Below are 120,413 nucleotides of genomic sequence, written 5' to 3'. Positions count from 1 at the left end.
GCCTCCCAAAGTGCTGGGATTACAGGCATGAGCCACCACGCTGGGCCGGAAAAATCCTTTCTATAACATGAGGGGTACTACGTTGTACTTTCTTTTTTTTTTTCTTTTTTGAGATGGAGTTTCGTTCTGTCACTCAGGCTGGAGTGCAGTGGCGTGATCTCGGCTCACTGCAACCTCTGCCTCCTGGGTTCAAGCAATTCTTCTGCCTCAGCCTGGAATTACAAGGCGCTGGAATTACAGGCGCATGCCACCACGCCTGGCTAATTTTTGTATTTTTAGTAGAGACAGTGTTTCACCATCTTGGCCAGGCTGGTCTCAAACTCCTGACCTCGTGATCCACCCGCCTCGGCCTCCCAGAGTGCTGGGATTACAGGTGTGAGTCACCGTGCCCACCCTGAGGGGTACTACATTGTACCTTTTTTTCCATTTTTTTTTTTTTAACATTGTACTTTATAGCATGTATGTATATATGTTATGAGTAGCAACTGAATGATCTTGTGGCTCACCTGAGGTCAGGAGCTCAAGACCAGCAACTGAGTGGTTCTGTTAAGAAGCTAAATGAAGTTCAAAAATTTTACAGGAATCCATGCCTTTTGCAGAGTTAACCTCGATTGACCATATTCTGGGCTCAACCTGGAGATGCATTCACCAGAGATAAACCAGTAACTACTCTGGCCCCAAGTGACTTTCTAAACTAAGTATAAGGTGAGACAAGGCAATGCAGGGCTGAACCGACTGCCCTTAGGCCTGCCTTAATCTTAAACTCAGATTAGATCTGGGTTCCGGAGTTTGGAAAGGCATAGCAATTCTCTCAGTGGCACTCAGAATCAACCAGTGCAGACAAGGATGCTCCTGATCTTACATTGTTCCTAAGTGCAAAAAGAGTAAGAGTCGAATCACAGATTTCTAAACTGGACTCTGGACCTAGAAATCCAGATATTTCTTTCCACCCTGACCCAATAAAGAAAAGTGAGAGATTGTTCTTTTTAAGTAGAATATGCCAAAACAGGTTTATTGGTTATTTTACACAAAAGAACGTGAGCAATTTGCAAGCATTCAATACTTTAAAAGGCTCAATACAAGCTGCCTTCCTTTCAACCTAAGAAAGTATACTAACTCCAGGCAAACAGAATGGAGTCAGATTTCAAGTTTATACAACAGACAGACTAAAAAGAAACCCAGGGTTCCTGCTTTGTTAGGAAAATGGACAAAACCAGCTAAAAGTAAAGGAAATAAAAACAAATTAAAATAAAGATATTGGCTGGGCACGGTGACTCATACCTGTAATCCCAGCAATTTGGAAGGCCAAGGCGGGTGGACCACGAGGTCAGTCAGGAGTTCGAGACCAGCCTGGCCAACATGGTGAAACCCTGTCTCTACTAAAAATACAAAAATTAGCCGGGCGTGGTGGTGGGCACCTGTAATCCCAGCTACTCGGGGGGCTGAGGCAGGAGAATCGCTTGAACCCGGGAGGCGGAGGTTGCAGTGAGCAGAGATCATACCACTGCACTCCAGCCTGGGCGACAGAGTGAGACTCCATCAAAAAATAAATAAATAAAACAAAAATTAAATTATTGATTCCTATAATATTAACTATTTGCCTAAGAGACAGACAAAACATACAACATTCAAACATAAAGTTAATAACATATTTTAGAAAGGAAAAAAGTGGCTACTCCAGGCACACTGCCTATGGTGTAGCCCTGCTCCACAAGGAGTGGTAAAAAAAATAAATAAATAAAACCAATAAATAAATAAAAAAGAAAAAAAGTACTGGTAAAATTATCAGGTACCAATTTTTAAAATGGATCATTAATAGTTTTTCCAGCTCCCTTCAAAGGAATCTGCAAGTCAAGAAGCAAAACAAAATTTGAAAATGATGGCGTCTTCCTGACACTAAGCCCAAGATTTTTCCTTTCTTCAAATCCTTTAAACCCAAATTATGAGAAATAATGCACTCTGGTCACTGAGAACATTTCTACACAGTGACATAATCAGAAATTATACTTCTTCCATCATTTAACTTATTCATTCTCATTCTCTGCATACCCGGAACACAAGAGTAGGCAAGAGGATATAATTTTCCCCTGTGACTGAAGCATTACTACATTTACAACATGAGGAACGTGGGCACTGTGGAAGGCCCTGATGGCAAAGGAAATATGCCACCTGCATGGCCTTAAGAACAAACTGCACATCTCTAAGGCAGAGTTAGAAAAGGATTTATCCAGGAATCGATCTTCTCCAAGGCTGGACAAGGAGGGAGTGTGGAAAGCACAGCATTTTGTATAGGATAAAAGGTGTCACTTGGAGACATTCTGGTTTCCTGAGAAAAGGAAGACATTGAAACAGCCTGTTTTGTGCATTTTAAATCTTCCTTGTTTTCCACCATCAATAACTGTTCTATCTCCTCTTTCAAAGATAAACTTGCCTGCAACTCATGTTTGGGTGTCCTAAAGTGTTCTTTCTGAGTTATTCTCTGGTCCTCTGACCCCTTTGACTCAGAGCAAATGAGTTTGTTACTGGAATCCTCACTGGTTTCCCCTTCCTCTATGGGAGGCAGATGCTGAGGCTTTGTAGCTTGTTTATTCAAAGATTCTTCTTTCAGTAAATTCACATCCCCATGAAAGTCTTGAGATGTAAAACTTGGAGCTTTATCTATCCTAAAATTTTTACCAAATAAGAAGCCTTTGACTTTCTCCTCTTTACCTGCTCTCTCTATCACTAATTTCTTTGGCTGTAGCACTGTCCTTATTAGGAGTCCCTGTGCATTCACCCTGTATTCTCTTGCAGCTTTCTCCCTGCGCTGCTTCTGGAAGTCCTTGAGTTGAAGCAGTTCCTCTGGCAGCTCCATACATGTAGGCTAAGAAGAGAAAGCAAACACAAGTTTATTGTAACTAAACTTCTGAATTTGGTACTTAAAATCACTTTTTTTTTTTTTTTTTTTTGAGACAGAGTGTCCCTCTGTCACCAGGCTGGAGTGCAGTGGGGTGATCTCAGCTCACTGCAACCTCTGATTCCCTGGTTCAAGCGGTTCTCCTGCCTTGGCTTCTCAAGTAGCTGGGATTAGAGGCATGCGCCACCCTGCCCAGGTAATTTTTTTTTTTTTTTTTTTGAGACAGAGTCTCCCTCTGTTGCCCAGGCTGAAGTGCAGTGGTGTGATCTGGGCTCACTGCAAGATACGCCTCCTGGGTTCAGGCCATTCTCCTGCCTCAGCCTCCCAAGTAGCTGGGACTACAGGCGCCTGCCACCACGCCCAGCTAATTTTTTTTTTTTTTTTAATAGAGACGGGGTTTCACTGCATTAGCCAGGATGGTCTTGATCTCCTGACCTCGTGATCCACCTGCCTCGGCCTCCCAAAGTGCTGGGATTACAGGCGTGAGCCCCTGCACCCAGCCATGTCCAGGTAAATTTTGTATTTTAGTAGAGATGGGGTTTCACCATGTTAGCCAGGATGGTCTCGATCTCCTGACCTCATGATCAGCTGGCCTGCCTTGGCCTCCCAAAATGCTGGAATTATAGTCGTGAGCCACCGCGCCTGGCCTGAAATCACTTCTGTTGTACCAAATGGTAATTGGTAAATGAGAGTCTATTCAAATGTGTTCATATAGCACCCTCTGGTGTCTTCAATTATAGTAGTATCATTTTTCCAGTAATTTCAATATTTTGAAAAGGGAATGAATCCATAGGGTTGTGTGTCTGTTTGTGTATGCACGCATGTAAAAACATGATACAGGAAAAGTCAGTCTCCCTTCCAACCTGGCCTCAGCTGCCTTAGCAGGTACATCTTCTTAGAGCAGTTTCTTGTATTATCTCCCAAAGATAGTCTACCTGATCATATACATATATTTTTTTTCATTGGATTACATTTTTATTTTCCTACAAATTTTTATTTTGTTAACTCTTTCAGGTTTGGGGGAGTTTTTTTTTTTTTTTTTTTTTTTTAGACAGGGTCTTGCTCTGTTGCCTAGGCTGGAGTGCAACGGTGCAATCATGGCTCACTGTAACCTCTAACTCCTGGCCTTTAGTGATCCTCTTGCCTCAGCCTCCTGAGTAGCTGGAAGCACAGGTGCATGCCACCACACCTTGCTAATTTTTGTGGGGTTTTTTTTGAGACAAGGCCTTGTTCTGTCACCCAGGCTGAAGTACAGTGGTGTGATCATGGTTTACTGCAATCTCCACCTGCTGGGCTCAAGCAATCCTCCCACCTCAGCCTCCGCCACTCAGAGTAGCTGGAACTTCAGGTGTGTGCCACCACGCCTGGCTAATTTTTAATTTTTTTGTAGAGACAGGGTTTCACTACGCTGGCCAGGCTGGTCTTGAACCCCTGGGCTCAAGCGATCCTCCCACCTCAGCCTTCCAAAGTGCTGGGATTATAGGCATAAGCCACCACACCTGGCCTCTGATTATGTTTTTTTAGCTGCTTATATGGATATCAAAAAGCTAATAATTTTTACATTTGTACCCAGGCACTTTATAAATTGGCTTTTTGTTTGTGGTAGTCTTTTTCAGTTGTTCCTTTTTAGTTTTTAGTTGTATAACTGGCAAGTCATAATTCCGATTCCTTTTTTCGATTTTCATAGCTCACATTTTATTTTCTAATTTTACTGGCTAATAGCTTCAAAAATGCTAAAATAGTGGTGAGAGTCACAATTTTTGTACTATTCCTGATATTAGTGTTCTCAAACAAATATGTAGTCTTCTCTCTTGAGATACTTTCCATATCCATGGGTTCTGCATCCATGGATTCAACCAATTGTAGATTGCAATAGTCAGGAAAAAGTGGTTCACACCTGTAATCCCAGCACTTTGGGAGGCTGAGGTGGGCGGATCACTTGAGGTCAGGAGTTCCAGACCAGCCTGACCAACATGGCCAAATCCCATCTCTACTAAAAATACAAAAATTAGCTGAGCGTGGTAGCACATGCTTGTAATTTCAGCTACTCAGGAGGCTGAGGGAGGAGAATCACTTGAACTCAGGAGGTGGAGGTTGCAATGACCCAGGTTGTACCACTGCACTCCAGCCTGGGTGACAGAGCAAGACTCTGTCTCAAAAAAAAAAAAAAAAAAAAAAAAAGGATGGCTGCATTTGAAATGATTATGTACAAACTTGTTTTTTCATTTCATTATTCCATAAACAATGCAATATGACAACTATTTACATAGCATTTACATTGTATTAGCTATTATAAGTAATCTAAGAATGATTTAAAGTATAGGGGAAGATATGATAGTGAAAAACGAAAAAATGCTGCTGCACATTTCCATATAACCTATACATATCCTCCCCTATACTTTAAATCATCCTTACATTTCATATAAGGGACATACATTTCATCCATACATTTCTTTTTTTTTTTTTAGGAGATGGAGTTTTGCTCTTGTCGCCCATGCTGGAGTACAATGGTGCAATCTTGGCTCACTGCAACCTCCACCTCCTGGGTTCAAGCGATTCTCCTGCCTCAGCCTCCTGAGTAGCTGGGATTACAGGCATGCACCACCATGCCCAGCTAATTTTTGTATTATTAGTAGAGACAGGATTTCACCATGTTGGCCAGTCTGTTTCCAAACTCCCGTGTCCAAGGTATCTGCCCGCCTTGGCCTCCCAAAGTGCTGGGATTACAGGCATGAGCCACCACGCCCGGCTCATCCATATGTTTCATATAATCATCCTTACATTTCACATAAGGGACTTGAGCATCATGGGTTTTGGAATCCATGGGGGATCCTGGAACCAATCCCCCACAAATACTAAGAGATGACTGTATATATTTTATTGGGTTAGAAAAGTTACCATCTATTCCAACTGTGACCAATAATGCATGTAGAATATTACAATTTATAAGATAATCATAAGACTTTCTTGGCTCTACTGAAATGGAGAATCTTGTCACACTGAACCATGCTTACAACTAGAATCCAGTGACACATTAAAAATAATAACATATATAGGGTTCATATAAAAAATGCTAGTATTAGGCTGGGCGCAGTGGCTCACGCCTGTAATCCTAGCATCTTGGATGGCCAAGGAGGGCAGATCATCTGAGGTCAGGAGTTCGAGACCAGCCTGACCAAGATGGAGAAACCCCGTCTCTACTAAAAATACAAAATTAGCCAGGCGTGGTAGCGCATGCCTGTAATCCCAGCTACTCGGGAGGCTGAGGCAGGAGAATCGCTTGAACCCAGGAGGCGGAGGTTGTAGTGAGCCACTATCATGCCACTGCACTCCAGCCTGGGCAACAAGAGCGAAACCCCATCTCAAAACAAAGAAAAAAAAAAAGCTATTATTTTAAGATTTTATATCAATATTCATAAGTAAGATTGGTTTATAGCGGCAACTGGCAAACTTTTCCTGTAAAGGACAAAACAGCAAATATTTTAGGCTTTGTGAGCCACAGTCTCATATACTACTTCTACTACTTTTTTTTTCAAACAATCATTTAAAAATGTTAAATTTGTTCTTAGCTCATGAGCTGGAGAAAACAGTCTGCAGGCCAGATTTGGCCAGCAGGCTACAGTTTGCCAAATCCTGGTCTATAGTCTCCCTCCCCTCCTCCTCCTCCCTCTCCCTTTCCCTCCCCCTCCCCTCACCCCTCTCTTCCTTCCCTCTCCCTCTTCCTCCCCCTCCCTTTCTCTCCCTTCCTCCTCCTCTCCTTCCCTCCACACTCCTCCCCTCCCCTCCCCTCCCCTTCCCTTGCCTCTCATTTATTTTCTTTTCTTTTTCAGACAGAGTCTCTGCTGGTCACCCAGACTGGAGTGCAGCGGCAGAATTTCGGCTCACTGCAGCCCCCACCTCCTGGGTTCAAACGATTCTCCTGCCTCAGTCTCCCAAGTAGCTGGGACTACAGGTGCCCGCCACCATGCCCAGCTAATTTTTGTATTTTTTGTAGAGACGGGGTTTCACCATGTTTGCCAGGCTTATTTCAAACTCTCGACCTCAGGTGATCATCAGCCTTGGCCTCCCAAAGTGCTGGGATTACAGGCGTAAGCCACCGTAGCCGGCCCCGGCCCTTTTTTTTTTTTGAGACAGTCATTGTTAATATTCATAGTATGCTTGAAAAATGATTGAAATTCTCAGTTTAATAGTTTAAGCTTTTCCTTTTTTTTCTTTTCTTTTTTTTTTTTTTTGAGACAGAGTCTTGCTCTGTCACCCAGGCTGGAGTACAGTGGTGTGATCTCAGCTCACTGCAACCTCCACCTCCCGGGTTCAAGCTGTTCTCCTGCCTCAGCCTCCTGAGTAGCTGGGATTACAGGCATGTGGCACCACACCTGGTTCATTTTTTGTATTTTTAGTAGAGATGGGAGTTCATTATGTTGGCCAGGCTGGTCTCGAACTCCTGACCTCAGACCTATAGTTTTCTTATATCTCTCTGCTGCATAAGAATAAATATGGGTGGCCGGGCACGGTGGCTCATGCCTGTAATCTCAGCACTTTGGGAGGCCGAGGTGGGTGGATCACAAGGTCAGGAGATTGAGCCCACGGTGAAACCCTATCTCTACTAAAAAATACAAAAAAAAAAAAATTAGCCAGGCGCGGTGGTGGGCACCTGTAGTCCCAGCTACTCAGGAGGCTGAGACAGGAGAATGGCTGAACCCGGGAGGCAGAGCTTGCAGTGAGCCAAGATTGTGCCACTGCACTCCAGCCTAGGCAACAGAGCAAGACTCCATCTCAAAAAAAAAAAAAAAAAGAATAAATATGGAGGCCAGGCACAGTGGCTTATGCCTGTAATCCCAGCACTCTGGGAGGCCGAGGCAGGCTAATCACCTAAGGTCAGGAGTTCAAGACCAGCCTGGCCAACATGGTAAAACCCCGTCTCTACTAAAAATACAAAAATTAGCCAGGCATGGTGGCAGGTGCCTGTAATCCCAGCTACTTGGGAGGCTGAGGCAGGAGAATTCCTTGAACCCAGGAGGCTGAGGCTACAGTGAGCTGAGATCATACCACTGCATTCCAGCCTGGGTGACAGAGCGAGACTGCATCTCAAAAAATAAAAATAGGCTGGGTGTTGCCGGGCGCGGTAGCTCAAGCCTGTAATCCCAGCACTTTGGGAGGCCGAGACGGGTGGATCACGAGGTCAGGAGATCGAGACCATCCTGGCTAACACAGTGAAACCCCATCTCTACTAAAAAATACAAAAAAAAACTAGCCGGGTGAGGTGGCGGGCGCCTGTAGTCCCAGCTACTCGGGAGGCTGAGGCAGGAGAATGGCGTGGACCTAGGAGGCGGAGCTTGCAGTGAGCTGAGATCGGGCCACTGCACTCCAGCCTGGGCTACAGAGCGAGACTTCGTCTCAAAAAAAAAAAAAAAAAATTGGCTGGGCGTGGTAGCTCACACCTGTAATCCCAGCACTTTGGGAGGCCAAGGTGGACGTATCACGAGGTCAGGAGTTTGAGAACAACCTGGCCAACATGGTGAAACCCCGCCTCTACTAAAAATACAAAAATTAGCTGGGCGTGGTGGCAGGTGCCTGTAATCCCAGCTACTCAGGAGGCTGAGGCAGGAGAATCACTGGAACCCAAGAGGTGGAGTTTTCAGTGAGCTGAGATCACGTCATTGTACTCCAGCCTGGGTGACAGAGTGAGACTCCGTCTCAAAAAAATAAATAAATAAAATAAAATAAAATAAAAATAAAAAAATAAACATGGAAATATTAAACTTACCCATTCTTAGACAGAAATATTTCCTGGAAACCTAATTTAATATTATAAAAAGGTGAGGGGATGGATCATGCCCAAGCTGTTGCCCCTTCAAGAGTATTTATCACCAAGTTGGCCCCATAAAAACTATTGCAGCTATGAAGAAAGGGTGTCACTGCGTCTGCCTTCCTTGAGAAGAAGGCAGAAAGGAGGTCCTGAAGACAGACAGCTGCACCTACCTCGGTGCCTCCAAGCCGGTCTGCAGACCCTTCACGATACGTGTTTAGGTAACCATCCACCAGGGTGGTTAGGTCAGACATCATCTCATCTAGGAGTGCCAAGCGAAGGGGTAACAGGTAGGTAGCTTCCAGGGCCAAAATTTTCAGTAAAGAGGGTGACACAGGTCGGATGAACCACACTTCTGGATTTTCCTGGAGATAATAAAACAATTTCCTCTGAATAGTAAGCAAGACTTTAAAGAAAATAATTGTTTAAGGCCAGGCGCAGTGGCTCACGCCTGTAATCCCAGCACTTTGGGAGGCCGAGACGGGCGGATCACGAGGTCAAGACATCGAGACCATCCTGGCTAACATGGTGAAACCCCATCTCTACTAAAAATACAAAAATTAGCCGGGTGTGGTGGCGCGTGCCTGTAGTCTCAGCTACTCAGGAGGCTGAGACAGGAGAATCGCTTTAACCCAGGAGGCAGAGGTTGCGGTGAGCTGAGATTGCCCCACGGCACTCCAGCCTGGTGACAGAGTGAGACTCAAGAAAAGAACTGTTTAAAGTGTTGCTTAATTTAAGACACTATTGTTTTCTTCTATTATTGCCTTCTACTGTCACACTATTGATAGCCTTTGAGCATACACACGCTTTGCACACATACTCCTACATTAACAGTGTGTGCGTAACAGAGAAAGAGCAGGGTAGAGGTTGGTCAATCAAGACTTCTCAAAGCCAGAGGCAGCAAACTTGATTATGTGAACAGAACTGCAGCCAATACAATTATGACCTAAGTTTGCATGCAAGGATGTCAGAAGCTAAAGAAAATTTACTTTACTTTGGGAGAAATAACTAGGGTGATTTTTGGTTCCATTGCCTTGATCCAAATTCTCACAAAAATTTCCCCTGTCACAGCTAGAAAATGTATTTAAAAGTGCTTATTTTATTTATTTATTTATTTATTATTTTTTGAGACGGAGTCTCACTCTGTTGCCCAGGCTGGAGTGCGGTGGCACGATCTCAGCTCACTGCAATGTCTGCTGCCCCTGCCCCCAACTCCGGGTTCATGCGATTCTCCTGCCTCCGCCTTCCGAGTGGCTGAGATTACAGACGCCTGCCACCATGCCCAGTTAATTTTTGTATTTTTAGTAGAGATGAGATTTCACCATGTTAGTCAGGCTGGTCTTGAACTCCTGACCTCAGTTAATCTGCCCACCTCGGCCTCCCAAAGTGCTGGGATTACAGGCGTGAGCCACTGAGCCCGGCCTAAAAGTGCTTTTTAATTGATAGCCAGCAAATCTGGATCCTGGCTTTTATCCACTTGAGACCAGATATAAACTATTCCCATTTGGCACAGTTAAGATTTTGGCAATGTTCATATGAGTACATGGCAGCTGTCATTTTTCTATATAACAGGCTGATAATACAGCTCAGAAAACACTTGAAAAAAGATAATGTCATACACGACATCCTCTAACACTCACCTGAATCAGTTTTTGTCTCTTTTCTAGAAAGGAGAGATATTTAGGGGCTACTTTAAGGTGTTTGATTAAACTCTCCTGCAAAGTAGTGATGCAGTTTGGAAGATAGCCACCCGTTTCCATGGAAAACTGAAGTACATCTGCTACCTGTGGTATTTTAAAAAGACAAACAGAGCAGTTGAATATATACAGAGAGCTATCTCATGCCAGAAATATATTTAGAGAAATGTCTAAATAACATTTTCCCCAAGGACCCACACAATAGACCATGTCATCAGGAAATTTAAAGTTGTTCAGTCAACTTAATCTGAAAAATGGGGGAAAAAAAAAAACCAGAATAAAAACTCAATTTCTTCTTTTTTTTTTTTTTTTTTTTTTAAGGTGGAGTCTTGCTCTGTCACCCAGGCTGGAGTGCAGTGGTGTGATCTCAGCTCACTGCAACCCCCACCTTCCAGGTTCAAGCAATTTTCCTGCCTCAGCCTCCCAAGTAGCTGGGACTACAGGTGCAAGCTATGACGCCTGGCTAATTTTCAACTTTTTTTTTTTTTTTTTAGAGACAGGGTCTTGCTATGTTGTCCAGGCTGGAGTGCAGTGGCTATTCACAGGCAGGATTCCACTACTGATGAGCACAGGGGTTCTGACCTGTTCCATGTCTGACCTGGGCTCGTTCACCCTTACTTAGGCAACCTGGTGGTTTTCCCCGCTCCTGGGAGGTCACCACATGGATGCCAATCTTAGTACAGGCATCCAATCAGCACAGCGCCCTACAGTCCAAAACTCCTTAGCTCAAGCAATCCTCCCACCTCAGCCTCCATAGTAACCATGACTACAGGCACAAGCCATCACACCCAGCAACCCAACTTTACGTGTTCTTATCTACTTTCTTTTTTCTTTTCCTGAGACGGGTCTTCCTCTGTCGCCCAGAGCTGCAGTGCAATGGTGTGATCTCAGCTCACTGCAACCTCCACCTCCTGGATTCAAGCAATTATCCTGCCTCAGCCTCCTGAGTAGCTGTGATTACAGGTGTGCGCCACCATGCCTGGATAATTTTTGTATTTTTACCAGGGTTTCACCATGTTGGCCAGGATAGTCTCGATCTCTTGACCTTGTGATCCGCCCGCCTTGGGTTCCCAAAGTGTTGGGATTACAGGCATGAACCACTGCGCCAGGTCTTTTTTTTTTTTTTTTTTTTTTTTTTTTGATATAGGGTCTTGCTCTATCTCCCAGGCTGGAGTACAATGCCACAATTATGGCTCATTGCAGCCTCAATCTTCCAGGTTCAAGGGATCCTCCCGCCTCAGCCTCCAAGTAGCTAGGACTACAGGCACATCCCACTACGCCTGGCTAGTATTCTTAAACTTTTTTGTAGAGACAAGGTCTCGCTACATTGTTCAGGCTGATCTCAAATTCCTGGGCTCAAGCAATCCCCCTGTCTCCGCCTCCCAAAGTCTTGGGATTATAGGCGTGAGCCACTGCCCCTAATTTTTTTTTTTCTCCTTGTTTTATAATACCTGCCTGCCTTATGGTTGTTTATTAGTCTTTGTTACCCTTTAGGGAATGAAGAAAGGGAGATAAAATTCAAGAATTATTTTTAGTGGGCTGAGAATGCATTCCTATAGTCCCAGCGAGTTGGGAGCTGAACCAGGAGGATCTCTTGAGCTCAGGAGTTCAGGGCCAGCATGGGCAACATAGTGAGACTCTGTTTCTGGGAGGAAAACAGATGGGTCTGGCATGTTGGCTCACACCTGTAATCCCAGCACTTTGAGAAGCCAAGGCTAGAGGACTGTTTGAGGTCGGGAGTTCAAGACCAGCCTGGACAACATAGAGAGATCCCATATATTAAAAAAAAATTAAAAATCAGCCAGGCATGGTGGTGTGTGCCTGTAGTCCCAGCTACTTGGGAGGCTGAAGTGGGAGGACGGCTTGAGCCCAGGACTTTGAGGCCTCACTAGCAGAGAGCTATGATCATGCCACTGCACTCCAGCCTGGGCAACAGAGCCAGACCTTGTCTCAGAAAAAAAATTACTTTTATTATCTACTGGTAACCAGGAAAATTTTATAAGAAAACCTAATAAAATAAATAATTAAAAGTATTTATCTATGTGTGGTAGGCTGGCCAATGGCCCCCAAAGATAACTACTTCATAAGCACTGGAACCTGTGAATGTTATCTTACATGCAAAGGGGACTTTACAGCTGGGATTAAGTTAAGGATTTTGAAATGAGATTATCCTGAATTATCCAGGTAGTCCCTAAATGGAATGACAAGTGATTTTTTTTAAATTTTTTTTTATTTTTATTTTTTTTTTGTGGCACAGAGTGTCGCTCTGTCACCCAGGCTGGAGTGCAGTGGTGCGATCTCGGCTCACTGCAAGCTCTGCTTCCTGGGTTCACACCATTCCCCTGCCTCAGCCTTCCGAGTAGCTGGGACTACAGGCACCCACCACCACTACGACTGGCTAATTTTTTGTATTTTTAGTAGAGATGAGGTTTCACTGTGTTAGCCAGGATGGTCTCGATCTCCTGAACTCGTGATCCACCCGCCTTGGCCTCCCAAAGTGCTGGGACTACAGGCGTGAGCCACTGCGCCCGGCCTGACAAGTGATTTTTTTTAAGAGTGAGGCAGAAGGAGATTTTACTATAGTCAGAGGAGAAGGTGATGTGATGATGGAAGCAGGGATTACAGTGATGCACTTTGAAAATGGAGGAAGGGGCTACAAGCCAAGGAATACAAGTGGCTGCTAGAAGCTGAAAAAGGCAAGAAAACTCACTCTCTCTTCAGAAGAGCCTCTAGAATAAACCAACCATGCAAGACACCTTGACTTTAGCCTAGTGAAAATGATTCAAGATTTCTGACCCCTAAAACAATAAAATAATAAATTTGCATTGTTTTGGGCCACTAAATTTGTGGTGATTTGTCACAGCAGCAATAAGAAACTAATACACTGTTATAGAAAAACAAATTGGTGAAAATTCTGCTTCTTGGACTACGTAACTCTAAAAAGAAAAACATGAACAGATATGCCAAGGTCTTCATTAGACAATACATATAAGATCTAATCAAGAAGCCTAATGTCCTCAAGGAAACAAACAGCAATTATGTTAGATTTTGGAGCAAGCATAAAAGCAATCCCTACTAAGTGAAACATCCTGAAAGAAGGCACGAAGGAACAGGTAAGTGAGAAATGGCAGCAAATTCATTATGAGTAGATACACAAACAGAAAAAGTGAACCAAATATAGTAACATAAAATTGAACTTTTAGAGACTGCTGCTCAAAAATAATTGGCCAACTCATTAGTTTAATTTCTCTACAAAGGCTCTAAGCTTGCATAATCAAGATTTCCCTTTCCTGTCATTAATCTAAAAGACTAGAAGAACTTGAAGAAAACACAATTAAAACTAGTGGTTTTACTGTTCTCACAGTCAAACCAGAAACCCAGATCAGCTCTAAGAGCTAGTAGAGGTTCATGCCTTTACTTCGGTGGCTGAGGCAGGAGGATGGCTTGAGAGCAAGAGTTTGAGACTAGCTTGGGCAACACAGTAAGACTCCACTTCCAAATAATAATAATAACAACAACAACAACAATGGCTAGTAGAATCTAGGGATTTATCATTTCTCTAAGGTCCCCTAGATGACAGACAAATTATATCACTTCAGGCTGTTTGGGGCCCACATAGATTTGGGGGGGGGGGCATACGCAGGATGACCTGTACCCCTGAGCTAGATGTCAGCTTGCCTTAATTGTTACATATGTGGTAAAGGCAGATATGTGATTGTTCATCTCACACTATGTCTCCCATATCAGGCTTCTGAATGATCCCTAAATTGCTCAAGTTTCTGAATGCTATGGAGTATGAATCTTGCTTCTTATTTGACAAATTCTGGAGCAAAATGAGGAAAACATCTTTATAAATAATTTTAAGCAACTTTTCTGCAGTGCTTTTATAGTACACCAAATGTTCTCACATATTGTACAAACATTTTACATGAAAAGTGAGCAGAAATGGAGCATGAAAAAAAAAAAATTTAAAAACACTTTCACTCCTCAGATGACCAGATGAGCCTTTTTATCTACAGGAGCTGCATATAATGGTTTGAATCCAGCGCTTCCCTTCATGTACCTGTGTGTCAAAGACATTATTCAGCAAAATTCCATACTGATGAGAGAGGCAATCAGAAAGCCAACGACAATCGTGGATAACCTAAGGAATCAGAAGGGAACAGTCATTAGAACCTGGCTGCTAATCTTAATAGCACAGGAATCGGTTTATATACTTACCTTCAAAATTCTCTTGTCTTCTAATATCATCTGAAGTCCATTGTTGAAAGCTCGACTTCCCAGAAGGAAAATGTCAAATAAGTAAACTCGGCAATTTGTGGCCACCTACAATAGACCATCCAGACACACATGTCATAGGATAAGACAGAACTGAGGAAGGGAAATTTGAGGATGAAGAGTAAAAGACATGTGATAAAATATCTAACATCTTCACTTTATTTATTTATTTATTTAGAGACAAAGTTTTGCTGTGTTGCCCAGGCTGGAGTGCAGTGGCACACTCACGGCTCACTGCAACCTCCATCTCCTGGATTCAAGCAAATCTCCTGCCTCGACCTCCCAAGTAGCTGGGATTACAGGCATGCGGCACCAAGTCCAGATAATTTTTGGTTTTGTTTTTTGTTTTTTTGGGTTTTTTTGAGACAGAGTCTTGCTCTGTCACCTGGGCTGGAGTGCAGTGGTGTGATCTCGGCTCACTGCAGCCTCTGCCTCCTGGGTTCAAGCAATTCTCCTGTCTCAGCCTCCCAAGTAGCTGGGATTACAGGTGCATGCCACCACGCCCAGCTAATTTTTGTTATTTTTAGTAGAGAAGGGGTTTCACCATGTTGGCCAGGATGGTCTCGATCTCTTGACCTCATGATCCACCCGCCTTGGCCTTCCAAAGTGCTGGGATTACATGCATGAGCCTCCGCGTCCAGCGAGAAGGGGTTTCACCACATTGGCCAGGCTAGTCTCAAATTCCTGACCTCAGGTGATCCACCCACCTAAACCTCCTTAAGTGCTGGGATTACAGGCGTGAGCCCCTGCACCTGGCCAATTTTTGTATTTTTTGTAGAGATGGGGTTTCACCATGTTGGCCAGGCTGGTCTCAAACTCCTGACCTCAAATGATCCACCAGCATCAGCCTCCCAAAACTTTATTTTTTTTGAGACAGGGCCTTGCTCCATCACCCAGGCTGGATGACAGTGGCGTGATCTTGGCTTACTGCAACCTCCACCACCCAGGCTCTTGTGATTCTCCCACCTCAGCCTCCCAAGTACCTGGATTACAGGCGTCCACCACCACACTCAGCTAATTTTTGTATTTTTTGTAGAGACTGGGCTTTGCCATGTTGCCCAGGCTGGTTTCAAACTCCTAGGCTAAAGCAATCTGCCTGCCTTGGCCTCCCAAAATGCTGGGATTATAGGCGTGAGCCACCATACCCCACCACATCTTCACTTTTAAATGATAGGTACTTGATTCTTAGAGAAAACAGGTAAAATTTGTTCTTAAGTAAAAAAAGTAAGACACAATCACTGTGATTTTCTTTTTTCTTTTTTTTTGTTTTTTGAGATGGAGTCTCGCTCTGTTGCCCAGCCTGGAGTGTAGTGATGCGATCTCGGCTCACTGCAACCTCCACTGCCCAGGTTCACGCCATTCTCTTGCCTCAGCCTCCCAAGTAGCTGGGACTACAGGTGCCTGCCACCATGCCAGGCTAATTTTTTTTTTTTGTATTTTTAGTAGAGACGAGGTTTCACCATGTTAGCCAGGATGGTCTTGATCACCTGACATCATGATCTGCCTGTCTCAGCCTCCCAAAGTGCTGGGATTACAGGCGTGAGCCACCAAGCCTGGCCAATGATAGGTACTTGATTCTTGGAGAAAACAGGTATAATTTGCTCTTAAGTAAAAAAAGTAAGACATAATCACTGTGATTTTCAAAAGGAAAGAAAAGGACAAGCTGGTGAAAGACAGGTTCCCTTTTTTTTTTTTTTTTTTTGAGACAGAGTTTCGCTCTTGTTGCCCAGGCTGGAGTGTAAGGGCGTGATCTTGGCTCACTGCAACCTCCGCCTCCCAAGTTCAAGCAATTATCCTGCCTCCTGAGTAGCTGGGATTACAGGGACCCGCCACCACATCTGGCTAATTTTTTGTATATTTTAGTAGAGACAGGATTTCACTATGTTGGTCAGGCTGATCTTGAACTCCTGACCTCAGGTGATCCACTCCCCTCAGCTTCCCAAAGTGCTGGGATTACAGGCGTGAGACACTGTGCCTGCCATTTTTTTTTTTTTTTTTTTTTTTTGAGATAGAGTCTCGCTCGGTTGCCCAGGCTGGGGTGCAGTGGCCGGATCTCAGCTCACTGCAAGCTCTGCCTCCCGGGTTTACACCATTCTCCTGCCTCAGCCTCCCGAGTAGCTGGGACTACAGGCGCCCACCACCTTGCCCGGCTAGTTTTTTGTATTTTTTTAGTAGAGATGGGGTTTCACCGTGTTCGCCAGGATGGTCTCGATCTCCTGACCTCGTGATCCGCCCGTCTCGGCCTCCCAAAGTGCTGGGATTACAGGCTTGAGCCACTGCGCCCGGCCTTTTTTTTTTTTTTTTGAGAAGGGGTCTTCCTGTCACCCAGGCTAGAGTGGAGTGCAGTGGTGCAGTCATGGCTCACTGCAGCCTCCTCCGCCTCCCAGGTGATTCTCTGGCCTCAGTCTCCCAAGTAGCTGGAACCACAGGCGCATGTCACTATGCTCGGCTAGTTTTATTTATTTATTTATTTATTTTTATTTTTTTATTTTTTGAGACAGACTCTTGCTCTGTCGCCCAGGCTGGAGTGCAGTAGCGCAATCTGGGCTCATTGCAACCTCCGCCTCCTGGGTTCAAGTGGTTCTCCTGCCCTAGCCTCCCGAGTTGCTGGGATTCCAGGCACCCACCACCACGCCCAGCTCATTTTTGAATTATTAGTAGAGACGGGGTTTCACCATGTTGGCCAGGCTGATGGCGAACTACTAACCTCAGGTGATCCGCCTGCCTTGGCCTCCCAAAGTGTTGGGATTACAGGCCTGAGCCACCATGGCTGAGACTTTCACTTGTTACAGTTTCAACTTTAATATTTGACCAGTCTCGGCCAGGCGCAGTGGCTCATGCCTGTAATCCCAGCACTTTGGGAGGCCGAGGCGGGTGGATCACCTGAGGTCAAGAGTTCTAGACCAGCCTGGCCAACATGGTGAAACCCCACCTCTACTAAAAACACACACACACACACACACACACACACACACGCAAAAAAAAATTAGCCAGGTGTGGTGGCAAGCGCCTGTAATCTCAGCTACTCGGTGGGGTGAGGCAGGAGAATCGCTTGAACCCAGGAGGCGGAGGTTGTAATGAGCCGAGATTGCGCCATCGCACTCCAGCCTGGGGGACAAGAGCAAGACTTTGTCTCAAAATAAATATATAAAAATGAAAGAAAGGAAGGAAGGAAGGAAGGGAGGAAGGAGGGAGGGAGGGAGGGAGGGAGGGAAGGAAGGAAGGAAGGAAGGAAGGAAGGAAGGAAGGAAGGAAGGAAGGAAGTTAGTTAGTTAGTTTACCAGTCTCATCTATGGCATTCTAATTATGAACTAAATATTTGGTCTTCCTTCTGGTTTCCTGAAAACCCTTGGAATCTTGAAAGTGAGTGATGAGTGTTTTTTGTGTATTAATGGGATGACTGGAGGCTGGGGGCTCCTAGATGCTCCTAGAGTTTCAGGATGGGTACTGGTCATAGGAAAGACAAACGCATGATTAGAGAGCTGGGACTTTCATCCCACTACCCAACTTCAAGGGAGGAGAAAGGGGCTGAAGGTTAAGTTGATCACAAATGGCCAATGACTTAATCAATTATGCCTACATAATGATGCCTCCATTAAAAACCCCACAGGGAGGCTGGGCAAGGTGGTTCACGCCTGTAATCATAAGTACTTTGGGAGGCCAAGGTAGGAGGATCTCTTGAACCCAGGAGTTCAAGACCACCTGGAAAACTTACGGAGACCCCATCTGTACAAAAAATTTAAAAATCAGCTGAGCATGGTGGTGCACCTGTGATCCCAGCTACTCGGGAGGCTGAGGTGGGAGGATCACTTGAGCCTAGGAGCTCCAGGTTGCAGTAAGCCGTGTTTGTACCACTGAACTCTAGCCTAGGTGATAGAGATAGACTCTCTTTTTCTTTTTTAATTAAAACAAAACTTCTTTTTTTGAGATGGAGTTTCGCTCTTGTTACCCAGGCTGGAGTGCAATGGCACAATCTCAGCTCACCGCAACCTCTGCCTCCCTGGTTCAAGCGATTCTCCTGCCTCAGCCTCCTAAGTAGCTGCAATTACAGGTGCCTGCCACCACGCCCAGGTAATTTGTTGTATTTTTAGTAGAGACTAGGTTTGGTGATCCACTCACCTAGGCCTCCCAAAATACTGGGATTACAGGCGTGAGCCACCACTTTTTTTTGGAGATGGAGTTTCAATCTGTTGCCCAGGCTGAAGTGCAATGGCATGATCTCAGCTGACTGCAACCTCCATCTCCTAGAAGCAATTCTCCTGCCTCAGTCTCCCAAGTAGCTGGGATTACAGGCGCGCACCACCACACCCAGCTAATTTTGTATTTTTAGTAGAGACGGGATTTCACCACGTTGGCCAGGCTGGTCGTGAACTCCTGACCTCAGGTGATCCACCTGCCTTGGCCTCCCTGGGATTACATGCGTGAGCCACCACGCCCAGCCAAAATTTTTTTTAATATGGCAATGGGGTCTCCTTATGTTACCAAGGCTGGTCTTGAATTCTTCGACACAAGTGATCCACCTGTCTCAGCCTCCCAAAGTGCTGGGATTACAGGTGTGTACCACCATGTCTGGCCCCTTTTTTTTCTTTTATTAATTTTAAAGAGTCTGTCAAAAAAAAAAGAGAAAAGGCCTAAATTCACAGGGCCTCTGGATAGCTGAGCAGGGGCAGGTTCCTGGGGGCGTGGGTGGCACACCCCTTCCCCCATACCTTGCCACGGTGAATAGCCACGGTGCCTGGCCTAGTCAACTCTTTAAAAAAAAAAAAAAAAGTAGTGCCTCTGGGCCGGGCGCGGTGGCTCATGCCTGTAATCCCAGAACTTTGGGAGGCCGAGGCAGGCGGATCACGAGGTCAGGAGTTCGAGACCAGCCTGGCCAACGTGGTGAAACCCCCTCTTTACTAAAAATACAAAAATTAACCAGGCGTGGTGGCGGGCGCCTGTAGTCCCAGCTACTTGGGAGGCTGAGGCAGGAGAATTGCTTGAACCCAGGAGGCAGAGGTTGCAGTGAACTGAGATTGTGCCACTGCACTCTAGCCTGGGCGACAGAGCAAAACTCCATCTCAAAAACAAGTAGTGCCTCTGGCCAGGTGCAGTGGCTCATGCCTGTAATCCCAGCACTTTGGGAAGCCGAGGCGGGCGGATCACCTGAGGTCGGGAGTTCGAGACCAGCCTGACCAACATGGAGAAACCCCATCTCTACTAAAAATACATTAGCTGGGCGTGGTGGCGCATGCCTGCAATCTCAGCTACTCGGGAGGCTGAGGCAGGAGAATTGCTTGAACCTGGGAGGCAGAGGTTGTGGTGAGCCTAGATCGCACCACTGCACTCCAGCCTGGGCAACAAAAGCAAAATTCCATCCCCCCACCCAAAAAAAAAAAAAAAAGGAGTGCCTCTGAAATGGAGTGGAGATTTTTTTCTCTCATAAGTTTTATTTTTATTTTTTGCTTTTAATACAAGTGCACGCGATGCTTTTATTTAAAAAATTAAACACACAAGCCCAGGGATCTGGTTGGGGAAAACGTGTCCATTAATTTGCTTCCAGTTGCAGAGAGGACAGCTGTAGGCCAGGCACAGTGGCTCACACCTGTAATCCCAGCAATTTGCGAGGTCGAGGTGGGCAGATCACCTTAGGCCAGGAATTGGAGACCAGCCTGGCCAACATGGTGAAACCCCGTCTCTACTAAAAAGACAAAAATTAGCCAGGCATGATGGCTCATGCCTGTAATCCCAGCTACTCAGGAGGCTGAGGCACTAGAATCGCTTGAACCTGGGAGGCGGAGGTTGTAGTGAGTCAAGATTGTGTCACTGCATTCCAGCCCATGCAACACAGCAAGACCCTGTCTCAAAAAAAAAAAAAAAAACAAAGAAAGAAAGGAAAGAAAAGAAAAAGGAAAAAAAAAAAAGAAAAAGAAAAAAAAAGAAAAAGAAAAAGGACACCTATAGTCAACTGCATGTTCCTCTGATACACAGAAAACCAAAGGGGACAATTTAGGAAATAACCTAGAACTGCCCAGACCTGTGTTACCAGGAAGACTACTCTCTTTTGTTTTGGTAGATGGAAGTTTTGGGTTGTTTTAAGTAATTTGTATTGTGCTGCTAATTCAAACCTCGTCATCCTAAAAGCTAAGCTTGGCTAGCTGCAGTGGCTCAAGCCTGTAACCTCAGCACTTTGCAGTAAGGCTGACTCAGAAGGATCGCTTGAGACCAGGAGTTTGAGACCAGCCTGGACAACATAGGAAGACCTCATCTCTGGGAAAAAAAAAAAAAAAGTAGGCCCGGTGGCGGTGGCTCCGCGCCTGTAATCCCTGCACTTTGGGAGGCAGTGAGGCCCAGGATCCCGCGAGGTCCAGGAGGTGAGACCATCCCACCAGCTAGCTACGGTGAAACCCGTCTCTACTAAAAAACACAAAATTAGCGAGGCCCTTGATTGGCCGGGCGCCCTTAGTCCAGCTACTTGGGAGGCTGAGGCAGGAGAATGCGTAGCCGAACCCGAGGGCTTTGCAGTGAGCCGGATGTGCTACACTCCAGCCTGGTGAGTGAGACTCAGCCTCAAAAAAAAAAAAAAAAAAAAAAAAAAAAGTAAAGGAAGAGAGACCCAAAGTCTATCCATCCTCTAGCTATTCTTCAAGGCTAACTATGAACTTTTAAAAAATATTGGCCAGGGTGGTGGCTCATGCCTGTAATCCTAGCACTTTGGGAGGCCAAGGTGGGCGGATCACTTGAGATCAGGAGTTTGTGACCAGCCTGGCCAACGTGGTGAAACCACGTCTCTACTAAAAACACAAAAATTAGCCAGGTGTGGTGGCACATCCCTATAATCCCAGCTGCCCAGGAGGCTGAGGCAGGAGAATCGCTTGAACGCAGGAGGCGGAGGTTGCAATGGGCCAAGATTGCACCCCAGCCTGGATGACAGAGCAAGACTTTGTCTCAAAATAATAATAATAACAATAATAAATAATAATAATAGTAATGATAATAGAGACTCTCATTTGATATCTTCCAGGTCCAGGGAAACTAAAATGATGTGGTGAGAAACCTGCTCTGGAAAGCTACCACCTCAGAATGAAAAGAGACAACACTCTTCATAGAACGAAGGTGACAGAACAGAACTGGGAAGGACCTCCAGCAGAGCCTGAGAGACAGCACTGATGGTTTAACAGTGAACCTATTCTTGCCACTGAGCTTTAAAAAAAAAAAAAAAAGAATCTCATAGATTCTCCTTACAGGAGACAGAAGCTCTTTCCTTTTGAAAAGAATAAATTGAGTACCAGGAGAAGGAAGAACATTCCAACAAGTTATGCAACAATGACACTAGGGTGACAGAAAGAAAACAATTAATAAATCTACCAGTGAGCCAGGTGCAGTGGCCTATCCCTGTAATCCCAGTGACTAGGGGGTCTAAGGCAAGAGGATTACATGAGGCCAGGAGTTTGAGATCAGCCTGGGCAACACAGCAAGACCCCATCTCAAAAAAACAAGACTGGGTGTGGTGACACTCATCTGTAGTCCCAGCTACTCAGGAGGCTAAAGTGACAGGATAGACAGCATGAGCCCAGGAGTTCAATGCTGCAGTGAGCTCTGATCTGCACTGTGGCCTGGGTGACAGAGTGAGACCCCATCTCTAAAATACAATTTTCAAAAAGAAAGAAAGAAAAAATCTACCAGTGGCTCTATAATTACTTCAAAACAAAAAGTTTTCAAAAATCTTTGACCTGCAGCCAGCACAGTTTGCCATGGCGACACACATTCGCTCCTTCTGCTGCCACACTCAGGACATTCTGCTTCTTGATATGGAGTATCTGGTAAGAAAAAGAAGGAAAGGAAAAAGTTTCAGGGAATAAATGCTGGCACGATAACATCATTATTGGCACAAGTACAATCGTCAGCAGTAAACAAAGTGCATCATCTTTGTTAAACTCACAAAATTTGATTAATCCAAAACAGTATGTTTTACATACACACATAAATCAGCACTGAATACTTCTCATTCTTTTTTTTTGTTTTAGCAAAAGTGTTCCACAGCTGGAAAATAAATCACTCAGACCCCAAATGACAATAAGAGTTGAAAACTCAGACACTTTTTGTTACCACTGATGCTACAGAGAAAGACTCATAATCTGTTTTTATTTTTTTAATTGAGACAGAGTTTCACTCTTGTTGCCCAGGCTGGAGTGCAATGGCGTGATCTTGGCTCACTGCAACCTCCACCTCTCGGGTTCAAGTGATTCTCTTCCCTCAACCTCCCAAATAGCTGGGATTACAGGCATGCACCAACACACTCAGCTAATTTTGTATTTTTAGGAGTGACAGAGTGTCACTATGTTGGTCAGGCTGGTCTCAAATTCCTGACCTCAAGTGATCCACCCGCCTTGGCCTCCCAAAGTGCTGGGATTACAGGTGTGAGCCACCAAGCCTGGACCAAAATTATAATCTTTAAGACAAGATTCCTCATGCAAACTATAGCATGCCCTAACACAGGGCAATTTACCATATCTGAAAGGAATATATGTGGTGGCTAAGTCTCAGAGTATCCACTGCTCAGAAAGACGGAAACAAGGACTCTTCAGGTCCCTTAAAGCCTCGGATTCACTGAATTACTCAAAACTGAAACAGTGGCCAGGCACAGTGGCTCATGCCTGTAATACGAGCACTTTGGGAGGCTGAGGCAGGAGGATCGCTTGAGCCCAAGGGTTTGAGATCAGCCTGGGCAAAGCAGCGTCTCTACAAAAAATACAAAAAATTATCCAGGCATGATGGTTCACACTTGTAGTGTAGCCCCAGCTACTCGGGAGGCTGAAGTGGGAGGATCACTTGAGCCTGGGAGGCTGAGGCTGCAGTGAGCCATGATGATGCACTTCAGCCTGTGTTAAAAAAAAAAAAAAAAAAAAAGGCCGGGCGCGGTGGCTTAAGCCTGTAATCCCAGCACTTTGGGAGGCCGAGATGGGTGGATCACGAGGTCAGGAGATCGAGACCATCCTGGCTAACCTGGTGAAACCCCATCTCTACTAAAAAATACAAAAAAAAAAAACTAGCCGGGCATGGTGGCGCCCGTGATCCCAGCTAGCTACTCCAGGAGGCTGGGCGGAGAATGGCGTGAACCGGGAGGCTGGGCTTGCAGGCTGCAGATCCAGCCCACTGCACTCCAAGCTGATAAGGCTGACAATGAGATCATATCTCAAAAACAGCACAAAAAACAAATAATGGTACCCCAGGTACACACTCTTGTTCTTTGATTATCTATAATCTTACCCTATTTCATTATATAATTCTATATTCCTTAATCCGTCATTCATAAAAACTTTTACGTGATACAAGATTCTCCCCGTTTTATAGGTAAATTATTCAATAATAGAAAGGCATAGTAATTTACACTAGCAACATATCTCCCTTTAGAGAGCATAAAGTGTTCTAAATTCTGAGTATCTCTCATCAATGATGAGAAAATGGCACTGAATTTCAGCTTCATCCCCAATCAACCAAAGATGGCTGCAGAACTGGCAACAAAAGCTGCATTCTCTATTGATGAGAACTCCTAATTACCTCTTCAAACTTCCAGAGCAAAAGCTTTATTTTTGTTTTTGTTTTGTTTTGTTTGAGACAGTCTCACACTGTCCTCCAGGCTGAAGTGCAGATCATAGCTCACTGCGGCATGAACTCCTGGGCTCAAGTTATCCTCCTACTTTAGCTTCCTGCAGCCTCGACCCCCCGGGCTCAGCTGATCCTCTCATCTCAGCCTCCCAGGCAGCTGGAACTACAGACCTGTGCCACCATGCCCAGCTAATTTTTTGTATTTTTTGTAGAGGTGGGTTTTGGCTTGTTGCCCAGGCTGGTCTCTAATTCCTGGGCTCAAGTGATCTGCCTGCCTTGGCCTCCAAAAGTGCTGGTATTACAAGAGTGAGCCACCATGCCTGACCACAATTCTTACCCTCATTTTTTTCTTATTGTTGTCATGGACCCTTTAAATAATCTGTTGATACATAAATAATTCTTACAACTCAATGATAAAAATAATTATTACAACTCAATTAAAAAATAGGAAAAGGTTTGGGCACGGTGGCTCATGCCTGTAATCCCAGCACTGAGGGAGGCTGAGGAGGACAGATTGCTTGAGCCCAGGAGTTTGAGACCAGCCTGGGCAACATAGTGAGAAACTGTCTCTACACAAAATATAAAAATTAAGGCTGGGTACAGTGGCTCACGCCTGTTATCCCAGTACTTTGGGAGGCTGAGGAAGACAGACTGCTTGAGTCCAGGAGTTCAAGACCAGCTTGGGGAACATACCAAGACCTCATCTCTTAAAAAAAAAAAAAAAAAAAAAAAAGAGCTGGGCATGGTGGTACATGCCTATAGTCCAAGTTACTCAGGAGGCTGAGGTGGGAGGATTGCTTGAGATCCTAGGAGGTGGAGGTTGCAGTGAGCCAAGATCATGCCACTGCACTCCAGCCTGGGCTACCAAGCAAGACTCTGTCTCAAAAAAAAAAGGCAAATGATCTAAATAGACGTTTCTCCAAAGAAGTTATACAAATGGCTAGTAAGCTCATGGAAATGTTCAACATCATTAGCCATCACAGAAATGCAAATCAAAACCACAATAAGATACCACTTCGTACCCACTAGGATGGCTATACTCAAAATTACAGATAAGTGTTGGCAAGGATGTAAAGAAATTGGAACCCTCACAGACTGCTGGTAGAAATGTAAAATGGTGCAACAGCTTTGGAAAAAAGCCTGGCCATTCCTCAAAAAAGTTAAACACAGAGTTACCATATGATCTAGCAATTTCACTCCTAGGTAACTACCCAAGAGAAATAAAATCATCCACACAGAAACTTGTCCATGAATGTTCATAGTAGCATTATTCACAATAACCAAAAAGAAGAAACAACCCAAATGTCCATCAAATGGTGAATGGATAAATAAAATGTAGTATATTCATAGAATAGAATATGATTTGGTGGCTGGCTGTGGCGTCTCATGCTTGTAATCCCAGCACTTTGGGAAGCCGGTGCAGGTGGACTGCTTGAGCCCAATAGTTTGAGACCAGCCTAGGCAACATAATGAGACGTTGTCTCTACAAAAAATATAAAAGAATTAGCCAGATGTTGTGGCACATGCCTGTAGTCCCAACTACTTGCGAGGCTAAGGTGGGAGGATTGCTTGAACCCAGGAGGTCCAGGCTGCAGTGAACTGTGATCATGCCACTGTACTCCAACCTGGGTGACACAGCAAGACCCTGTCTCAAAAAAAAATTTGTTTTAATTTATAAGGAATATTATTTGGCAATAAAAATAAGTGAAATACTCATATAAGCTACAATGTGGATGAACCTTGAAAGCATTATGCTAAATAAAGCCTATCAAAAAAACTACATATTTTATTATTTTATTTGTTTATTTACTTATTTTTATTTATTTATTTATTTATTTGAGATAGAGTCTCACTCTGTCACCCAGGCTAGAGTGCAGTGGCGTGATCTCGGCTCACTGCAACCTCCGCCTCCTGGATTCAAGCAATTCTCCTGCCTCAGCCTCCTGAGTAGCTGGGAATACAGGCGCGCACCACCACACCCAGCTAATTTTTGTGTATTTAGTAGAGACAGTTTCACCATGGTGGTCAGGCTGGTCTTGAACTCCTGACCTCGTGATTCACCCATCTTGGCCACCCAAAGTGCTGGGATTACAGGCGCGAGCCACCGTGCCCGGCCTGTTTTGTTCGTTGTTTTTTGAGACAGAGTCTCACTGTCTCCCAGGCTGGAGTACAGTGGCATGATCTCAGCTCACTATAACCTCCACCTCCTCCCTCTCAGACTCCCCAGTAGCTGGGATTACAAGTACCTGCCACCACACCCAGCTAATTTTTGTATTTTTAGTAGAAATGGGGTTTCGCCATGTTGGCCAGGCAGTTTTAGTGGTTGCCAGGGGCTGAGGAGTGATTAGGAGTGATGGATAAGGGGTGTGAGGTTTCTTTCTGGTATATTGAAAATATTCTAAAATTTATTATGTTGCTTTATGTACAACTCTGTGAATATACTAAAAGCAAGTGAGTTGTACATTTTAACTAAATAAATTGTATGGCACGTGGATCATATCTCAATAATACTATTTTTTTTTAATAAAAATCTTCAGTTCAGACTTAAAAAATAACCTGTTGATAGCTAACTCTCATTTTAAGAATGCATCCATAGGCCGGGTGCGGTGGCTTAAGCCTGTAATCCCAGCACTTTGGGAGGCCGAGACGGGTGGATCACGAGGTCAGGAGATTGAGACCATCCTGGCTAACACGGTGAAACCCCGTCTCTACTAAAAAACGCAAAAAACTGGCTGGGCAAGGTGGCGGGCGCCTGTAGTCCCACCTACTCAGGAGGCTGAGGCAGGAGAATAGCATAAACCCGGGAGGTGGAGCTTGCAGTGAGCTGAGATCCGGCCACTGCACTCCAGCCCAGGCGACAGAGTGAGACTCCGTCTCAAAAAAAAAAAAAAAAAATGCATCCATGGGCCAGGCGTAGTGGCTCATGCCTGTAATCCCAGCACTTTGGGAGGCTGAGACAGGCGGATCACCTGAGGTCAGGAGTTTGAGACCAGCCTGGCCAACATGGCAAAACCCCATCTCTACTACTAAAAATACAAAAATTAGCTGGGCGTGCTAGTGCATGCCTGTAATCCCAGCCCCTTGGGAGGCTGAGCCAGAAGAATTGCTTGAACCTGGGAGGCGGAGGTTGAGGTGAGCCAAGATTGTCCCACCGAACTCCAGCCTGGGCCACAGGGCGAGACTCCATCTCAAAAAAAACATAAATAAAAAATTATGACTCTTCTCTGAAACTGCCAATGGCTTTCCATCTCACTCAAGTCAAACTCAAAATGTTTACAATGTCTAGAAAGCCCTAAGTGAACTGCCTCCTGCCCTCTTCCATCCCCTACCATTCTTCTTCACTGTGGTCCTGTCACACTGACCTCCGTGCTGTTCATCCACACAAGCTAGGAATATTTCAGCCTCAGGGCCTTTGTGCTTGCTAATTCCACTTTTAAGTTCTTCATTTTTTTTTTTTTGAGACGGAGTCTCGCTCTGTCGCCCAGGCTGGAGTGCAGTGGCGCGATCTCAGCTCACTGCAAGCTCTGCCTCCCAGGTTCACGCCATTTTCCTGCCTCAGCCTCCTGAGTAGCTGGGACTACAGGCGCCTGCCACCACGCCTGGCTAGTTTTTTGTATTTTCAGTAGAGACGGGGTTTCACCGTGTTAGCCAGGATGGTCTCTATCTACTGACCTCATGATCCGCCTGCCTCAGCCTCCCAAAGTGCTGGGATTACAGGTGTGATCCACAGCGTCCAGCCTTTAAGTTCTCCACTTTGATATCTACATGGTTCCCTTACTTACTCAAGTCTTTGTTCTAATGTCACCTGCTTAGAGATGTTTTCTCTGTCTATCCCACATAAAATAGGACCTCCTTGTCACTCTAGTCCCCATAACATGCTTTATTTTTATTCCCAGCACTTACTGCCACCTAAAATAGAAGCGTTTGTTTATTGTCTTGCATTAGAATATAAGCTCCTGGAGCGCTGGAACTTTGTCTTGATTATGGTTTTACTCCAGATCTCAGAACAGTGCCTGGCATATAGCAGCCACCAAATACTACGTTGAATTAATAGGAAAAAAAAAATAAAAAATCTTTTCTTTTTTTTTTTTTTTTGAGATGGAGTCTCGCTGTGTCTCCCAGGCTGGAGTGCAGTGGCGTGATCTCGGCTCACTGCAAGCTCCGCCTCCCGGGTTCACGCCATTCTCCCGCCTCAGCCTCCCAAGTAGCTGGGACTACAGGCGCCCGCCACCACGCCCGGCTAGTTTTTTGTATTTTTAGTAGAGACGGGGTTTCACCATGGTAGCCAGGATAGTCTCGATCTCCTGACCTCGTGATCCACCCGCCTCGGCCTCCCAAAGTGCTGGGATTACAGGCTTGAGTCACCGCGCCCGGCCAAAAAATCTTATAATAAAGAAATTTATGAGACACAGACATGATACCTACATACAGGCAATACTAGTAATGATTGAGGACAATACTTACTGCAGCACCAAACTTCTGCTGGAATTGATTAATGACGGTGTATGTCACCTCCTCTTCCTCTACAGGACAAGGATCGCATTAGATACATTTCTCTTCCTCAGCAACAGAATAGCTTTCCCACTAATTTTGGCCACACTCATATATTCCTACTCTATTGCAACTCAAATGTCTAATGTTATTTCATTATCACCTGCATTAGCCCATCACACAGTGAACACTAATTAACATCTTGTTTGCCAAATCAGAATAAACAAAAACCCCACCAATGATAATCTTACAAACTGAACTGTTTACATGTCCTGTGATAATCCAGTAATGTTTCCTTCCTCATAGGTTTATATCTTGAATACTTCAAGGCATACACTTTTTTTTTTTTTTTAAGACAGAGTTTCACTCTTGTTGCCCAGGCTGGCGTACAATGGCACAATCTTGGTTCACTGCAACCTCTGCCTCCCGGTTTCAAGCAATTCTCCCATCTCAGCCTCCTGAGTAGCTGGGATTACAGGCGCCCACCACCAAGCCCAGCTAATTTTTGTATTTTTAGTAGAGACGGGGTTTTGCCACGTTAGCCAGGCTGGTCTTGAACTCCTGACCTCAGGCGATCCACCTGCCTCAACCTCCCAAAGTGCTGGGATTACAGGTGTGAGCCACCGCGTCTAGTCAAAATTTGTTAATATTTTATTTAAATTGAGATGGGGTTTCACCATGTTGCCCACGCTGGTCTTGAGCTTCTGGGCTCAGGCGGTCTGCACAATCCGCCCACCTCAGCCCCTTGAAGTGCTGGGATTACAGGCATGAGCCACCATGCCCAGTCTTATTTTATTTTTTTTAATAGAGATAGGGTTCCACTATGGTGCCCAGGCTGGTCTTGAACTCCTGGCTTCAAGCAGTCCTCCCACCTTGGCCTCCCTAAGTGCTGGGATTACAGGCATGAGCCACTATGCCTGGCCCTGTTTTGTTTTTAATGAAAAAAACAAACAAACAAACAAAACAAAACAAAACAAAACCCAAAACCCCACAATGGCTTCTCCTGTCATTTCAAGGTAAAGTTTAAGTCCCAGTTGGGCGCGCTGGCTCATGCCTGTAATCCAGCACTTGGGGAGGCTTAGGTGGGCATATCACAAGGTCAGGAGCTTGAGATCAGCCTGGCTAACATGGTGAAACCCCGTCTCTACTAAAAATACAAAAATTAGCCAGGCGCAGTGGGCATGCCTGTAGTCCCAGCTACTCGGGAGGATGAGGCAGGAGAATCGCTTGTACCTGGCAGGTGGAGGTTGCAGTGAGCCAAGATCGTGCCACTGCACTCCAGTCTCGGTGACAGAGCAAGACTCCATCTCAAAAAAAAAAAAAAAAAAAAGATTAGCCAGGCGTGGTGGCACATGCTTGTAATCCCAGCTACTGAGGAGGCTGAGGCAGGAGAATCACTTGAACATGGGAGGTGGAGATTGCAGTGAGCCAAGATCGCACCACTGCACTCTAGCCTGGAGGACACAGCAAGACTCTGTCTCCAGAAAAAAAAAGTTTAAGTCCCCACAAAGCTCTACAAACTCCTCTTTGACTCACCGGTCCCATCTCATCTACTGCTTCTCTCCCTGCTCCAGCTGCTCTGATCTCCTTGCTGTTCCTTCAAGATCCTGGCATGTTCCTACCTCAGTGTCTTTGTAATTTTTTTTTTTTTTTCAGCCTAAAGCACATTTCCCCAAGATATCCCTAAAGCTTGATCCCTCACCTCCTTCAGGCCTTTATGCAAATGTTATCATTTCAGCAAGACTTGTCCTGGATACCCTAAAATTGCAAAACCACCCTCCCTACATACTACTTCTCTTCCATTTTTTTCCTCCCTAGTATTTGGCACTATTATAGTATATATTTTACTTATTTATCTTTTTTTTTTTTTTTTTGAGACGGAGTCTCGCTATGTCACCCAGGCTGGAGCGCAGTGGCACAATCTCAGCTCACTGCAAGTTCCGCCTCCCGGGTTCACGCCATTCTCCTGCCTCAGCCTCCCAAGTAGCTGGGACTACAGGCACCCGCCACCACGCCCGGCTAATTTTTTGTATTTTTAGTAGAGACGGAGTTTCATGGTGTTAGCCAGGATGGTCTCAATCTCCTGACCTCCTGATCCACCCGCCTCGGCCTCCCAAAGTGCTGGGATTACAGGCGTGAGCCACCGCGCCCGGCCATACTTATTTATCTTATTTAGCATGTGTTTGCTGCTCAATAAGGGAAGCGATACCATACTTCAGAATCCCCAATGAATGAGTGTACCCCAATAAATGAGTACACACACAGTATGTACTCAATTATTAAATAAACAAATGAATCACAGTATTTTATCTTAATTCAGAACCTAGAAGCAATGGCTCAGCTGAGCATTCTGTAGAGAATCTTGATTCAGGGTTATACCAACTCTAAACAGTAAAGAGAGCCTAGTTGAATTTGACTGACTTGATTCAAAAAAAAAAAAAAAGAGAGAGAGCCTAGAAAATTCAGAGCCTCGGCCGGACGCGGTGGCTCACACCTGTAATCCCAGCAGTTTAGCAGGCCAAGGCGGGCGGATCACCTGAGGTCAGGAGTTTGAGACCAACCTGACCAACATGGAAAAACCCTGTCTCTACTAAAAACACAAAATTAGCCAGGCGTGGTGGCGCATGCCTGTAATCCCAGCTACTTGGGAGGCAGAGGCAGGATAATCGCTTGAACCCAGGAGGCAGAGGCTGCAGTGAGCCAAGATCACGCCATTGCACTGCAGCCTAGGCAACAAGAGTGAAACTCCGTCTCAAAAAAAAAAAAAAAGAAAGAAAGAAAAGAAAAAATTCAGAGCCCCTATACTCACCTGATGGGCTGTACTTGAGGTCATTCAGCAGAGAGGTAGTTGGTGCTTCAGGGGCAGGAGAAGCAGGCTCACATGCATTTAGGTCTTCAACCTTCATTTTCTCCTTCCGGGTTCTTTCTGCATTTAGACTATCCTTACAAGAAACAACATTTGGGTGAACTTGTTCTTTGTCGTTGACACCACACACAGATTTTGCCACACATTAACATTAAGGACAGTGGTCCTTCATTAACTAGAGGACCCATTTATCCACTGATTACACTGACTTGAGGGCGCTATCTAACAATGGAAGGAAACACCTATATATTTCTTCTCATTTCTATTTCCTTATGCCAAGGAATTAAGCGGCTGGTGAATTAGAGTTAAGGCTTTCTACCCTAATGTGCACATTTGGGAAACATCATAATTAAGAAAATTATTCCATCTTACCTAACAGAAGATGCTTTTTCTCTCACTGAGCCTTGTTCCACTTCATCTAGTAGTTCCACTGTAAAATAACCAAATGGCTTCCAACAGAGTTTCCAATCAGAAATCAATTAACTACTCCACTACCCACACACTCCCAGTTTAACCATGTACTGCAAACAATAGTTGGAAATGAAATGTTAGTCCACAGAGGCTTTTACTGGCCAGCAATAAATACAACAGAAGAGATCATCTAAAGTACCAAAGACTCTCAATATTCTATCCCTACAAAGCTTCTTGGTTATCTAGAACGATTAGGAACCTTTCTATATATCCCCTTCACCCTTTTTGTTCTAGGGAACCTTTGTGGTCAAATTAGCTCTAGAGATTTCTTTCCCACTCATCTCAATCTTAATGCACCTTCCCGCACATGGTGTGCTGTTTGAGGGTTTTCCCTTTTTTTTTTTTTTTTTTTTGAGACGAGGTCTTGCACTGTCACCTGGGTTGGAGTGCAGGGGTGCGATCTCGGCTGACTGCAACCTCCACCTCCCAGGTTCAAGCAATATTCCTGCCTCAGCCTCCCAAGTCCCATGCCTGGGACTATAGGCATGCACGCCACCATGCACAGCTAATTTTTGTATTTTTGGTAGAGAGGGGGTTTCACCATGTTGGCCAGGATGGGTCTCGATCTCTTGACCTCGTGATCCGTTCACCTCAGCCTCCCAAAGTGCTGGGATTACAGGTGTGAGCCACCACACCTGGCCTCATTTAGGTACTTTTCAAGCAAAAAGCCTCTATGTTTCAAAAGTCTCTTTTTTCTGTACTATCTAGAAATACTGAATCTGGAGCAGAGAAAAGGTAAAATTGACTGAAAAATGCTGATTAGCCATTATTATCCTTCGTCTTGACAATTTTTATCCAAGGTACTTTTGGGGAAGACTCCTCCATGGTTGATTGGGCCACAGGACAAAGAAAGAAATGACTATCCTTAGAGCTTAAAAATTATGAACAAAGCCTATAATCCCAGCACTCAGTGAAGCTGAGGCAGGCAAATCAACTGAGGTCAGGAGTTCGAGACCAGCCTGGCCAACCTAACGAAACCCTGTGTCTCTACTAAAAAAAAATACAAAAATTGGGCTAGGTGCAGTGGCTCACGCCTGTAATCTCATCACTTTGGGAGGCCGAGGGGGGGCGAATCATTTGAGGTCAGGAGTTTGAGACCAACCTGGCCAACATGGTGAAACCCCGTTTCTACTAAAAATACAAAAAAAAAATAGCTGGGTCTGGTGGCACACGCCTGTAATCTCAGCTCCTGGAGAGGATGAGGCAGGAGAATTGCTTGAAATCCCAGGGGCAAAGGTTGCAGTGAGACAAGTTCGCACCACTGCACTCCAGCCTGAGTGACAGACTGAGAATCTGTCTCAAAAAAAGTATGAACGAAGACCAAATCCTGGAGAAGAATTTAGCAGGTGATGAATTCCGTGCGTACAGATCACAAAGCTGGTCAGTCATCAGCCTCCTGAGTTGGGGAGACGATAGCAGTGATTGCTTCACTTCTCTCTACAAACCCATTCACAGCCTAGCTTTGCTCCAATCCAGAGCTCTGTTTCACTGCAAAGGCCGATAGTGAAAACACAATTAAGAACTCCAACTACCACCACTATCCTTGCCATTATAAAAGCATATTCAAGGGACAGAGTGTTCATGACAGCATACGCAATGAGAAAGAAATAGCTAGCTATCCAGATTTGTATTCCCTGAAGTGGCTCTGGATTGGCAGTCATTAATTTGGTGAGATTTTCATTTCCTCCTAAATTCTAGTTTTCTCACAAAGCAAAGCAATCTTTCAAGCAGTAGTAAACTCTCATTTACAGGAGTCCTTTCCTTTCTTCAGATCTGCCCCAAAGTGAGAGATGCACAGTCCTAAGAGGTCCCAGAGTGCTCATTCCTCCACTCCTTCTATCCAGCTCCTGATCTGTACTCCTTAAAAGGCAGAAGCACAAAGCTCCTGAGTCCCTGAAAGTAAGAAATGTTCTTGCTTTCTCTTGTCCTACTTGACATGTATGAAGCACACTGATGAGCTTCTACAGCTACTCTTTCAGGCAAACAATTGTACTTACTCTTGCTAAATGGTTTGTGTTAGCAGAAATAAAGAATAGGGCTGCTTCCTGCCATTCCAAAATCTGAAAAGCTCTGAAAACCAAAATTTTGTTGTAACTCTTGGTGGCAAAACTTGACCTGATAAGCTATTTACAGTCCGATTTTTTTTTTTTTTTTTTTTTTTTTTTGAGACAGAGTCTTGCTCTGTCACCCAGACTGGAGTGCAGTGGCGCGATCTCGGCTCACTGCAAGCTACGCCTCCCGGGTTCACACCATTCTCCTGCCTCAGCCTCCCGAGTAGCTGGGACTATAGGCGACCACCACCACGCCTGGCTAATTTTTTACATTTTTAGTGGAGACGGGGTTTCACTGTGTTAGCCAGGATGGTCTCGATCTCCTGACCTCATAATCCACCCGCCTTGGCCTCCCAAAGTGCTGGGATTACAGGCATGAGCCACCGCGCCTGGCCTTATAGTCTGATTTTATTCCACTTAGTATGACTGTCCACCAATTTCTCTGGAGAAATGTGTTGATTATAGAGTACTGCCTGACTTTCTGGAGGTGTTATGTAATATAAACAGCATATACTCCATTACATTTTCCAAAAATCCAGAACAATTCTTGATTCTGGACATTTGGCCCCAAGGTTTTGGATGAGGAATTGTGAACGGACTGTGAATTTTAAGCAGCTTGCTTAGCAAGACAATCCCTTCCTGTTCACGTTCCTAACTGCCTGCTGGTCCAAGTCTATAGTGATAATCACCAGCAGACCTGACATTGTAAAACCAAAATGATTATAATTCTATAAAACTCTTTTACTCATAGAGTACCCACAGAAGCAGTAAGAAGGATCCATTCTCAAATACCAACTTTAAGAATTCATAAGCGCAACATTAAAGGCAAGACAATATCAAATATTGGAATGAAATCTCAGTACCAGCATTCAAGGAACATGGGAGTCTCACCATTCACAATCTCATGCCCAAAAAACAACTGCACTCCTGGGACACTTCGACCTGTCTCCACATTCTTCACTGTTACAGAAAACAATTCATTCGGTTAATAAAAAATAATATTTTCCTAAAACTCTAAGAAAATATGATGCCTCTCAAAATTTCCCAAGTCTGAGTTTTATTTAAAAAAAAAATCACGAAAAAAATCTCCAAATCTTCCCCCAAGGAATGAAGAGTCAATAATAAATGACAAAGCTGCAGCCTTTAAACAAGTAGTATAAAAAAACAAGGGAAACCCCATTAAGGTCCAGGAGAAACTAAAAAGTATAGTACACTGAATTTAAAATTCTCCTGAGAATATTCTAAGGCCTTTGGGGCTAAGGACTGTCTATTAATTATATTTCTATTTATTTTTACTCCACTTAACTCCAGAAAAAAATTTAAGGCAGCCCACAACTTCTTTTTTTTTTGAGTCTCGTTCTGTCACACAGGCTGGAGTGCAGTAGCACGATCTTGGCTCACTGCAACTTCTGCCTCCCGGGTTCAAGCAATTCTCCTGCCTCAGCCTCCCGAGTAGCTCAGACTATAGGCGAGTCACCATGTTTTATATTTTTAGTAGAGACGGGTTTCACCGTGTTAGCCAGGATGGTCTCAATCTCCTGACCTCGTGATCCGCTCGCCTCAGCCTCCCAAAGTGCTGGGATTACAGGTGTGAGTCACCGCGCCCGGCCAAGGCAGCCCACAACTTCTAGTGACCACACCCTGCTTCATGTCATGCTACACACTCAAAAGTATCATCGAGGACAATGATCCAAATCCTGGTTCTCCTATGAGGAGATAAGGGAGTTAGGAGAAGGTTAGATGCCATGTCCACAATGTACTGTCATTTTCCTAGATGGAAGTATTCATAGCAGCGGTCTTTTTCCACACCTCTCAGCAATCCAAATAACTGAGTTCCGCCCTCACTATTGCACTGAATATATTCCTACCACAGTCAAAGATCACCAACTACTTATTTGTCAAATCCAAAAAAATGTTTTGCAACCTTATCTTCCTTGACTTTCCTGCAACCTTTGGCAATACTGTTCTCTCCTTTCTTTTTAACTCCTGGCCTCAAGTGATCCTCCCATCTCAGCCTCCCAAAGTACTGGGATTACAGGTGTGAGCCACCATGCCCAGCCTTCTCTTCTTTCTTCTTTAGTTACAGGACACCGTGTTTAGTTCTCTTCCTACTAATTACCTAGAGCTACCATATTGAGCACGCACTCTGAGCCAGGCATCATGCTATTTCCCTATATTCAATTTTCTAGTAACATAATAAGAATTTCATTGTCTCAATTATGGAGGACTCTGAGGCTCAGCAAGGTTGAATAACTAGCTCAAGGTTCCACTGCTAGCAAAAAACAGTCAGGATTTAAATTCAGGCCTCAGTGATTTTAATATGTTTTTTTGTTGTTGTTGTTAATTGAGACGGTCTTACAGGCTAGAGTGCAGTGGCACAATCCTAGCTCGCTGCAGCCTCGAATACCTGGGCTTAAGCAATCCTGCCTTAGCCTTGCGAGTAGCTGGGACAACAGGCATGTGCCAGCATGCCTGGCTATTCTTTTTTTTGGTAGAGATTGGGTCTTACTACATTGCCCAGGCTAGATTCAAACTCCTGGGCTCAAGCCATCCTCCTACCTCAGCCTCCCAAAAGTCGTGGGATTACAGATGTGAGCCATCCTGCCTGGAAATACACTTTCTTATAATCCCTGTTACAGTGGCTCCCTGATTTGCTCCTTCCAGTCTCCCTAGCTGTCTCTACACCTCTGCTTGCCCTTTATACACTGATGGTCCCCAACACTTTGTCCCTCATCCTTTTTCCTTCTCTTTGAATGATCATACCCACCTCTTAGTTGCCCTGACATTCATTTTTTCTCCCACATGGACTATTCTTCTCAGCTCCACTCATATTTTCAACTAAGAACAAACTTACTAAAGAATTTTCAGGCCGGGCACAGTGGCTCATGCCTGTAATCCCAGCACTTTGGGAGGCCAAGGCGGGTGGATCATGAAGTCAAGAGTTCAAAACCAGCCTGACCAAGAGCGTGAAACCCCGTCTCTACTAAAACATCAAAAATTAGCCAGGCGCGGTGGCAGGTGCCTGTAATCCCAACTACTTGGGAGGCTGAGGTAGGAGAATCGCTTGAACCCCGGTGTCAGAGGTTGCAGTGAGCCGAGATCACGCCACTACACTCCAGACCGGGCGACAAAGTGAGACTCCATCTCAAAAAAAAAAAAAAAAAAAAAAAGAATTTTCAAAAGGGGCCAGGTTTGGTGGCTCATGCCTGTAATCCCAGCCTTTTGGGAGGCCAAGGTAGGCAGATCACCTGAGGTCAGGAGTTCGAGACCTGGCCAACACGGTGAAACCCCATCTCTACTAAAAAATACAAAAATTAGCCAAGTGTGGTGCCATGCACCTGTAATCCCATCTATTCAGAGGCCAAGGCAGGAGAATCACTTGAACTTCGGAGGCGGAGGTTGCAATGAGTCGAGATCCCTCCCAAAGTGCTGGGATTATAGGCATGAGCCACAGTGCCCAGCCCCTTTCCCATTGTTAACTCCTACTCAACCAGATGGAGTTCCATCACCAATTCCTCCTTTAGGAAATCACTGTCCTAATTCAAGCACTTCTAGATAGAAATTAGTTGAATATTTGTGTTTTTATAGCATCCTTTGCATCTTTCTATCAGAGAGGATCTCACACTCCATTATACCTGTCTACCTATTTGTCTATTTATGATACTAAGTTTTTATTTAAATTTTTTTTTTTTTTTGGCCAGATGCAGTGGCTCACGCCTATAATCCCAGCATCTTCGGAGGCTGAGGCGGAAGGATCACAAGGTCAAGAGACTGAGACCATTCTGGCCAATATGGTGAAATCCCGTCTCTATCAAAAATACAAAAATTAGCTGGGCGTGGTGGTGCACGCCTATAGTCCCAGCTACTCAAGAGGCTGAGGCAGGTGAATTGCTTGAACTCGGGAGGCAGAGGTTCCAGTGAGACGAGATTGAGCCACTGCACTCCAGCCTCGCGGCAGACCAAGACTCCATCTCTAAAAAAAAAGAAAAATTTTTTTTTAGAGATGGGGTCTTGCGCTGTTGCCCAGGCTGGAGTACAGGAGCACGATCATAGCTCACTGTAGCCTCGAACTCCTGGGCTTAAGTGATCCTCCCACTTCAGCCTCCAAGTAGCTGGGACTACAGGTAGGAACCACCATGACTGGCTAATTAAAAAAAAAAAATTTGGCTGGGTGCAGTGGCTCACGCCTGTAATCCCAGCACTTTGGGAGGCCGAGGTGGGAGGATCGACTGAGGTCAGGAGTTCGAGATCAGCCTGACCAACACGGAGAAACCCTGTCTCTACTAAAAATATAAAATTAGCTGGGTGTGGTGGCACATGCCTGTAATTCCAGCTACTCGGGAGGCTGAGGCAGGAGAATTGCTTGAACCCGGGAGGTGGAGGTTGCCATGAGCCGATACCGTGTCATTGCACTCCAGTCCGGGCAACAAGAGCAAAACTCTGTTTAAAAAAAAAAAAAAATTGTTTTTTAGGCTGGATGTGGTGGTTCACACTTCTAATCCCAGCACTTTGGAGGCTGAGTGGGAGAACTGCTTGAGTCCAGGAGTTCAAGACCAGCTTGGGCAACCCAGAGAGACCCCATCTCTACAAAAAATTTAAAAAATTAGCCAGTCTTGGTGGCACATGCCTGTAGTCCCAGCTATTTGGGAGGCTGAAGCAGGAGAATCACTTGTGCCCATGAGGTCAAGGTTGCAATGAGCCATGATAGTGCCACTGCACTCCAGCTTGAATGATAGAGCAAGACTCTGTGTCGAAAATATTTTTCGTCGGGGGCTGGGTGTGGTGGCTCATGCCTATAATCTCAGCACTTTGGGAGGCTGAGGCGGGAGGATCACTTGAGCCCAGGAGCTGGAGACAAGCCTGGGTAACGTAGTGAGACCCCATCTCAATTTTTCAAAAAAGAAAAAATAGGCCTGGCACGGTGGCTCACATCTGTAATCCCAGCACTTTGGGAGGCCAAGGCAGGTGGATCACGAGGCCAGGAGTTCAAGACCGCCCTGGCCAACATAGTGAAACCCCGTCTATGTTTTTTGTAGTTTTGTGCTTTGTAAAAATACAAAAAAAATCAGCCGGGCGTGGTGGTGGGCGCCTGTAGTCCCAGCTACTTGGGAGTCTGAGGCAGGAGAATGGCTTGAACCTGGGAAGTGGAGGTTATAGTGAGCTGAGATTACGCCACTGCACTCCAGCCTGGGTGACACAGCGAGACTCTGTTTCAAAAAAAAACACAAGAAAAACTAAATTAATTAAAAATAATTTTTCTATAGATGTGGTTTTGCTATGCTGCCTGGGATGGCCTTAAACTCCTGGCCTCAAGCAATTCTGCCTTACCCTCCCAGGTAGCTGGGACTATAGGCTAGACTAAGTTCTCACTGCAACCTCCACCTCCCAGGTTCAAGCCATTCTCCAGCCTCAGCCTCCCAAGTAGCTGGGATTACAGGCACCCGCTACCATGCTCAGCTAATTTTGTGCTGAGACTACAGGTGTGAGCCACTGAGCCCAGCCCCTAGACTAAGCTTTTTTTTTTTTTTTTTTTTTGAGGCCGGGTCTCGGCTCTGTCGCCCAGGCACAGGTGCAGTGGCTGGCGATCTCGGCTCACTGCAAGCAGGCCTCCCGGGTTCAGGCCATTCTCCTGCCTCAGCCTCCCAGTAGCTGGGACTACAGGCCCTAGCAGCCCGGCTAATTTTTGTATTTTTAGTAGAGGCGAGGGTTTCACCGTGGTCGCCGATCTCCTGACCAACCCCTGATCAAAGCATGGCCTCCCAAAGTGCTGGGATTACAGGCGTGAGCCACCGCGCCCGGCTAGACTAAGCTTTTTAAGAACAGGGACCACCTTATTTCTGCTTGTGTCCCTGGTACCAAGCACAGTTCCTGAGATATAAAGCAATCAATACACGATTACTAAATGAATTAATGTTGCACAAACCTGTTACAATCCCATCTGAGCCCCTAAAAGTCTGTTTTAACTCAAAATTTGGCTTAATAACATTAATCTTTCAAATGCCATTTATACATGTTTCAATGATGAACCTGAAATTTATCATGCCAGGAAACTCTATATATTGAAACTTCCAGATTGGCAGATATGGAGGTACTGGGAGGGTGGCACAACCAAAGAGGACATGGAAATTCCATGTGCCTTCCTCCACACAAAAAAGAAACCTTAAATCAGAAAAAAATATTAACACGAAGTTATTTCATTGGATGCAGCTGCAAGTTGTAAGATTTAAGGTTGTCCTGGCTGGGCATGGTGGCTCACGCCTATAAACCTAGCATTTTGGGAGGCCAAGGTGGATCACTGGAGCCAGGAGTTTAAGACCAGCCTGGGCAACATAGGGAGACTCCATCTCTACAAAACATAAAGATTAAAAACACTAACCAGGTGCAGTCCGCACAAGTGTAGTCCCAGCTACTCAGGAGGCTGAGGTCGGAGGATCACTTGACCCTAGGAAGTTGAGGCTGCAGTGAGCCGTGATCACACCATGCCATTGCAATTCAGCCTGGATAATAGAGCATGAATGTGTCTTTAAAAAAAAAAAAGATTGCCCTATGTTTCTCTTGCGTTTACCTGTTCTTGAGCTTTATCCTTTATGATAAACTGGAATTGCAGCTGGGAGTTGTAGAGGCTACCTGGTGACCATTAGGATAACAGATGATCACTGACGTGGCAGAGCAGGAGCAAAAGGCACCTGGTTCCTGCTGGTGTCTTTCAGCCATTGCACTATTCTTCATCTGACTACCTCTTTACTTTTTGTATGAAAAAAATTAACCCCTTACTGTATCAACTCATCTGCTGAAGCCAAAAACAATTCTAAATAATGTGGTGGTTGTTTTTAATTTCAAAATGCATATGGAAAGAAATTAAAGAGCCAGGCATTGGTGGCTCAAGCCTGTAATCCCAGCACTTTAAGGAGGCCGAGGTGGGCGGATCACCTGAAGTCAGGACTTTGAGACCAGCCTGGCCAACACAATGAAACTCTGTCACTACTAAAAATACAAAAATTAGCCAGGCTTGGTGGTGGGTGCCTGTAATCCCAGCTACTTGGGAGGCTAAGGCAGGAGAATCGCTTGAACCTGGGAGGCAGAGGTTGCAGTGAGCCACGATCACGCCACTGGTCCAGCCTGGGCAACAGAGTGAGACTCATTCTCAGAGGAAAAAAAAAAAAAAAAAAAGGCCAGGAGCAGTGGCTCATGCCTATAACCCCAGCACTTTGGGGGGCCAAGGCAGGCGGATCACCTGAAGTCAGGAGTTTGAGACCAGCCAACAGCTGTATTTTTATACTTTTTGTATTAAAAGTACAAAAATTAGCTGGGTGTGGTGGTGTGTGCCTGTAATCCCAGCTACTTGGGAGGCTGAAGCAGGAGAATCACTTGAACCCAGGAGGTTGCGGTGAGCTATCACGCCACTGCAGTCCAGCCTGGGGGGTCTGGGGGACAGAGCAAGACATATCAAGAAAAAAAAAAAAAAAGGAAATTAAAAAAAGAAGTACCCAATTAATTAAAAATAACTTTTTATATTGAAAATCCCTGCTATCATATCAAAAGTGGGGACAAACCAGGCCAGGCGCAGTGGCTCACACCTGTAATCCCAGCATTTTGGGAGACCAAGGTGGGTGGATCACGAGGTCAGGAGATTGAGACCATCCTGGCTAACACGGTGAAACCCCATCTACTAAAAATACAAATAATTAGCCTGTCACAGTGGTGGGTGCCTGTAGTCCAGCTACGCGGGAGGCTGAGGCAGGAGAATAATGTGAACCCAGGAGGTGGAATTTGCAGTGAGCCAAGATCGCGCCACTGCACTCCAGCCTGGGCAACAGAGAGATACTCCATCTCCCCCCGCCCCCCAAAAAAAAGGAAGTAGGGACAAACCAGCATATTCAGTCACATTGTTTTGTTTGGGAAAACAATATTCTAACCTTTCTCCCATACTTTCCCTAAAATAGGAATAATGCCACCCTCCCAATCGCTAATGGAGACGAAAGCTATCACTGAAAATCACTAATCTCTTAAAAGGCAGAACAGTATGAGAAATAGAACAAGACCTTTCTTCAGGATAACAATCTTATTAGGGTCAACATGCTGAAGCACACCCTCGAAGACGCCACAAACCAATGTGAGTTTCACCCTCTTCCACAAAATCTGGCTGAGGAAATGGTAGTCACTGCTGGGGTCCATGCTAATTGATTCCAAAAGCCGTCTTCAAATAATCTTCTTTACGCATCCAAACACTTGAAAATTAATAAAGAGATCTATGAATTTTACAAGATTTTTTGGGAGTAAAGTTATTTTCCCTTTCCCCATATCAGTAATGGACAAGAATAAAATCTGAATAATTCAGTTTTGTTCATCTTTTTGGAATGATGAGAAAAGGATCATCGCAAGCACCAACTCTCATACGTAGGAAACTGAAAACCATAAAAAACTGGGCAAGTTAGGCTTGGCTTCTATGTTTATAAAATGGGCAAGATATCATCTTTCCTTCCTTAGCTAAATGGAAGAAGCAGAACATTTAGAGGTTTTTTAATGGCACATTTATACATCATTATAACAAAAAAACGAAAAGAGCAAATGAAAAAATGGACATACACAGAAATATTTGCCAATACATGTTGCAATAAATTGTTTAGGGCAGCACAACTACTTGAGCTCCTATTTTTTACAACTCTGGTTGAGAATTTAAGGGCGTGGTAATTTTTACCAAAACTGAAGCTGATATTTTAAGTAAAGCAACTAAATTTACCCTTTACTTAGGAATTAAAGGAAATCAAGGCAGGTAGGAGGATAGTGGTACATTGGGAAAAGAGCTTTTCTTTCAAATTGTGTTTAATGAATTGAATTTTAGAGACTGTTTCCCATAAATTGGGTCTATGCTATCCTATTAATTTTCAAGTCTAGGTACTTGAAATGTTCTATTTCTTTGTGTGTGTGTGTGTTTTTTTTAATTTTCTGTCCTACAACAGTTCTATGCTAAAGGTATTTTAAAATAAAAGCCAAATTGGCCGGGCATGGTGGCTCATGCCTGTAATCCCACCACTTTGGAAGGCCGAGGCAGGTGGATCATCTGAGGTCGGGAGTTCGAGACCAGGCTGACCAACATGGAGAAACCCTGTCTTTACTAAAAATACAAAATTAGCCGGGCGTGGTGGCGCATGCCTGTAATCCCAGCTACTCAGGAAGGCTGAGGCAGGAGAATCGCTTGAACCCGGGAGGCGGAGGTTGTGGTGAGCCAAGATCCCACCACTGCACTCCAGCCTGGGCAACAAGAGCAACACTCCGTCTCAAAAAAAAAATAAAAAAAAATAAAATAAAAGCTAAATTGAAGATTGAAAAATAAATTGTTTACCCAGAAACGTCTGGGATGTACCCTCTTCTGGATGTATCCTTTTCTGGATTAATAACATTTCCATAGTCTGACATTGTTACCAGCCAACCAACACAATTAATGCATAACCAATCCAGTTGCCAGATTATTGGAAGGGCCATTCCATGCCACCCTGGCCACAGCTCAGGAATTGGGCTGCACACTATCACCAACCAGTCATGTGCAGCCTGACAGATGGAACTGCCACATACCACACACTCAAATGTTTTCGTAAAAATGAGACATGTCCATTATAAAGAATTACAACAATACAGGCCAGGTGCAGTGGCTCACACCTGTAATCCTAGCACTTTGGGAAGCCAAGACAGGCAGGTTAATTGAGATCAGGACTTCGAGACCAGCCTGGCCAACATGGTGAAACCCCACCTCTATTTAAAATACAAAAATCTGCCAGGCATGGTGGCACAGGCCTGTAGTCCCAGCTACTCAGGAGCCTGAGGTAGGAGAATCACTTGAACCCGTGAGGCAGAGGTTGCAGTGAGCCGAGACTGCGAGATTGCGCCACTGTACTCCAGCCTGGGCGACAGAGCAACACTCTTGTCTCAAAAAAAAAAAAAATTATAACCATATAGAAATGTAAAAAGTAAAGAAAAAATGTACTAAGAAAGATTATTCATAGTAGGTACTCACCACTGGGTGCAGTGACTCATGCCAGTAATCCCAGCACTTTGGGAGGCCAAGATGGGCAGATTACCTGAGGTCAGGAGTTCGAGACCAGTCTGACCAACATGGTGAAACCCCGTCTCTACTAAAAACACAAAAATTAGCCAGGTGTAGTGACGTGTGCCTGTAATCCCAGCTACTCAGGAGGCTGAGGCAGGAGAATCGCTTGAACCCAGAAGGTGGAGATTGCAGTGAGCCAAGATCACACCATTGCACTCCAGCCTGGGAGACAAGAGTGAAACTCTGTCTCAAAAAACAAAACAAAACAAAAAAAACAAACAAAAAGCAGGTACTCTTACATTCTTTACCATAATACAGTAATTGTTTAAAAGTTATTTTAGAACTATTCTGTTTAGATGTCCTTGTATTTGGAAACTTAAATATTCTTCTACAGTTTTTTAAATTTAAAAGCTGCTTACTTTTGCCACACTAGGAAAATTCATCCAGTGAATTTTGCAATTTAACCATAAAAACACTGATGAAATAACTAGAGCCTAAGTCAACTAGGAAGAAGGTGAGATGTTACATACAATTTTCAGTCAAATAAATAACCTATATTTTTACATTTTAAGGTCTATCAAGTGCTTACACAAATATTACTTGATACAACAACCATAACCTAATTTACAAATGAAGAAACTGAAGTTTAGAAGGTTAAGACACCTGCCCAAAGTCACACAGCTAGAAGGTAATGCAATGTGAACTAAGACCAGGCCTCTAGGGTAGGATGTTTGTAGCCTAGTGCAAGACCAAGTGTTATGCATCCAGATAGAACATAAAACAAGTCATCAGAGAGTCTAAGAAAAATCATTCTTTAAGTTAATCCAACAGGCAAAAGGAGATTTTTAAAGAAAAAATACGTAAAACTGGAAAAATTAAAAAAAACAGCGCTTAATAGAGGCAAACATTTTTATTTTATTTTTGAGATGGAGTCTCACTCTGTCGCCAGGCTGGAGTGCAGGGGCGCGATCTCGGCTCACTGCAATCTCCGCCTCCCAGCTTCAAGCAATTTATACTTTTAAAAGCTACCCAAGAAAGAAAAGTTTGTGAAACACCTGGAAAATAAGAGAATTAAAGAAACATTAAAGAAAAAAAAATTAAAGTCAGAAAAAAATACTAGTATGAAGCAAAGAAAGCTTTGACTGGAGACAGCTGCAAATGGTAAGATTCAAGATTAGGAAGGAAAAAAGTAAGGTCAGCATCAAGAGATGGGCTTCAAGGCTGACTGAGAAAAGGGACATTCATGGGGCTGACAAAATTTTCCTATCACACCCATATTCCAACATACAAAGCAGCTCCAGGGATTTAGCTCTTAGACGGACATATCCAAAATGTTACTGAGTATTAAGGACAACATCACTAGGTTAGACAAGTGCACGCCAATCATCAAAATAACTCTAAGGCCGAGCACGGTGACTCACGCCTGTAATCCCAACACTTTGGGAGGCCGAGGCTGGTGGATCACCTGAGTTCTGGAGTTTGAGACCCGCCTAGCCAATATGGTGAAACCCTGTCTCTACTAAAAATACAAAAATTAGCTGAGCGTGGTGGCACGGGCCTGTAATCCCAGCTACTCAGGAGGCTTAGGCACGATAATCCCTTGAACCCGCCTGGAGGCTGCAGTGAGCCGAATCTGCACAGTCATCAGGCCATTGCACTCCAGCCCGGGCGACAGAGTGAGACTCTGTCGCAAAAAAACAAAACAGGCCAAGTGCGGTGGGTCGCACCTGTAATCACAGCACTTTGGGAGGCTGAGGCGGGCGGATCACCTGAGGTCAGAAGTCCGAGACCAGCCTGACCAATATGGAGAAACCCCGTCTCTACTAAAAATATAAAATTAGCTGGAGGCGGTGGCGCATGCCTATAACCCCAGCTACTCGGGAGGCTGAAGCAGGAGAATCGCTTGAACTCGGGAGGCGGAGGTTTCGGTGAGCTGAGATGGCGCCTTTGCACTCCAGCCTGGGAACAAGAGCAAAAACTCCATCTCAAACAACAGCAACAACAACAAACAAAACAAAACTGTAGTTCTTCACACTAGAACCTCAGCCTGCAGGGAACGTGTGGGGCCTCAGGCTAAGCTGTAAAGCCTTAGGTAACACTTAAAACTAATAACCTAAGTTGACCTGGGAAAGCTTGCTAAGACAAAAATACCCTGGTACTTAGGTTCTAACAGACAGCGGTCAGAATTCAGTTCTTCCATATCTTATACGGCTTCTAACCAAACAGGTGTGAAGGGGTAAGGCCGGTGAAGCAGTAAGAACTGGTTCACCTGAGAGTAGGCACTAATTTAATGGGTGGCTTTTTACTTTTTTTTTTTTTTTTTTTGAGACGGAGTCTCGCTCTGTCACCCAGGCAATGCCGCGATCTTGGCTCACTGCAACCTCCGCCTCCCGGGTTCAAGCGATTCTCCTGCCTCAGCCTCCCGAGTAGCTGGGATTACAGGCATGCGCCACCACGCCCGACTAATTTTATATTTTTAGTATAGACGAAGTTTCTCCATATTGGTCAGGCTGGTCTCGAACTCCTGACCTCAGGTGATCAGCCCGCCTCGACCTCCCAAAATGCTGGGATTACAGGCGTGAGCCACCGTGTCCGGCCTACCTTTTTAATCAAAACAAACAATACACCATGAGAATAAAATGCAAAATTTCTCATTTTTAAGACAAAGTAAGGAACTTCAAATAAATGGCGGACCATAAGCTAGGAATTCACTGTCCTCCATCGTTAGGGCTTTTTCCTCCGAAGCAAGTTTGGGAAATCTGGATCCTAATTTCAGCCAAGTGGTGAATTCCTCGAACTTCAGTCTAGAACTAAAAGAAGAGGGGGGCTGCAATGAAGGAAAAAGTCTCGGGACGCTCCACGCCACCCGGCGGCGGTTATCAAATCACAGCCTGAAAACAACCTGGAGAAAGGTCCGCGACGCCGGGCACCCACGCTGCAGAGGCGACGCCCGCCCGGCCCAACGTCCAGTCTCGTCTGTTTCCCAAGGAGCCAATCAGCACGCGGCCCCGAGGCTGGCTCCCCAGCGCCCCCTGCGGCCGGGAGGAGGACGGCCGCCAGGAAAGATACAGAGCGCATGCAGTCCCCGAGGGGCACACCCTAGGGTTCCCCCCACGCGAAGTTTCTCTCCGCAATCCGTGCCACCTATCGAGTAGGATTCCTAGTATTCGATTTCTGTGAGAAAAGGTAGGCTACGCTGCCTGCCGCAGGTTAGTTTGTTGTAAAACGGTTGGTCAATGGAATTGCCCTTTTAATTGCGTCGTTAGCGCCCGAGTGGCATCGCCCCTTTAAGGCCGGTGGCAGCTGCGGTTCCGGGGGCGGGGTCCATCTTCAGCAGGACTTGGGCTGGAGCTGGGCTGATTCATTCGGGGCTGGAACTCGAACGCTGACGTCGACTCCTGAGCCGGGCGCTGCCTCGCGCCTGATTGGCGGGTCCTCGGGGCCGCCCTCCCCAGCGCACCACCCCTGGGTTCCCTCCTGGGTCCGCAGTGGAAACACTGCCCTCTCCCTTCTTGACCCCTAGCCCGCCCTTCCCTCCCTCCTTCCCTCCTGTCGCCCTCTCTTCTGGCGCCGCTGCTCCCGGAGGAGCTCCCGGCACGGCGATGGGTTCTCGGGCCTCCACGTTACTGCGGGACGAAGAGCTCGAGGAGATCAAGAAGGAGACCGGCTGTGAGTTCGGGTTGGGGGTGGGAACGCCGGGCGCCTCAGACTGGCCTCGCAACCGAGGGCGGCTGTCGCTAAGGTCTGGAGCTCGGGTGCCTGTGAGGTTGGGGGGGTCCTGGGCAGCCTCCAGGTTTCGGGACCGAGAGCTGGAAGACCTGTTCTTCCAGCTGCAGCTTCCTGGAGCGGGGCTGTAGCTACTGTGGGGGTGTCCTTCCCTTCAACATCGGGAGTCTTGATCACTCTTAGAGCGTCGACGCCCCCCTTTTCTGCCCCTTGCCCATCAAAGTCCCCGAACTCCTTTCCTTTCTGTTGCCTAGCACCACCCTTCCCTATGAAGAGGCATCCTGAACAGTAGGTAAAGCCCGAGAAGCAAATTCAGGAACTCGAGATGGATTCTATAGAAAATCCATTTCTAGGCAAGGACCTAAAACCTCTGACAACTATGGGAAATTACAAACAAGTTCTTGTCACAAATTAGGAAAACCACCCAGAAAGCAAGACCGTGTAGTAAGGCTTTGGGAGACATGACCCGATGCCTGGAGACCTTTCAACAGGGATCTGGGATTGTGAGACTTCTTTCAATCTGAACTTCTAGAGAAAAAACACGGATACTATGAGCACCAGTTTTTTACTTACACGAGGATACTTGCTGGCCTAATTTCATATATATATATTGATTTCTACTGTGCTGGTGTACTTTTTATTCGCTATTGAAATTGGATGTGCTTCAAAAATCTCCGTGTGAATTTGTACTAGGAACTGATTTTTTTTTTTTTTTTTTTAAAGGAGTCTCCCTCTGTCACCCAGGGTGGAGTGCAGTGGTGTGATCTCAGCACACTGCAACCTCTGCCTCCCAGGTTCAAGCGATTCTCTGGCCTCAGCCTCCCGAGTAGCTGGGAGTACAGGCGCCTGCCACCACACTTGGCTAATTTTTGTATTTTTGGTAGAGACGGGGTTTCACCATGTTGGCCAGGCTGGCCTTGAACTCCTGACCTCAAGTGATCCACCCGCCTCGGCCTCCCAAAGTGTTGCGATTACAGGTGTGAGCCACCCTGCCCTGCAGAACTGATTTTTTTTTTTTTTTTTAATAGTCCAGTCTCTTCCTCATTAGCCTACACAAAGGAGCAAAAGGACTCTGGGGATTCTGAAGCTCTGTAAAATACCAGCATACCTTTGAATAGTCCTTGATAATGCAATGTATGATACAATTGTATTGATGCATACAATATTTTATCTTTTCAGTAAACCTTTACGATTCTTGTTGAGTTAATGAATGATGTAGCACCTGAGCTCTGTCTCTTCATCATACCTGTCTTTGATAATGAGATGACCAGTAACTCACTCAGGGGCCCATATGCAGATAGTACCGAGGAGTGCTATGGACAACTACAGAATTACTCAGGCCTGGAATATGTTAAGTGCTGTTCTCTGCTTTGTGACAAGTTCAACTTTCTAGAGTTTTCAAGTTGGAAGGGATGTTATCTAGCCCCACCCCTTGCTGGATTGGTTTGCCCCTTTCAGCCTCCCCTAAAATATGGCCCTTAAGCCTCTCTGTAAAGACCTTTGATAGTGATAACCTCTCCACCTACCAAGGCAGTTCTTTTCACAATTTTGAATGACCCAAAGTAGTTATCTCTTTATAATTTGCAGTACTTGTTTGGCCACTGACTTACTCTGACCCTAGGAGTGGAGATACAAGCAGTTTGGATTCAGCAAGCATTTTATTACATTTTGTGGCCATAGCTTCTGGCCACATTTGTAATTAGAACTACTTTAGGTCTAGGGTGACACCGAATTAAAGTATTTGTGTTAAAGAGTCACATGGAGAAATAAGCAGAATGAAAGAGAAATAAATACAGAGTCACTTAACGAGAAAGTGTAAACCATAGTGAGGATGCAAAAAGCCATTTTTGCTTCAGAATGAAGGGAGCGGTAATCCCATTCTGGTTTACATACATTTGACCAAATGGAAAGGGCCTGGATGGGATATTTTTACCATGTGGCTTGTGGAGAAACAACTGAGTGCTCATGGAAAAGCTGTTTTCCCCATTACCAAAGAGTGAGTCACTTGTGAGGGAGATTCTCTCCACAACCAGTGCAAATGTATGTATTGAGCCAGAATGCTTAGTGAAACAAGTGCTTACTGAATTTTTACAGTGTCTGTTCAGTACTGTGCTAGGTACTGAGAGCAGATGGTGACAAAAAAACGCCCACAACCTGGTTGGGGAGATAAGCCCAAGAGAGTTATGATTAGCATCATGACATAAGAAAGCTGAAATTGTGTGTCACCCACCTTCAGAAATCAGGGAAGAGAGCGTCCCTGTGGGCTGTCCTCGTGGAGGATGGGAATTGGGCCTTGATACATGGATGAATGGAGTAATAGATTAACCTAGGGCATTTTGGGTGACTTCCAGGAGAGATGCCCCCAAGCCTGCTACAAAGTCATTCCTCTGTGCTGAGAACCATCAGTTTATCCAAATAGTGTCCATCATCAGAGTTGTTTTTTCTTTTTCTTTTTTTTTTTTTTTTTGAGACGGAGTCTGGCTCTGTCGCCCAGGCTGGAGTGCAGTGGCTGGATCTCAGCTCACTGCAAGCTCCGCCTCCCGGGTTTACGCCATTCTCCTGCCTCAGCCTCCCGAGTAGCTGGGACTACAGGCGCCCGCCACTGCGCCCGGCTAGTTTTTTGTATTTTTTTAGTAGAGACAGGGTTTCACCGTGTTAGCCAGGATGGTCTCGATCTCCTGACCTCGTGATCCGCCCGTCTCGGCCTCCCAAAGTGCTGGGATTACAGGCTTGAGCCACTGCGCCCGGCCCTTCTTTTTCTTTTTCTTTATTTTAGAGACAGGGTCTTTGCTCTGTCTCCCAGGCTGGACTACAGTGGCTTGAGCATAGCTCACTGCAAGCCTTGAACTCTGGGCTTAAGCCATCCTCCAGCTTCAGCGTCCCAAGTAGCTAGGACTACAGGCACATACCACCATGCTTAGCTGATTTTTATCTTTATCTTTTGTAGAGATGGAGACTTGCTATTTTGTCGAGGCTGGTCATGAACTGCTGGCCTCAAGTGATTCTCAGGCCACTTTGGCCTCCCAAAGCGCTGGGATCACAGGTGTGAGCCACTGCACCAGGCCCAGAGTTGCTTTTTCAAGGAGTAATTTGGTATGATGCAAAGGATTTTGAAGAATAAAAACGGATATCCGGAGTGGGTAGAGAGGTGGACTTTGTCCTATTTCCATCTGCCTTTTGTTCTATGAAGAATTTGGAAAACTAACAGAAGCACTTTAAGAACAATTATAAGACATTTTACTACTTCCTTTGCCAGTAGAAAATGTAACATAATTGAGGAATGCTAACTTTATATTCAATGCAAAAGCTGTGCATTGGAATTGATGATTATCTTTAACCATATTTTTTGTAATTTTAAAGAGATTAGAATTTATACATGACTAGATTAGCTGGTATTTGATATTTAATGAATAACAGTAAGTGTTTGGAAAAGTAATACCTGTGAGCCTGAGTTTCATCATCTGTAAAATTAGAATAATAATAGTGCCTACTTTATAGGATTCTTACGGCAATTAAATGAGATGAATTATGTAAAGTACTTAGAATAGTGTCTGGTATAATAAACTTCATGTGAATGTTGTTATTTTGAACCATAGATAACAATCATCTTACTGGGAAAATACCATTGGCATGTACTAGTTATAAAAACTATGTGTAGGGCTATATTATTGGGGAGGTGACAACATTTTATACTTCTTTAGTGGACATTTGATTAGGAATTAAGTACAGATGTTTTGCCAATTCCAAGGAAATAAAATTTTTAAAGGAGTTTTTAACAGTTAATGAAACTGTTAAGTCACGATGTTTTAACAGTTTAGGAACTGTCTAAGAAATGCTTTCTGTTGGCATATTTGCTAAATTGTCTTTGTTCTACTACCTTCTTTCAGACTTCTGCATTTTCATAAAGCTTATTTGAAAAAAAAGGTGTAATTGGGGATAAGCCACAAATGTCTTAGGAGTTTCTATAATCATCACCCTTAATTCACATAATTGTAGCAATAAGCTAGCTGTGAATTACTTAAAACTTTACGAGGCCAGGCGCAGTGGCTCACACCTGTAGTTCCAGCAGTTTGGGAAGCCAAGGTGGGTAGATTGCTTGAGCCCAGAAGTTCAAGACCAGCCTGGGCAACATGGGGAAACCTCATCTCTACAAAAAATAAATTTAAAAAAAATTAGCTGGACATGGTGAAGTGTGCCTGCAGTCCCAGCTACTCGGGAGGCTGAGGTGGGAGGATTGCTTAGGCGGGAGGTCAAGGCTGCAGTGAGTCATGTTTGCGCCACTGCACTCTGGCCTGGGAGAAAAAGACCCTATCTCAAAACAACAACAACAACAACAACACCACCACCTTGAGAAACAATTCATGCCATTCAAGTAGTAATGAATACAGATTATTTTTAGTCTCTACCTTGTGGTATGTGTCATATGGTACGGGAAGGGTGTTGAACAGGTTTAGGAAGTAAGTTGTACAGGTTGGTGAGGTTTTGTTTGTTTGAAAGAGTGTAGTAATGGTAGAGTTCTAACAGAGTACAAGCCTGGCAAAGGCAATTGCTTGAGAACAATTTCATGGCTAGAATGTAAGTAGAAATTCAACTTTAGGTTTCTCGTGCCTCTAAATGTAGGACCCTTCACAGCTCTCACCAGCCTGAAGGTTCCGTCACTGCAGAAAACCCGGCTGTCTTCTGCCTTCTATTGAGTGGAAATGCATGGATAACTAACACCTCTAGCTGGTTTTGGCTTAAGTGACTTGTAAAGCTCTGTACTTTTCGAGTTCTAGTGCAAAGTTTTATCCTCATTTGTTGCCATAAAGGGGTAAGAAGCAATTATTTGTCAATTAGAGAGGGCATTGTAGGAAAGAGATCCTAAGAACTTTTTTTTTTGAGACAGGGTCTCACTCTATTGCCCAGGCTGGAGTGTGGTAGTGCAGTCATAGCTCATTGCAGCCTCAAACTCCTGGCCTAAAGTGATCCTTCCACCCCAGCCTTTCAAAGTACTGGGATTACAGATGTGAGCCACTGTTTCCCTATGTTGGTCAGGACGGTCTTGATCTCTTGACCTTGTGATCCACCCACCTCCCAAAATCAAGCCTGATTTTTAATTTTTATTTATTTTTTTGAGACAGAGTCTTGCTCTATCATCCAGGCTGGAGTACAATGGCATGATCACAGCTCACTGCAGCCTCAAGCTCCTGGACTCAAGCAGTCCTCCCAGCTCAGCCTCCTGAGTAGCTGGGACTATGGGCACATGCCACCATGCCTGGCTGATTTTTTATTTTTGTAGAGATAGGGTTCCACCATGTTGCCCAGGCTGGTCTCGAACTCCTGAGTTCAGGTGATCCACCCATCCCAGTCCCCCAGTGTGCTGTGATTACAGATGTGAGCCACTGGCCAGGAACTTTTTTGTGGTTGCAAGGAGCAGACAGTGGTCCAGAGCATAGAGTAGTTGGAGGTTTATTCATTCAGAGGATAATTGACCCCAGCAGCAGCTGCAAAGATATAAGCTTTATTTATGTAAATTTTTGGATAAACCATTTGAAAGTTGTAGGTATTAGAACTCTTCACCCTTTCATACTTCTGCATGTATCCCGTAAGTATTGGGATGGTTTTTATGTAACCACAATGCCATTATCACACCTAAGAAAGTTGATAATACTTCTTAATATTATCTTTTTTTTTTTTTTTTTTTTTTTTTGAGACAGAGTCTTGCTCTTGTTGCCTAGGCTGGAGTGCAGTGGCTTGATGTGAGCTCACTGCAACCTCCGCCTCCTGGGTTCAAGCAATTCTCTTGCCTCAGCTTCCCAAGTAGCTGGGATTACAGGTGCCTGCCACCAGGCCCAGCTAATTTTTTGTATTTTTAGTAGGGACTAAAATATTTGCTAAATTGTCTTTGTTCTACCTTCTTTCAGACTTATGCATTTTCATAAAGCTTATTTGGAAAAAAAAAAAAAAAGGTGTAATTGAGGATAAGCCACAAATGTCTTAGGAGTTTCTATAATCGTCACCCTTGATTCACTTAATTGTAGCAATAACCTGGGTTTCGCCATGGCAGCCAGGCTGGTCTTGAACTGATCTCAGGCGATCCACCCACCTTAGCCTCCCAAAGTGCTGAGATTACAGGCATGAGCCACTACACCCGGCCCCTTTTTTTCTTTCTTTCTTTTCTTTTTCTTTTCTTTTTTTTTTTAATTGAGATGGAGTTTCACTTTTGTCGTCCAGGCTGGAGTGCAGTGGAGTGATCTCAGCTCATTGCAACCTCTGCCTCCTGGCTTCAAGTGATTCTCCTGCTTCAGCCTCCCAAGTAGCTGGGATTATAGGCATGTGCCACCATGCCCAGCTAATTGTTTTTATTTTTAGTAGAGATGAGGTTTCACCACGTTGGCTAGGCTGATCTCAAACTCCTAACCTCAGGTGACGTGCCTGCCTCAGTCTCCCAAAGGGCTGGGAGTATAGGTGTGAGTCACCTTAGTATCATCTATCATTCACTTCCTTTTCAAATTTCTCCAATTATAAGAAGGTAGATTTTATTTGTTTTATATAATGTTTTAAAATCTCTCTTAATCCTAAGAGACTAGTCCAGTGCTTGAAGTCTTCACGTCAGGGGAAATGTTAAGGTGTAGTGCGTTCCGGGAAGCACAGGCTTCAACTTTCCTTTATCTACAGCTACCTTTGGCTGCACTTGTAATCTTTACCTAGGTTATCAATCTGTTCTTCTGCATTAAGATTTGGAATAAAGGCAAGGACTTTTTCTTTTTTTCTTTTTTTTTTCCCCGAGACGGAGTCTCGCTCTGTCGCCCAGGCCGGAATGCAGTGGCCGGATCTCAGCTCACTGCAAGCTCCGCCTCCCGGGTTCAGGCCATTCTCCTGCCTCAGCCTCCCAAGTAGCTGGGACTACAGGCACCCGCCACCTCGCCCGGCTAGTTTTTTTGTATTTTTTAGTAGAGACGGAGTTTCACCCTGTTAGCCAGGATGGTCTTGATCTCCTGACCTCGTGATCCGCCCGTCTCGGCCTCCCAAAGTGCTGAGATTACAGGCTTGAGCCACCGCGCCCGGCCTTTTTTTTTTTTTTTTTTTTTTTGAGACAGAGTCTCGCCTGTCGCCAGGCTGGAGTGCAGTGGTGCAATATCGGCTCGCTTCAACCTCCTCCTCCTGGGTTCAAGTGATTCTCCTGCCTCAGCCTCTTGAGTAGCTGGGACTACAGGCGCCCACCACCATGCCCAGCTAATTTTTGTATTTTTAGTAGAGACAGGGTTTCCCCATGTTGGCCAGAATAGTCTCAATTTCTTGACCCCGTGATCCACCCACCTCCCAAAAGTGCTGCGATTACAGACGTGAGCCACCACGCCCGGCCCTCCAAAATAACTTTTTCTTACTCCCTTTTTGTTTTTATTCTTCCCTCTGCCATTTCTGCTTGGCACTTCTCTGAAATGCCTTCCTCCTCTTTGCACAATGCAGTGATGATAGATTTCAACAAGGTTAACAGCGTCTTTTTTTGCTTTTTGTGTGTGTGTTTTTTTTGAGACAGAGTCTCACTCTGTCACCCAGGTTGGAGTGGAGGGGTGTGATCATACCTCACTGCAACCTTGAACTCGTGGGCTGAAACAGTCCTTTTGCCTCAGCCTCCCAAGTAGCTGGGCGTACAGGAATGCGCCACCATGCCCAGCTGATGATTCACTGATTGATTGTGGAGATGAGGTCTTGCTTTGTTGCCCAGGTTTTGAACTGGTCTTTCCTCAAGGGATCCTCCCACTTTAGCCTCCCAAAGTGCTAGGATTGCAGGCATGAGACACCGCCCTCAGCCAAACAGGGTCTTTTACATAATCTTTCAACAATTTAAAATGATTATTTACTCATACCAGTGGAGAAAAAATACAGCTTTATTCAAGACATATTTATAGCCAGGAGCGGTGACTCACGCCTGTAATCCCAGCACTTTAGGGTGGCCGAGGGGGATGGATCACGAGGTCAGGAGATTGAGACCATCCTGCCTAACATGGTGAAACTCCATCTCTACTAAAAATACAAAAAAAAAAATTAATTGGGCGTGGTGGCGGGCACCTGTAGTCCCAGCTACTCTGGAGGCTGAGGCAGGAGAATGGCCTGAGCCTGGGAGGCGGAGTTTGCAGTGAGCTGAGATTGCGCCATTGCACTCCATCCTGGGTGACAAAGCGAGACTCTGACTCAAAAAAAAAAAACACATGTTTATATGCATGGCGTTCTCTGAGAGTAACTGTCAACTCCTGATACTTCCTTTGAGTTACCAAGAATTGTGCAGGTTTTGGGCACCTGTCTGACTAGCTTAGAGCCTTCTGGGGAAAATACTTCCCTGGAAACATGATCGGCCTTCATTCACACCAGTTCCAATACCTTTCTACACATAGATGGTGTAACTCCTTTATAGGTAGATTGGAATTGTTCTGAGATTGCTTTATATTCTTTGTCACAGTGAATTTGGTACCTAAATTAAAGCCTTCTCTCCTTCTTTTTGTTAACAGAATTATTTGTAACCATATCATTATGGTTCTAAAATTTGTCCTAAAATTTTCGAGTTTAGTTTAGATATGACCATATTCGTTAATATTAAAAGTTGACATTTGGTTTTATGTTTCTCCACTGACTCCCATATAACCCAGTTCGTCCTGGAAGATAGCAGATTTTTTTTTAATGTTTTGGCTACTTATTTACATTATTTATTTTTAACATATTAGTACTTTTTTTGTTATTATTTGTTTTGTTTTGAGGCATAATTTCACTCTGTCACCGAGGCTGGAGTGCAGTGGTGAGATTTCAGCTCACTGCAACCTCTGCCTCCCAGGATCAAGCGATTCTCCTCCTGCCTCAGCCTCCCAAGTGACTGAGATTACACCACCACACCTGGCTAATTTTTGTATTTTTAGTAGAGACAGGGTTTCACCAGGTTGGCCAGACTGCTCTTGAACTCTTGGCCTCAGGTGATCTGCCCGCCCTCAGCCTCCCAAAGTTCTGGGACTACAGGCTTGAGCCACCACGCGCTGCCACATTTTGAATTTAGCAGCCATAAACTGGTCTCAACATACTATAGGAGGTTTTAGTGTCTAGTTATTTTATTTTATTTTATTTATTATTATTTTATTTTTTATTTTCTATGTTTTTGAGACAGAGTCTCGCTCTGTCACCCAGGCTGGAGTGCAATGGCGTGATCTCCGCTCACTGCAAACTCCACCTCCTGAGTTCATGACGTTCTCCTGCCTCAGCCTCCCGAGTAGCTGGGACTACAGGCGCCCACCACCATGCCTGGCTAATTTTTTGTAGAGACAGGGTTTCACCGTGTTTGCCAGGATGGTCTTGATCTCCTAACCTCATGATCCGCCTGCCTCGGCCTCCCAAAGTGCTGGGATTACAGACGTGAGCCACCGCGCCCGGCCTCAGTGCCCAGTTATTTTGGATGATATAGATTAGAAAGATGTTTAATGGCTCATATGTGGATTTTTTTTGGTTTAAAATAATTTTTTTTTTTATTTTTGTAGAGAAGAGGTTTCACTCTGTTCCCCAGCCTGGTCTTGAACTCCTGGCCTCAAATTATTGTCCTGCCTCTGCCTCTGAAAGTCCTGGGATTATAGGTGCCAGCCATCATGCCTGGCTCTCATTTGTTCATTGAAGGGGTCGGATTAGATAACCTTTCTTCCAATTTTAAAATTATATAAATTGGATTAAGAAGTACTCCAAAGCAATATAGAAAAAGTGTGAATTACTAAATGAAAAGCAAGCTATTACAACTTAGTAAAGTATACAAGTAACTGATATTAGATGATATATGAAGAGCCAGGCGCGGTGGCTCAAGCCTGTAATCCCAGCACTTTGGGAGGCCGAGGAGGGTGGATCACCTGAGGTTGAGAGTTCAAAACCAGCTTGACCAACATGGATAAACCCCGTCTCTACTAAAAATACAAAATTAACTGGGCGTGGTGGTGCATGCCTATAATTCCAAATACTTGGGAGGCTGAGGCGGGAGAATTGCTTGAACCCGCGAGGCGGAGGTTGTGGTGAGCCGAGAACATACCATTGCACTCCAGCCTGGGCAACAAGAGCGAAACTCTGTCTCAAAAAAAAGGTATATGAAGAAATGAAAATGGCAGTGTTGGGATTGTGAACAAATTTTGCTTTTGGGAAGTGTAGTAATTTTTTTTTTTTTTTAAGTGGAGTGCAGTGATGGGATCTCCGCTCACAGCAGCCTTTGCCTGCCTGGTTCAAGTGATTCTCCTTCCTCAGCCTCCCAAGTAGCTGGGACTACAGGCGCACGCCACTATGCCCAGCAAAGTTTTGTATTTTTAGTAGAGACGAGGTTTCACCATGTTGGCCAGGATGGTCTCGATCTCTTTTCCTCTTGATCCACCCCCCTTGGCCTGCCAAAGTGCTGGGATTACAGGTGTGAGCCACTGCGCCCGGCCCGAAATTTAGTAATTCTTTAACTGACTTATTTTTGCTAAACTAAAGGAAACTTTAGTGCAAGAGTAGCCTGTGAGGCCTGAGGCCAGAACTGGGATAGACTGGTCAACTTCTTAAAGAAAACGGTTGTAACTGGCAAAGTCAGCAGGGAAATGGGGGGTGATTAGTGCAGCAGTAATACGTGTGCCTTCAGGCTCAGGATGTAAGCATGATGCTGATAATAGCTGACCTGGAGTGCTTGCTATGTGCCAGGCACTTTGCCAAGCACTTTCCTTTCATTGACTGGTGAGTTCGCTCTACGATCCCATTCACATACCCCTCTCTAGTAAGCGGTGGTGCTAGGAACGGAATCAGAATCTGTCTGCCTAACCCTCACGTGTGTGTACACTTCACAGTGAGCCATTTATACCTGCCTGACTGGCAAAACAGTCCACAACTGTCTCCTTAGTGACTGGATCCCTGCTGGCTCTGCCCTGATGGAAATGCTTTTGCCTTCTCTGCTCAGTGATCACCTTAGAGCGCTAGGACAGAACAGAGCCCAGCTTCAAGGGTGAAACCTGATGCTGAAGAATTCACAGCCACACACAGTGTGTCCTTTTATCCTAGCTCTGAGCCACTCACCACCTGCTTGTCCCTGTTTACTTTGTCCCATTGTTCCCAACACTACAAGTAAATTTTTGTTTCATGAGCTGAGGCCGGAGGACACCTTATCAGAACTACTTTGGCCACCCTTTAAACCTCTGAAGGTACAGCCTAGGACAAAGTCCACGCTTGTCACACCCTTTTTGGCTGTTGTCTTTTCTCCTCTGATAACTCTGTTTGTTTCCTCTCTCTTACTTCCAATCTATCAGGAGACTAAACTATTTCCCAGAAAGGCCTTTTTGAGTTTTTAGTGTTATTGTGTACCTGCCATTATTGCATCATTTTAATTGTCAACTTGTATCTTGAGTTTATGGACTAAATCCAAAATGAGGAGCAAAATAGCTTTCTGGTAAGTGTCATCTGATGATAGCATGACCATTTTACGAATTTGCCTAATGTGCTTCCTTGGAGCCAGTTCCCTTCCTGGGAACTCAGTGAAGCTCATGCAAGCACAGAAAAGAAGCTGATCTTTTACCCAAAGGTCCATCCCTAGGGAAAAGATAAAGCCTCTAATCTTGGTGTAGGAGTAAACCAGATTTTTAAAATAGAATCTGTTTGCTGTACCTCAATCAAACATTCTACACACAACACCTACCTAGCAGTACAGCCTAAAACAGCAAACTGATCAAACTGTTTTTCAATCAAAACAGGCATTTTTAGCTGGGAACTGTGGCTCATGCCTGTAATCCCAGCTACTTGGGAGACTGGGGCACGAGAATCGCTTGAACCCAGGAGGTGGAGGTTACAGTGAGCAGAGATTACATCACTGCACTCCAGCCTGGGTGACAAAGTGAGACTCTATCCCCAAAAAATAAAATAAAATAAAATAAAATTTGAAAAATAAGTAAAATAGGCTGGGCATGGTGGCTCACGCCTGTAATCCCAGCATCTTCGGAGGCTGAGGCGGGTGGATCACCTGAGGTCAGGAGTTCAAGACGACCCTGGTCAACATGGCAAAACCCTGTCTCTACTAAAAATACAAAATTAGCTGGGCTTAGTGGTGGGTGCCTGTAATCCCAGCTACTTGGGAGGCTGAGGTAGGAGAATCGCTTGAACCTGAGAAGCGGAGGTTGCAGTGAGCCAAGATCTTGCTATTGCGCTCCAGCCTGGGCAACAAGAGTGAAACCCCATCTCAGAAAAAAAAAAAAAAAAAGAAAAAAAAAGAAAAGAAAAAAGGAAAATAAAATAAAGTAAAAACATACGTTTTCTTAGTGTCTAAGTCAGCGCATTGAAACATGAAAGTTTCACAGCTTCCTTTTAAACTAAATTTGGGCCGGGCATGGTGGCTTACCCCTATAATCCCAGCAGTTTGGGAGGCTGAGGTGAGTGGATCACCTGAGGTCAGGAGTTCAAGACCAGCCTAGCCAACATGGGGAAACCCCGTATCTTCTAAAAATACAAAAAATTAGCTGGGTGTGGTGGCGGATACCTGTAATCCTAGCTACTTGGAAGTCTGGGGCAGGAATCACTTGAACCCAGGAGGCGGAGGTGGCAGTGAGCTGAGATCTTACCACTGCACTCCAGCCTTGGTGACAAGAGCAAAACTTTGTCTCAATAAAATAGGATGGGATGGGATTGGACAGGACAGGACAGGACAAAAATTTGCCTTTGTTTTGTTAAATCTTAACTATCTGATATTCATCACAGTCTTAATTAAGCCTAGACTTCATTCCTGAGATTGAATTTTGATTGCCCTTGATTTATTTTTTTTCTAACTCCTTTCATTCTTTAGCTTTTAAACTTTCTGCTTTAACATTCTAGAGATAAGAGTTGCGACATCCCTGTCCTACTGAATTTTGAAGCATTTGACAGCGAGGGGTGGGTTCAGCGTGAATGAGGGCTACTCCCCGCCAGCTGGGACTAATTTTGTGCTCTTTAGTTTCCCACAGTCAAATCACTCGCCTCTACAGCCGGTTCACCAGCCTGGACAAAGGAGAGAACGGGACTCTCAGGTAGGCAGTGTTTTTCTTTATTTTCCTCACAGAAACCAGAAACTCTCTGGCAGTGTCTGAATAGCTGCCTTTATCCCTAGGGTAGACATGATAGGCATCCAGCATGCAGATAGCAAGGACCATTTCTCTACTAGTCTTTGAGCATCATTGATCCACAAGGGAATTAAATCAGCAGAACAGGCTGGGCGTGGTAGCTCACGCCTGTAATCCCAGCACTTTGGGAGGCCAAGGCGGGCGGATCATGAGGCCAGGAGGTCGAGACCAGCCTGACCAACATGGTGAAACCCCGTCTCTACTAAAAATACAAAAATTAGCCCAGTGTGGTGGCAGGTGCCTGTAATCCCAGCTACTCAGGAGCTGAAGTAGGAAATTGCTTGAACCCTGGAGGCAGAGGTTGCAGTGAGCCAAGATTGCACCACTGCACTCCAGCCTGGGCAACAGAGCAAGACTCCATCTAAAAAAAAAAAAAAAATCAGCAGAACTATGACAATTAAATGCATTACCAGGTGCGTGCTGCTTTATTCCAACTCCCCTTCATTTAGGTGATCATTGTTCTGATCCTAGGAATGTATTTTCAAGATTTCAGCTCTCTCTGCTTACATTTTCCCATAATCCTTTCCCAAACATTGGCTTTTAGGAAGCTGACCCGTGGCAGTCCCAAGTGGTCCAGGTTGTTTTGTCTTCTCTCATTTACCAACCCATGACCCTAAGGTTCATCACTTTATGTATGTTAATGTTGGACAGAATGTTCAGTATTTTAGTCTAGAGCAGTGGTTCTCATCTGAGGGCCATTTTGCCGCCTGGGGCACAATGTCTGGAAACATTTGTAATTGCCATGACTGGAGAATGCTACTACTGCGTAGTGGGTTGTGGCCAGAGATGCTGCTAAACATCCTACAGTGCACAGGACAGCCCACATGACAAAGAATTATTCTGGTCTAGATGTCAGTAGTGCCAAAATTGAGAAACTCTGGTCTGGGGAAGTATATGATATCAGAGTGATGTAATGCTGCATTGTTTTATGTTTGTAATTGTCTTACCATAGTCAAATGAAACATTATTTACCATTATCTCCCACACTAACTGTCAGTAGCAACCTTTCTTATACTGGGGTTCTTCATCTTTGATTGGCATGTACTGAAGCTGTTGCCTTTCCTTGTGGCTGGCATGAAGCAGCTTAGGACTTCTTTAGATAGCTTGTAGCACAGGTGTTGGATGTAGCGTAAAGGGGGAGGAATACAGTTGCTAAGCCTTTGGACAAAATCATCACCCCAAATAGAAACCCCATACTCATTAAGCATGCAGTTAAGCAAACCTGTTTCCTCCTTCTCTCATTCCCTGGCAATCATAAATCTACCTTCTTTTTCTCTCTGGACAATTCATATAAATGCAATTATGTGGTCTTATAACTGACTTCTTCCAGCTAGGCGCGGTGGCTCATGCCCGTAATCCTAGCATTTTCGGAGGCCGAGGCAGGCGGATCACCTGAGGTCAGGAGTTCGAGACCAGACTGGCCAACATGGGGAAACCCCGTCTCTATTAAAAATACAAAAATTAGCCAGTCGTGGTGGTGGGTGCCTGTAATCCCAGCTACTCAGGAGGCTGAGGCAGGAGAATTGCTTGAACTTGGGAGGCGGAGGTTGCAGTGAGCCCAGATTGTGCTGTTGTACTTCAGCCTGGGCGACAGAGAGAGACTTTGTCTCAAACAAACAAACTGACTTCTTCTACTTAACATGATGTTGTTAAGGTTCATCCATGATGTAGGATCAGTATTTCATTCCTTTTTATGGCTGAATAAATGGTCTGTCATATGGATATGTCACATTTGTGTATCCATTCAGCAGTTGGTAAACATTTGAGTTTACACCTTTGGAGTATTACAAATAGTGTTGCTTTGAACATTTTTGGGTGCACGTGTTTTAATTTCTCTTGGACATTCACCTAGCAGTGGAATTGTGGGTCATATGAATTGTCTTTTCACTCTTTATAGTGTTCTTTGAAGCACAAAGATTTTTAATTTTGATGAAGTCCAATTTCTTTAATATTTCTTTCGGTGCTGGGCGTGGTGGCGGGCACCTGTAGTCCCAGCTACTCGGGAGGCTGAGGCAGGAGAATGGCGTGAACCTGAGAGGCAAAGCTTGCAGTGAGCCGAATTGCGCCACTGCACTCCAGCCTGGGCGACAGAGCGAGACTTCGTCTCAAAAAAAAAAAAAAAAAGAAGAAGAAGAAGAAAAGAAAGGTTGAAAACTTGCCAGGCGTCGGTATTGCCTGCTCCTTAAAATCTAAGTAAGGGCCAAGCGTGATGGCTTACCACCTGGCTGTAATCCAGCACTTTGGGAGGCCGAGGCAGTTGGATCACTTGAGGCCAGGAGTTCGAGACCAGCCTGGCCAACATGGTAAAACCCCATCTTTACTAAAAATACAAAAATTAGCCAGGTGTGATGGCACATGCCTGTAATTCCAGGTACTTGGGAGGTTGAGGCAGGAAAATCGCTTGAACCTGGGAGGTGAAGGTTGTAGTGAACCAAGATTGTGCCACTGCCCTGCACCCTGGGCAACACAGTGAGATCCTGTCTTTAAAATAAAAAAATAAATAAATCTGGCCAGTTGTGGTGGCCCATTCCTGTAATCCCAGCACTTTGGGAGGCTGAGATGGGCAGATCACCTGAGGTCAGGAGTTTGAGACCAGGCTGGCCAATATGGTGAAACCCCATCTCTACTCAAAATACAAAAATTAACCGGGTGTGGTGGGCGCATGCCTGTAATCCCAGCTGCTTGGGAGGCTGAGAGGCAGGAGAATCGCTTAAACCTGGGAGGTGGAGGTTGCAGTGAGCCAAGATCATGCCACTGCACTCTAGCCTGGGCAACAGAGCGAGACTCCATCTCAAATAAAATAAAATAAAATAAATAAATAAATAAATAAATAAATAAATAAATAAATATCTAGGTAAGATTTGCTCAACCCTTAAGATACCATTTCACAGCCTGTGGAAAGCCAGCAGACTAGCTTACTCATTTGGCAGGTATTTACTGAGTATCTATGGATGTGCCAGACACTGTTCTCCAAGCTGGCAATTTTTTTTTTTTGTAAGAGACAGGGTCTCATTCTGTCTGCAAGGCTGGAGTGTAATGGCGTCCTCACAGCTCACTGCAGCCTCAACCTCCTGGGCTCAGGCAGTTCTCCCACCTCAGCCGCCCAAGTAGCTGAAACTACAGGTGTGCACCACTATGCCTGGCTAATTTTTTTTTTCTTTTTACTTTTAGCAAAACAAAAAAGTGCACATTATGTGGTACAGTGGAGTAGTTTCTTCTAGGTATTCAAGGTAACTTGGTGCTTCTCCCATTACTTTTATTTTCATTTTTTGTGGAGACAGGGTCTCACCTTGTTGCCCAGGCTGGTGTCAAACTCCTGGGCTCCATCAGTCCTCCCGCCATGACCTCCCAAAGTACTGGGATTACAGGCATAAGCCACTGTACCTGGCCTGAAAGCTCTAGGTCATAAACCTGTTCTTTGATCTCTATCATGGTGTGGATTGAAATATAAGAAAGGTTGGGCGAGGAGACTCATGCCTGTAATCCCAGCATTTTGGGAGGCTGCGGTGAGAGGATTCCTTGAAGCCAGGAGTCCCAAGACCAGCCTGGGCAACATAGTGAAACCCCGTCTCTACAAAAAATAAAAATAAACGAGAGAAGCACCAAGCTACCTTGAATACCTAGAATAAATTATCCAATTGTACCACATAATGTGCCACATAGTAAACAAGTAATGCATTTTATGTAAATTGTTTTGTCGGACCCACCCACCAGTGGCATTTCACTCTGGCTGTGCCTCCTGACAATTATCATCTTAGCCTGTGGCCATCCAATTAAATTGTCTTCCGCCTTCTCTCAACCCTCTCCTCTTCTACCCCCTCTAGCCTTAGAAATGAGTTGGCGTAACTCGGAACTCTTCTCTGGTAGAGAGTGATTCAGTTCTCTCCAGCCGTTGTTGCCAAACTCAGCTTAAGGCCAATCTTGATCTTTCCAGGACCCATCAGGGTGCTCATCTGAATATAAGTGGCTTCCAATCTTTTGTTACCTGGAACAGCCTCCACTTTCTTTTTTTGGTTTTTGTTTTTGAGACAGAGTCTCACTGTATTGCCCAGGCTAGATTGCAGCGGTGCCATCATGGCTTACTGTAGCCTCCCACCTCAGCCTCCTGAGTAGCTGGGACTACAGGCACGTGTCACTCTGCCTGGCTACCTTTTATATTTTTTGTAGAGAGGAGGTCTCGCCATGTTCCCCATGACTAGTCTCAAACTCCTGAGCTCAAACCATCTGCCTGCCTCAGTCTCCCAAAGTGCTGGGACTACAGGTGTGTGCCACTGTACCCGGCCTTCACCCTCTTTTTTTTTGAGACGGAGTCTCGCTCTGTCGCCCAGGCTGGAGTGCAGTGGCGCGATCTCGGCTCACTGCAAGCTCCGCCTCCTGGGTTCATGCCATTCTCCTGCCTCAGCCTCCTGAGTAGCTGGGACTACAGGTGCCTGCCACCACACCCGGCTAATGTTTTTGTATTTTTAGTAGAGATGGAGTTTCACTGTGTTAGCCAGGATGGTCTTGATCTCCTGACCTTGGGATCCACCTGCCGTCGCCTCCCAAAGTGTTAGGATTACAGGCGTGAGCCACCGCGCCCGGCCTCACCTTCACCTTCTTAAGAAGGCAGTTGTAGTTATTAGGAGAAAGATTTTCCCTTCAACAATGTTTTTTGTTTTTTTTTTTTTTTTTACTTTCCTCTTCAAGGTGCTCCATGTCTGGGGCCTGAAGCCAAATTCTGCAGAGTGAGAGGCTACAGTGTACAGTCTGGGGCATTCTGCATTCCTTTGTAGTGATCAGCTCCAGTGGGACATAAAGCAGAATCTGTGGAAGGCTTTGGTTAGAATGCAGCTTCTTCAGAGTGCTTTCGGAGACGCACTCCAAAGTATGCTTTATAGAACAGTCATTCCTTGGTCTATCAGTAGGTGTTGTGTTTAAAAAAAAAAAAAAAAGCAAAAAGTTATTGACTAAAATTTGTGAAAAGCTTGGTCAACAAGCTTAAATAGGCTTCCTAATTACGAGATTTCACCACATCTTTAATTTACTCGGGTGAATTGGGAACATTCAGGGGAGTAGTGTTGTAAACAGTGTTCGCCAGATTGATTTGCAATTTCCCTGTCTGCCTTTTTACATGGACCGTCTCTTCAGATTGATATTTCACAAAATATAGATATGTACTGTAACCTTATAAACCTTACTTTCTTCCGATGCCATTATTTTGGGTGAGATATTTCTACCATTGCCATAGAAATTGTTTTTTCTAAAAAGGCAGCTTAGGCCGGGTGCAGTGGCTCTTGCCTGTAATCTTAGCACTTCAGGAGGCTGAGGCAGGAGGATTGCTTGAGCCCAGGAGTCTGAGACCAGCCTGGGTAACATAGGGAGACCGGGAGTCCCTGTCTCTAATTTAAAAAAAAAAAAAAAAAAAAGCAGCTGGCAGTGATCCCCAGCCTTTTTGGGACCAGGGACCAGTTTTATGGAAAATAATTTTTCTCCTGGGGGTAGGTGGGATAGTTTCAGGATGAAACTGTTCTACCTCAAAGCAGCAGGCATTAGATTCTCATAAGGAGCACCTAATGTAGATCCCTCACATGCGCAGTTCACAATAGGGTTTGTGTTCCTATGAGAATCTGGTGCTACCACTGATCTGACAGGAGGCGGTGCTCAGGTGATAATGCTCACTTGCACTCTGTTCACTCCTGCTGTGTAACCCGGTTCCTAACTGGCCACAGACTGGTACTGGTCTGCAACCCAGAGGTTGGGGACCCCAGGGGTCCTAAAGTGGTCTTTTGCAGGTCAGGTTAAGGTAAGAGCCTGGTCGGTATCTGAACACAAAGATGGTTTATCTTCTTTAAATACTCTCTGTTCTGATGTAATCTATGGAGTTACAAGGCAGAATAACGATTACCCTTTGGGGAGGGGAGCAGGTAAAGACAAAAGGAGCATAAGGGAAGCTTCCAGGTATTGGTAATAATCAGTTTCTTCATCTGGAGGCTGGATAGAGTCTTCCCTTGGTGAAAATTTATGCCGAATGCTTTTGATTTGTGTACTTTTCTGTTTGTTATACTTCAATAAAGTTTGCTTTAAAAATATCCTCTGGGCCGGGCATGGTGGCTCATGTCTGTAATCCTAGCACTTTGGGAGACTGAGGTGGGTGGATCACAAGATCAAGAGATCGAGACTATCCTGGCCAACATGATGAAACCCGTCTCTACTAAAATTACAAAAATTACCTGGGCGTGGTGGTGCATGCCTATAGTTCCAGCTACTCTGGAGGCTGAGGCAGGAGAATTGCTTGAACCTGGGAGGCAGAGGTTGCAGTGAGCCGAGATTGTGCCACTGCACTCCAGCCTCATGACAGAGTGAGACTCCATCTGAGAAAAAAAAAAAAAAGAAAGTCTTAAATACCTCCTCTTGATATTCTGAAATTTCATCTGTATATATCTTATTGTGAAGTATTCTTTATTATTCATTGTTCAGCATTAGGTGAACCTTCTTATACTAAAAATGGGTCCTTTAGCTGGGAAGTTTGCTTCTGTTCCTTTTTTTTTTTTTTTTTTGTAAGAAGCCTCACCTGGATTTTGTTCCTATTTTAAAATTTATTTATTCTCCTCCTCTTTATTATTTATTTATTTATTTTTGAGACGGAGTTTCGCTCTTATGGCCCAGGCTGGAGTGCAGTGGCGCGATCTCAGCTCACTGCAACCTCCGCCTCCCAGGTTCATTTGATTCTCCTGCCTCAGCTTCCCTAGTAGCTGGGATTATAGGCATGCGCCACCACGCCTGGCTAATTTTGTATATTTAATAGAGACAGGGTTTCTCCATATTGGTCAGACTGGTCTCAAACTCCTAACCTCAGGCGATCTGCCTGCCTTGGCCTCCCAAAGTGCTGGGATTACAGGCGTGAACCACTGCACCTGGCCATCTTATCCATTTAATTTAAAAATATGGATTAAATGCTTTAGCTAATGGAAATTTTTGTCATTTCAGTGTTAATAAATACGTTGTACCATATGATTAACCTCTCATACTACTTAAATATGGAAAGCTGTGTTTTCTTTTTTTTTTTTTGAGACAGAGTCTCACTCTGTTTCCCAGGCTGGAGTGCAGTGGTGCTGTCTTGGCTGACTGCAACGTCTGCCTCCCTGGTTCAAGCAATTCTCTGCCTCGGCCTCCCACGTAGCTGGGATTACAGGCACCCGCCACCACGCCCATCTGATTTTTGTATTTTTAGTAGAGATGGGGTTTCATCATTTTGGCCAGGCTGGTCTTGAACTTCTGACCTCATGATCCACCCGCCTCCACCTCCCAAAGTGCTGGAATTACAGGCGTGAGCCACCATGCCCAGCCTAGAAAGCTGTGTTTTCTAATTGAATGTGTTTTCCAGTGGGTATGTCCTATTAACAGATTTTAATCTCCTCATGTACAAGTCAACTAAAGCAATAACCTGTGGGTGCTTGAGATAGAAGTTACCTGTGAGGCTGAATCTCTGTAAGAGAAGGCACTTATGCAGTGAAGGCGAGCAGTGTAGAGGGATGGCATGTCTGGTTACTAACAGTCTCAAAACTCTGGTTTTTCTGAGCATCCCTATGCCCTTGAATGTCTGGAAAACCACTTCCCATTGGAAATTTGTTGGCCACAAAGAATGCCATTGTACATGGCTCTGTTCTCAGAATTGACTACTAGCAGTGATACTGTCTTTTTCTCAAAACATCTTCAAAGAAGGTTTTCCTAGGTATACCATGAGGCAGAACATAATGTTGGTATGTTTTTCAGTGAATCCACACAAATCTATTTTAAGATGGATCTTATGCTTGTGGTGTTTAGGTCACTTTGGAGTATTTATTTTTTTCTATTAGGTTTATGTTGATGGGCAAATTTGAGAAGCTAAGTTTTAGAGAAACTGCCCAGATCTCCATTCTACTATAAAGCAACCAGTAATAATAACTTGTTTGTATATTGTTTATTTAACAGTTGACAAATTATTTTTTATACTCTTTCTGTTTTGTTTTGTTTTTTTCTGTTTTGAAACAGGGTCTCACTCTGTCACCCAGGCTAGAAGGCAGTGATGTTATCATTGCTCCTTGCAACCTTGACCTTCTAGGCTCAAACAGTCCTCCCGCTTCAGCTTCCCAAGTAGCTGGGACTACAGGCACGTTCCACCGTGCCCGGCTAATTTTTTGTTTTTTTAAATTTTTTAGAGATGTGGTCTTGCTCTGTTGCCCAGGCTGGTCTGGAACTGCTAGCCTTAAGCAGTTCTTCCGCCTTGGCCTCCAAAAGTGCTGGGATTATAGGCTGAGCTGCCATGTGCAGCCCTCTTTCTTTTTAACTTTAATACTTTTAGCAATATTCTCCTTGATCTGAGTGACTGGAACTACATTGTGTATACAATCTAAATTCTAAGACTAGAGTTAGATAGTATTAAAGGACAGGTCCTTATTGACATCGGAGGGCCAAGTGTACACTTCCTTATTGAGACTGAAGTTCAGGCTAGGTTGTGCATCACCACTTGATACTAGACTTGGTTTTTAAACTGCCTCTTCTCAGCTAAAGTTTCTTAAGCTTGTTAGACATTAAACTGAGGTATGTGGCCATGCAATTCAAATCAGCCTTAGTCTTACTTTAAAAGGGAGTAGTTATTGTTTCTTGACCTCTGTCAGACAAGAGGAGCTGCATTTTGATGATAGTGTAGACTTTGTATTACAGAACAAATTATGTAATAAAAGCTTTGTACATGTTCGTTGAATTAAATAATCAGGACCTCGGTAATTTTCTCTTTCATCATCTTAAGCAATCCAGTTATCTTATGAACAACTTCTTCTGGTTTATTCATTGATATAAAATTATTACCCTAAATGATCAAGAAAAGACTGGAATCCAGGATGATTGTTCCAGAGCTTTGTGTTCAGTCCACCAGGTCAGTTTCTACCTGTGTCACCAAATGTGGTGGAGATGAGCTTGCTGAATTAATTAAGCACCATGTAAACGTTAAACCACAAGAAGAAAAGAGTGTGAAGTCTCCTGGGTACAGCAGGAGTGTTTTATTATCTTCGTCTTTGCTGGCTTATATTACAGAGAGGGTGGAGATACACATTTTATCTCTCTGCAAGTAAACTTCTTGAAGGCAGGAGTAAAATCTATTCAAGTTTATAATCTTTTTTTTTTTAACTTTTTATCTGGAAATAATTTTAAACTTGAAGAAAAGTTACAAGAACAATACAAGATAACTTTTACTCTGATACCCAGATTCACCAGTTGTCACATACCTCACTGTTTATTTCCTATAAAAAGGACATTCTCAGATCGAACTCAAGAAAGTTACATTTTGAAACAGTACCGTTATGTAATATTCCGTATTTTATATAGTCCATGCTTCATTTTCACGTATTACCCGGTAATGTCCTTTATAGCAGGTGTTTTCCTAGTCCAGGATCATGTGTTGGGTTTTGTTGTATGTCTCTTTATCCCCCCTTGATCTGGAACAATCCTCTGCTTTTCTTTGTCCTCCATGACATTGATATTTTTGAAGACTACAGCACAGGTAAGTTGTAGACAGCTTTGTATTCTTGGCCCAGGAAACAACCAAAGAAAGTTTTTTAAAAGTACTTATTGAAAAACTTGGGGGCTGGGCGCGGTGGTTCACACCTATAATCCCAGGACTTTGGGAGGCTGAGGCAGGTGGATCACCTGAGGTCAGGAGTTCAAGACCAGCCTTGCCAAGATGGTGAAACCCCACCTCTACTAAAAATACAAAAATTACCCAGGTGTGGTGGCGCCCGCCTGTAATGCCAGCTACGTGGGAGACTGAAGCAGTAGAATCGCTTGAACCCAGGAGGCAGAGGTTGCAGTGAGTGGAGAGATCACGCCACTGCACTCCAGCCTGGGCAACAAGAGCAAAACTCCGTCTCAAAAAAAAAAAAAGAAAAATCTTGGGGAGGGTAACTTTCATTGAAAAGGTTCAGTATTAGGGCTGGGCACTGTGGCTCACGCCTGTAATCCCACCCAGCACTTTGGGAGGCCAAGGCCGGCAGATCACCTGAGGTCAGGAGTTCAAGACCAGCCTGGCCAACATGGTGAAACTGCGTCTCTACTAAATGTACAAAAAACTAGCCAGGTGTGATCTCGGGTGCCTGTAATCCCAGCTACTTGGGAGACTGAGGCAGGAAAATTGCTTGAACCTGGGAAGTGGAGGTGGCAACGAGCCAAGACCGTGCTGTTGCATTCCAGCTTGGGTGACTGAGCAAGACTCTGTCTCAAAAAAAAGTTCAATATAGGAAAGAAATGTGGTTTTTAGAAAAATAACACTTTGACTCAGACTTAGATTTAAATCACAGTTCTGCTACTTAGGAGTAGTGTGGCTTTGGGTAAGTTACTTTATCTTCCTGACTCTCAATTTCCTCAGCTCTAAAAGGGTATACATAAAACATGGGCATGAAGAAATGAGATAATGTATGTAAACAGTTAGAGCAGCACATGATGTGTATGCAATGAATGGTAGCTGATAATATTTGCTTTGGTATAACCTCACCTGAGTCATGTGAGGATGACTGCTCATGTCATGTTTGAGGGTTAAATACTTCTGTAGTCCTAGTCCACAGAAAATGGAAATGGAGAAAAAGCCAGAGTCAGAACAAGGAATCAATTGGTTGTCACATTCTTTCCTTGCATGTAAATAGCACCTAAGAATTCCTTGCATTTTGTAAGTGCCTAAAAATCTTAACAAGGATATGGAGACCCCTCTAAGTGTTTGTCCCCATATTCAAGTTCTGCAGTATTTGATACTTTCCATTTGCTGTTCACTTTCCAAACTTAATAACTAGGTACGAAATGCTAATGTTCAAGGAATCATTTACTAAGGGACAGATTAGTATTTGTCCATCATTTGGCTTATTGACGTAACCTGTGTGCTGAATTCACTGGAATGTGGCATAGTCAAATCTGGCTCCTTCCACTACTGAGTTGTTGCAAGAAACACTTGGCAGCTATTAAAGTGCTATTCTTTGCAGTTATTTGGTATAATTTGCCACAGAAGTAAATTCCAGGAGGTAATATTCTTGCTAGGTTACACTCCTGACTTAGGGAGTTCATGCTAAGGGCAATGATCTCTATCTAACTCAAGGTGATTCTCTTGGCAGCCGGGAAGATTTCCAGAGGATTCCAGAACTTGCCATCAACCCACTGGGGGACCGGATCATCAATGCCTTCTTTCCAGAGGGGTGAGTCAGTACAGTTGTTGGACTTCCTTCCTGAGGTTATCACAACCTAAATTATTTGCTAATCTGGAATAGTGATATTGATTGTGCCATCTCAGACTGTGATACCCCCTGATTATATTGGGCATTTCTAATTTTGTCATTTCTAGAATATCTCTTCTATTCTACCCTCCTGTGTGTTTTAAACTTCAAATTGATATATGAGCCTATCTTCAAAATTCTGTCTTTATGCTTATCATTGATATAAAACTAGACTTTTAAAAAATGTTTATTTGGAAGTAATTTCAAATTTACAAGAAAGTTGCAAAAGTTAAAAGTAATTCAAAGAATACTTGTATATCTATTGCCCTGATGCATCTATTGTTATATTGTTAACATTTTGCCTCATTTGTGTGCTCTCTCTCTTAGTAGCAACCCATTAAAATATAATGCAAGCCACACACATAGTTTTACATTTTCTAGTAACCACATTTCTCTACTAAAAAAATACAAAAAAACTAGCCGGGCGAGGTGGCGGGCGCCTGTAGTCCCAGCTACTCGGGAGGCTGAGGCAGGAGAATGGCGTAAACCCGGGAGGTGGAGCTTGCAGTGAGCTGAGATCCGGCCACTGCACTCCAGTCTGGGCGACAGAGCGAGACTCCGTCTCAAAAAAAAAAAAAAAAGAAAAAAAGTAAAAATAAGTTGGCCGGGCATGGTGGCTCACGCCTGTAATCCCAGCACTTTGGGAGGCCAAGGCGGGCGGATCACAAGGTCAGGAGATCGAGACCATCCTGGCTAACATGGTGAAACCTCGTCTCTACTAAAAATACAAAAAATTAGCCAGGTGTAGTGGTGGGCGCCTGTAGTCCCAGCTACTCAGGAGGCTGAGGCAGGAGAATAGCGTGAACCTGGGAGGCGGAGCTTGCAGTGAGCTGAGATGGTGCCACTGCCCTCTAGCCTGGGTGACGGAGCAAGACTACGTCTCAAAAAAAAAAAAAAAGGTAAAAATAAGTTAACTTTGGTAATATATATTTTATTTAATATATTAAAAATATTATTTCAGGCCAGGTGTGGTAGATCACGCCTGTAATGCCAGCACTTTGGGAGGCCGAGGCAGGCAGATCACGAGGTCAGGAGATCGAGACCATCCTGGCTAACATGGTGAAACCCCGTCTCTACTAAAAATACAAAAAATTAGCCGGGCATGGTGGCGGGCACTTGTAGTCCCAACTACTCAGGAGGCTGAGGCAGGAGAATGGCGTGAACCTGGGAGGCAGAGCTTGCAGTAAGCCGAGATCGCTCCGCTGCACTCCAGCCTGGGCGACAGAGTGAGACTCTGTCTCAAAAAAATATATATATGTATATATACACATACAATTTCAATATATAATCAATATTAAAAATAACTGAGATACTTTACTTTTTTTGTTTTGTTTTGTTTTTGTTTTGAGACAGAGTCTTGCTCGGTGCCCACGTTGGAGTGCAGTGGTGTCATCTCGGCTCACTGCCACCTCCGCCTCCCAGGTTCAAGCGATTCTCCAGCCTCAGCCTCCAAGGTAGCTGAGATTACAGCCACATGCCACCATACCCGGCTAATTTTTGTATTTTTAGTAGAGACAGGGTTTCACCATGTTGGCCAGGCTGGTCTTGAGCTCCTGACCTCAGGTGATCAGCCTGCCTCAGCCTCCCAAAGTGCTGGGATTACTGGCGTGAGCCACCACGCCCAGCCTACATTTTTTCTTTTTTTTTTTTTTTTGAGACGGAGTCTCGCTGTGTCGCCCAGGCTGGAGTGCAGTGGCCGGATCTCAGCTCACTGCAAGCTCCACCTCCCGGGTTCACGCCATTCTCCTGCCTCAGCCTCCCGAGTAGCTGGGACTACAGGCGTCCGCCACATCGCCCGGCTAGTTTTTTGTATTTTTTAGTAGAGATGGGGTTTCACCGTGTTAGCCAGGATGGTCTCGATCTCCTGACCTCGTGATCCACCCGTCTCGGCCTCCCAAAGTGCTGGGATTACAGGCTTGAGCCACCGCGCCCGGCCTGCCTACATTTTTTCATAGTAAATTTTTGAAATCCAGCGTGTAATTTACACTTAAACACATATCAGGTCAGACTGACCATGTTTCCAGTGCACATAACCAGATGTGACAAGTGACTGCAATATTGAACAGCGCAGCTTATGTACCCGTGCTTGCTCTACAGACCCTCTCTTGCAGACACTTTTTCCCTCTCTCTTTCCCCCTCTTTCTACCTACACATACTGTATGTGTGCGTGTATATACATACATACATGCATGTACGTACATACATACACATATATACATGTAGGTATATACACATATATACTTATGTAATTTTTTTGTGTATGCGTGTTCACATAATTGTATTTCTGAAGTATTTCAGGGTAAGTTGCATAGTTATGGGGCTTTACCTCTGAATGCACCAGTGTGTGTTTGCTAAGAATAGGGACATTCTTTTACATATCCATAGTATAGTTTCTACTTCAGTAAACTTACATTGATACAATCCTCTTATCTAATCTATTACTCTGTTGTATTAACATATTATCTAGTTTATTCTAATTTATATTCATATTCCAATTTTGTCATCTAATAATCTGTTTTCTAGCACTTCCCCACCTCCGGTACAGGATCTAGTCTGGGTCAGTTGTCATGTCTCTTTAGCCTCCTTTAATCTGGAACATTTCCCCAGCCTTTATTTTACTTTTGTGATACTGAATAAACATATAGTTCTCATAACACACACACTTTGTAAAGTAGATTGTTTTTAATGTGGGGTTTTCTAGTGTGAAACTAGTCTTTTGATATGCTTCACTACCTAATACGCTGCTTTCAGAGTAGTGAGTAAATATTTACTGATTCGATTAGGTGCCTTTTCATCAATAAAGCTTACATATAAGCTTGTTTTAAGTAATTTCCTAAACAATCTATTCCTAGTTCATATGGATAGTCTATGACCCACAGGACTTCAAAATATTATATGGGTGCCAGTTTTTAATGAGACTGTCAATGAGGATACTGTCAGATAAAATGCCTGGAGGAAATTTTAGAACTCTAAATTGAGAGCAAAGGAATTTGCTAGTTGAGAGGGTTGGGCATTCAGTAAATGTGAGTGAAAGTCAGAAGGCGAATGAGGTCGGGCAGTTAGTTCATGTAAAGACGGGAATCAAATCATGTTGACTACAAGGAATCTTATGCCCTCCTTCATTTTTCGCTTTCTCTCTCCTTGAACTGCCCTGTTTGTTTCAGGTGTGGTTTGTATGCTGAATTCTTCCTTTTTTCTGCTTCCTCTTTTACCCCTGCAAAGCATTGAACCCTATCCAGAGATAACTTTCACAGCTATGCTTTGTATCCAAACCTTTTGCAATGAAAAGTAAACCCAGGAGAGTCACTTTGCCAACTTTTTTTCAGAATTCTTTAGTCACCATTGATTACTTGAAGAAGCAGCTTGTGGGAAGCTGTTTTGTAAAGCTAAACTACATTTGCTGTGACTACAGTATCACCTGTCATTCTGTCCACGAATCTACTGCTAAGGAAATGGGACAGAGTGCATATGAGGAAGTGGAGGGCTGTACTGGGCTGCACTGCTTGGCTCTTAGCAAGCTGTGACTGCTTCTTGCGCTAATCATATAGATGTATTTGGCTTCTGGGTTTTTCTTTCTTCCCTAGGCATATGCACATGGGGGCTTTTTTTTTTTTTTAAAGAGTGAGATTTGAAAGTGGACTATGTTTATTTAATTCCCTTTTACCCAGAAACTTTATGCTAGCAATAATCATTAATGTGTTTTTTCTAGCATATGATTTAAATTTTACTCCACGTTACTTGATTCCTCAGATCTGACATTTTTTACCAGATCCTGGTCCATCAGCAGTATAGATACATTGAAGAACCAAAAGGTCATTCTTATTTTTGCTTTGTTTTGTTTTGTTTGTTTTTTTGAGACGGAGTCTCCCTCTATCGCCCAGGCTGGCGTGCAGTGGCGTGATCTTGGCTCACTGCAACCTCTGCCTCCTGGGTTCAAGCGATTCTTCTGCCTCAGCCTCGCCAAGTAGCTGGGACTACAGGCGCACGCCACCACGCCCGGCTAAGTAGAGACGAGGTTTCACCATGTTGACCAGGCTGGTCTCAAACTCTTGACCTCAGGTGATCCGCCTGCCTCGGCCTCCCAAAGTGCTGGGATTACAGGCATGAGCCACCGCGCCCAGCCAAGGTCATTCTTTTGAGTGCAGATGGCTCACAGGCTATCCTTTGAACTCTGCCTTTAGAAGGCCTTATAAACTGAGTGTCTATAGAGCACAGAAGAGACGCTACATACCTCAGCTGTTTGGTGGGTTACAGAGTGGGTTTTTTTTTAGGTAACCACAGGAACCAGGCCATCTGCCTTAGATAAATAAATGATATTATGTCACATGGGGCATTCTTTTTTAATATTAAAGAACATTCTTCATTCAAATTTTGAGAATTATTTCTTACAGGGTAGTTGATTAGCCTGTGGCACAATAAAAAGATTTTCTCTAAGCTTAAGTACCAAGAAGGCTTTATACACAAGAAGTCTAGGTCTTTCAAATCTTTTTTTTTTTTTTTTTTGAGACGGAGTCTCACCCTGTTGCCCAGGCTGGAGTGCAGTGGTGTGATCTGGGCTCACTGCAAGCTCTGCCTCCTGGGTTCACGCCATTCTTCTGCCTCAGCCTCCCCAGTAGCTGGGACTACAGGCGCCCGCCACCACGCCCAGTTAATTTTTTGTATTTTTAGTAGAGGCGGGGTTTCACTGTGTTAGTCAGGATGGTCTCCTGACCTTGTGATCCACCCGCCTCGGCCTCCCAAAGTGCTGGAATTACAGGCGTGAGCCACCACGCCCGGCAAAATCATTCTTTTTTGAGACAGAATCTCCCTCTGTCACCCAGGCTGGAGTGTAGTGGTGCAATCTTGGCTCATTGCAACCTCCGTCTCTGGTTCAAGCAATTCTTGTGCCTCAGGCTCTTGAGTAGTTGGGATTATAGGCCCCAGCTAATTTTTGTATTTTTAGTAGAGACGGGGTTTCACCATGTTGGCCAGGGTGGTCTTGAACTCCTGACTTGAGGTGATCCACCCTCCGTGGCCTCTCAGAGTGCTGGGATTATAGACGTGAGCCACTGTGCCCTGCCTAAAAGATTATTTAGAGAAAAAATATCCAATTATGAGGGAAAAATAAAATCATAATGTGTCCACAGAATTATGCATATGTTTTAAATGTTTCAAAGTATTTATATTGATTGGAGAAATGCTTAAAAGTTAAAAGAAGGCAGGATACTAAATTACATAATATAGTTATCTAAAAAGCATAGAAAAGTTACTAGAAGAAAATGCATTCATATATATATGGGGGAGTCTTGCACCGTCACCCAGGCTGGAGTACAGTGGCACAGTCTCGGCTCACGCAACCTCTGCCCCCTGTGTTCAAGTGATTCTCCCACCTCAGCCTCCCAAATAACTGGGAGTATAAGCGTGAGCCACGGCGCCTGGCTGACTGATTGATTGGTTGATTGATTCCCTCTTTCCTTCCTTCCTTCTTTCCTTCCTTCCTTCCTTCCTTCCTTCCTTCCTTCCTTCCTGCCTGCCTGCCTGCCTGCCTGCCTTCCTTCCCTCCCTCCCTCCCTCCCTCCCTCCCTCTCTCCTTCCCTCCCTTCCTTTTCTTTTCCTTTTCCTTCCTTTTTCTTTCCCTTTCCTTTCCTTTCCTTTTCTTTCTTTCTTTTTTTTTTTTTTGACATAGTCTTGCTCTGTCACCCAGGCTGGAGTGCAGTAGTGCAGTCTTGGCTCACTGCAGCCTCTGCCTCCCAGTTTCAAGTGATTCTCCTGCTTCACCCTCCCGAGTAGCTGGGATTAGAGGCACCCACTACCACGCCCAGCTAATTTTTTTGTATTTTTAGTAGAGACAGGGTTTTACCATGTTGGCCAGGCTGGTCTCAACTTCTGGCCTCAAGTGATCTGCCTGCCTCAGCCTCCCAAAGTGTTAGGATTACAGGCGTGAGCCACTGTGCCCAGCCAGAAAATATATTTATATTAACTATGGTTGTAATTGGTAGAACTTGGATCAGTGTTTTTCTATCTACTTCTCTTTTTTCCACATTTTCAAAGATATTTTTGCTTTTATAATTAAATAAACTTGGCCAGGCATGGTGGCTCACGCCTGTAATCCTAGTACTTTGGGAAGCCGAGATCACGAGGCAGATCACGAGATCAGGAAATCGAGACTATCCTGGCTAACATGGTGAAACCCCATCTCTACTAAAAATACAAAAAATTAGGTTGGGCACACACCTGTAATCCCAGCACTTTGAGAGGCCGAGGTGGGCGGATCACCTGAGGTCGGGAGTTCGAGACTAGCCTGACCAACATGGAGAAACCATGTCTCTACTAAAAATACAAAATTAGCCAAACGTGGTGACGCATGCCTGTAATCCCAGCTACTCGCAAGGCTGAGGTAGGAGAATTGCTTGAACCAGGGAGGCGGAGGTTGCAGTGAGCTGAGATCGTGCCATTGCATTCCAACCTGGGCAACAAGAGCGAAACTCCTTCTCAAAAAAAAAAAGAAAAAGAAAAAAAAAATTGGCCAGGCGTGTTGGCATGCACCTGTAGTCCCAGCTAACTCGGGAGGCTAAGGCAGGAGAATTGCTTGAATCCGGGAGGCAGAGATGAGCTGAGATAGTGCCACTGCAGTCCAGCCTGGGTGACAGAGTGAGACTCTGTCTCAAAATAAATAAATAAATATATAAATAAATACATAAATTAAAAATTAAATAAACTTTATTTTAAAAGCAGCCTTTCCATAATGTGCCTTAATTTTAAAATATCCCTTGGTATACATTACTGCAGGGGAGATGTGGGAGGTGGTTGAGGAGTCACTGGGTTGAAATGACTTAACAGAGTTCAAAGCAAAGAGTTCAAGTTTTGGCTCTCTTGTATGGTGCTGGCACTACTCTACATTCGTTTTTTGGAAAAGAGATGCAAGTAAATTCAATAGATAACTGTAACCCTGGTAAGTCCTGTTACCTAACTCTGGTTAAATCATTTATCAAGTGGGAGTAGTAGTGGGAGTAATAGCACCTGCCTTACAAGGTTGGGGTGAGGCTTAAATGATATGGTACTGTGAGCCCCGAAGTACCGTGCACATGGAAAGAAACCTCATTAAATGAACTTTCAGGCTACCGTAGCTAAAGCTTTTGCCAGTATATTTAATTTGTAAGAAATAATCACCGTGATTGACATGGTGTTCTGTTTGGTATATTTCACAATCAGAGAGGACCAGGTAAACTTCCGTGGATTCATGCGAACTTTGGCTCATTTCCGCCCCATTGAGGATAATGAAAAGAGCAAAGATGTGAATGGACCCGAACCACTCAACAGCCGAAGCAACAAACTGCACTGTAAGGAGCTAAAGTCTTCTGGCTTAAAATACTTGCTTTTCATTTCTTAAAAGTCATGTATGTACTCATTCATTATTTGAACAAGCATTTACAAGAGCATACTGGTTAAGACCTCAGACTCTGGAGCTAAACTGGCCAAGATTAAATACTAGTCTACTCTTTTTTGGCCGTGTGACTTTGGGCAAGGTACTTAACCTCTTTGGGCTTCACTTTTCTCTTCTGTCAAATAGGATTCTAAGGGGTTCCGCACTGGATTGTTGTGAGGATTAAATGAGTTAATAAATGTCAAGTGCTTCAAATAGTGCCTGGCATATACTAGGTACTTAATAAGTGTTACCTGGTATCATTGTAATTCATTGAGCACCTACTATGAGTAGGTGTGGAGGTGTGCCAGGCACTGTGTTAAGTGCTAGCGTGGCAATAGTGAACAAGATCCAGGCCCCACCTTTAAGGAATAATGACAATCCTCAACTTATCTTAGAATTTGATAGACACTGGATATGACTTAAGTAGTGGGGGACAGCTGGATATAGTGCAAGATTTAATTTTTATACCCATGTCTCATGCCCCTTTTCCTTTAATACTTGTTTGCTTTCCCTTCTGCCCTTACTGGTTCATGTATAATATTGCCCAATTCCTTACAACACTTCTCCAGGAAATTGAAATTAAAGTTCTCTTTTTATTCAATACAAGTTGAAATTGCAGTTGTATTAAAACTGACTGAAGGCTGAGCGCAGTGACTCATGCCTGTAATCCCAGCACTTTGGGAGGCCAAGGTAGGTGGATCACTTGAGCCCAGGAGTTTGAGACCAGCCTGGGCAACATGGTGAAACACTGTCTCTAATAAAAATACAAAAATTAGCCAGGTGTGGTGGCATGCACCTGTGGTCCCAGGTACTTGGGAGGCTGAGTTGGGAGAATTGCTTGAGCCTGAGAGGTCGAGACTGCAGTGAACCATGATGGCACCACTGCACTTCAAGCTAGGTGACAGAAACTCTGTCTCAACAAAGAAAAGAAAACAAAACAAAATCTTCCAAATAGCAGTAGTGGATTTGGGCGTTACTTGGTGTCTTAGGATGCCTTTAGCTGACTCAGCTGGCTTAAACAATAAGGAAATATATTAGCTCACTTTACAAGTCAGGTTAGGCCAGCAGGAGGGTTGATTCTGTTTCAAGCACTAGGGATTTTTCTCTTTACTCCGCCATCCTCATAGTCTGTTTTATCCTAAGGTATTTTGGTCACATGACAGCTCTCAGTTGTTAACAGGGCTTTTTTTTTTTTTTCTTGTTCACATCTGGCAGTAGAGGAAGAGAGATATATATAGAGAGAGATCGAGACTGAAATTGAGCAACACTCCTCCCAAGCATGGAATGTAAGTCCTTCCCCTCACTTTGATAAGTCAGTTTAGATCAGGAGAGTGCTGAGTGCCGAGGAGACTAGGCTAATGAGATTCCCCTCCTGATGCTGTGGTTGGGGTTCTGCTAGGGAAGAAGGTTGGAATGCCACAGAAATGGCAAACTTCAGGATGAGATAGAATAATAACACAGTGCTATGTAGGTTATGCTTGGTTTTATTTTGTTTTTGCTTAATTTTTTGAGATAGGGTCTCACTCTGTCACCCAGGCTGAGTGCAGTGGTGTGATCACGGTTCACTATGGCCTTGACTTTCCTGGCTCAAGTGATCCTTTTGCCTCAGCCTCTCAAGTTGCTGGGACCACAGGCGTGTGCCCTACACCCAGCTAATTTTTTATTTTCTAATTTTTTCTAGGGATAGGGTCTCACTATGTTGTCCAGACTGGTCTCTAAATCTTGGACACGAGCAATCATCCCACCTTGGCCTCCTGAAGTGCTGGGATTACAGGCATGAGCCTCCATACCCAGCCTGTTTTTTTCATTACATACTTTAGTCTTGGCTGTAGGATTAACTTTTATAGGAAACTAAAAATTAATTAGAATTCTGTTGCAGTCTAGGTGTAGGGATCACATTCATGTAATTAGACCAGTAAAACCAAAGCTATTCTAAGGCCAAAGAAAAGACTAGAAGAGTCCAAGAAGTCCTCAGTTTCTATCTAAATGTGTTGCTTCTCTTTGAAGTTCCCACAGGGCTATATAAGCTGTAGGATGGTGCCTCTTATTGTAGACTGAGAGCAATTGAATGTCATATATCTAGCAACACATTTGCCACTGAGACACATTTACCTTCGAGAAAGGGGATGTGGGCTGGGTGCGGTGGCTCACTCCTGTAATCCCAGCACTTTGGGAGGCTGAGGCAGGCGGATCACCTGAGGTCAGGAGTTCGAGACAAGCCTGGCCAACATAGTGAAACCCCATTTCTACAAAAATACAAAAAAAAATTAGCCAGGCATGATGACGGGTGCCTGTAATCCCAGCTACTCAGGAGGCTGAGGCGAGAGAATTGCTTGAACCCAGGAGGCGGAGGCTGCAGTGAGCCAAGATTGTGCCATTGCACTCCTGCCGGGGTGATAGAGCAAGACTCTGTCTCAAAAAAAAAAAAGAAAGGGTATGTGTTACTTAGAAATGTGAGTTTACAGGCCAGACGTGATGGCTCATGCCTGTAATCCCAGCACTTTGGGAGGCCAAGGCGGGTGGATCACTTGAGATCAGGAATTCAAGACCAGTCTGGGCAACATGGTGAAACCCCATCTCTACTAAAAATACAAAAAATTAGCCGGGCGTGGTGGCGGGCGCCTGTAATCCCAGTTACTCGGGAGGCTGAGACAGGAGAATGGTTTGATCCTGGGGGGCGGAGGTTGCAGTGAGCTGAGATTGCACCACCGCTGTCCAGCCTGGGCAACAGAGCAAGACTCCATCTCAAAAAAAAAAAAAAAAAGAAATGTGGGTTTACAGAGGAGTGGAACCAAATTTTATTATGGGTTATCCTTTGCATAGAATACTGTCTTCAGGGACTCTGAGAACACACTTTGTCCTATTTCTTTTTTATGCCACAATGAGAGAATTTTAATCACAATCAGCAAGGCTCAACTATGCCCATGTAGGCACAGGCCCAAATACATATAGTGCCACTCTGCTCTTCTGTTTGTCTCCTAGAAGTGGTACCTTATTGCTTTCCTCTTTGAACTGGTGAGGGTATAATAATGCTTTGTGTAGGCCAGGCGCAGTGGCTCATGCCTGTAATCCCAGCACTTTGGGAGGCTGAGGCGGGTGGATTACCTGAGGTCAGGAGTTCGAGACCAGCCTGACCAACATGGTGAAACCATGTCTCTTCTAAAAATACAAAATTAGCCAGGCATGGTGGCGCATGCCTGTAATCCCAGCTACTTGGGAGGCTGAGGCAGGAGAATTGCTTGAACCTGGGAGGCAGATATTACTGTGAGCCAAGATCACGCGATTGCACTCCAGACTGGGCAATAAGAGCAAAACTCCATCTCAAATAATAATAATAATAATAATAATGCTTTGTGTAAAAGATACAGCCCTATGTACAGGTGGATAGTGTTAAAAAAAAAAAAAAAAGTGAAAAGTATAATTCATCTTAGAATGCCCAGGGCATGGTAAGTAAGAGAGAATTCTAGAGGTTTACAGGTTTTCCTTCCCACATTCTAATTGTCTTCTTAAATGGTTTAAGTTTTTATAAAACATAATGATGTGGAAAGTAGAGTCTACATTAGAATATTTTTTTGGGTGTTGAGGAGTATAGGTGGAGTAGAGCTTGGGAGAGTAGCCAGGAAGAAATAGCAGCATTATTCATAGAATCCAAAAGGTAGAAGCAATCCTAGTATCCATCGACAGATCAATGGATAAATAAAATGTTGGGTACACATACAATGGAATATTAGTCTGTATTAAAATAGAAAATTCTGAGGCCAGGCTCAGTGGCTCACGCCTGTAATCCCAACACTTTGGGAAGCCGAGGCGGTTGGATCATGAGATCAGGAGTTCGAGACCAGCCTGGCCAATATGGTGAAATCCCATCTCTACTAAAAATACAAAAATGAGCCTGGTGCGGTGGTGGATGTGTGTAATCCTAGCTACTTGGGAGGCTGAGGCAGGAGAATTGCTTGAACCCGGGAGGCGGAGGTTGCAGTGAGCTGAGATTATACCACTGCACTCTAACCTGGGTGATGGAGCAAGACTCCATCTCCAAAAAAAAGGAAATTCTGGCACATGGTACAACATGGATGAATCTTGAAGACATTTTGCTGAGTGAAATAAAGTGGATATAAAGGACAAATATTGTATGATTCCTCTTATGTGAGGTTTCCAGAGTGGTCATATTTGTAGAGACACAAAGTAGAACAGTGGTTGCCCAAGGCTGGGGGATGGTGGTGGTGATGGTAATGGAGTTATTGTTAAAAGGGTACATTTTCTGCTGGTGAAGATGCAGAAGTTATGGGGAGATGGATGGTGGTGATGCTTGCACAACAGTGTGAAAGTACTTAATGCCACAGAACTGTACCTCTAGAAAAGGTTTAAATGATAAGTTTTATGTATATTTTACCACAATTAAAAACAAAAAAGCAGCAGCCGGGAATGGTGAATGGTGGCTCATGCCTGTAATCCCAACACTTTGGGAGGACAAGGTGGGCGGATTGCCTGAGGTCAGGAGTTTGAGACCAGCCTGGCTAACATGGTGAAACCCTGTCTCTACTAAAAATACAAAAATTAGCTGGGCATGGTTGCACCTACCTGTAGTCCCAGCTACTCAGGAGGTTAAGACAGGGAAATTGCTTGAACCCAGAAGGCAGAGGTTTCAGTGAGCCAAGATCATGCCACTGCACTCCAGCCTGGGCGACAGAGCAAGACTCCGTCTCCCAAAAAGAAAAAAAAAAAAAAAAAAAAGAAGCAATAGCATTGATTGAAGTAAAGGTAAAGGTTTGTAGCCTGGACAACAGAATGAGACCCAGTATCTACCAAAAAAAAAAAAAAATTGAGCTGGGCATGGTGGCACACACCTGTATTCCTAGCTACTCAGTAGGCTGAGGCAGGAGGATCACTTGAGCCCAGAAGTTTGGGGCTGCAGTGAGCCATGATTGCACCACTGCACTCCAGCCTGGGCGACAGAGTTGAGACCCCATCTCTTAAAAAAAATAAAAATAAAAAATAAAAAAGGAAGGTAAAGGTTTGACTGAGATCATTCTTTTGGTTTTTCATTAAGCAAATGTTTGAGCACCTACTACATGCCAGGTACTATTTTAGGCCCAGGATACAGTGATGAATAAATCAGATATGGCCCTTGCTTTCTTAGAACTTACGATCTAATAAGAGAGACAGACTATAGAGAAGATGGGTGAATAAACAAGATTTATTGTGGCAAGGTCTGTGAAGGAAGTGAATACATGAGATGAGAAAGGCATGGGGAGATGTCACTACTTTAGAAAGAGTGGTCGGTGAAAACCTCTCTGAGGAGTTGAAATTTGAGCTAAAGGTCCCGGCACAGTGGCTCACTGCTATAATCCTAGCACTTTGGGAGACTGAGGCAGGAGGATTGCTTGAGCCCAGGTGTTCAAGACCAGCTGTCCGGGTGTGGTGGCTCACGCCTGTAATCCCAGGACTTTGGGAGACTGAGGCGGGTGGATCACAAGGTCAAGAGATCGAGACGATCCTGGCCAACATGGTGAAACCCCATCTCTACTAAAAATACAAAAATTAGCCAGGCGTGGTGGCGCGTGCCTTAATCCCAGCTCCTCAGGAGGCTGGGGCAGGAGAATTTCTTGAACCTGGGAGGCGGAGGTTGCAGTGAACCGAGATCATGCCACTGAACTCCAGACTGGGCAAAAGAGCAAGACTCCATCTCAAAAAAAATTGATTTATCTAGACAAAGACCTTGTACCTTTCACCAGCCTGGGCAACATAGTGAGACCCTAGCTCTACAAAAATTTTTAAAAATTAGCCAGGCGTGGTGTCTGTGGTTCCCACTACTCTGGAGGCTGAGGTGAGAGGATCCTTTGAGCCTGGGAGGTTCAGGCTGTAGTGAGTCATGATTGTGCTGCTGCACCCAGCCTGGGAGACAGAGCAGGACCCTGTCTGAAAAAATAAATAAATAAAAATAAAATTAATCAACCACATTAAACAGAACAGAAAAAATATATATATCAGAAGTCTCTCCTAGCTACTTCCTTTCTCTGGAATTCTGATACATACCTTACAAGGAGTAAATTAGATTTTATAATTACTTTTATGTCATCTTTCAGTGGACTCACCCTTTTATTTTGGAGGGGAATGATACTTAAACCGGTAAATATTAATCCATGTTCTTATGCCTTTGTGCCTAATAATAGCTCTGCCTGGAATGGCCACGCCTTGGCACATTTCAGTTTGTCTTTCAGGGCCTTGTTCAAATGTTACCGCACCTTGATGTTTCCCCAGCTCCACCAGAAAGCCACGTCCGCCATACACTTTGTTCCCCCAACAGTTTGGATATGTTGTAGTGCTTAGGATGTAAGTAGGATGTATTCGAGAGAGTCGTGTATGTTGTTCTCCTCTACTAGATAGTGAGTTCCTAAGGACAGAGTCTAAATCCATGGATCTTAATAGCTCTAGAGCAGTGGATTTGGGACTTTTAGGGTTTGCAGCACTCTGTTTAAGACCCACAATCTTAGTGGCATTCTTGAAGTGATTCAAAACCTAAAAACCACACTAAATTCAGTTGTGGCACAAGACATTCACGTCCTCGGGCTGGCGATTTGTCACCACACCTATAAAATCACCCAGAGATAACACCCTATTCTGTTGGTAGCGCTTCAGCAACAGTGGCAGAAATCTAATGACTTTGCTTTTCTGATTTCTATCTCATGGACCTAAGCAAAGTTCTCCTATATCCTAGTTTCTAGAAGGCTTAAAGAGAAAGAAACATGATAAGGCCAGGAGACCATCTGAGCCATCATATTTACTTGAAACTCAATTTCTTTACCTGCGGGACTCCCCAGTGGTAGAGAATTACTTGAAATTCGAGACAGTTTTGCCCAGGAGGCTCTTTTCCCAAAGCAGTGCTTTGTGTGGGCAGCTCTCATGGTGCCTGTGTGGTGCCTGTTGTTGGTTCTCCCTGAGTGGTACCTGGTAGAACTGATGTTTGTGTGAGGTGACCTAACTTGCAGAACCACGTAAGGTGTGTGTTGGGGGGCTGTTTAACATTCTAGGTTAAGAAAAAGGACATTTGGCTTTCTTTTTATGAAGTTTTCTGATTTATTGGAAGAGGGAGCATACTTCATTTAACCTAAGAACTCATCAATTCTCAATTCTTCAGTGTTACAACTTTTTAAAAGCCCTATAAGTAATGGCAGTTGTTCTTGGAAAATTGATTAATTGGCTGTCAGTTTTCTGTCTAGTGTCTTATATATTTAGTGCCTTGAGAAGGGGCATCACACTACAGAATTTTGACTAACTTTATGTTTTTCCCTTACAGTTGCTTTTCGACTGTATGATTTGGATAAAGATGAAAAGATCTCCCGTGATGAGCTGTTACAGGTATGTCGGCGAGCTCCTGGAGAACTTGTGCTTGGACTCTGCCTGCTTATTATTATGGGCAGGACCTGTTCTTTAGTAAGCGTTTATTTAATACCTGCTATGTGCAGAGTCTTGTCCTGGTTATAAGGCAAAGGAGATGACCTGGGAAAACCTGAAATGGCTCATTATGTTTTCATAGACGATGTCTCCACCATCTAAAAGCTAACTAGGCTGGGCATAGGGGCTCACGCCTGTAATCCCAACACTTTGGGATGCCAAGGCGGGGGGATCACCTGAGGTCAGGAATTCAAGAGCAGCCTGGCAATACAAAAAGTGAAGGGGTGGCCTGCCCCACACCTGTGGGCGTTTCTTGTTAGGTGGGACTTGAGAAAAGAAATGAGACACAGAGACAAAGTATAGAGAAAGAAAAAGTGGGCCCCAGGGACCGGCGCTCAGCATACAGAGGACCCACTCGTTACCATCTTAGAAAAAGGGAAGTGGCAGGATAATAGGATCATCGTAGGGAGAAGGTCAGCAGTAAGACATATGAATAAAGATCTCTGTGACATGAATAAGTTTAAGGAAAAGTGCTGTGCCTTGATATGCATATGCAAACATCTCCATAAACTTTTTTAGTGCGCAAAGAGCAGCATTGTGCTAGCAAGTCCCACCTTTCGCCCTAAGGCGGTTTTCTCCTTTCTCAGTAAACAGAACATACAATCGAGTATTACACCGAGATGTTCCATTGCCCAGGGACGGGCAGGAGACTGATGCTTTTCTCTATCTCAGCTGCCAAGAGACCTTCTTTCCTCTTGTACTGGTCCTCCTCAGCACAGACCCTTCACGGGTGTCAGGCTGGGGGACGATCGGGTCTTTCCCATCCCACGAGGCCATATTTCAGACTATCACATGGGGAGAAACCTTGGACAATACCTAGCTTTCCTAGGCAGAGGTCCCTGCGACCTTTGGCAGTGTATGTGTCCCTGGGTACTTGAGATTAAGAGAATGGTGATGACTTTTCACAAGCATACTGCCTTCAGGCACTTGTTTAACAAAGCACACCCTGCACAGCCCAAAATCTGTCAAACTTTCAGTCACCACAGCACATGTCTCTTGCAAGGACAAGGTTGGGGGTAGGGTCACAGATTAACAGCATCTCAAATACAGAACAAAATGGAATCTCTTATGTCTACTTCTTTCTATATAGACACAGTAACAGTCTGATCTTTCTTTTCCCCACAAAAAGTAGCTGTCCATGGTGGTGGGTGCCTGTGATCCCAGCTACTCGGGAGGCTGAGGCAGTAGAATTGCTTGAACCCAGAAGGCGGAGGTTGCTGTGAGCTGAGATTGCGCCACTGCACTCCAGCCTGAGCGACAAGAGCGAAACTCTATCTCAAAAAAAAAAAAAAGTAAATAAATAAAAGCTAACTAAATGGCTTTTAGGTACTGACTGAGAGTTAAAATATACAACGTGGTTTACATCAGGTAATTCATTTATTGCCAAATCAGATTATTGGCAGCCAGGTAATTCTGATGATACTTAGTTAAATGCAGACATTTAGTCTGTCCTTAGGGTTGACTAAGAGTCAAGGAGCTGCTGCTGTGCTGGTGTACCCTTAGCCAACTGCCCACTGTTCTTTGTTGCTCCAAGGGATGATTCCCTGTTTTCCTACTAGCAGTGACTGGCATTTCATCCTAGGATGAAATTAGTCAGGGCAGATTCAGGAGCAACCCAACGTATTCTTACATTTCTATGAGCAAAAAACAAAACAGTCTGCAGGTCAGTGTTAGCGTCCCTTGCTTTTGAGTTGGGAATTTCTTCAGCGAGAAGAGTTTATTTTCTTGAAAGTTGCTACATATGGTTTTCTGAGTTCTGAAGAAAAAAGACAGTGGCAGTCACTCTGTAGTTGCATGTGTTTATTCTCTGACTCAGATCTGACCTCAGGTGATCCACCCACCTCGGCCTCTCAAAGTGCTGGGATTACAGGTGTGAGCCACCACGCCTGGCCCATGTTTTCTTAATATGATTCCTGTGAAAGTATTGGTTGAACTTTTGGAGGTTATTATCTTGATTGTGAGGACAGTGCCATGGGCGGGTACATATGTTAAACCTTATCCAATTGTACATATTACTTTTTTTTTTTTTTTTTTTTGTATTTTTAGTAGAGACAGGATTTCATCATATTGGCCAGGCTGGTCTCGAACTCCTGACCTCAAGTAATCCACCCACCTCAGCCTCCCAAAATGCTGGGAGTATAAGCATGAACCATCATGCCTGGCCCCAACTGTCCATTTTAAATATGTACATTTTATTGTATATTATTTATACTTCAATAAAGATACTCTACTCCCCAACTCATTTTATGAGGCTAGCATAACTTTTGCCTGACAATCATTTTTTTTTTTTTTTTTTTGAGACAGAGTCTCACTTTGTTGCCCGGGCTGGAGTGCAATGTCACCATCTCAGTTTACTGCAACCTCCGCCACCCAGGTTCAAGCAATTCTCGTGCCTTAGCCTCCTGAGTAACTGGGATTACAGACATGCTCCACCATGCCTGGCTAATTTTTGTGTTTTTAGTAGAGACGGGGTTTCGCCACGTTGGCCAGGCTGGTCTTGAACTCTTGGGCTCAAGCAGTCCACCCACCTCAGCCTCCCAAAGTGCTGGGATTACAGGCATACCCGGCCACACCTGACAATCTTATAAAAGACAGTATAAGAAACGAAAATTAGGGGCCGGGCATGGTGGCTCATGCCTTTAATCTGAGCACTTTGGGAGGCCGAGGCAGGTGGATCACAAGGTCAGGAGATTGAGACCATCCTGGCTAACATGGTGAAACCCCATCTCCCCTGTCTCTACTAAAAATACAAAAAATTAGCCGGGCATTGTGGCGGGCGCCTGTAGTCACAGTTACTCGGGAGGCTGAGGCAGGAGAATAGCATGAACCCAGGAGGCAGAGCTTGCAGTGAGCCGAGATTGTGCCACTGCACTCCAACCTGGGTGACAGAGCAAGACTGTCTCAAAAAAAAAGAAAAGAAAATTATAGCTCAATCTCTTTTACGCAAATAGTTGTAAAAATCCCAAACAAAATATTAACACACTGAATCCAGCAATATATAATATAATATATATATTATAGCCAAGGATATATTATAGCCAAGGTGCAATTGTACTAGAAATTCAAAGTCGGTTTAACATTAGAAAATCAACCAATATATTTCACCCACACCAACACTTTAAAGAAGAAAAATTGAGTGGTCTTTTCCATAGAAAAATGTAATGGATAAAATCATCATCCATTTATTTTATTTTATTTACTTATTTATCTTTTTTTTTTTTTTTGAGATGGCGTTTCGCTCTGTCACCCGGGCTGGAGAGCAGTGGCACGATCTTAGCTCAGTGCAACATCTGCCTCCCGGGTTCAAGCAATTCTCCTGACTCAGCCTCCCATGCAGCTGGGATTATAGGCATGCACCACCACGTGCTGTTAATTTTGTATTTTTAGTAGAGATGGGGTTTCACCATGTTGGTCCAGGGTGGTCTCGATCTCCTGACTTCAGATGATCCACCTGCCTCGGCCTCCCAAAGTGTGTGAGCCAGCTTGCCTGGCCTCACCATCCATTCATGATTAAAAAAAAAAAGTCTTAGAAAACCAGAAGTAGAGGGAACCTTTCTTAAATCAATAAAGCGTATATATAAAAACCTTCACCAAACATTAAAAATAATAGTAGGCTGCGTGCTTTGTTTCACCCCTGTAATTCCAGCTACTCGGGAGGCTGAAGTAGGAGAATCATTTGAACCTAGGAGGAGGAGGTTGCAGTGAGCCGAGATCGGGCCACTGCTCTCCAGCCTTGGCAACAGAGCAAAACTCTGTCTTAACAATAATAATAATAATTCACTATTAAACTTCTTTTTTTTTATTTTTTTGAGACAGAGTCTTGCCCTGTCACCCAGGCTGGAGTGCAGTGGTGCGATCTCAGCTCACTGCAACCTCCACCTGGGTTCAAGCGATTCTCTTGCCTCAGCCTCCCGAGTAGCTGGGACTATAGGCACCTACCACCACGCCTGACTATCTTTTGTATTTTTAGTAGAGACAGAGTTTCACCATGTTGGCCAGTCTGGTCTTAAATTCCTGACCTTGTGATCAGCCCACCTCAGCCTCCCAAAGTGCTGGGATTACAGGCGTGAGCCACCGCACCCGGCCTGAAGAACTTTGACTGGAACAATAAGTGGCGGCATGGACAGGCGGAGGGAGCACTGGGCTGGGGATGGAGGCCTGGGCAGATAGCTCATGCCACTGCTTCCTGGGACCCGAGTCAAGCCACCTCTGGGCCGTCATGTCCTCATTAACAGATCGGATGAGATGACCTTTTTTTTTTCTTTTTTGAGACAGTCTCACTACATTGCCCAGGCTGGCTTGAACACTTGGGCTCAAGTGATTCTCTGGCCTTAGCCTTCCAAGCAGGTGGGACCAGTAGCTGGGATGACATACATGTGTCATTTGCACCTGGTGAAATGATGTTAAAGACACCACCACTTCTATCCCCACCCTCCAACTCACACTATAGATAACCATACATAATCCAGTTTTATAATTCTACAAATAAAACACCTCAAAATATTTGGTCTGGGATCTGAAGAAGCTGCTGTTTGAGGTTGGATTCATCTGCTTGGCCACACACAGGGAATATGGCAAATGAGTTGTCTATTGATTATCTTTGCTAGCATTCTCTTTTTTTTTTTTTTTTTTTTTGAGATGGAGTCTCGCTCTGTTGCCCAGGCTAGAGTGCAGTGGCATGATCTCAGCTCACTGCAACCTCCTCCTCCCGGGTTCAAGTGATTCTCCTGCCAAGGCACACACTACCATGCCCGGCTAATTTTTGTATTCTTAGTAGAGATGGGTTTCACCGTGTTCTTCAGGCTGGTCTCGAACTCCTGACCTCGTGATCTGCCTGCCTCGGCTTCCCAAAGTCCTGGGATTACAGGCATGAGCCACTGCACCCGGTGCATTGTCTCTTTTTATTAATCCTTCTATTTGTGTACATTTGTACCTAAAATGTACAACTTCCAATTTTCTTTTTTTTTTCTTTTTTTTGAGAGGGAGTGTCTCTCTTGTCGCCCAGGCTGGAATGCAGTGGCGTAATCTCGGCTCACTGCAACCTCCACCTTCTGGGTTCAAGCGATTCTGCCTCAGCCTCGCAAGTAGCTGGGATTACAGGTGCCCACCACCATGCCTAGCTAATTTTTGTATTTGTAGTAGAGATGGGGTTTCACCATGTTGGCCAGGGCTGGTCTCGAACTCCTGATCTCAGATGATCCACCCACCTCGGCCTCCCAAAGTGCTGGGATTACAGGCGTGAGCCACCACCCCCGACCACAACTTCCAATTTTCAACAATTAGTTTATTTAAAAAATAATCAGTTTGGATACAAATCAGTATTTCAGCTTTTTTTCTTTTTAGAAAATCATGTAATTTACTATTGATGGATTGATTGATTGACTGATAGGGTCTCTCTCTGCTGCCTAGTCTGGAATGCAGCGACTATTCACAGGCATGATCATAGCACACTGCAGCCTTGAACTCCTGGGCTCAGACCATCCTCCTGCCTCAGCCTCCCGAGTAGCTGGAACTATAGGCACGCGCTACCACACCCGGCTTGTAATTTTGCTCTTGTTGCCCAGGCTGGAGTGCAGTGGTGCAATTTCAGCTCACTGCAACCTCTGCCTCCCGGGTTCAAGTGATTATCATGCATCAGCCTCCCGAGTAGCTGGGATTACTGGTATGTACCACCACACCCAGCTAATTTTGTATTTTTAGTAGAGACAGGGTTTCTCCACCATGCCCGGCCCATGAAATCGATTTTTAAAAAGCAAATTACAGGCCGGGCGCAGCGGCTCACGTCTGTAATCCCAGCACTTTGGGAGGCCAAAGCAGGCAGATCACCTGAGGTCGGGAGTTCGAGACCAGCCTGACCAATGTGGCAAAACCCCGTCTCTACTAAAAATGCAAAAATTAGCCAGGCATGGTGATGGGCACCTGTAATCCCAACTACTCGAGAGGCTGAGGCAGGAGAATCACTTGAACCTGGAAGGTGGAGGTTGCGGTGAGCCGAGATCATGACATTGCATTCCAGCCTTGGCAATAGAGCAAGACTCCATCTCAAAAAAAAAAAAAAAAAAAAAAACTCATGAGATTGTAGAAGGAAGTAAAGGAGTAAAGGAGTGGAGGAAAGGAAGCCTGTGAACCACTGGACTAGAGGCCCTTTCCTTCCTGTGGAAAAGCTCAGTTCTTACCATCTGAAGACAGAGGTGGCTGACTGCAGTAATAATATAAGGAGTCAGAAAGGTACCCTGTCCCCCATTTTATATTGCCTAAGAACCAGCCTTTCCATATTGCCTGACAGTCAAATTGTTAAAGTTGCTTATTTTGTTTAAGGAAGCAATTTTCAAAGTATGTTTACACCCTAAAGATGTTAATAGAATTCCCAGGGGCCCGAGGATTGGTTAAGTTTAAGACAGATTTAGTGAAACAGTGTTAAATTCTCTTACTCAATTCTCACAACCCTTTAATTGTGCTTGTTATTTTTCTCAGAGGGGGATTTAGCATTTAACTCTTTAAGGATCTTTGTGTTTTCTTGGGCCATACTTTAGGAGCAGCTGGCTTAGTGCAGCACCTCAAAGACAACTACATTTGGGTGGGATTTCAGAAAGCCCCACCAAACTGATTTAAATCAATAAGGAACTAGTTAGGCTCACGCAACAAGAATGTTTGGGACAGACTGTCCACGCTGGTACAGTACCTCACTGATGTCCAGGAATCAGGCTTATTCTGTGTTCTTAGCCTGGCATCCATAACTCGTATTACTCACCTCATGGCTCCAGGGTGGCTGCAGTGCCACCAGACAGCATATCTGTATTCTGGGTAAGAAGAATGAGGAAGGGCAAAATGCAAAGCACTCTCCCTTAGTCTTTGTCTTCTTATCCAGTCACCTAGATAAATTCTGCTTACATCATTGCCTAGATGAGAAGATAAGGGTTTCAGCCTTTTAGCTGTTATTTAGTCACATGATGGTAAAGATGGGGTTACGTTCTGAGACATGCAATGTTAGGCAATTTTGTAGCTGTAGGAACATCATAGAATGTACTTACATGAACCTAGATGATATAGCCTACTATACACCTAGGCTATATGGTGTAGCCTATTGTTCCTAGACTACAAACCCGTACAGCATGTTACTATTCTGACTACTATATGCAGTTGTAACAAAATGGTAAGTATTTGTGTATCTAAACATATCTGTGGCTGGGCATGGTGGCTCACGCCTATAATCTCAGCACTTTGGGAGGTGGCAGAGGGAGAATTGCTTGAGCCCAGGAGTTGAAGGCCTGCCTGGGCAACACAGTGAGACCTCATTGCTACAAAAAATTTTGAAAAATTAGCCAGGCGACTGGGTGCAGTGGCTCAGACCTGTAGTCTCAGCACTTTGGGAAGCAGAGGCGGGCAAATCATGAGGTCAGGAGTTCGAGACCAGCCTGGCCAATATGGTGAAACCCTGTCTCTACTAAAAATACAAAAATTAGCTGGATGTGGTGGCACATCCCTGTAATCCCAGCTACTCAGGAGGCTGAGGCAAGAGAATCGCTTGAACCTGGGAGGTGGAGGTTGCAGTGAGCCGGGATCATGCCATTGCATTCCAGCCTGGGCAACAAGAGTGAAACTCCGCCTCAGGGGGAAAAAAAAATTAGGCATGGTTGCATGCACCTGTAGTGTAGTACCAGTTACTTGGGAGGCTGAGGTGAGAGGATCACTTGAGCATGGGAGGTGAGGCTGCAGTGAGCCACATTCGCACTCCAGCACTCCAGTTTGGGCAACAGAGTGAGATCCTGTCTCAAAAAAAAAACAAAAACATATATATCTAAACATGGAAAAGGTACGGTAAAAATAGGGTACTGTAATCTTTTTTTAAGATTGTTTTGGCTAGGCGTGGTGGCTCACGCCTGTAATCCCAGCACTTTGGGAGGCCGAGGTGGGCGAATCACGAGGTCAGGAGATTGAGACCATCCTGGCTAACACAGTGAAACCCCTTCTCTACTAAAAATACAAAAAATTAGCTGGGCGTGGTGCCGGGCACCTGTAATGCCAGCTATTTGGGAGGCTGAGGCAGGAGAATGGCGTGAACCCAGGAGGCAGAGCTTGCAGTGAGCTGAGATCGCACCACTGCCCTCCAGCCTGGGCGACAGAGCAAGACTCCGTCTCAAAAAAAAAAAATTAACTTTTAGGTTTAGGGCTACACATGCAGGCTAGTTATATAGGTCAACTCTTGTCATGGGGGTTTGATGTACAGAATATTTCGCCACCCAGGTACTAAGCATAGTACCCAATAGTTATTTTTTTCTGTTTCTCACCTCCCACTCCGCCCTCTGGTAGGCCCCAGTGTCTGTTGTTTCCCTTTTTGTGTCCATGTGTTCTCATCAAAATACAGTATTATAATCTTACAGCACCACCATTATATATGTGGTCGGTCATTAACCAAAACATTATTATGCAGTGCATGACTGTATTTGAGGGCATCAAAGGAAAAGGGGGATGGTGATAGCTTTATTTTTAATCTCAATAGTCCCTCTGATTCCCAAGACCCTTGTAATTCCTGGCTCTTGGTCTTCTAGGTGCTACGCATGATGGTCGGAGTAAATATCTCAGATGAGCAGCTGGGCAGCATCGCAGACAGGACCATTCAGGAGGCTGATCAGGATGGGGACAGTGCCATATCTTTCACAGAATTTGTTAAGGTTGGTCACTTACCTCTTTGTTTGAAAAAGTGACGTTTTACTGCACAGGAGGAAGTGGGGAGAACATTACTCAGATAAGAGCTTGGGAGTGTTGTGACATTCATAACCTTCGTAACTGTTACTGGTTTTCTCCCCCAGGTTTTGGAGAAGGTGGATGTAGAACAGAAAATGAGCATCCGATTTCTTCACTAAAGGAGACCAAACTGTTCCTTGCAGTCTAGTATTTAAGAACTGGAACTTGAAAGTCCTCCTTCCACCAACTCCACCTCCACCCCCTCATTCCCCTTCTCCCAAAGTACTACTGCTGTTGCATGACAACCCCAAATATGTTCTGTCAACACAAACCTGCCTTTGGTGTATAAACAGGGCATTACAGAATGGTACACCCTATCTATTTCTGTTCAGTATCCATTCACTAGTTCTTCGTTTATAAATATCTTCCCTATTCTGCCGCTGAATGCCACACATCCATCCAGTCTGAGAAAGTGAGAGAGGCAATCATGCCAAGAACAAGCCAGCAAAGCTCTTTCACCAGGTGTAGACTGTAGCCCTGCTGCCTTCCCTCCAGCGAGTCTGCCAGCATGCTTTATCCTTTTTATATGTTCTTTGCTTCCTACTTGTGTGTCATCCAACATACTGTTCACTTACTCTGGCAGTCTTTCTGCCTTTCATTAAGCCTCAAAATCTCCTCTGTTCTACTTGCACCACAAGCTATGCCCTATATATGTATTTCTGACTTGGCAGGATAGTTCAGGGGTCTGGCAGTTTTTATTTACCTTCATTATTAAATGGGCCTCTGGGATGTTGCCTCTCCAGGAGCTTTTTGGTAACCAACATTTCTCTCAAAGTATGAGACCATCCTCTGCACTCTGCTCTGTCATCAAAGGCTGCTAGGTGGAGATACCCTTTTTGAAAGGTGGCCTTGGTGAGAGGTATGGAGTCAAGTCTTCTAGGCTGCTTGCCCACATCACTCTACCTCTGGCCTCTGATTCTCAACTTTGTACCTATGTGGCTCCTCTTGTTAGTGCAATGTTGACTGTTAAAAAAAAACAGCAGTATGCTTACAGGTTTGCTTAGTTTGGGGACACTGTAACTACCAGAATGGCTGCTCTGACAATATGCCTAGGGACTTTCTCATGGCTTTTATTAACAAGGAGGCTGGGCACCCTATAAAGCCTCATGCATTCACACCTTTGCAGCATGGTTTATGCCTCAGTGTTATGTGCACTGCAATGTTTTCCACTTCACATTTCCAAGTAGAAAGATTAGTGTTACGGAAGTGCCTAATATCCCAGTCCAAATTTATTTATTTATTTATTTATTTTTTGAGACAGAGTCTTGCTCTGTCGCCCAGGCTGGAGTGCAATGGTGTGATCTCCGCTCACTGCAACCTCAGCCTCCTGGGTTTAAGCGATTCTCCTGCCTCAGCCTCCCAAGTAGCTGGGATTACAGGCACGCACCACCATGCCCGGCTAATTGTTTGTATATTTAGTGGAGACAGGGTTTCACCATGTTGGCCAGGCTGGTCTTGAACTCCTGACCTCGTGATCCACCCGCCTCAGCCTCCCAAAGTGCTGGGATTATAGACGTGAGCCACCGCGCCTGGCCCCAGTCCAAAATATTTAAAGATTGCTTCCTTAGTGTCTTGAAGTTTTGCACAAATTTTTTTTTGAGACGGAGTCTCACTCTGTTGCCCAGGCTGGAGTGCAGTGGCATGATCTTGGCTCACTGCAACCTCTGCCTCCTGGGTTCAAGCAATTCTCCCGCCTCAGCCTCCCAAGTAGCTGGGTTTACAGACGTGGCCACCATTCCTGGGTTATTTTTGCATTTTTAGTAGAGACGGAGTTTCACCATGTTGACCAGGTTGGTCTTGAACTCCTGATCTCAGGTGATCCTCCGACCTCGGCCTCCCAAAGTGCTGGGATTACAGGCATGAACCACCACGCTCAGTCACAAAATTCTTTATGAATTTTACACTTGGCAAATGTTAATGATGAAAGCCATAGTCTGCTCCTAATACATGTCCAAAGCATTGACTATTTATCATTAGCTGCCTGGTTACATTAGCTCCCTAGCTCCTTGTATAGACCACTGCTAATCCCTTAGAAACAAGAGGTCTGGCACTAGTAGCACAACCTAAGGTGGCATTACAGGTCTTTGAGCAAGCCACAGTCAAACTTTTCTGCCAAAGTCAGTAGACTTCAGTGTATCAGGCTGCTGCTATCCTAATGTATGTGTCTATTTATCCACACATCTGCCCTTGGCTGACTTTCTCTGACTCATTGCTTGCTTGCTTGTTTCCTTGCTTTGGAAAACTATTGAAGATGTGTAGGTTATTCTTTAGGAAGGGGATTGCTACAAAAATACCACTGCAAAAGGGTGGAAAAGGGTGGAGAACAGGGGAGTAGCCTGGCTGGATGGCTCAAATATAAATGAATGAGGAATTCTTTATGAGTATCAGTCACACTTTGTGATCAAGTGATGTAATATAGGAATTAGTGTAAAAGGGAAGAATGTCTGATACTGATCTATTAGGTACTTTAGAGGATTCTTGATTGGCATAAAGTTCCTAAGGTTATAGCTTTTCCCCCCTTTTGGCTGTATAGCAAAGTGTTTTAATCCAAGGTTGTGCCTTACTGTTCCATTAAAATTGTATCTTCGATCCATCAATAAATACTTGTGGTTGAAACAAAATAACTTTTGTCCATTTTACAAGAATTTTATGTAACTTAGTCCCTTCAAGTTTGAAATCACAGTGTCTCCCTAACTCAAGTTTATGTCTGTACTGTCAGCTGCAGTCTACTCTGCTGCTGCCTGGACATATGAAGTGGAAACATTCTTCGAGGGGCCAGCACTTTTGGCCTCTAGACACAGTTTTGTCAGCTGTGGCCACTTCCCATTCATTCCAGCTAAGATGCAATTTCTGTGCTTGACTCCCCAACTCCTTAAATGTAGAAAAGGCCTAAAAATCCAGTATCTGTCTATTCCTTGTGAAGTTGCCCACCTCCTCATTCATGTGCAGCTTCAGTGGTGACATACTCTGCTTTTACATGGCTTTTTCTTTTTTTTTTTTTTTTTTTTTTTGAGACGGAGTCTTTGTCACCCAAGCTGGAGTGCAGTGGCGCGATCTCAGCTCACTGCAAGCTCTGCCTCCTGGGTTACACCATTCTCCTGCCTCAGCGTCCCGAGTATCTGGGACTACAGGCGCCCACTACCATGCCCGGCTAATTTTTTGTATTTTTAGTAGAGATTGGGTTTCACCATGTTAGCCAGGATGGTCTCGATCTCCTGACCTCGTGATCCGCCTGCCTCGGCCTCCCAAAGTGCTGGGATTACAGGCGTGAGCCCCCGCACCTGGCCAGCTTTTTCTTTTTGTTTTTTGAGATTGAGTCTCACTCTTGCCCAGGCTGGAGTGTGATGGCACAGTCTTGGCTCACTGCAACCTCCACCTCCTAGGTTCAAGCAATTCTCCTGCCTCAGCCTCCTGAGTAGCTGGGACTACAGGCACGTGCCACCACACCTGGCTAATTTTTGTATTTTTGGTAGAGATGGTGTTTCACCATGTTGGCCAGGCTGGTCTCCTGACATCAGTTGATTCACCTGCCTCGGCCTCCCAAAGTGCTGGGATTACAGGCATGCGCCACTGCACCAGGCCAGGAATCTGCATTTCTATGCATTTCTATGAATCCACCCAGATGACAGCCCACTTGGTGTTTGGCAAGCACGGTACGCTGGGCCCCGCTTGTCATAACCCCGAAGAGGAGCCACCCCATATATACCCTTCCTGTCGTCTCACGCGTCCTTGTGAAGAGACCACCAAACAGGCTTTGTGTGAGCAACAAGGCTGTTTATTTCACCTGGGTGCAGGCGGGCTGAGTCCCAAAAGAGAGTCAGCAAAGGGTGGTGGATTATCATTAATTCTTACAGGATACCCGGTGGAGCTAGGAGCAATATTTTGCCGGCAGGGGGTGGATCTCACAAAGTACATTCTCAAGGGTGGGGAGAATTACCAAGAACCTTCTTAAGGGTGGGGAGATTACAAAGTACATTGATCAGTTAGGGTGGGGCAGAAATCACAATGGTGGAATGTCATCAGTTAAGGCTATTTTCACTTTTGTGGACCTTCAGTTGCTTCAGGCCATCTGGATGTATAGGTGCAGGTCACAGGGGATATGATGGCTTAGCTTGGGCTCAGAGGCGTGACACCTGCCCCTCTGGGAAATGGTGCAGAAGAAAGGATGTCCTACAGTTGGGTGTAGCAAACAACAAAACTGCCAGTTATAACAGGTTTCCTCTATGCAGGAGGGCCCTCAGAAAAGTGACAAATCCTTCTCTCCTGTATTGACCAAAGCTGTAAACAGGAGGACAACGTTTGAACCCTCTAAGAGTCAAAGACAGAGACAAACTGGAACCATTACATTTTTTCTCCAGGTGTTGTGTTACCCCAGAATTAAAAGCCTGGGCACGGTGGCTCATGCCTGTAATCCCAGCACTTCGGGAGACCCAGGTGGGTGGATCACCTGAGGTCAGGAGTTCGAGACCAGTCTGGTCAACATAGTGAACTCTCGTCTCTACTAAAAATACAAAAATTAGCCCGGCGTGGTGGCATGCGCCTGTAGTCCCAGCTACTTGAGGGGCTGAGGCAGGAAAATCGTTTAAACTCGGGAGGCGGAGGTTGCCGTGAGACAAGATCGTGCCACTGCACTCCAGCCTGGGCGACAGAGACTCTGTATTAAAACAAAAAAAACCAAAAAACAAAAATCAAAAACAAAACCCTCGGGCCTAAGAATAAAATTATTAGTACTACAGTTTAACCTAACAGTGGCTTAAAATAGTCACGCAGCCTAGCCACACTATCTTACCACGTGGTACAGCTTCTACGCGGAAATTTTACATTCTTAATAAATGAATTACAAAAGCATTTACCGTGTTACCTCGATTCTGGCACCCAATCCGACTAAGAAGGGATCGAAAGAGTGCGGCGAGAGCTATTGATTGACGTGCATTCCAGCCAACCTACGACGCAAGGAGAGCGCGCGCGAGCAGGACGATATCCAATCATCACTCAGCTGCAGCAGCGGAGGCGGGGCTTGTGGGAACGGCCCACCGCAGGGTTGGCTGACTTGAGAAGCTGCGAAGATGGCGGAGTAAGGCGTGCCGCTGTAAACTGGCCTTTGGGCCGGGGGCGGGCAGCCCCCGGGAGGCCGAGTGCATCTGTTGGACCGTGCAAGGTGAGCCGAGAAGGCCAGTGACGGGGGGACGAGCAGGCGCCGAGGAGGTGGTGTGGCCCAGCCGGGAAGGGTACGGAAGCGCGCAGGAGCCTGTGAGTTGCGGGCAGCCGGCCTCGGCCTCGGCTGGGCGGGGGTTCCAACCTCGGCGGCTCCGGGGCGGCCGGCACCTGCCTTCTGGGTGTGTCGCACGGCCCACTCCTCAGCCCGCCTCGGTCCTTCCCAGTGCCATGCCTTTAGCCACCTTTGTGCTTTCTGCTTGCACCCCCACGGTGCTGTATCTGGCAGCCGCTGCTTCTGCCATCGATTTATTTTTCGAAGAATATCTTTGTTTTATTGATTTACTTATACTCCTCGCCTTAGGACTTCGTGCCCCCTCTTTGCCCGTCTGCGGTATCAGTTGAGGCCTGTTGTGGCTCTGAGTATTTTGTGTCCCCAGCTCGTTGACCTTGAGACTTGTAACAGGTTCCCCTTGGGAATTGCATTCGCGTGTGTTTATCGCGGACATCCTGGTGCAACCTTTACTAAATCCGTTGGCTCCCACTCCCACCTCCCAAACTTTTATGATCTGAGTAAGCGGTTCTGGCACTGATGTCCTCATAACCTTCCAATGGCGCATGAATTTTGGCTGATGGCAGGATTTTGATAGAATTCACCGTTTTTGGTTTCCGACCCAGAAGTACAGGAGTTCAGTGTACACTATTGTTTTTATAGAGACAGAATGATAGGTTAATGTTATTAGAACGTAGTTTGTGTAAAGCGGTGGGGTTGCACAGTGTCAACACCGTGAGGCATTTAGTATTCGGTTCTCTTGACTAAACGGGTTGTCTCTTTTTGTAATTTGGATTGTTGTAGCCCCTCATCCGGTCTCAGTTAAATTCTAGGAAAGTTCCTGTTACTAGGTTTCTAAATTGGTGTGGCCTGTTTAAAACTGGCACATCAGTTCAGTTCCGATGGACACACCATTAGACAAATGAATGTTTTTGGGTATGCGCTTTGTTGGCCTTGGATTTACTAGAGCTGAAAAATAACACAGAAGGACTTCTATATGAGACCTTTTTTTATCGCTTTTGTTAGTTTATTTTTTGTTTTTTTGTCTTTGTCTCATCCAGGAGAAGAAAAAAAAGAGATCGGCCAGAGGAAAGGAACTAACCAAACATTCTTCCTCCCTACCTTACAGAGGGGAGTGGTCATCTACACTAAAGCAAAGTGTCACGCGCATCCCTGTGAAGAGACCACCAAACAGGCTTTGTGTGAGTAATAAAGCTGTTTATTTCACCTGGGTGCAGGCAGACTGAGTCCGAAAAAGGAGTCAGCAAAGGGAGTTACGGGTGGGCAGTTCTATAGGATTTGGGTAGGTTAGTGGAAAATTACAGTCAAAGGGGGTTGTGCTCTTGTGGGCAGGGGTGGGGGGGGTCACAAGGGGCTCAGTGGGGGAGCTTCTGAGCCAGGAGATAGAATTTCACAAGGTAATGTCATCAGGGAAGGCGGGAATCCAACATTTTCACTTCTTTTGTGATTCTTCAGTTGCTTCAGACCATCTGGATGTATACATGCAGGCTTGGGCTCAGAGGCCTGACACAAAGGTCTTAAGTAGGGGTTCATAAACTACTGGAAATTTTATGCACAATTACACATTTTTGTGGGAAGGAGAAGATCCATAGTATAAGATTCTCAAAAAGGACAGTGTTCCGTAAAAGCTTGAGAATCACTGCTCCAAGACTTGACATCTTTTTAAAATTAATGCCAGTGCAGGTAGAGAGTAACTGCTTTCTTATTATTCCTTTTGAATAGTTTATGATATTGATTTTTTTTTTAACAATAGCTTGTTTGTTTAATATTGCACACTGAAATTACTAGCACCAGTGAGGGCTATATCCTTAATGTTCTTTTTATTTTTAGGTTCCTTATCACAGGAAGAAAATTTTCCTTGACCTTTAGGTGCTTTTATATTCATCTCAAAAACAAAATTCTGAACTCAGGACTTGGCAAGTAAGTAATTGTGGGCTAATCGTTCCAAATACTGTTTAAGCAGCATGAAAACAGGTACATAGAAGTGGAACAATAAGCCGTTAGCTTCAACAGAAGATGAACATGAAAAATGACTATAAGCTATTGAAATTTAAGTTAAATATTTTATTTTTCAACAAAAACATATTAAATAAAAAGGAGTAATCTTGATCATTTGCTCAAACTACCAATAATTTTTACTGTCTAAAGAAAAAAGACACATATTTAATTAGATTGAAGGAAATCAAATGATTAAAAAAATAGGCCTGGCCCGGTGGCTCAAGCCTATAATCCCAGCATTTTGGGAGGCCGATGTGGGCAGATCACTTGAGGTCAGGAGTTTGAGACCAGCCTGGCCAACATGGGGGAACCCCATCTCTACAAAAAATAAGCAGGTGTGGTGGCATACGCCTGTAATCCCAGCTACTTGGGAGGCTGAGGCAGGAGAATTGCTTGAACTTGGGAGGCAGAGGCTGAAGTGAGCTGAGATTGCGCCCCTGCCTGCGCTTCAGCCTGGGGGACAGAGACAGACTCCATCTCAAACAAAAATACAATTAAAAAAAATATATTACTGGGTGGTTTTATTTAAACAAATTTTGTGTATATTTCAGGTATACAACATGATGTTATGGGATACATATAGATAGTAAAAAGGTTTCTACAGTGAAGTAAATTAACATCCATTGTCTCACATAGTTATTCTTTTGTTTTTGTGGCAACAGCTAAAATCTCATTTAGCATGGATCCTGTTTACAGTACAATTTTATTACCTATAGTTGTCATGTTGTACATTAGATCGTTAGACTTGTTCAGCCTACGTAACTGTTCCTTTGTATCCTCTGACTTATATCTCTTCCTTTACTAACTCCCTCATCACTGTTTTGTTCTCTAACTCTGTATATTTGATATTTTTTTTAAATTCACATGTAAATGAGATTGTGCAATATTTTTCTTTCTGTACTCCTGACTCATCTATGCTGTGACAAAAAAAAAAAAAACTTCCATACTGTTTTCCATAGTGGCTGTTCCGATCTACATTCCCACGAACAGTCAATAATCTTTTTTTCTTTTTCTTTTTTTTTTTTTTGAGACAGAGTCTTGCTCTGTCAGCACTTGCTCTGCATCTCTGGCTGGAGTGCAGTGGTGCTATCTCGGTTCACTGCAGCCTTTGCCTCCCTAATTCAAGCGATTCTTTTGCTCAGCCTCCCAGGTAGCCAGGGTTACAGGTGTGCGCCACCACGCCTGGCTAATTTTTGTATTTTTTTAGTAGAGACAGGATTTCACCATGTTGGCCAGGCTGGTCTCAAACTCCTGGCTTCATCCCAGCATGCTGGGATTACAGGCGTATGCCACTGCACCTGGCCAAGAGCTCATTCTTTTTTAGGGCTGAGTAACATATTCCATCATATATATGCACTGTAGTTTCTACGGTTTATCCATTCATCCATTGATGGACAGTTAGGTTGTTTCCGTATTTTGGCTGTTGTGAATAATGTTCCACTGAACATAGGAGTGCAGACATCTTTATGAGGTGGTGATTTCATGTCTTTTGGTTATATGCCCAGCAGAGGGAGTGCTGGGTTATGTGGTGGTTCCATTTTTAATTTCTTTAGAAACTTCCCAGCTGGGCGCGGTGGCTCGTGCCTGTAATCCCAGCTACTCAGGAGGCTGTGGCAGGAGAATCGCTCGAACTTGGGAGGCGGAAGTTGCCATGAGCCGAGATCACGCCACTGCTCTCCAGCCAGGGCTACGGACTGAGGCTCCATCTCAAAAAAAAAAAAAAAAAAAAAACTTCCATACTATTTTCCACAGTGGCTGTTCCGATCTACATTCCCACGAACAGTGAATAATAATTCACTTTTCTCTTAAACCAGGCAAATTTTAGAATGAGTTTATTTATTTATTTATTTATTTTGAGACACTTTTGCTCTTGTCGCCCAGGCTGGAGTGCAATGGTGCAATCTCGGCTCACTGCATCCTCTGCCTCCCGGGTTCAAGCGATTCTCCTGCCTCAGCCTCCTGAGTAGCTGGGATTACAGGCGCCCGCCACCACACCCGGCTAATTTTTATATTTTTAGTAGAGATGGGGTTTCACCATATTCAGCAGGCTCGTCTTGAACTCCCGACCTTGTGATCCACCCACCTTGGCCTCCCAAAATGCTGAGATTGGAGGTGTGAACCACCACGCCTGGCCGGTATGTCCTTTCTTAATTGACAGTGACATTATATCTGCAAAATAGGCTTCACACCTGCTGTGTTAGTTTTAGTTTCCTAGGCCTGATGTAATAAAGCACCACAAACTGGGTAGCTTAAAATAACAGAAATTGTTTCATAGTTCTAAATAAAGGTCAGATATCTAAAACCAAAGTGTTGGCAGGGCCATCCATCTGAATGCACTGAAAAAAATTTCCAATCCTTCTAACTTCTTGTGGTTCCTTAACTTGTGGCAGCATAACTCCAATCTTCACATGAAGTTCTTCCCGTTTGTGTATCTGAATCCTAATATAAGGACACCAGTCATACTGGATTGGTGTCCATCCTGCTCTGTTATGACCTCATCTTAGCTGCTGACTCTATTACCTGCAATGACTCTATTACCAAATAAAGTCACAGTATGAGGTACTAGGGGCTAGGACTTTTAACATGCGAATATTGGGAGGACACAGTTCAACCCATTAATGCCTACTTGTACCTTGATTATTTATATGAAACCATTCAGTGTGCAACTGCTTTGAGGATTGAAACCTTGTATGTAGTACCAGCTACTCTGGAAACTGAAGTAGTAGGATTGTTTGAGGCCAGAAGTTCAAGGCTGCAGTACGCTGATTGTGCCTGTGAGTAGCCACTGCACCCCAGCTTGGGCAGCATCAGAATTATAGAGACAGAAAGTAGAATGATGGTCGCCAGGGGCTGCAGGAAGGGCAGTGAGAGGGAATTACTGTGTAATATGTACAAGGTTTCAGTTTGGGAAGAAGAAATGAGTCCTGGAGATGGATTATGGTGATGATTGCACAGCAGCATGAATGTACTTAATACTACTGAATTGTATACTCGAAAGGGTTAATATGGTAAATTTTATGTGTATTTTATCACAATAAAAACATTGAAAAATAAAACAACCTTTGTATGTATATGTATATGTGTGTGTATATATGATATATATGATTGATTTTATATATATATATATATATATATATATCAGTAGTAAGAACGGGAATAAAAACTGATGAGGCAAAATGCCCTTTAGAGTGAGGAAGGCCTTACCACTTGGGTTTACAAGTTTAAGTTCAAGTAGATGATAATAGAAACTTGACATTGGTATAGCACAATATTTATAGTAATCTAAATACCCATCTGTAGGCTGGGTGTGTTAGCTCACACCTGTAATCCCAGCAGTTTGGGATGCCAAGGCGGGTGGGTTCCTTGAGGTCGGGAGTTCGAGATGAGCCTGGCCAACATGGTGAAACCGTGTCTCTACTAAAAATACAAAAATTAGCTGGGCATAGTGGCGCTTGCCTGTAGTCTCAGCTACTCTGGAGGCTGAAGCAGGATAATTGCTTGAACCTGGGAGGTAGAGGTTGCAGTGAGCTGAGATTGCACCACTGCACTCCAACCTGGGCGACAGAGCAACACTGTTTCTGGGAAAAAAATATATATATATATATGTGTGTATGTATAATTTACATATATAATATATATTTATGTTTTTTTATATAATATGTTTATAAAATTTATATGGTGTAGAGAACTGATGTAAATAAAGTACATCAAAGGTAGTACTTTACTTACAAAATGGTACTTTGTTCTGAAGTGGAATGATCTCTAAGATACATTAACAGAAAAAGCAAGGTACAGAACAATATATAGTGTGCTTTCATTTGTGGGAAATGTCTCTAGAGATGTTGTGTAGCCATAGAATATTCCTAAAAGGATGTGCAAGAAACACTGTTTACCCTATTTTACCTTATCTCTTGCATATATTTATTCAAATAAGTAATTTAGAATTTTCAAAGGAAGCGCTGAATAAATATTTGATAAATGAAAACAAATTTTTGCTCAGACAACATTTTACATTGATAAAGTATAGTATATTCCTACCTAGGGGGCAGGAATTGAGCACCTCACCCATTTTTTGTTGTTGTCTCTCGCTCTTTTGCCCAGGCTGGAGTGAAGTGGCACAATCTTGGCTCACTGTAACCTCCATCCCCCAGGTTCAAGCTATTCTGCCTCAGCCACTTTCGTACCTGGGATCATAGGTGTCCGCCACCATACCCGGCTAATTTTTGTATTTTTATTAGAGATGGAGTTTTGCCATGTTGGCCAGGCTGGTCTCCAACTCCTGACCTCAGGTGATCCACCCCCCTCAGCCTCCCAAAGTGCTAGGATTACAGGCGTGGGCCACCGCGCCTGGTAAGGTGTTTGGTTTTTTGTTTTTTTTTTTAATTTATTTTTTTGAGACGGAGTCTCACTCTGTTGCCCAGGCTAGAGTGCATTGGTGCTTGCTGCAACCTCCGCCTCTGGGGTTCAAGCGATTCTCCTGCGTCAGCCTCCTGAGTAGTTAGGATTACAGGTGCCTGCCACCATGCCTAGCTAGCAAGGTTTTTTTTTTTAATATGACAGTTATAAACTTAATTTGATTGATAGTGATAATAGTATTCATTGTGTTTTGTGTTTAGAATATATTCTAAATTCCCTATTTACATAGCAAAGTAAAAAAGGGGCACTAACTCCCACGATACATCATTCTCTCTGTCCTTAGAGGAAGCAAAGTATATTAGTTATTGCTGTATAACAAATAACCCAAAACTTAGTGGATTAACACAGCAACAAATATCTATTACGTCTCTCAAGAATTTGGGAATAGCTTAGCTATGGGGAGGTTCTGGCTTAGGGTCTCTTAAAAGTTTGAAGTCTGGCTGGGTGCATTGGCTCACACCTGTAATCCCAGCACTATGGAGGCCAAGGTGGGCGGATCACGAGGTCTGGAGATGGAGACCATCCTGGCTAACATGGTGAAACCCCGTCTTTACTAAAAACACATACACACAAATTAGCCGGGCTTGGTGGCGGTCGCCTGTGTAGTCCCAGCTACTCAGGAGGCTGAGGCAGGAGAATGGCATGAACCTGGGAGGTGGAGCTTGCAGTGAGCCGAGATCGCACGCCACTGTCCTCCAGCCTGGGCAACAGAGCAAGGCTCCATCTCAAAAAAGAAAAAAAAAGCTTGAAGTCTGATGGAGTTCTATGGTGACACATTTACATGGCTGGCACATTCATGCTGTTAAGGGGGAAGTTTCATTTCTTCCCAATGTAGGCCTCTTTCAGGGCTGTGTGAGCACCCTTATACGGTGGCTGGCTTCTCCCTAAACAAGCAATCTAAGAGAACAAGACAAAAACCATAGTCTACTCTATGACTTTGCCTCAGAAGTCACTCACTGTCACATCCACCTTGTTCTGGTGGTCAGTATTCTGACATCAAGTGGTACATGACAATACTTTTTTTTTTTTTTTTTTTAGATGGAGTCTCACTTTGTTTAGATTTTTTTTTTTTTTGAGACGGAGTCTCGCTCTGCCGCCCAGGCTGGAGTGCAGTGGCCCGGATCTCAGCTCACTGCAAGCTCCACCTCCCGGGTTCACGCCATTCTCCTGCCTCAGCCTCCCGAGTAGCTGGGACTACAGGCGCCCGCCATCTCGCCCGGCTAGTTTTTTGTATTTTTTAGTAGAGACGGGGTTTCACCGTGTTCGCCAGGATGGTCTTGATCTCCTGACCTCGTGATCCACCCATCTCGGCCTCCCAAAGTGCTGGGATTACAGGCTTGAGCCACCGCGCCCGGCTGGAGTCTCACTTTGTTCCTCAGGCTAGAGCATGGCAAGCTCTGCCTCCCGGGTTCATGCCATTCTTCTGCCTCAGCCTCCCGAGTAGCTGGGACTACAGGCATCCACCACCATGCCCGGCTAATATTTTGTATTTTTAGTAGAGATGGGGTTTCACCGTGTTAGCCAGGATGGTCTCGATCTCCTGACCTTGTGATCCGCCTGCCTCCGCCTCCCAAAGTGCTGGGATTACAGGCGTGAGCCACCACTCCCGACCATGGCAATACATTTCTGACACCACCCAGAGTTAGCATAGACCTACAGGTCAAAGGGCATGGTCCTCAACAAGACTGTCCTCACTTCAGATGCCAGCTGTACTTTGGAGGTACCCCCAGCCACCTGCATTTTTGACAACCTGGCTACAGATTTAGAGATTCCCATGACCCTGTTAGAACCAACTTTTGATTCATTTGTTTTCTTTATTGTTTTTAGTTCCTTTAAAGTTAGGTTGGTTGATTTGAGGTCTTTTTACTTTTTTTGAGACAGTTTCACTCTGTTGCCCAGGCCAGAGTGCAGTGGTGCAATCTCAGATCACTGGAACCTCTACCTCCTGGGTTCAAGCAATTCTCCTGCCTCAGCCTCCCAAGTAGTTGGAATTACAGGTGTGCGCCACCATGCCCAGATAATTTTTGTATTTTTAGTAGAGATAGACTTTCCCCATGTTGGTCAGGCTGGTTTGAAACTCCTGACTTCAAGTGATCCGATCGCCTCGGTCTCCCAAAGTGCTGGGATTACAGGTGTGAGCCACTGTGCCTGGCTGACTTTTTAGAAACAAGATCTCACTCTGTTACCCAGGCTGGAGTTCAGTGGCTTTTTTCAGGTGTGATCATGGCACACTGCAGCCTTGCACTCCTGGCCTCAAGTGATCCTCCCATCTCAGCCTCCTGAGTAGCTGGGACTACAGGCATGTGCCACCACTGCTGGCTGAGGGCTATTTTAATGTAAGCATTTACAGCTATAAATTTCCATCTTAGCATTGCTTTCACCACATCCCATAAGTTTTTATTAGGTTTTCATTTGTCTCAAGGTACTTTCTAATTTCCTTTTTGATTTATTTTTTGACTCACTGGTTTAGGAGTGTATTTTTTTTTTTTTTTTTTTGAGATGGAGTCTCGCTCTGTCACCCAGGCTGGAGTGCAGTGGCCGGATCTCAGCTCACTGCAAGCTCCGCCTCACGGGTTCACGCCATTCTCCTGCCTCAGCCTCCCGAGTAGCTGGGACTACAGGCACCCGCCACCTTGCCCGGCTAATTTTTTGTATTTTTTAGTAGAGACGGGGTTTCACCGTGTTAGCCAGGATGGTCTCGATCTCCTGACCTCGTGATCCGCCCGTCTCGGCCTCCCAAAGTGCTGGGATTACAGGCTTGAGCCACCGGACCCAGCCAGGAGTGTATTATTTAATTTCCACTGGCTTATTTACTCTAAATTCCAAGGATTTAGAGTATCCTTTCCCAGAACAAAGAGCAGTCAGAGTCGTTATTATACAACAGTCACGTAGATTAACCCTGATTCATTGTTGGAGGCGACTGTAAAAAGGCCTGAATACCAGGAGGCAGCAATCACTGGTGATTATTTTGGAGGCTGGTTAGCACAGCAAATCATTGGCTCACAAGCTAGCTTACCTAAGGTGTCCACATACAATTTATATTCTCCTTTGCGATCCTCCCAATGAGTCAGGTTTTTTAGTAGAAGGTTACTTTATATAATCAGCATCAGTAAGCAAGTGAGTAACTTCAACCACTTGAAAGTACCTAATGTGAGGCCAACTTTAGGGGGAATTTATTTGTAAGTTTTGTGTATCTGTTGTATAGTTGTAGTTGATAAATCTAGAAAACTAGATTTTCAGCAGCCGGGTGTGGTAGCTCACACCTGTAATCCCACCACTTTGGGAGGCTGAGGCAGGTGAATCACGAGGTCAGGAGTTCAAGACCAGCCTGGTCAACATGGTGAAACTCTGTCTCTACTAAAAATACAAAAAATCAGCTGGGCATAGTGGCAGGCACCTGTAATCCCAGCCACTCAGGAGGCTGAGGCAGGAGAATTGCTTGAACCCAGGAGGTAAAGGTTGCAGTGAGTCGAGATTGTGCCATTGCACTCCAGCCTGGGTGACACAGGAGACTCCATCTTGAAAAAAAAAGAAAACTAGATTTTCTAGATTGTGTCTAATTATATTTTTAGTTCATGTTGGCTAAGCATTTAAGAGCCCTACTATTCATGTATTCAACAATTTTTTTTTTTTTTTAAGATAAAGTCTCGCTCTGTCACGCAGGTTGGAATGCAGTGGTGCAATCTCATCTCACTGCAATCTCTGCCCCTCGGACACAAGCTGTCCTCCTGCCTTAGCCTCCCAAGTAACTAGGCCTACAGGCACCCGCCACCACACCTGGCTAATTTTTGTAATTTTAGTAGAGATGGGGTTTTGCCATGTTGGCCAGACTGGTCTCGAACTCCTGACCTCAGGTGATCCACCCACCTTGGCCTCCCAACGTGTTAGGGTTACAGGCATGAGCCGCCACACCCAACCTATTCAACACATTTTCATCAAGTGCCTACCATGGGTCACATGCTATTCTGGGGCTTGTAATTCATGGGTGAACAAAACAGGATCCTTCCAGTGGATCTTACATTTTAGACAAAACAGTAAGTGAGAAATGAAATAAGTACCTCTTGTAAGTTCCTAGATAGTGTCACCTGCTGTGGATAAAGGGAAAACTAGAGCGGGATAAAGGGCAATGATGGGAGATTATCTGTGTATAAGATGAGGGGAAGATACAGGTTTATATAGGGGCCCAAGGTAGGCCTCAATGAAGAAGTGATATTTAGAGACCTGCAGGGGGACTTAGTTATGCAGATACCTGGGGGAAGAGTCCTCCCAGTGTGGGAACAGCCACTACAAAGGCTGTAAGGAGCATGCCTAATGTTTCAGAAAGAGCAGAGTCCACTGTGGTTAGAGCCCATGATGGAGCTATGGTCAGAAGAGATCAGGGTGCAGATCTTAAGAGGAACTGAAGGTCATGAGTTTTGGCTTTTACACTAAGCTGCTATTTATTCAGCTATTCTGGGTTTTGTTGTTGTTTGTTTTGAGACAGGGTCTCACTGTCGCCCAGGCAGGAGTGCAGTGGCACAGTTTCAGCTCACTACAACTTTGCCTCCTGGGCCCAAGCGATTCTCCCACCTCAGCCTCCTGGGTAGTTGGGACTATAGGCACATGCCACCACACTCGCTAATTTTTTCAGTTTTTTGTAGAGACAGAATCTTAGTATATTGCCAGGCTAGTCTCAAACTCGTGGGCTCAAGCAGCCTTCCCCCGCCTCAGCCTCCCAAAGTGCTGGGATTATAGGTGTGAACCACTGTGCCCAGAAGCCATCCTCAAATGGGTTAGTTATATCCTGCCATTAATGATACATGCACATACATACCTATGTGTAAGAGTGTATAAATTGATTAGTCATGTCTGAGATATGAAATTGGGCATTTTGAAGAGAATATAAGCTTATGATTTGCTAGTGTTTTTGCCTAATATTAAGATATAGATTATTTGGGGGACAAAGTTTATATATGTTCAAGGTGTGCTTCCTCCCCCATCCAGACGGCATCTTGCTCTGTCACCCAGGCAGGAGTGCAAGTGGCCCGATCTCAACTCACTGCAACCTTCAGCTCCCAGGTTCAAGCAATTCTCATGCTTCAGCCTCCCAAGTAGCTGGGATGACAGGTGCCTGCCACCACACCTGGCTAGTTTTTGTATTTTTAGTAGAGACGGGGGTTTCACCATGTTGGCCAGGCTGGTCTCGAACTGCTAACCTCGTGATCCTCCCAGCTTGACCCCCCCAAAGTGTTGGGATTACAGGCGTGAGCCACTTCGCCCAGCCAAGGTGTTTTTACGTACATTTTATGTTATGTTTTATGTTATGTTATGTTATGTTATGTTATGTTATGTTATGTTATGTTATGTCTTTTGAGACTGAGTCTTGCTCTGTTGCCCAGGCTGGAGCTTGCAGTGAGCGCCACGTCCCGGGTTCACGCCATTCTCTTGCCTCAGCCTCCTGAGTAGCTGGGACTACAGGCGCCACCACCACGCCCGGCTAATTTTTGTATTTTTAGTGGAGACGGGGTTTCACCGTGTTGGCCAGGATGATCTCGATCTCCTGACTTCATGATCCGCCCGCCTTGGCCTCCCAAAGTGCTGGGATTTCAGGCATGAGCCACCGCGCCCAGCCACACTTTTTTTTTGAGACAGTCTTGCTCTGTTGCTATTCTGGAGGGCAATGGCGCTATCTTGGCTCACTGCAACCTCCACCCCCCGGGTTTCAAGTGAGCCTCTGTAATGAGGCAGCTCTGCTGCTCAGGGTTCTAAAGGTGTACCTGTGGATCTTTTTTTTTTTTTTTTTTTTTTTTTGAGACGGAGTCTCGCTCTGTCGCCCAGGCTGGAGTGCAGTGGCGCTATCTCAGCTCACTGCAAGCTCCACCTCCCGGGTTTACGCCATTCTTCTGCCTCAGCCTCCCGAGTAGCTAGGACTATAGGCGCCTGCCACCTTGCCCGGCTAGTTTTTTGTATTTTTTAGTAGAGACGGGGTTTCACCGTGTTAGCCAGGATGGTCTTGATCTCCTGACCCTGTGATCCGCCCGTCTCGGCCTCCCAAAGTGCTGGGATTACAGGCTTGAGCCACTGCGCCCTGCCACCTGTGGATCTTTACTTTTTCCTCTTCCATGCTGCTTTTGCAACAAGTGCAAATTCTGCACTTTTTTTCCTCCTGATTTGATTCGGGATTAATATACATTTGGCTTTCCTAGGCTTTTAATAAGAACCCCATCTTGAACCAGAAGACGTTATTTAGCTTCAATTTACAGTTGAGGTGTTTTTTAATGTATATGACAGACTGAAAATAGTGGGCTAGAAAGACTAGTTAGCTGATCGCTATTGATCATTTTTGTAAACTAAAATCATTTAAGCCTTTGACGGGCATCTGTGATGTATTATTGTAAAACTCTTAAACATTTTACAGTGTACAATTCATTGGCATTAAGTATATTCCACATGGTTGTATAAGCATTACCATTATCTCTAGAATTTTTTCATCATTTCAAATAAACTCAGTACTCATTAATCTCCCCATCTCCCCTCCCACAGCCCCTGGTAACCTCTCTACTCTAAATCTCTATGAATTTGACTATTGTCAGTATCTCATGTAAGTGGAATTATACAATATTTGCCCTTTTGTGTCTAACATCTTTTTGCAGATTTAACAGTTTTTACATTTAGCAACAATGAACTTGATGTACTTTTTAAAATTTTTTTTCAGACAGAGTCTCACTCTTGTCACCCAGGCTGGAGTGCAGTGGCACAATCTTGGCTCACTGCAACCTCCGCCTCCAGGTTCAAGCAATTCTCCTGCCTCAGCCTCCTGAATAGCTGGGATCACAGGCACCCGCCACCACGCCCAACTAATTTTTTTGTATTTTTAATAGCCATGGGGTTTCACCATGTTGACCAGGGTGGTCTCGAACTCCTGACCTCAGGTGATCCACCCGCCTAGGCCTACCAAACTGCTGGGATTACTGGCGTGAGCCACTGCGCCTGGCCTTGATTTAGTCTTTACATGTTTACATTTGGTGATAATGAAACAGTATGTATTTTACTTACAGTTATATTTTATAAAATACCATTTATTGCTGGTAGTTGAAGGTGATTCAGAGTAAGATACGTATGGTTTTGAGTATTATATATTTAGACATCAAATTTGGAGTACAGTGCTACTTGTGTTTATTTTTGTTTCTTTTTTATTTTGATAGGAGCTGCAAGCGAAGATACACTGCTACGTTATTTTTCATTTTTATTTTTTGGAGACAGAGTCTCACTCTTGCTCAGGCTGAGTGCAGTGGTGCAATCATGGCTCACTGCAACCCCAACCTCCAGGCCTCAAGCAATGCTCCTGCTTCAGCCTCCAAAGTAGCTGGGACCACAAGAGGGCACTGCCACGCCCTGCTAATTTTTTATTTTTTCTAGAGTGGGGTCTTGCTGTGTTGCCCAGGCTGGTCTCCAACTCCTGGGCTCAAGGGATCCTCCTGCCCTCAGCCTCCCAAAGTGCTGGGATTACAGGTGTGAGCTGCTGCACCTGGCTCAGTGCTACTTTAAAACACAAATGTGGCCGGGCCCAGTGGCTCACGCCTGTAATCCCAGTATTTTGGGAGGCTGAGGCGGGTGAATCACTTGAGGTCAGGAGTTCGAACCCAGCCTGGCCAACATGGTGAAACCCCGTTTTTACTAAAAATACAAAAATTAGCCAAGTGTGGTGGTGCATGCCTGTAATCCCAGCTACTCGGGAGGCTAAGGCAGGAGAATCACTTGAACCCAGGGGGCAGAGGTTGCAGTGAGCTGAGATCATGCCACTGCACTCCAGCCTGTGCAGCAGAGTAAGACTCCGTCTCAAACAAAAAACAAAACAAAACAAAAAATGTTTTATATGCAGAAAAGTTTTTTGTATCATGCTTGTATAAATCCAGCTTTTTTTGTATCGTGCTTGTAATTTTTTTTCTGGCTATTACTGCTTTTCTGATAATAGTACTGAATTTGGTGTTATGGTTGGTCATTTTCTTTTAGATAATATGTAATCCAAAATACTCTTTTCTTTTTTGTTTGTTTGTTTGTTTGTTTGAGACAGAGTCACACTCTGTTGCCCAGGCTGGAGTGCAGTGAAGCAATCTTGGCTCACTGAAATCTCTGCCTCCCAGGTTCAAGCAATTCTCCTGCCTCGGCTTCCTGAGTAGCTGGGACTATAGGCACCCGTCACCACGCCCAGCTAATTTTTGTATTTTTAGTAGAGACAGAGTTTCACCATGTTGACCAGGCTGGTCTTCAACTCCTGACCTCATGATCCGCCTGCCTTGGCTTCCCAAAGTGCTAGATTTACAGATGTGAGCCACTGCGCCCGGGCTATTCTTTTCTTTATATTTTAGATATTGTTTTGAGTCAGCTTATGCAGAAGTACCTGTCCTAATCTTTCTGTTTTTATTTTGTATTTCTAGGTGTCTCTATGTTGTCTCCTAGAGTGGGTAGTCCTGCTTCTTTTACCCAGTTACTTTCCCTATTCTTGAAATGTGGCTATCACTTCTCTACACATTACCTCCATGATTTGGAATGGAAAAGGCCACTTTTCTTTTTGTTCTGCCTCTCAAATTCAACACAGAGGAGCTCCTAGGATTCCAGTTATCCTGCCAACATCTCCAGGAAGAAAGAAGCAACTCGCATGGGTCTTCTGCTGTTTGCTTACTTATAAAGACATCATTTGCAAGCTGAAGGCTGAATTTCATTTGAAACAGGTGCTTAGGTGGTGGTATTTGTGAATACTTTTCATTCCAAGCAAGAAAACTAAAGAAGTAGCAAGTATGGATGCTTCAGGGTTTTAAAAAAATGTCTTCCAGTTTCAGCCACTACCATGATAAGCATAGTTGAGACTGCAGCAGTAAATTCCAAATATGTCTTTCTAATTTGACGTGAAAGATACTAAAAATGTATGTTTGTATATTTAAATCCTGGCTCATCCTGTGACATAGATTTACTGAATAAGAACAAAGACCCAATTTTAAACAAAAACCTAGGCCGGGTTCGGTGGCTCACGCCTGTAATCCCAACACTTTGGGAGGCCGAAGCATGCGAATCACTTGAGGTTGGGAGTTCAAGACCAGCCTGACCAACATGGAGAAACCCCATCTGTACTAAACATAGAAAATTAGCCGGGTGTGGTGGTGCATGCCTGTAATCCCAGCTACTCGGGAGGCTGAAACAGGAGAATCACTTGAACCCGGGAGACAGAGTTCGCAGTGAACCGAGATTGCACCACTGCACTCCAGCCTGGGCGACAGAGTGAGACTCCATCTCAGAAAAAAAAAAAAAACAAAACTTTGGACATAGAGGAGTCGGGGTCAGAGACGGGAGGATGAGAGAATTTTCCATATAACTCCTTTTCCTTAAGAAAAAGAAGCAAAAATGCCTCATGCAGTGCCATCTGACTCTATGGTGTTTCACATTATATAGTTACAGTTTTTTGTAAACGCATAAGATTAACTCTTCCTGCAACCCAAGGTGGATACTTGGATGTGTGATTTTTTTTTTTTTTTTTTTTTGAGGCAGAGTCTCGCTCTGTTACCCAGGCTGGAGTGACTGGCGTGATCTCTGCTCACTGCAGTCTGTCCCACCTGGGTTCAAGCGATTCTCCTGCCTCGGCCTCCCAAGTAGCTAGGATTATAGGTGCACACCACCACTCCCAGCCTGATTTCTTACTCTAGATATTAGGTATATCGTTAGGCTGAAAAGGCTGGGACTCAGGTGCTTTCCCCAGTTGGGACTGAACTTTCTCATCAGAGAATGGGCCTCAGAAGCAATGTTCCTAAACTTGTGGTTGGGTCATCGTGGAAAAGAAACCTCAAAACAAGAAAAATAATTACAATAAGACATGGATTTTCTTTTTTTCCCACAACAGTTATACATTATAAAGAACAGACTGTCGTAGAAAACTGTCCTTGCTTCCAAATCAGCAGAGGACCATTGTATGTATTGTCAGGTCTTTATATAAGAGTGAAACCTTTATTGATGCTTCTTTGTGAGTAGAGAATAAATTTTAAAACTAATTAGATGAAATTAAGAACAGAGAATACTGGAACATCTCTGTGTTTTCCAGAATGTTCACTCAGGTCCATGAATGCTGTGATGCTGGGAACTTAGGGAAGATTCACCAAAATTTGAGAGTGATAAAAATGACCCAAAATGGGAAATGTTGAGCACTCTTACTATTAGTGAGATTGGTCAATCAACCCATTTGAAATGGGTAAAAATTACTTTTAGTAAAATAATTACATATTATATATAAAATATTTCTTTTTTTGAGACCTACTGAGTGAGTGATAAAAGCATAGTAGAAATCACTTTGGTTAAAAGTAACTCAAAATTTTCTCTAAGTTACCTACTCAAGTTTTTCTTTAATATTTTGAAATTGTTCAAGACAGAATGGAGCCTACATATATGGGTTCCACTAGTATGTTGAAAATGTCATATCATGGAGAATTTGTACCTTCCAGCTGTCTGTTAACCCATCTTCTCTGTACTTCTGGCACCGTTTTTGGTAGGATCATTTGGCAGGGGTAGAGTACCTGTACTTTTGGCACCATTGAAACCAGCTCTGGCCCACTTGTTTGAATAGCTATCAGACTCAGTGTCTCTATATGTTTTATATTTTTTTCATTCCACAGTGGAGAGAACCAGTGTCTAATGCTCTTGAAATTGTTTCTGTATCTTCCATGGTTCAGACCAGATGCATTTAACAAAATGGATATATTCCAGCTGTAGTTGCCCAGTGTTTACTTAATACATCTACATTTTTTTCTTGTCTATTTTGGTCCCCTTGATAGGAAGAGCTATATTTCAGGCAGGACTATACATGGATTTGTGGCCATGCTTCCTTCCGTTCCCTTGCTCTTCCATGTTAGCTGGCAGGTTTTCTTTTGAAAAGTTAAACAACGGGGTATGTGCAATAGAAATATATATATATATGTATATTTTAATACTTGTGGACAAATGTTACAAGTTGTTTAAGAACAACAAAATCACCAATGTCTTCCATTTTGAGATGTGTATAGTTTTGTAAGCATTAGTGCTTGGTAGCATATTGTAGTGCCATGTTAGGGGTTAGTGCATGAGCCTAGTGATTTTAAACTTCAGGATGAATTATTGATAATAACAAATAGTGTAAAAAGAGTGGGAAATCCAAACCTTTTCTTTTTCCATAATGTCTAAATCTGTTATGTTCTCCCTGGGGAAAAGAGATTAAGGCCCAAAAGACTCATTTATGAATAGAATTGTGGGGTCAAAATCTGAGATACTATGAGGACGTTTCAGCTTTCCATAAGGTATCTGGAAACCAGCTGTCTTTGTGTCTTATGAAACCTCAAGTCAAAATCAGACCCCATTTAATTATTCTGCTTTGCTCTTTTTTCGGGGGGGTTATGGGGGAAGATAGAGTCTCACTCTGTCACCAGGCTGGAGTGCAGTGGCACAATCTCGGCTCACTGCAACCTCTGCCTCTTGGGTTCAAGTGATTCTCGTGCCTCAGCCTCCCGAGTAGCTGGGACTACAGGCACGCACCACCACGCCCAGCCAATTTTTGTATTTTTAGTAGAGACGGGGTTTTGCCGTGTTGGCCAGGCTGGTCTCGAACTCCTGACCTCAAGTAATCCACCCGGCCTGCTCTTTTCATGTCTTAACATGGCATGTCTTTTAGGTTCATTGTTTTCCTACTCCTTGTATGTCAAGAAATTACATTTTGCATGTCTTGTGGAGATGCTGTTACTTGCTTTAGTGAGTGCTTTTCTAATCTGCAGACCATTTACATTTCCTATTTGCAGCATGCTGTGTGCAAACACTCCGTAATTTGGATTATTCAATTATTTGTTAGGGCTCTTCCTATTTCCAAATGTGCTGAATTGTCTGTTGATGGGATTTTCAGACCTTTTCATGAGAACTGGAAATGTAGCTGGGTGGCACCTACCTAGGTTGCTATGTAATAAGTAGACTCTTTCTCTTGGGTATAGTAAGCCTTAGACAGCTTTCACTTTTATCTGCTTTACTTGTGGAAATAAAACAGTTGTTTTGTTCTGAAATAAGAAGATAGCTTTCTGTAGAGAAGGAATTCCTACCTCTAAAAGCTGCCTTGAAAACTCAGAAGTGGCAGTTTTCTGAGGTGATTTTTTTCAATTTCAGTATTAGGGAGAGTCTAGCATTTGCTGACACAGATTCTACATAACTAATGTATGATAGCAAATGCAAAACTATTATAATGTGGTGTATCTTGTGCAGACACAGGTTAGAACAAGTAGACTCTGGCAGCAGATCTCCAGAGACCCAAGTTTAGATTCTCATCGTGTATCTGAAGTAGTTACACTCTTGACTTAAGTAGTTTAGTGCCTGGAAGAATCCATTACTGAAAAGCATTTAAATTAAAAAAAAAAAAAAAAAAAAAACTGAAAAGGTAATGAATACAGAATAGCACAGTATATAGGAAAGGATATTTCCTGTTGCAAAAAAAAAAAAAAAGCCATAAAATGAATAGTAATTTTCAAGAGGTAGAATTTTAGTAGCAATAAGTTCGTGCATGTATAGTAATTTGCATTAGCAAGGTTGTACAGTAGAATAAGTGATACTGCTTGAGTTTGTGGGGCTCTGCAATCAAGAGTTGCACACAGGCCAGGTGCGACGGCTCACACCTGTAATCCCGACACTTTGGGAGGCTGTGGCAGGCGGATCACAAGGTCACGAGATCAAGCCCATCCTGGCCAACATGGTGAAATGCCATCTCTACTAAAAATACAAAAATTAGCCGGGTGTGGTGGTGCGTGCCTGTAGTCCCAGCTACTCAGGAGGCTGAAGCAGGAGAATCGCTTAAACCTGGGAGGCGGAGGTTGCAGTGAGCCGAGATCGTACCACTGTACTCCA

The 120,413-nt window shown here is 44.4% G+C and overlaps 2 protein-coding genes and 2 long non-coding RNA genes across 6 annotated transcripts; 3 read left to right on the top strand and 1 right to left on the bottom strand.

The window, feature by feature from the left end:
• Window positions 1–980: 980 nt before the first annotated feature.
• EXD1 (exonuclease 3'-5' domain containing 1) lies at window positions 981–47,355 on the bottom strand. 3 transcript variants are annotated; one of them, XM_009209964.4, is made up of 12 exons: window positions 47,092–47,355; window positions 46,884–46,999; window positions 35,036–35,104; window positions 31,995–32,052; window positions 31,566–31,693; window positions 28,730–28,788; window positions 22,390–22,476; window positions 14,621–14,725; window positions 14,463–14,543; window positions 10,343–10,486; window positions 8,876–9,067; window positions 981–2,863 (listed from the first exon to the last, which is right to left on the bottom strand). In XM_009209964.4, the coding sequence occupies exons 1-12, from the start codon at window positions 47,265–47,267 to the stop codon at window positions 2,201–2,203; spliced, it is 1,878 nt and encodes a 625-aa protein (XP_009208228.2). In that variant the 5' UTR covers window positions 47,268–47,355; the 3' UTR covers window positions 981–2,200. The 3 variants fall into 3 exon arrangements, with proteins under 3 accessions (XP_009208228.2, XP_003900868.3, XP_021796122.1); XM_003900819.5 differs by adding an exon at window positions 42,187–42,372 and having other exon boundaries at window positions 46,884–47,176; XM_021940430.2 differs by lacking the exons at window positions 46,884–46,999; window positions 47,092–47,355 and adding an exon at window positions 42,187–43,130.
• Window positions 18,310–21,879, top strand: LOC110743676. The gene is made up of 2 exons (XR_002523035.2): window positions 18,310–18,342; window positions 21,681–21,879. It is a non-coding gene; the product is annotated as an uncharacterized LOC110743676 (long non-coding RNA).
• A 201-nt stretch (window positions 47,356–47,556) lies between the features above and the next one.
• On the top strand, window positions 47,557–98,520 carry CHP1 (calcineurin like EF-hand protein 1). Its single transcript, XM_003900799.3, has 7 exons — window positions 47,557–47,858; window positions 60,856–60,928; window positions 72,133–72,213; window positions 79,483–79,610; window positions 86,994–87,055; window positions 95,701–95,823; window positions 95,962–98,520. Exons 1-7 carry the CDS (start codon window positions 47,792–47,794, stop codon window positions 96,013–96,015), a joined length of 588 nt encoding a protein of 195 aa, XP_003900848.1. The 5' UTR covers window positions 47,557–47,791; the 3' UTR covers window positions 96,016–98,520.
• Window positions 98,521–100,908: 2,388 nt separating this feature from the next.
• LOC101001430 lies at window positions 100,909–120,014 on the top strand. The gene is made up of 4 exons (XR_649065.4): window positions 100,909–101,054; window positions 102,164–102,304; window positions 102,954–103,043; window positions 115,955–120,014. It is a non-coding gene; the product is annotated as an uncharacterized LOC101001430 (long non-coding RNA).
• The last annotated feature ends 399 nt before the right edge of the window (window positions 120,015–120,413 follow it).

Source organism: Papio anubis, chromosome 7 (genome assembly GCF_008728515.1).
Source record: "Papio anubis isolate 15944 chromosome 7, Panubis1.0, whole genome shotgun sequence".
NCBI lineage: Eukaryota > Metazoa > Chordata > Mammalia > Primates > Cercopithecidae > Papio > Papio anubis.
The sequence above is the reverse complement of the archived record's forward strand: the minus strand, read 5'-3'. Positions and strand labels throughout refer to the sequence as shown.

Bases quoted from the DNA above. Each gene is read 5' to 3' on its own strand.
- EXD1 (XM_009209964.4), bottom strand. From the start codon at position 47,267: ATGCGCTCTGTATCTTTCCTGGCGGCCGTCCTCCTCCCGGCCGCAGGG. The intron at 22,477-28,729 runs GTAAGTATTGTC...TTTTCTTACCAG, and splicing joins AGCAGAAGTTTGGTGCTGCA to ATACTCCATATCAAGAAGCA. The intron at 2,864-8,875 runs GTAGGTGCAGCT...TTCTCTTCTTAG, and splicing joins ACCGGCTTGGAGGCACCGAG to CCTACATGTATGGAGCTGCC.
- CHP1 (XM_003900799.3), top strand. From the start codon at position 47,792: ATGGGTTCTCGGGCCTCCACGTTACTGCGGGACGAAGAGCTCGAGGAG. The intron at 47,859-60,855 runs GTGAGTTCGGGT...TGTGCTCTTTAG, and splicing joins GATCAAGAAGGAGACCGGCT to TTTCCCACAGTCAAATCACT. The intron at 95,824-95,961 runs GTTGGTCACTTA...TTTCTCCCCCAG, and splicing joins CTTTCACAGAATTTGTTAAG to GTTTTGGAGAAGGTGGATGT.